The sequence below is a fragment of the Tauraco erythrolophus genome, chromosome 22 (assembly GCF_009769465.1).
Source record: "Tauraco erythrolophus isolate bTauEry1 chromosome 22, bTauEry1.pri, whole genome shotgun sequence".
Lineage (NCBI taxonomy): Eukaryota > Metazoa > Chordata > Aves > Musophagiformes > Musophagidae > Tauraco > Tauraco erythrolophus.
Window position 1 is genome coordinate 11,704,734 of NC_141486.1, and position 139,127 is coordinate 11,843,860.

At 48.7% G+C, this 139,127-nt stretch overlaps 7 protein-coding genes across 24 annotated transcripts in view; 3 read left to right on the forward strand and 4 right to left on the reverse strand.

Annotated features, from left to right (window-relative positions):
* The first annotated feature begins 676 nt into the window (after positions 1–676).
* Positions 677–20,913, forward strand: GOLGA1 (golgin A1). 7 transcript variants are annotated; one of them, XR_015222798.1, is made up of 24 exons: positions 677–706; positions 1,056–1,373; positions 2,883–2,973; positions 4,363–4,437; positions 4,888–4,985; positions 5,582–5,614; positions 6,345–6,473; positions 6,777–6,946; positions 7,351–7,462; positions 7,586–7,681; positions 7,905–8,030; positions 9,193–9,288; positions 9,670–9,765; positions 10,016–10,168; positions 10,392–10,487; positions 11,199–11,288; positions 12,834–12,936; positions 13,356–13,513; positions 13,995–14,156; positions 14,670–14,729; positions 15,565–15,735; positions 16,702–16,788; positions 17,655–17,808; positions 20,779–20,913. XR_015222798.1 is itself a non-coding variant. In XM_086625395.1 (23 exons), the coding sequence occupies exons 2-23, from the start codon at positions 1,239–1,241 to the stop codon at positions 17,733–17,735; spliced, it is 2,418 nt and encodes an 805-aa protein (XP_086481521.1). In that variant the 5' UTR covers positions 677–706; positions 1,056–1,238; the 3' UTR covers positions 17,736–18,160. The 7 variants fall into 7 exon arrangements, 5 of the variants coding, with proteins under 5 accessions (XP_086481521.1, XP_086481523.1, XP_086481522.1 ...); XM_086625395.1 differs by lacking the exon at positions 20,779–20,913 and having other exon boundaries at positions 17,655–18,160; XR_015222799.1 differs by lacking the exons at positions 16,702–16,788; positions 17,655–17,808; positions 20,779–20,913 and adding an exon at positions 14,830–14,975 and having other exon boundaries at positions 15,565–15,583.
* Positions 20,914–20,923: 10 nt separating this feature from the next.
* ARPC5L (actin related protein 2/3 complex subunit 5 like) lies at positions 20,924–25,185 on the reverse strand. 3 transcript variants are annotated; one of them, XM_086625402.1, is made up of 4 exons: positions 25,050–25,185; positions 24,740–24,798; positions 23,959–24,135; positions 20,924–21,534 (listed from the first exon to the last, which is right to left on the reverse strand). In XM_086625402.1, exons 1-4 carry the CDS (start codon positions 25,183–25,185, stop codon positions 21,472–21,474), a joined length of 435 nt encoding a protein of 144 aa, XP_086481528.1. In that variant the 3' UTR covers positions 20,924–21,471. The 3 variants fall into 3 exon arrangements, with proteins under 3 accessions (XP_086481528.1, XP_086481527.1, XP_086481526.1); XM_086625401.1 differs by having other exon boundaries at positions 24,719–24,791; positions 25,043–25,185; XM_086625400.1 differs by having other exon boundaries at positions 24,719–24,800; positions 25,043–25,185.
* A 255-nt stretch (positions 25,186–25,440) lies between these two features.
* Positions 25,441–29,559, reverse strand: PPP6C (protein phosphatase 6 catalytic subunit). Of its 2 annotated transcripts, XM_086625414.1 has the most exons (7): positions 29,462–29,559; positions 29,292–29,387; positions 28,903–28,968; positions 28,326–28,467; positions 27,221–27,300; positions 26,866–27,075; positions 25,441–26,081 (listed from the first exon to the last, which is right to left on the reverse strand). In XM_086625414.1, exons 1-7 carry the CDS (start codon positions 29,534–29,536, stop codon positions 25,833–25,835), a joined length of 918 nt encoding a protein of 305 aa, XP_086481540.1. In that variant the 5' UTR covers positions 29,537–29,559; the 3' UTR covers positions 25,441–25,832. The 2 variants fall into 2 exon arrangements, with proteins under 2 accessions (XP_086481540.1, XP_086481542.1); XM_086625416.1 differs by lacking the exon at positions 28,903–28,968.
* Positions 29,560–29,683: 124 nt separating this feature from the next.
* RABEPK (Rab9 effector protein with kelch motifs) lies at positions 29,684–32,631 on the forward strand. The gene is made up of 7 exons (XM_086625152.1): positions 29,684–29,742; positions 29,825–29,973; positions 30,132–30,284; positions 30,396–30,557; positions 31,093–31,242; positions 31,422–31,571; positions 31,823–32,631. The coding sequence occupies exons 1-7, from the start codon at positions 29,684–29,686 to the stop codon at positions 32,089–32,091; spliced, it is 1,092 nt and encodes a 363-aa protein (XP_086481278.1). The 3' UTR covers positions 32,092–32,631.
* A 739-nt stretch (positions 32,632–33,370) lies between these two features.
* Positions 33,371–37,342, reverse strand: HSPA5 (heat shock protein family A (Hsp70) member 5). The gene is made up of 8 exons (XM_086624980.1): positions 37,213–37,342; positions 36,765–36,996; positions 36,347–36,484; positions 35,955–36,067; positions 35,483–35,873; positions 34,940–35,177; positions 34,585–34,752; positions 33,371–34,215 (listed from the first exon to the last, which is right to left on the reverse strand). The coding sequence occupies exons 1-8, from the start codon at positions 37,326–37,328 to the stop codon at positions 33,656–33,658; spliced, it is 1,956 nt and encodes a 651-aa protein (XP_086481106.1). The 5' UTR covers positions 37,329–37,342; the 3' UTR covers positions 33,371–33,655.
* An 8,736-nt stretch (positions 37,343–46,078) lies between these two features.
* GAPVD1 (GTPase activating protein and VPS9 domains 1) lies at positions 46,079–71,600 on the forward strand. Of its 5 annotated transcripts, XM_086625464.1 has the most exons (27): positions 46,079–46,124; positions 46,635–46,850; positions 47,253–48,096; positions 49,373–49,459; positions 50,464–50,598; positions 50,706–50,895; positions 51,801–51,881; positions 52,716–52,876; positions 53,764–53,893; positions 54,779–54,904; positions 55,723–55,896; positions 56,203–56,343; positions 56,858–56,992; positions 57,530–57,649; positions 58,165–58,242; positions 58,368–58,741; positions 59,269–59,356; positions 60,453–60,533; positions 61,186–61,308; positions 61,649–61,778; positions 62,173–62,282; positions 62,944–63,103; positions 63,580–63,767; positions 65,141–65,354; positions 65,923–65,995; positions 66,888–67,085; positions 67,763–71,600. In XM_086625464.1, exons 2-27 carry the CDS (start codon positions 46,666–46,668, stop codon positions 67,901–67,903), a joined length of 4,467 nt encoding a protein of 1,488 aa, XP_086481590.1. In that variant the 5' UTR covers positions 46,079–46,124; positions 46,635–46,665; the 3' UTR covers positions 67,904–71,600. The 5 variants fall into 5 exon arrangements, with proteins under 5 accessions (XP_086481590.1, XP_009987013.1, XP_009987014.1 ...); XM_009988711.2 differs by lacking the exons at positions 46,079–46,124; positions 51,801–51,881 and having other exon boundaries at positions 46,637–46,850; XM_009988712.2 differs by lacking the exons at positions 46,079–46,124; positions 51,801–51,881 and having other exon boundaries at positions 46,637–46,850; positions 53,764–53,830.
* Positions 71,601–89,897: 18,297 nt separating this feature from the next.
* The window catches only part of MAPKAP1 (MAPK associated protein 1), a 103,001-nt gene continuing 53,771 nt past the window's right edge, over positions 89,898–139,127 (reverse strand). For 2 of the 5 annotated variants that reach the window (XM_086625120.1, XM_086625119.1), the window contains 6 exons: positions 134,435–134,544; positions 116,370–116,477; positions 108,535–108,675; positions 103,502–103,639; positions 92,737–92,834; positions 89,898–90,665 (listed from right to left, as the gene is read on the reverse strand). In XM_086625120.1, the coding sequence (XP_086481246.1) occupies positions 90,540–90,665; positions 92,737–92,834; positions 103,502–103,639; positions 108,535–108,675; positions 116,370–116,477; positions 134,435–134,544 (721 nt within the window). In that variant the 3' untranslated portion in view covers positions 89,898–90,539. The remainder of the gene's footprint in view (positions 90,666–92,736; positions 92,835–103,501; positions 103,640–108,534; positions 108,676–116,369; positions 116,478–134,434; positions 134,545–139,127) is intronic. The other 3 variants (XM_086625121.1, XM_086625122.1, XM_086625123.1) reach the window with 3 other exon arrangements.

The window sequence follows — 139,127 nt, forward strand, 5'->3', positions numbered from 1 at the left end:
ATAGTGAGTTGGTTTAAAGTTATTTTACAGCCATGTGCCTGTATATCGTATTTTGGTAAAAACAGATATTTTACTTAATATAGAGATGTATAAATAAACTTTTTTGGAGCAAACAGACGTTTTTTGCAAGGGATCTGTAAATCGCCAAAGCATTGTAATCCCGGAAACTTCTGCCATTGTTCTTTGGTGTCTGTTGGCCTCGGCCTGCGCTGGCGATCAGAGCCCGCGGGTCGCGCCTTCTCCCGGGCAGCGCGCCGCACGCTGCGGCCTCCGCCGGCGGCCCCCGCCCGCCCGGGGCGTCTCTGCGCCCGAGCCCAGTGCGGTTCCGCCGGGCGGGGGCACCGGGGCGGCCCCGCGGCTGCTCCGCGCCCCTCCCCGCCCGCCGTTCGCGTCCCCCCCGTGTGCTCCGGCTGCTGTCGGCACGGCCGAGCCTCCCCGCCGCGGCGGCGTTTGCCGTTAAACGGCGGCAAAACCTTCGGCCGGGGCGGGGCGGGCGGGAGGGGAGGGGCGGGCGGGGCGGGGTGGGAGGGGCGGGCGGGGCGGGGCGGGAGGGGCGCGGTCTGGGGCTCAACCCCGCCCCGCCCCACCGCGCCTGCGCACGGGCTCGCGCCGCTTCCGGCCTGCGCGGCGCTTCCGGGTCAGCGTCACCAGAGGAAGCGGCGGTGGCGGCGGCGGGGTCCCGGCACGGCGGGGCCGGCCATGGGCGGTGAGGGCGCGGGGGGCGGCGAGGGCGAGATGCGGAGCTGGGCCGGGGAAGCGGTGGGCGGCGGGGCTGGGCTGCGCTGCAGCGCTCGGCCGCGGGGGAGCGGCGGGGCCCCGGCCGCCTCGAGCCGCCGGGGCCGGGCCGGGCCGGGCCGGGCCGCCGAGCCCCGCCGTGCCGCCGAGCGGTGCCGCGGGCTGGGTTGGTTCGTTTGGTTTGTTCAAAGGTTTCTCCTCTGGGCCGCTTTCTTCGTGGCGTTTTGTGCCGCGTGCGCTGTTGACAGGCGTTCGGTTGTCTGGGCGTTTGGCACAGGCGGGAATTTTTGCTGTGGAAACCGGATCTCTTTAATTCGCAGGTACTGGTAGGCTGTGAAGGCTTTAATGGGACTAGAAAAGCAATAAAACCGAGTGAATGAGACACGAAATTAAATCTCAGCAGCTGCGTCTGGAAGCTTTAAACAGAGCGCCAGTATAGTTACCATACTGGAGGCAGTGGCTCGTCAAAGTAGCTGGATATTCCAGCGCTGCAGACCAGTAAAATGTTCGCCAAGTTGAAGAAGAAGATAGCGGAAGAGGCGGCTGTCGCTCCCAGGCCAGGAGGAGCTGCCAGGATTCCCAGATCTGTCAGTAAGGAGTCGATCACGTCGGTGGGAGCAGACTCCGGAGATGACTTTGTGAGTTACACCTTGCTTTCAGCTTCGATTTCTCTTGCAGCATCTCTGTTACGGCTTTACAGAAAACCATTTTTAGTCTAGTGCATGAGTTGAGTGTGTATTGTGGAGTCTTAATGCATAAATTAATCGTTAGCTTGGATAAACTTAAGTACTGAAGAGAAAACGTTGGTGTGTTAACCATAGTGGTTACTAGGAGGCGTGTGTTCCTGTGTAAACACGAGTTACAAAGCTGTCTCAGTGCCGAATGTCGTCAGACACACACAAAACATGGAATAAAGCTGTCGTGACGTGTCAGATACCTGTGTGCACAATGATTTCTGACGCAGCAGGAGGGCAAGCCAGGTAGCAGTCAGTTATGGCCTTGCTGTGATCCGTGTTTGCCTCGTGGCTTCCTGGCGCTCCTCCTCCTCGAGCGTGTTCTTTCTGCAGCACGTGTTCACTTTTGCTGCTCTTGGAACTGTTGCAGTTCCTTCAGTGTCTGGCTGGAGCTCTCTTTCCTTTCACAGCCCTGTTTGTGGCAGCTGTGGAATTCGAGAGTGTTGGGATTAAATGGAACCCCGTCATGCCCAGACACCTCTGCCCCTCAAGGGCTGTGGTGTTTGTCGCAGCCTGGGTTAACACACTGGTGCACGGCTGCTGGAGCCAGCAGCACCCACTGGATTGCAGCACGTCGCTGCATGGTTCTGCTGTCTGCAAAATGGAGAAGTTCCTTGCTTGAGTTTTTAACTTGTTTGTTCTGATGCTCAGCTGAAATTCCAGCTCCGTTAAGCAGAAAGTTGGAACTCCTAATGCTAAAATACATTTTACAGTGGAAATAATTAGTCTTGTGGTTTTTTTTCTGAAATTCTTTTGCGCTTGACAAATTCCCACGTAGAAATGTCATTTACTGTCTCGTGAGTGTGGAGGACAGAAAACAAATAACGACGGTAGCTGAAGGTCTGAGTGGTTTTCAGAAAACCCCCAAGAACTGGTTGGTTTAGCAGTATTAATTTAACCACTTAATATTGATTTTTATTGAGCTAAAACCCCTTAGAGAATCAAAGCCAGTTATGCCGTGGATTTTGCACGGAGATACCGTTCCATGGAAAGACAACCGCGTCAGCACCCAGCGAGCGATCCCCTGTGAAGGGCGTTACTGTTTCTTTTCCACTTACTAGTTTTCCAAAAGACTTTCCCTTTGGCCTCTCCCGAATCCTGCACTGTAGAGCCTGATCCCCCCCTCCCCGGTTGTTCTGTTATGCCTCTCCTCAGTGATCAGTCCAGACAAAGAGTTTTCAGCCGTGGCTTCTCTGAAAGCGTGGTGTGGCGCGGAGCAGGCCAGCGTTGCCGAGCGGGCTGTCTGAGCCCCCGCTGTTCTCCTTCTTCAGCATTTCTGTGTTCAGCTCTGCTAGTGCAGCGTTCCCCTTTGTGTGAAAAAGGGAAGCGTTTTTCCTGGGTGAGACACGTTTGTGAGGGCAGGATCACTTGTCCTGATTTTGTGAGTTACGTGAGTGCTGTTTTTCCACCAAGGCTTCTGATGGAAGCAGCTCCAGAGAGGATCTCTCATCCCAGCTGTTCAGAAGAAATGAACAAATACGAAAACTGGAGGTCAAGCTGTCTGGTACGTGCCTCGATACATCTCAACTAATAGGGGTTTATGAAGTGTTTTCCTTTCATCTTAACTGTTTTAATTTATTGAAAATACACAGATATAGGGTTTTTTTTTAAATGGATTTGTAACACTGTTGATTGTCATCCACATAACAGCCAGGATAACTGATTTTTTTTATGAAGAGCGACTCTCTGCTGATTTCACAACACGTTTGTGTGACTCTGGAACAGCCAGGGTCGCTTTCTGTTCCCGTGCGTCAGACAGTGTCTGTCCCCACTTTTGTTTTACCTGCTCTGTGCACGTGATGGTCTGTTTCGCTGAGGATCTAAGCTTTCTGATGCTGACAGTAGCACACTGCCATCCTTACAGGAGGGAACTGTGAAATGAGGAAAAAGCAAAGGATTTGACATAGAACAGTCTTGAGGCTTTTTTTCCTTTGGAGATGCTGCCTTGTTCTGTAAAGCTGCAGTAAAGGCTCTGCTCTGCTGCCGCTTTCCATCGCTGGTGTATGGAGTGGATCAGACTGGGCTGAACTGGGTTAGGCTGCTGCTTCGCAACGCTTGTGGGCAGCCTTGGAAGGGAAGGAGAGGTTATAGGCACCACAGGATTATTTTAATTTGTTCAGGAGGCTTCTCAGGCCCCTGTTCAGTTCGAGAAGATGTGATCATCTGTGATCATCACCTCTGGGATTCAGAGGTGATCTCCCATTGCAATGTGAAAGGGCAAAGTGTTCACCTGTCTGCATGAGGTGAACTTAGAAGTGCTGGTGGGGCTTAGCACGAGAGAGGGAGGCTCTAAGTGGCAAGAGACTTGTGCAAGCAGCCCGACCAGTAAGTACATCCTCCTTCCCAGTGTACATAAACTTCTCCAAGGGGGGTGTGTGTTTTGGTTTTTAAAGCTGCCTTCCGTGTCAGTTCTGCTTGGTAGAGACTGGTGATAAAGAGTGTGAGTCTGGCCAGGGGGCACCAGTCAGAGCTCAGGCTCAGCAGTGCTGTGTGACTGGAACGGGGAGCAGTGTGGAACAGGGATGCGCGTGTTGGGAATTGCCCCATCCTCACCTCCTCCAGTGAGAGAGGCCTCTCCTAAGCAGAGAAACGGATCACTTCTGGAATGAAATAAAAAGTGGGGATAGCTCTTCATTCTCTGGTACTGCCCTTTTCCGTGTCACTGCCACCCTGGGAGGGGCCCTCCTGTTGGTACCAGCCATTTACCCCGTGGACAGCACAGAACTATTTGCCTGTGTTTGTTGTTGCGGTCACCCAAGTTTTCCTCAGCAGCAATGATTTTCTGGTAGAGAAAATCATCATCATTTTCCACTCATCCTTTTCTCTTTTTTTTTTAATTTCCTTCCTTAATGTCTGTTCATTCCTGGTCTGTGCTTCTCCCTCCTCACACAAGACTATGCTGATCAGATCCGAAACTTGCAGAAGATAAGAGAGAAGCTTGAAAACGCGTTAGAAAAGCATCAGGACTGTACGTATTTTTTTTTTTATTTTTGAATTGAAAACTGGTATGGTTGGAAGGAGATGGGTTTCGTGCACAGATGTGTCAATCATTTGCTTTCTAACTGTGCACCTCTGGGTGAACATAAGTTCCTGCTCTCTTTGCAGCGCAGAAGGCAGCAGCAGCATGCTGGCTGTTGAGCAAAGCTGTGCTGGGGTGAGTGTGCAGGAGAGACCCTTGAAACCCACAGCTTTGCTATAATGCAGTGGGAATGGTGCTGCTGTCGTCTGTTGTTTCTGGCACTCATCCAACGTGCAAACAGGGTGAGGTAATAAGTGGCACAGCGTTTGGGCTAGGGAGTCAGGATGGGGCTAATTACCTGCAGAAGCAGCTCTTCAAAGTTATAAAGAACCTGCAGAAAATCGAGAAGCAGTTTTAAAAGCCAGGTTTTTAATGTAGCTGGTGATTCTCTGTTGATAGCCTCCATGAGGAAGTTCCAGGAGCAGAACGAAGCTCACCAGGCCAGCCGGGCCAAGATGGCCGAGGGGATGGCTTTGGCCTTGGAAAAAAAGGACCAGGTAACAGCTTGAGCTGACTGTTTGTGGAGACTGAGCGTGTGACTGTGATGTTTTGGGCAGGTGTCACTGTTAATGAAAATAGTTGTTCTGCGTTTTGCCTCCTTAACGTGCCAGCGTTGGGGAACAAGGGGGTGCCGAGTTCAAATACCAGAAATGGTGTGTAGAGTCATGGAATGGTTTGGGTTGGAAGGGACCAAGATCATCCAGTTCCAACCCCCTGCTGTGCTCAGGGACACCCTCCGCTACCCCAGGTTGGACTCGTCATTGTTCTGGCTGTTGTTGTTTAGAAAGAGCCCACACCAGTTCCTAGTGAAGGGTTAAGCCTGCCCTGTGTCTGGTGGGGTTCGAGGGCAGCAGACCTGTTGTCACTTTTATTTTACTTCACGTGCATAAGGCTTGTGCACTCAGGTAGCGTAAGTGATTCCTCAATATTTATATATTAAAATGCTGTTACTTTGACTGATTTTTTTTTTTATAATCATTGCCACAACTTAGTATCTGTGTTAGCAATACAATTAGGTATTTTTTACCATAATGTCCTTGAAAGTCTACAAATTGATTTTGATTTTTTTTTTTCTCTTTTTTTTCTTGTTCAGGAGTGGATGGAAAAACTGGATCAAGTTGAAAAGGTAATTAACTTTGGGGAATTTTTTCTTTTGTTTTGTGTGTGTGTATTTGTAAACACCAACATGCACACTTTCTACAGCTCGACTGTCCAGCCCTTTTTGTTATTTCGTCTTTGTTCAGTTGGAAAGCCCCGAGATTTGCTTTGGTTACCAGCCCCAGTGCTTTAGGAGATATTTCTGGAATTATTTTTCGGTGGAGAGGTCAAGAATGATGGATTACGATGAGAAAGAGATACTTCTGTGAGATGAAATGATAGTTTCCTTTATTACAGAGGAGGCAGCTGGGGTGCAGAGGGAGGCAGTGAGTTGTCTGAGGTCTCACAGTAGGTCATCTGTTTTGTAAAATAAATGAAATTATTTGACAGGGATTTTTTTAGTACAGGATTTCAGTCTCATAGTTGTTCCAGCTGTCTAGCTTAGTCTGTTTTAAAGTATGTCTGATTATGGAAACATTAAACATGCTGCTGTTTGCTGTCCACTGGTGACAGTTGTTAGGTGGTCACTGGTTGCATTGTAATAAATACAGATTTTTGTTTTTTTGAGATTTTTGAGGTTCGGTAATTTGCTCCACATTGCCTGCTGCGACATGAACGAGCTCTCCGTGCAGCTCCGTCAGAGAGCCTCATGGCTGCAAGACAAGATTCCCTTCCCAGGCAGTTTAACTAAACTCCCATTGGCTTGAAATGAGCATACAAATATTCTTGGATTCCTTTTGTTTTCATTGATTTACCAGGAAAAAAAAATGCTGGAAGCACAGTTACAAGAAATGAGGGAGCGGAGTTTGAACTTTTTTCAAAAAAGAGATGAAATTGATGAACTAGAGGGCTTTCAGCAGCAGGAAATTGCCAAAGTTAAACACATGGTAAGATTATATTAAACTTTTTTTTGTCTTTACTAAAATTTTTGTTAGAATATCCAGTTAGTGGTAGCTCTGCATTACTTGTTTTAGCCTTAATGCTTATGTACAGTCTTGGTCAGTGTCAACATCCTAACAGTAGGTACACACGTACAATATTACGTAGTTTATTTCAGCTTTTCTGGGAGTTACTTGTAATTTAATTTACTTCAGCTCATGACTTAGTAAAAAGGATAAGTTTCAGTGAGAAGACTTTGATCAGTATTACCAGGTTATCTGCATTGTCAAAGATAACATTCTACTGTTCAGCTTTTGAAAAAGGAAGAATCTCTGAGCAGAACAGAGCAGGAGCTGGAGGCGTGCACTCGAGAGCTCACCCACACCAAGGAGGAGCTTCAGGATGCAAACGACCAGTCAGCAGGCCTCAGGAAAGATCTGCAGGAGTTGCAGCAGCAGTTCTTGGAGCTGGAGGCACGGAGGTATGGAGCTGCTGTGCCAGGAGCAGCAGTGTGTTCGTTTTCCTGGGTTTTTACTTTGTGCCCAGTTCTGGCTTTTTGAAAGAGTTTATATGTGTAGTGAGCTGACTAATTGCTTCCGATGTGCCAAGGTGGATGTAAATGCCAAGTTTATATTTCTTTTCAAGCCAATTAAAGTAGTACTTGCTCAGGGTTTTGTAAGCTTGTTATCATTTCTCTTTTTCATCACTTGAATGCTTAACTGTCCCTTTTTTTTGGAAAATGTATAATAGAGCAGTGTCTGGTTTTAGGACAAGAAAATCTGGTTGATGTTGCTTAGTCCATTTCATAGGAAGCAGAATTATCTGCTAAAGGTTATTTTTCTGGAACAGTATGTCACTTTTTTTTTTTATTCTGTTTCTGTGAAGAGATGAACTAATGACAGCTGAGACAAATGCAGAAAATAAGATCACTGCTCTGGAGTTAAGAGAACAGGAGCTACAAACTGTCATTCAGCAGCTTTCTGTAGACTTGCAAAATGTAAGTTTGAGTTAAGTGAGACTTGATTCAAAGAGCTCCTTGTCTGCAGAAGTTAGATTAGATATCAGTTATGTGTTTTTGGGAATCTAAGTTTCAAAGCAAGTAATTTCTCAAAATTTTTAGGCTCGAGTTGCTGGTTCTGGTTGTGAGAAGAGACTGGAAATGTTACAGGTGGAGCATGAATCTCTGAAGGTGGAATATGAACAACACAAGCAAAAGGTTAAGTGTTTTCAGATGCGTCTGCTGTTGGCTGGTGTAAAGGTGTACGTTTGGGTAATGCACTGTGAGTTTGAAATTTGGTGTCTAGAGAGTGTTTTAGAATCATATTGTCTTTTCATATAGGACTTTTTGCTTTCTAATAGCACTTTTTAAAGTCAAACCACAATGGATTAGCTGAAAGCTTCACTACAAAAAAGATTTCTGTGACTTCTTGTTCTCACAGATGACTTTTGAATTTGCTGAGAGAAATAAACTTACTGAACAGCTGCAGGAAAAAGTGTCTTCCTTGGAAAAGAAGATAGAAAGAAATCTTTCAGGGGATGAACATGTGCAGGAGCTGCTCAAAGAGGTAATTATACGTTTATAGACTGCTTAGAGGTGCAGTCTTAATGAGATTTTTTTTTTTAGGACATACATTACTTCTCACACATGGAAAGAATATATGATGATGTAATGCAGGTACGTTTGTCCCTTCAGTGTATGTTGGCACGCTGTCTGTGCTGGACAGAATGATGACTACACTGAGCCTGTTCTTGTAAATATTGTACAGATGTCTTTATTGCTCTCCCTCCATTGTCTGTTTAGGCAATGCATCTGACTGCTTAGAAACAAAAGAGCAGCTTTTTAACCTGCCCACAGGAGGCAGAACAACTTGAGAGTTTCCTGGGTTAATCCTTAGGGAGAACAGTGCAAACTTTTCTTTCTTCTTTGTCTTCTGCTATCATGACTTGCAAAGCATTGGACGGGGGGGAACTGTTTTTGCACATAGGTGTACAAACAGAATGTTGTATATTGAAAGCTTGAGCCTCAGAAGTGTTAAGAAACAGCTGAAAACAGAAAGAACTTAGCTTTGGTTAATGCTCTTTCTCTCATTTCTTCTCTATCTCTTTCTCAAGCACTGATGCTCCTGTTCAGAATCAGCCTCAGAGCAGCGTTTCCCCAGCTGGGTCTTAGGGAGACAAGGGAAAATATGCTGTTCCTTGGTTAGTCTTGACCACAAGACACATCAGCTTGATGTTGCTGTGATAAAATAACTTGGCTTAGTAAACACAAGCCAATTCAAAGTTCACATAGGGGTAGTAAAACATTTTGGAAAGTAAATACCATAACTAGCAAAAGCTTTACCTTCTTTGTTTGTGTGTTTGCTATGACGAAGGAGAAGTCAAGCTTTCAAAAAAACCACTTTTAAATCTCTTAAACTTGGCCTGGGTTAGAAAACTACGATCTAGCTGCTGATTAGTGTTTTAATTCTGGACCATGATAGGATGCCAGTGAATTTCCCATTCTTAATATTAGGAATATCATCCCCATGGCAACATGGTCCATAGAGGCCCTGTGCAGTAGCATCAAGCTTGCTGGCTCCCAAGAGCAAAACTCTGTTGCACATCAAAATAACGGTTCCATTTTAGTTTGACATTAGTAATGAAATAGAAAGAAAAATCTTAATTAAAAAGAAAACCTCTCTCTTTGTCCATCCTTTCTCCTGTTCTTCATCTCCATGTAATCTTCAGAAAGCTACTCTGGAGCAGAAACTGGATGAAACCAGGCAGCAGGTACTAACAGACAGAACACATCACGCTGCGACTGTGAACCGGTTGGAAACACAGGTAAGTATTTTTTTTTTTTATTTCGCTACAAATTCCTGCTATTTCCAGCCTCTTTATGCCCCACACCTCTTCCCCTCACTGCGTTTGTGCTGTCAGCCAAAGGAAAGACTGCATGTCACCTCTAGTGACACCCCCTTCAGTGGTGGAGAAGGGCCTAGAGTTATGAAGTTAGAGATTTCATGCAGATCTTCCCTTATCCTAAGAAACAAGTAGCTGAAGTGCAAGCATTGCTGGGAGGTAGTGGTGTGGTGAAGGGTTTTTAAAAGCAGCGTGTGTCTGGTAGGCAGTCTCTCTGAACTGTGTGGTTTTATGGTTTTAAGCTTACCTTCCCCTACCGGGTCATCCAATGGGTAAGGAATTCAATATATGTTTATATTTTAGAATAAAGAACTGGAACAAAACCTACAGATTGCAACAGAAGCATTGGAAAAGAGCAAAGAAGCAGCTGCTGAGCAGGATCTGAAGATCCAGAAGTTGGTGAGTATCCTGCATGCTGTTTCACTGACCAGTCGCAGATCAGCCTTCAGCATCTCCAGAGACACTCACTTCTCCAGTGCTTTTGTGCTGCTTGTCTCCTAAACTAGTGTCTGTGCACCAGTACGTGACGCAGCTGCCAGAGGAAAACTGCTGCTTCAGTTGGAGTGTGTGTCTCACGGAGTGGTGTCCGATTCTTGTCAGAGTTTCACAGTACCCTTTTATTAATGTCGTGTTCTGTATTTCTCTTAAGCAAACTCATCTAGAGGATGAAAGAAGTAAACTACAGCAACAGATTTCAAGTGAGAAACATCAGTACGATCAGAAAGTTACGGAGCTGGAGTCTCAAATTGCTGCTCTTGAAGCAGCTTGGGAGTTTGATAAAACGGCTACTCAGCACAAGATGGTAAGTACATTCAGTGGGCCGTGTGAGCCATAGCAAAATGATCTTAACAGGGCTTGCAGACCTTGCATGCTGTCTGAGGGTTCTTATTCAATGCTCCTGTCGTTGTAATAGAAGATCTCAAACTTTGAGAAACTAAACATGAGCAAAGCATTTGATGTGTTTCGTTGTTTAAACAAAGCGTTAGAATAATTTTACATAGTATTGAAGCAATCTTTATTTACAGAGCCAGTTGGAAAAGGAAAATGAAAATCTTAATGGAAGCAGAGAAGAGTACGAGAGTTCCTTAAAAAAACAAGAGTCTGAATTAAACAGACTAAAGGTAAGGGTCTGACTGGTTAGTGGTGTTGGTTAAACACAGAGCCCAGTTTGAGACACAGGTAACAGCAAAGTGTATTGCTTTCTCAGTGCTTGGAGTCACATTGCAGTCAGGTTGCATGTACTTAGAGCTGTAAATCGTCTTTGGTACTCAGTAGATAATGCATTTGAGGAGCACTTCAAATGGCTGATCCTTTTCTGAAATGGAATCCTTGTGTCTGCCTAAATCAGGCAGAAATAACACATTCCTGTATTGTCAGGCATGAAGAGCTTTTAAATCCTGTTAGCAGTAATGAATGCAGAATAGTTCAGCACCAAATTCCACTCACAGCATTCAAAACAAAAGTTAAAAATTGAAGTTGGTCAGATATTTACAGCTTATACTCAGGCTTTTGACTGTCATTTTAGATTGTTGAAAGTTTTTTTCTGTAGCTACTCCCTTGGATGCACAACTGGAATAAAGAGCAGTTGTAGGAAGGAGCTACTTTGTAATACAGACTTCAAGCTAAAAGATCTCTTAAGCGTCGGATGTGTTTGGCCTAGCAAAGATGCAGCAGTGCAGTGAAACAAAACAGTAACTCTCATTTGGAAGCATAAATCCTGGTGTGTCAGAATGCCCATAAATTCTGGTCACTAATAGATTTGGGTTTAGAGACGAGAGACTGGCTTGATTTTAGTTGTCTCCACTAACCTCTGAATTGCCCTTGGTTTGCAGAATGAATTGAGCAGCAGAGAGACTGTCAGCGTGGAAATCGCCAAAGCATTAGAAGAAACACGAAAACAGAGAGAGGAATTACAACAGCAGGTTGGTTAATACCGACAGCCTGAAGTAATTTGGGTGCTCCCCACCTGTCACAGCCCAGACTAGATTTGGGCTTAATTATCATAACAGTCAGGAACATTAATCATAGAATCATGGGATGGTTTGGGTTGGAAGGGACCTCAAAGATCATCCAGTTCCAACCCCCCTGCCATGGGCAGGGACACCCTCCTCTACACCAGGTTGCCCAAAGCCTCATCCAACCTGGCCTTGAACACTGCCAGGGATGGGGCAGCCACAACTTCTCTGGGAACCTGTTCCAGTGCCTCACCACCCTCTGAGTGAAAAATTTCTTCCTTAGATCCAATCTAAATCTCCCCTCTTTCAGTTTAAATCCATCGCCCCTTGTCCTGTCACTACATGCCCTTGTAAAAAGTCCCTCCCCAGCTTTCCTGTAGGCAATCAGAATCGTGTCTTTGGCATGCAGGATAGCAGTGGTTGCCTCAGTGAACTTGAACCTGAAGGGAGTCTCTGTAAATGCCTGCACAAGAATGTAACTGATTGAAGTGAGTTCTTGCACTGGAAGAATATAAAACGCTGCTGGCTGCAAAGTTCAGGAGGTTCTGAAGTTTGTAGCCTTAAGAGCTACAGCAAGGTTTGGCAGTGGAATATGAACAACTGAGGGGCAGACCAGGTAGGAGCAAGTGAACACGTTTGCTCAGAATGAAGGTGGCTGGTGTTTCAGAGCCCTGGAGATCTGTAAGATGGGCAGTGCCAGTGGGCCAGCCGTCCCGAGCCGTTGGCTAATTGCCAGTTTGTTTTAAAGAAACCTGTTCATTCTGTTGTTGTTCCTTTCAGTGCTGATATCATGTCTTTGTCCCTCTGAAGCACAGCAGTTGTAAAATTGTGAATTTCCTTGTAGGGAGAAGGTTGTACTCAGTAGCCAAATGTGAATTCTAGGTAGTCTAGTTTTGCTGTTCTTTTATCAAAGCGGTCATGGTGGATGTGAGCTTGTGTTCACTTAATCCAGGAACTACCAACTGAGCAAGTTGGACTGAATTCCCATCTTTTGGGTTCTTTTTTCTTCTGAGACTGCTGTAGGTCTGTGCTTCCTTGGTCCAGCTGTCTGTAGAAGGGGTATGAGGCGATCTCTGGTTTTGCTCAGTGGCTCTTTTGCAGCTGCCACCTGCTGGTTACAAGGCAGTCTGTCACGGTGGCACAGATTTATCAGAAGCAGTGTGGTTTAGCTCTTACAGCACATTGACTTCAGTGCTTTTGAATGAGGCCAGTACTGTAGAGGTGATGCCTTCTGTGAGTCTCTAGATAGATCAGACATCCACGTTGTATTATCTGTAACATTAATGCCACACAAACCACTTTTTCAAGGTATTGTATTGCGTAGCACAGAGCTCAGGCAGCCCCTGCCAGTTACAGATACCAACCACTGCCTTTGCCACTGATACAAGGATTTTCTTTGGTCCTTCCCACAAAAAAGAAAAATTCTGAACCTCTGAGATGTGTTGAAATCTTTCAATGCCTCCTTCTAGTTCTATATCTTTAATGACTTATGTTTGTTTGCCTGCTTTGAAGGTTTCACATCTGGCTTCCTTAATAAAGGAAAAAGACCAGCTGATTGATGAAAAATGTGATCTGCTTCTAAAACAGAAGGAAGAACTAAACCAACTCAGTCAAGGTTAGATCAAATGAGCGTACTGTATCCCAGACAGCTTTATCTAAGTACAGTCTCCAGTTCTGGGCTTGCCTGTCTGTATATTGTAATAATTTGAGATTTCTCTTCCGTATTTAATCTATTAGAATTTTCAAAATCTTGTCTCTTTCAGTAACAATTGGACAGTCTCTTTACTGCATCCTTAAAAACAAAACCACCGTAAAATAACAAATCTCGCTGGTACTTCTTGTAAATGATTGATTTGTGCAAAACACATGAAATAAATGGGTGGCTTAAATTCCACCGTCTTTCTGTCTTTACAACAGAGCAAGGCAAAAAGGTCAGGATTTACTGTCGCTGTAACTTGTTTAGGTTAAGAAATATAATTACAAACTCCTATTTGATTCGGTAGACTGATACTAAGCAGGTCTCTGCTTTCCCAGATCGTGAAGCTGTCTTGCTGCAAATGCATCAGCTGCAGTCTGACATAGAAGCAAGAAATAGCCAAGCAGCGGAGAGAGAAGAAACAGCAAGGAAGGAAATCGATGAACTGAAGTTGCAGGTACAGGAGTGCCTGTTGGCCAAAGAACATGAGAAAAATGTGAGTGCAGCTGCAAACCTGCTCTGTTCAGACTTCTCAGGACAATAAGTGTGCAAGAGACCGCAGTCCCATTGTGCCTGGTGATACGTGCTTCAAGCTGTCTGCTCTGACAGCTTGCTCATGACCTGAAGCACCAGCAGTTTAGACCACCATTAATTGTTGTTCCCTGTCTTCCTAAAGAAAGCTGTTTCCTGTCAGATCTGAGACTGGTTTATGAAAAACAACCCCTTATTTTAATTGACTCATGAAATGTCTTAGAACCATTATGAAACCAGTGAGACAGAGACCCACAAGTAGTAAGCAGGCCAGTGAGAGTTGGAGCAAACTAGATCCCACTAATTGTTTCTGGTTTAAAAAAAGCAACCACCACCCCACCCATCCCCCAGAAAAATACCAAAAAAGTCTAGCTTTCTCCCTGGGGAGTGTTCATGGGCTGCAAATGTCATGATACCTTTGCAACTCACTCTTTGCATTTGTATAGGTTTCGGAACTAGAGGAATCGACGAGAGCCTTGAACAACAAACATTTCCGTTCTCCAGAAAACCGTGTGGCGGAACACAATGGAGAGGTGGCAGCTGCAGACGTCGTTCAACTTCAGAAGGACAACAGAGAGCTGGAACAGCAAATTGTTGAGAAAAACAAGGTGAACTGAAACAGCAGGAACAGCTGTTAGTCTTTTCCCTTTTAATTAGGAAGCCTAATAATTAGTGCTGCCCATGCTGCAGCCTTGGAGGGACAGGCTTACCAAAATGGCAGATCCGATTTGAATCCAGTATTTGGGTAATTTTCTTTTTCCTCTGGATTGTACAAGAATCTAGCAACAGTGGATAAAAACTGCAGCCAGAATTGCAGGAATCCTTATCTGTTTTGGAGGAAAGATGCACCAAGTGATACTGTTCACAGCTTCCTGCAGAGCACTTTTAGGAGAATTTAGTTCACTTCCACGGTGCTGTCACATGAAAGCCCAAGTATCGAGTCGTGTGTGTGCAGCTAGAGAGGCAAGACGTTCAGGTTGCTTCTTCAGAGCTGTCGAGGCTGTTTAATGATTGTTTCATTCGTTACACTTGTTTGTCATGGGTTTTTCCAGGTATCTGTGGGACAAAATGTGTCCTGACAACGAGCACTGTATTAACGCTATCCTTCGCTCTGCTTGCAGATGATAAAGCAGCTGCAGCAAAGAATGACAGAACTCAAGAAAACGCTCCAGAAGGAGTTGGTAAGGGTTATTTTCAGTCTCTTCAGCTGGCACTTATGTTACTTGCACTACTAATTGCAAAAGCTTGACTGCTAGCTAAAGCATACTTTTTTTATTGGAGGTGTCTGCAGTTTCCTCCTGTTTGCAGGCAGATTGGTGAGCCCTTAAATTAAGGAAGTATGTTACGCTGGATCATTTATTGAATGATGGTGTGACAGGTAGCCATCACCACTCAGCTCTTGCAGTGGAGAGTTTTAGGTACAGAAGGTCTGTGTTTGGTAATCTTGAGTATTTCATACATTTCTGTAGAGTGAACAACTGAGGTCTGCTCGCTGCTTGGCTGCCGTTCAGTGAGGTTTTACCGTGGGGGTGGTATGTGCCCCAGAGAAAGCTCCTCTTTAAGCCCTCTTACAATAGTTTGCCTCTCCAAGAAAAAATTACTGTATTTAAAAAAAAAAACAAAACAGAAGTTTTAAAATATTCTGATGTTGTTATTTTTGTTCTGAGCTTGAAAATTGTTTTGAAGAAAGCCCAGGTTTGAAAGGCACAGAGCAGGTTAGTGATAAAAGAAAATTACAAAATTACCAGGTGATAGTTTCTACCACAGAGGCAGGTCCGTGCTGGTTTGGGTAACGTACACATAACGCTAGCAGCAACTAGCTTCTGTCCTGGAGCCTCGGGAGAGACACTTGTTTGCTGTGATCCCATGAAGGACGAGAAGCTTGTCCTGTTGATGCCCAGGTTGTACCCACCTTGTGGACACAAGCTCTCTTTGTTAGGTGTCTCGGACCCAGATCCTCTCCCAGCGTCAGGCTGGCAGAGTCTACAATTTACTCCTCTTTTTTTTCTTTTTTAGAAAATCAGGCCCGACAGTGAGGTACCTGATGTACGTGAAAAAGCAAATTCTGAAGTGCCTAATGCTTCTGTGACTGTCACAAACAACTCTGATTTAAATGACTCAAGGGAGATAAACTTTGAATACCTTAAGCATGTTGTACTAAAATTCATGTCCTGCCGGGAATCTGAGGTGAGTGTATCCACTTACCTTCTCTTCCAAAGTCTGTCTTTCGCTAGAAACTGCCACCTGTTACCTGCTAAGTACACTTCTGTGCCAGCTCCATGCTGGTACACTTCAAAGGTTGTTGACTGGTTCAGCACAATGAAGCAAAACAGCTAACAGAGATATGTTTGGAAGTACAGATTATTACGAACTAAATGAAAGGGAAATGTGAATTTTAAGTTACATCTGGAAGTTAGAGATCTGAAGCTACAAGACATTCCCTCTGCACTACTCTAAAAAGCAAATGGAGTGTGTGATTAAAATGTAGTGGTTGTATATTTAAGACAGATGGAAGAAAAACCAAGAAAAAGACACGAACTACTTGCTGTTGATCTGTAAGAGGTAATCCCTTGTGCATTTGGAGCTCCTTGACATTCTCCACATTGTGTCAAAAAGTTAAAGGTAAAAAAGTCATGCCAACAATATACTTTGCTTAATTTCAAGTCAGTGAGTAAGATCAAAAAATAATTGTGTATCTCCTTGAAATCCCTTTACTAACTCTGCATTGTGCGCCCCGTTTAGAATATGAGTACTACAGAGTTAATATACTTGAGTGTATATTTAAAACAGCATGATTCTTTTCTTGTCTAAGTGCTGCTTTGATCAACTTTTCACAACTTAAAAGAACTAGGATGGCACAGGGGCCAAGCTGCTTCTCTGTTCTTACTAACTAGGCTCCCCATTTGTCTTCTTTCCTCAAAATATGCAAACCAATGTTAAAGAGCAGAAAGCCAGGAAACACACATAGAAGAAATAAGATACGGGCCATCCTGGTCTATTGGAACTGGGGATAACGGAAGGCTGCTGGTCTGCTCTTCGCAGCTGTGACTAAAAAGTGTCTGACCAAACCTCCAGAAAAACTGTGCTGCGCCGTAGTCCAGAATGTAGAGCCTGAGAGCATCATAAGCAACAAAATCCTGTGGTTTCTTTCAGGCATTCCATCTAATTAAAGCTGTATCTGTGTTACTGAATTTTTCACAAGAGGAAGAAAACATGCTTAAAGAAACTCTGGAGTACAAGGTAAGGGTTCTGTTCCACTTGCAGTCTCTAAGGGGACTCCCAGCAGATGGAATGAAAATTCTTAGATGCTGGGAGATCATGAAGAGTATCTTCTCTGAATGTTAACTACAATAATAAATGTAATTTATTGTTAAACTGTTAGCTAATCACACATATACATGTCAGAATTCATTTCAGTGAGGGAAATAGCAACTTCCCAGTGCTTCAGCCAAGGAGTAACGGCAGAGTTTTGCCCAGCGGACAGAGTCCATGGAGGGAGGCTGGAAGGTCCTCACTGGAGTACAGTCAGATGTTTAAGAGGAGGAAACAGAATTCTTGGTTTATGGCTTTGACATTGGCCTTAGACAGCTAGATTTGTTTTTCCTTTCCATTGCATCGAATGAGATCTCCTGCGTGTCCCTGGCTCTGTGGTTGTTAGTGAATGTTCATACAGAAGTGCTGCCTCAGATCCTTCATGTCCTGCTTTATGTCTGCCCACTGCCTAAGCTGGGCACGTTCAGTCTGCACACGGATGCAACTGAGGGAGATTTCCTCACCGCCTTGTTCAGGGAACAGTTTAATACTAGATTGACTAAAGCTACTGTATTTAAAAGACTGTAGAGTTATAAGTTGTAATTATTTTAAAAGAATATATTTAAATGTAATCTTCAGGCATCTTGTGGAAAATGGATGCTGTTTCTTCCAGATTTGATCGTGTGAAACTGTCTTCACTTCTTCAGTCTGAAGTCTGCAGCATTCTGTTTTATAAGTGGTTCTTTCCCTCAAATGATGGGGAGATGCATGTGTACCACATTCCTTCTTTTTCAAATCTTCAGCTTCTTGAAAGTGTGAGCCTCACTAATGTGTACTGTGCTTTCCTGTCCTAGATGTCGTGGTTTGGGTCAAAGCCATCTCCTAAAGGCAGTATCCGGCCATCTATTTCGAGCCCAAGGACACTGTGGCCTTAAGGGAACCTGAAAATGGGCAGTCAGCATCTCGCCACTTTTTTCTGTGAAAAGAACGCTGAGCACACTTATTCAGGTGTGTCTTAATCACTGTCATTGCAGTATTTTGTACAAGAACTGTGGACGCTGTTTACAAAACTAATACTGTGCAAGGAGAAACGTTCCCTACGAGCTGAAACGCCTCTTCTGGGCTGGACTCGGGCACCGTTGTCCCGATGGTCTCTAAGGGGAGTCAGCTCCTTGTGCTCATCGGGGTGGTTTTCCTGGCACCAAAGGTAGCGTTGACCTCGCCGGGAGCGGTGCCGGCGGCTCGACCTTCAGGTGCATCTGTTACCACGGTGGTTCCAGCTTCTGTTACCCAGTGCCAGAGGCACAGTAAAGCTTCCTTGTCTCGCTGTGGAAAGCAAGCAATGCAAAAGAAAAAAAAAAAAAAAAAAAAAAAAAGTTGGCAGTATTGCATTGAGTTTTTGACAGTTTGAAAAGCCTTTCAAAGAACAGGAGCAGGAGCTTTAACCAAAAAAGAAATCTGCCTTGCCTTGTTATACTGACACAACTAATGGTTCGCGTTTTTTCATATCACTGTGTAATTTAAGGTGCATATATCCTGGCCTGCAGTCCTGACGGCTGCACGTTGATGATGATTATTTAATTTGAGAGCACAACTTTAGAGTTGTCTGATTTTACTTTTCTTAAAGAAAAATTAATATTTAAAATGGTCTTAATTATAGTACCTAATACTCAGTCGCCTTGAAAACTAATCTATTAGCCTGTACCATAGGTCGTTAGCATTGGGAAGAAGGGGTAGGAAACATTTTAAATTTTTAAAGCTGAATTCCAGATGTTGTAAGTGCACACTGATAACGTCTTTTATTTTTAAAAAATAATCTAGTGACAAAGGGTGAAGAATATTGGTACTAAACACTTTTTTTTTTTTTTCCTTCCAAGTCTGCTAGTAACAAACCTTCATTACCAGTATCTGCCTCTTTGGTTGTGGTTTTCTGTACTTCAAATACTGATGCTTAAAAACTGTTATGAACATGTAGTGGGGTGTTAACTCCGTCCTGACTACATGGTAAAAGAAACACTGCTCATGAGTTTTTGGGTTTCGAGGGGAAAATTCAGCTCTTACTGAATAGATCCTGGTTCCAGCAGCTTGCTTTCCTTCCCCGTTAAGAAAAGGAGACCAAGGTGGCACTTGCCTCACAGAGAGGAAGCACAGTTTTGCCCGTAGTTACTAACACCACTGCAAAATCCAGATGAAAATGGGAAGCAGCAGTACATCTGACTTGTTAAAAATGGGACGTATTTTCAAAAAACTATGTATGTATGGCATTTGATGAGCAGACTGGAATTCTGGTAATTCTCTTACACTTAGGCTTATGTTACTAAAGATACTTAATAATTATTAAGTATATTCAAGAAAACTCAACTCGTCCTCTAGTGGAGGTGCAGTCACTGTTGAGATTTTTAACTTTGCTTCGCTGAGGTCTGAACAGCCTTGGTGGTGGCAGTCGACATGCGGCGTTAAGAGTTGCCATGCGTGAGCTGTTCCCTGCTTCCAGGCACGTTCCTGCTGTGGTGAAGATGAAGGTGTCCTTCCACATGAGGCCAGTTACCAGAGCAGTACACGTGCTGCAAACCTTATCCCCCAGCCGCCCTCCCCAGTTCTTGTTAACCGCCGTACCCCAGACACAGGTACTGGCAGTAGCTGTTACCTTGGCACACTGACGCTGCTCAGTTTAGAGACAGGTTCTATTTATTTAAAGTTAAGAAAACCAACAGGATTTTTTTAGTACACTAAAGCTTGTCCAAACACCATCTTCAGTAGCCTGATCCAGGGCACTTAACGACGGAGCAGAGGAGTTTCTGGGAAGAGTCTGTTCTAATATGAACACAGACAATCAAAGGGGGGGTTGTATCAATTGCTCCTCTACTGAAACACAGCAGGGCAGGACAACCCTGTTCATTCTGGGAAGATTTTATTCTCTTCAGGTCTTTTTCTTTGGAGTGTCTCTTTGCCGTGGTCTGTTTCTGTGCGATCTGAGACCAGGGGACAGAATTCCCTCTCCTCACGCTGACACCTGCTGAATGACTGATGGGTTTATCTGGGTCCTGGCTTGAAGGGTGACTGCTCTACAGCAAGAAGAGCAGCCAATAAAGAGTGCCACTATCAAATCTTAGATTGTGTATTCCCTAACACAACTTCAGTGTAAGATCCCAAAGCTTATGCAGGGTCAACTTACTGTAAGGACTAGTTCTTGAGTGTTGAATTTTCTTTAGATATCAGAGCAAGAACGGTGTGTATACATATATTAAAAAGCTAATGCACTTTCTCTTGTATAAAAACAGTGGTATACGTCATCCTTTCTATGGCCATTGGATTTCTTTCCTTCTGTGCTGTAAATATGGATTGTATTATGAAACACTATGAGATTTGTGGTGCAATACATTTTGGATCAAAATGCTAATCTTGGTTTCTTTCTCTTTATAGTTCTGGTTATCTTCACTGGGAAGCTGTAGCTATTTAAAATTGAGAGATTTTAAAGCATGAAACAACCCCCCCTTTCTGCCAGTGGTAAGAAGGGGTGTGTCAGCCGTGTAATTAAGGCCTCTCGTTTCTCATGGGGAGTTAGGCCAGGAACAGGCAGAGGAATTCTGCCTCCTAAAATCATCTCTCACCAGAGACAGCTGCTGCTGCACTTTGAGCAGCTGACAAAGACTGAATGGAGCAGGGCCTCCCTGAGCAGCTGCTTCACTTGCAGCCTGCCTGTTTGTGCCAAAAGGAAGGCTCCTTCCCTGCCAGACTGCTGACACAGGGTGCCAGCTGTGCCCCAGAGGGATGCCATGCAACCCCAGCGCTCTTGCCAAGGCTGCTGGAACTGACAGTGGAGACAGCCATGGCCTGAAGAGTTGTGTCCTTCTGTCTGGCCAAATCAAGGCTAAAACGTCTGTGCCTACTGACTCAAAGGAAGCAGCTCATTTTGTTCTAAGATGAGGTTGCACTAATACATTAAGTAAGTTCTGAAGTATTTTCTTGACTTTTTAGGATGGCCAAGGATATAAAAATCAAACCACAGGTGACTATGTGTCATATTCACTGCATCTCAGAAGCCTTGATTGGAACAGCTGAGCTTGCTCTCACTCCCTACAGCCAGCATAGCTGGATTTGATGACAAATTCTGCTGAGAGCATCCATGCAAAGGTGGACACTTAGCTTGGAACTGCTGTGTTGCTGGCCTGCTTTTGAATAAGTGTCAGACTTACGATTCAGCAAAAAATGAATGAACTCATGTGATCCAAGAACTTTATTGATGCAGCAGGCACTTTACAATGAAACCACCCCCATAGTCCAGCTAGTCCTTCATCCATACGTACAAAACCGTCGTTCCAAGAAACACTTCTGCCCGTAAGCTGTCAGGATCGTGCATCTGCCAAAGACACAGCTGCCTCTTATGCAAGCAGAAAATACCTGCTGGCTTTCACTAACGGGAGGCAGGAGTGTGCCTTCTCTCTGCCTTTTGAAGAAGGGAGCAGGAGATTGTCTTGGCTCCTGTATTTGACAGAATAAGCAGGAATACCTTTACTCTTCCCTCACCTTTAAGGTTAAAAGCATTCCAAGAGGAGGTTTCCACAGTATTTCAGTAGATTGCAATCTCTAATAAAGATGGACCAGTGTCGTTCCAGCTAATTCCTTCCAAGTCCAAAACTGATCGTCGTCTTGGTGCAAGTTAATAGTCTTTTAAACAGTCTTTCTTGCTGTAAGAACTCGTACTATGGAACCTAGTCCACCTACTGCTAACGCCTGCGAGGATGGGAAAAGGAGAGAAGTTAAGAGCCACTGCGTTGCACACAAAAGGCATCTTAAAAGAACAAACAGTTATGTGTTGAATAACAGAGGAGTATATGGCTCGTCTCCAAAAACTTACTTTTCACACATCGGCAGCTTGGACTGTTCCACCTTGTTCTACCCCTTTTGTGCTCTCAAGTCTTTCAGACAGTTAACTGGGGAAAATCTATTTGTTTCCTCTAGCACGTGCAGACATCAAAGGCATTTCAAGTCGTTCTATTTAGGTACTAAACTGTTAACCAGAGTGTCAGGTGTCCACGATGAGCACGCCAGGACAGGCAGCAGCGTTCTCGGCGCAGAGCGCTCGCACGGGCCGTCTGTTCACACGACCCCAGAGCACAGCCCAGCTCTTTACGCTGGCTGCTGCCAGCAGAGCAGGAAATGCAGCTCCTGGGCTGTTCCACCTCTTGGTGTCTCTACAGGTGCCTTTCCCCTGCTGACACCTTTGCCTTCCTGCAGTGACAAGTTCTACAGTCACACGCTGACTCCTCTTTGCAGCCCGTGCCCTGAATGATTTAGGGCGACAGTTAAAAAGCTAATGGGGGAGCTCAGACCCGAACTCAGATCCTTGCTTGTTCCCGTCTTGGGAAGTTTGTGCCTCATCCCCTCTGCAAATACAGACAAGAGTGATCTTTGGCTCAAATTCTTGCAGTACATTTGTAGGAATACTCTATAAATGTACTCCATCACGTAAGAACCAAGGGACTGAAGGGCAGACAAAACCAAATACAATAACTTAGCAACCCATGTACAGCTAAATCTGAAGGGAAAACTACATTATCCAAAATCTAACGAACCATTTTTTGGATCTAGAGAAGCACGCCCACCTTGCGTGTCATTGACGATGCAGAACGTCTCACCTCCCATATCCCTGCATGGGAAAGGAGGAAGGACTCGTTCCAGTTTCATTTGCATCCCTCAACCCAGATAACACAGCCTTCTAAAGGCTAGAGGAAGACGATTATCAAAAAATAAGTATTAAAGCTGATTGCTTAAAATGAGGCCTGTTTACTCTGCAGACACAGTTCAGATACAGCCCAGTGGGTATGGCGGTGTTTGACACGAGAACAGTCATCACCAGTATGAGACACCTCGCTGCCACTGGGAAGCAGATGAAGGCCAAGCGTCCACTGGGAGCAGAACCCGCGCGCGCTGTACGCAGGCAAACGTTCCCGAGTTGCCAAACCTGATACCCGCGGGGGCGACGGCCAGGCCTTCTCCAGAGGACAGACTGGTGCTGCTACTGAGCAGCTGACTGAGCAAGCCACGGGTCTGACCGGTAGTGCCAAAAAGCAGAACACAAGCAGGGCTGTAAACCCTGCCCAGCCTCCTGCAGACCTGCCTCGTGCCTTTCAAAACAAAGAGGACAAGATGCTTTACGTGTGCCTGCATGCCCTGAGCACTGGTCACCTTTCCAGTTGGGGTGGTGGTGTCATGTAACACCGGGAGCACCCACGGACACCTGACAACAGCCTCCAGAGGAAACAACAACAGAAAGAAAAAATAAATAAATAAATCAAGCAGAAGCAGGTTCTTTGCTGTCCTGGGAAATTCCCTCCTCCTCCCCTGCCATGGTTCTGCCAAGCCAGTGACAGCTGCCAATAGCCAGAGTCACCCCAGGCAGGTTCTGCCTTTAGGTGTCGCAGGATGAAGCCGTATGTTGTGACAACGACCCCGGCGCGGCTGCAGTGCCCGTGGTACAGGGAGCTGCAGCATTCCCAGGGATCACTGCTCCAGGAGGAGCCCTGACAGCCAGCGCTACAGCTAAAGCCCCTGCAGTTGGGGAAGATGAAGTCATTTCCTTCGGCCTCCTGCCTGGGGCAGTGGCACTGAGCAGAAGCAGCTGCTGCATGTGCCTCACCGCATCACGGAGAGGGAGCAGTCAGCTGAGGAACGGGCCTGCCCTCCCTGTCCCGCAACGGTCGTTTCACAGCATCGTGAGGGGACCACTCCGATCCCAGTGGAATCCTTCTGGAGACCTCAAAAGCCTCCCCGGCACAAACAGAACAGGTCTGCTGTTACTAAACTGGGATGTGTACGTGCCAACGGCACGCAGCTGATGACAACGCCAGACCTGGGCCAGCCTGAGCACCCCCTCGGCTGAACACTCAGCTACCAAGGAACGCTGCCAGCTGCACCACTCCCAGCCCTGCCTCCTTGGTGGGGCCGCTGCAGTCACTGGAGGCAGAAGGTGGCACGATGCTTCCTCCAGCAGATACTGCCACGAGTCTCACCTCTGCCCCTGGGGACCTACAGGCAAAGCCCTACTGAGTCCAAAGAGACCAAGGATAAAAGGAAATGTCTGTTACTGTCCTTCTCGGGGAAGCACCGACGGGCCCTGCGGAGCGTGGCTGAGCCAAGGGAGCACCCAACACGTACCTTTTCGTGCCACTGAAGTAATATTGCACTGCTGTTTTCCGTTGGCTTTTCAAATCCTTTATAAATGTACTTCATTAACAAGTCAACACCATTTCTATCTAAGGAATTCACCGCTTGTTCTATCTCGCTGCTTTTAAAAGACATGAGAACTTTCAGCATGGTGCCCTGGGCCTGCTCCTGCGAAGACACGGAAAGGAGAGTAACGTGAGAACCAGCAAAGCTGGAGTCGATCCCAACTCGTGTCCAACAGCGGGTGCACAGAGGACCGCTGGCTGCACGAGGGGCTTACTGCCCTAACCCGGCAGGTGAACGTTTTTCACTTCAGGTTTCAGGAGTGAGGAGGAGGAGGGGTGAATGTAGAATCACAGGATGGTTTGGGTTGGAAGGGACCTCAAAGATCATCCAGTTCCAACCCCCCTGCCATGGGCAGGGACACCCTCCTCTACACCAGGTTGCTCAAAGCCTCATCCAACCTGGCCTTGAACACTTCCAGGGATGGGGCAGCCACAGCTTCTCTGGGCAACCTGTGCCAGTGCCTCACCACCCTCTGAGGGAATTTTTTTTTTCTTATATCTAACCTAAATCTCCCCTCTTTCAGTTTAAATCCATCGCCCCTTGTCCCATCGACGGATCGCAAAGGGACCACCTGTGCGGAAAACACGGCATGTTGCTCATCTCATCTCCGGGGTGCCGCCGCCTCACTCCAGATCCCCCCGCGCCCCGCAGCCCCCCGGTACCCCGCACCCCGGTACCCCGGTACCTTGGCCGCGCGGCTCCTCGCCTGGCCCGGAGCGCTGCGCAGCGCCGCGTGGAAGGCGCGCAGCGCATCCCCTGTGCGCGCAGTTAAGGACTCGCCCGTCTCCGGCAGCAGCCGCGGGACCGCGCACCACTCCGCGGGACCGCGCAGCGCTCCGCGTAGCGCAAACGGGTGACGAATTAACGCCTTGACACCATCACCGCCGCTCTCGGGGCCCCGCACCGGCGCGGCGGGGAGGAGCGCAGCGGCGCGGGGATGGGCTACAACCGAGGGCGAGCGCCGCACCGGGGCCGCGCTCGGGGGGCCCCCCCCGGCCCCAAAGGATATTGCCTCAGCAGCGCGTCCACCTCGGGGCCGGCGTCCGGTTCGGCCGCCGCCGCCGCCTCTTCGGGCTCCTCCACGAACCGGTTCTCGTCGTACTGGTCGATGTCGAGGCGGCGGAAGCGGGAGGAGAGCGTGCTCCGCGCCATGCCGCCGGTACCGGGCACCGGAACCGAAATCAGCGCGCCCCGCCCCCGTGGGAACCGGAACACAAGCCCCCGGCGCGCTCCCGACTGCGCGCGCTCCCCGCAGGGGAGCGCGCGCAGCCGGGAGCGCGCCGGGGGCTTGCGCGCGCGCCTCTCCCCCCAAAAAAACCCCAACAATGATTATTTTTTTTTTTTTTAATGTACAAATTGCGATCGCGGAGAAAGGAGCGGGAGGTTTGGGGGGGGGGGGGGGGGAAGGGAACGGCCCTTCGGCCATTTTCTTTCCATCGCGGCGCTCACGGGCAGTCGCTTTGCTGCTGAAATTCCTTAAAACTTCCCCGAGCAGACAAACTCCCACTGGGAAGCGGGGTTGTTGCGGGTAAAACGTTCCAGGAGTGAGGAAGAGCTACGTGCAGTAGTATAAATTTCAGGGATGTGTTATTACAAATAGTCTGAAATTGATCCGGGGTAGGGAGGGGGGGAAAAAAAAAAGAAGGAACTTGCTACAGACACCATAATACACAATAAATTTCGATAATTTAAAAATAAAAAAAGGCAAGAGGCAGCGTTTCAGCAGCAAAGTGCTCAATAAAAAGTGTGTTCTAAAGGGATGGGACGAGGGAGGAGGGAGGCAGCGGTGGGGAGAGGTCTCAGAGGAAATACGGCGTGGTTGTTCTGGGAGGAATGACACGTTCTGAGTCCGGCACGGCGCGGAACAGCTTTGGTTCTCTCGTATTTACGTCTTTAAAGACCATGATGGAGGCGATGTTTCCGCAGCGGTAGCAGTAGTTTGGAGCAGACCACACCGTCACCAGTTTCTCATCAAACATGAATTTGTAGCCCTCGTGGACGAGCTGGTGTGCTCTGCAGATGAGCTTTAAGTTGTTGATGTGAACAAACTGCAAAGGAAGAGCGAAGGTCAGTTCTCCCCGTGCAGCCGCGTGCCCCTGCCCACACCACAGCCCTGGCACGCGCACACCGCGGAGAGGCGAAGGAGAATCTCTTCACCCATCACGCTGAAAAAAACTACTCAGTTTTGAGACCTGAACCGTAAGGAACAGCTGTGAAATACGGGTGGCAGCGGCGATGCCCAGTCTGTGCCATCCGCAGGGCTCAAACCTTCCTGAACATGCTGCGAAAAGGGCACAGCGACGGCACGTGGCACGGCTCTGGCACCTGGACCGCAGCAAGCTGAGCAGCCTGGGCAGGTCAGTGCACGTCAGCCCCACGAAGTCTGCTCGCCGTTTTCCAGTGCAACAAGAATTGTTAGGAAAAATGGTTACAATATTTTTTTTCCCCTAAATCCTTAGAAAAATATTCTATGCAAACCCTAGTGATGCTGGTTAGTCTCACCGAACCCTAGTGATGCTAGTTAGTCTCACCAAACCCTGGTGATGCTAGTTAGTCTCACTGCTTTATGCTTTTTAAAAACAAGATGACTGTATCTCCTCTGGCAGCTGTATTTAGGCTTTTAAGTTCCAACAGCTCATTTTTTCAACTTGGCTTGGGCAAACCTTCGCCACCACCACCACGACTTGCTCGCAGCGGTCTGTTAGAGGGGCAGCTCGCCATCTCACAGTGCCCTCATCCCTTCGTCCCCAGCGTAGACACCAAATCCAGCTGAACGCTTCCGTTCATCTCACAGCTGCAACTCCTTCACGTTGCACACAACGGCGTCATTACCTCGTTCGTCACCTTGGCACCGAAGAGCCAGCCTGCTCCTCGCGGGCTGATCGCCCACGTGTCGACGTCCTCCGGGTCGGACCAAACGAGGTCGCAGAAGGCGCCTTTGTGAGGAATTTCTTGATTACGTTCGATGGTTCGAATCTGATCGAGTGTCTTGATGTCTGGGGAGAGGCCGCCGTGCACACAGAGAATCTGCTCGTCTATTAACTGCAGACAAAAGAGACAAAATGCAAAATACTCCATGTTCAATCCAGCCCGGAACGCTGCCAGCGTGACCCTTATGGGTCACTAATTCCCACAGCCACGTTGGGACAGTCAACCTGCATTTCTGTACCGCGGCGTTCGCACTTACAGCTGCTATGGTGAGCATGTCGAAGACTTTGGTGCAGTATCTCCAGGCGTTGGCGTTCCCGTACTTGGTTTGGCACTCGTCTGTCAAACAGAGAATTCGGTTCTCAACGGGTGGGAAGCGTCTGGGCAGTGAGGTCGGAAGGCAGACACCCACAGCAGGACTTGCACAGCCAGACGGGTAACAAAACCCTGCCAGGAGCACCGGCCGGCAGCGGGAAGGGCCCGCGGTGCCTCGTGGTCTCCACTTGCCGCGACACGCCGGGCAGCGCGGAGTGAGCAGGGCTCGTGTAACGCGGCTGGGGGTGCTGCTCCCACAGCTGCCCGGCTGGAAACGACCCTGGCCCCAGCGAGTGCTTCAACTGGCAAATTTTACCCCAGAGAATCGAGCAGAAAGTGCCAGCTGGCCGGGGCAGCGGAAGATTCTCACCGCAGGTGGGAGCCACGGCGGCTTTGTTAAAGCTGCGTGAACGCGGCAAAGCGCCCGCCGGGCAGGCGTTTCGTGAGCGACCGCGAGCACTCGTACGTGCTTGTGGTGACACACCATCCAAAAGAGAGCACAGTGTAGACATTATCCTCTACAGCAGGTGCGAGACACTTCCCAGGATTTCCTTGGATTTTATCAGAGCCTCGCAACACAACAACAGAATTTCCCAGCACTTGAACTCTCTCAGTTTTCCAACAGTTCTGCTGCTCATTTCTTGCCAGTGGCACTTTCCCAGTGCCCCCTGTTGGCAGTAAACACCTTCCACAGCAGACACTGAGTTTTGGTTATACCCAAACTTCAGGGGAATCGCAGTAACACGGTGACTTCACCCAGAGCCTTCCAGCACGAGACACCGAAGCACGTTCTGTGCCAACACACGCTCTACGGTTGAACGTGGCGCCACAGCATCGAGCAGAAACCCCAGCTGCTGGAGGAGATCTGGCCTAAAACACGTTTTACTTCAGGAACACAATGACCACAGTAACAACTGGTGGTATCTGAGCTCCCCCGGGCCCAACCCCTGCCGAGGGCACTGCTGCACCCATCCAGGTTTCCAAGGGAGGGATGCCACCCTGGTTCGTGACCCGGCAGCCCGTCGGGGATCGCCTGGAGAAGGACTCACCGTAAAAGCCGTACACCTGCGTTATCTGCCTGCTCTCGTGGTTGCCCCGCAGCAGCGTGATGCGGTCGGGCCACTTTGCTTTGAGCGCCAGGAGGAAAGTGAAAGTCTCCAGACTGTAGTAACCCCTGTCCACGAAGTCGCCCTGCGGGCGGAAAAAGTGTTGGCAAACGCAGAGGCAGTCGGACAGAGACGGGCAAAGCGGCACAAAAATCTGTTCCGGACTTCTCGCAGGGCACAAAGAGAAGCCGGATCCGCTCGGATCTATGGGACACGCTCTCCGGCCGCTCGGCGTTCCAGCTCTGACCCGGCACTGTGCCCACCCGGAGCTGCCCTGCCACACCACCCTGGTGCCGCCCGCTGGCACCGCTCCGCTCCAGGGGCAGCACCCCTCCTCCTGCATCACTTTACACCACGCAGCTCTTCCTTTACCCCACAGAATAAACCCGGGCGCAGCAGCCAGACAGCAGAACTGGGCACAGCGCTGGCAGCACGGCTGCAAACCCAGCGAGCGTGTCGGGATCTGAACTTTGACCCCGTTTCTCAAACCCCCGCTGGCACCGGTGCCGCCCGGCCGTACCATGAAGATGTAGTTGGTGTCGGGGACCTGCCCGCCGGTGCGGAACAGCTCACACAGGTCGTAGAACTGCGGAGAAACGATGCGTGAGGGCTGCGCCCGCCGGCGGGCACCCGCACCGGGGGCCGCACTGCGCAGTGCCGGGCGCTGGGCATAGCACCGGCATGGCACCAGGCGCAGCACCGGGTGCTGGGCACGGCACCGTGCATGGCACCAGTGGGCACCGGCACAGCACCAGGCACTTCGCACGGCACCGGCGAGCACCAGCATGGCACCGGCATGGCACCAGGCGCTGGGCACGGCACCAGCGGGCACCGGCACAGCACCGGGCGCTGGGCACAGCACCGGGCACGGCACCGGCAGGCCCCGGGCCCCACAGGCGGTGCCGTTACCTGCCCGTGGATGTCCCCGCAGACGGTGACGGGCGTGGACACGGGCTGCACGTTGGACTCCTCCAGCAGCAGGTCGCACACGTAGTCGCAGAGGCGCTGCGGGGGAACAGCGGGTCAGCGCCGGCCGCGGGCCGCCCCGGCCCCCGCCCGGCCCCGCGCCGCGGCCGCACCTTGAGGTCGTTCTCGGGCAGGTACTTGCAGAGCCGCGCGATCTCCACGTACTTGTCCAGGTCCAGCGGCGCCATCTTGCGCAGCGGCGGCGGGTCGGAAGCGGAGCCCGGCACTTCCGGGCAGAGGCGCGCGCCGGTGACGCCAGCGGAAGGCCGGGCGCTTCCGGCGGGCGCGGGCCGGGAGGCGGCAGCCGCTTCCGGCTACGGCCGCGGTCCCGCGCGATGGCGCCGCGGGCGCTGCCGCTGCTGCAGCCGGGGCGCCGCCCGCAGCCGGGCAAGTGGTGAGCGGCGCGGGGGGCCCCTCGGCCCGGCCCGGCCCTGCCGCCGCCGCCACGGCTGACCGCTGCCCCGCGCTTCCCGCAGGTACCGGCTGTCGCCGCGCGGGGACCGGCCCCGCGGGCGCGTGGGCCACGGCTGCCTCTTCCTGCCGGGCGGCGGGGCCGGCCGCGTCCTGCTGCTGGGCGGCGCCGACCCCGCCGGCGCCTTCGCGGACGCGCACTTTGTGGAGCTGGGTGAGGGCCGAGGGGCTCGGGGCCGCCGGGCCGGACGGACGGGGGGGGGGGTCGGGGCCGCCGGGCCGGGCCGGACGGGGGTTCTCGGGGCCGCCGGGCCGGGCCGTACGGGGATTCTCGGGGCCGCCGGGCCGCTGCCGAGCGCTCTCCGCCCGCAGACGCGCCCCGCTGGGCCGCGGCCGGCTGGAGCGGGCTGCGGCCGCGCTACGAACACGCCACGTTCCTGCCCGCCGCCGCCCCCCCGCGCCTCTGGGTGTTCGGCGGCGCCCACCCCGCGGGGAACCGGAGCTGCGTCCAGGTGCTGGACCCGGGTGAGTTCCCGTGTGCCGCGGGGTCCCGCGTGGCGGCCGTTACTCGGGGGGGGCGGGGGGGGCGGTCGCTGTTCCTGCACTCATTACTTCGCTAATCAACGTCCTCATTAGAAGTCGGAACCTGGGAGAGCCCGGAAGTCAGCGGCGCTCAGCCACTGCCTCGGACGTTCCACACCTCCTCGGCGGCGATCGGCGACCGGCTGTATGTGTTCGGAGGGGGAGACAAAGGAGCGGAACCAGTTCGGGACCAGCAGCTCCACGTGTTCGACACAGGTACCCCGGGCGTGCCAGGCACTCGGAGCCAGGCAGTGGGATTCGTCCCGTAGAACGAGGGGCTGCAGCTCTGGTCCAGTCCAGGCCCTGCCATGGCCACAGGTGGCACTGGATGAGCAGGTGGTTCTCGCTGGCGCCGCGCGCTCATCTGGCTGTGGTTGGTGGGGATTCGGGCCCATATGGCACGTGGAGCTCTGGGATGAGAGCACCAGGGGGATGGGGTGGTGTGTCGCACTTGCCCACCTTTCCATGGTGGCATTGACCCGTGCTGCTCGCCTGCTGTGGGAGTCGTCCCGTTCGTTCTTACGGCCCCGCGTGCCCCGGGAAGGGGTTTCTGTCCGGTTTGAATGAGTCCTTTCTGCCTTGGGGTGACCCAGACAGTGCACAGCCCCCTCAGAGGGCTCGCCTGCGCGGCGTTAACTCTTCTCTGACCGCGCTGGAGGTGCCGCCTTGGAGAGCCTCAGCAAAGCTCTGGGGTCGCTGGCATAAAGCTTCCAGAGTTTTCTTCCTAATGCCCCTGTACTCCCGTTTTTAGCCACCTTGACCTGGTCTCAGCCAGATACCCACGGTGATCCCCCTTCTCCTCGGCATGGCCACGTGGTGGTGGCAGTTGGGACCAAGCTCTTCATGCATGGAGGTTTAGCTGGTGATGTTTTTTACAATGATCTGTTCTGCATTGATGTGAGTAAGTACGGATTCAGGTGCCACCGAGCAGTAGCTGTTGTGTGTTCTGACTTGGGGCAACTTTTCTCTAAAGATCAGTTCTCAAGTGCTTAAAATATTCAATATTCATATGGTTTGAAACAATAGGACTGGTGGGTGCTTGATAATGTACAACCACCTACGTGTTCTTTTCTCCAACAGACGACATGAGATGGGTTAAGATACCAGCCACTGGTGACGTCCCAGGAGGACGGGCATCCCACTCGGCAGCTGTGTTTAAGGACCACTTGTACATCTTTGGTGGAATAGGCCCGGATGGGGCACTGGATACCACCTACAAGTATCGCATAGGTAGGGAGACCTCTCTCAGCTGCGTAGCGGTAAATGCCACTCTTTTGCAAAATACATTTCCTGCTCCGTTCCCGGGCTTCACCCTCCCAGTCTCAGTGTCATTGCACTGGAGTTACACCAGTATAAGACTAACCCCTGACATGCTCTGTAATGTTAAAAACTGGTCTAGCTAACGATGTCACTGCCCCAGCGTGCTTTCTAAGCCTGTAAAGCTGCATTTGCAGGTACAAATGAGAATCTTTGCACTGCAGAGCAGCAGCAGTGGACGCACCTACAGTTTGAATCCCCTCTGCCTACTGGGAGGCTGGACCACGCCATGTGTGTTGTCCCTTGGCGGGCTAGCGAGAGCGGGGACGCGGGAGCTGCCACCCAGGAAGAGTCGCCTGCGTCGGCAGGGGACAGAGCTGCCCCCCTCCTGCAGAGCCCGGGTGACAGAGTCGTGCACCTGCTGTTGGTGTTCGGCGGGATGGATGCCCAGGGGGAGGTGTACAGGGACTGCATCGTCAGCCGGATCGAGTAGCAGAGCCTGATCAGCTCCTGCGCAGCTTTTGTAATTCCGGCACGTTCATTCTTCTCTCCAATAAATTCTTACCCTCAGGCGGGTGGCACTGTGCCCGCACCCCCCTGAGGTACAGGTCCCTCTCTGTGCCGTCCTGCTGGCAGTAGGTGCAGCGTTCCCTGCAGCAGAAGGGCTCAGCCACGGTCACTGGAGCACAAGCTGCTGGAATGCCAGAGCCTGGAATGGCTCACGCCATGTCTGGACAGCTTTCCAGGGAAGAACCTCACATACAGTTGGCTGCAGAAACACTTCTACCTGCAGAGACACTGTGCTGTCTGGAAACAAAGGTTTTTGGGGATGATTTGAGTTTTGCTTTCACTGTTTTGAAAATGAGCAAATGAAAACCAGGAAAGAAAAAAAACACCCCCCACACCAGGGAAAATGTGACGTGCCAACTGGTTTTAAGGAGATATTGCAGCAGGCACAACAAAAACTCCTTTTGTATTTGGTTTAATTTGTCTAATCCCATGGATGGAGTAAAGATCACAGTTAAATAAAAAACCCAAGTTCTAATTAGGCCTTTTTTTTTTTTTAAGAACATTTAGTAGACTAGTTCTCAGTATCCAGAAAACTGGGCAGTTCTCAGCTTCTGCAGTTTTAATGCAGCAGGAAGTTGTGTTTGTGGTTAAGCTGGTCTCTCCTCCCTCACCTGCTTTGCATTGAAGTTTGCATCCGAGCTCTGCTCCAGCTCCGAGCGCTAGCCACCGCTCCAGGGGAGCTGCACAAGGAGACCAGTGGATCTGTGGCATTGTAGAACCTGGCACAGTTGAAGTACCCAGGAACACCTCAGGAAGATGTCTTGCTTTACCAGGAGGCACCAAGGGTGACATGCCAGAGCTCTGGAGCTGCTCACAGCACCTGTTGCCCACCCCCAGAATAGACTGCCTGGGCACAGCAACAGCAGAGGGTACAGCTGGCGCTCAGCACCAGAGGAGCTGAGCTCGGGTTCCCTCAGGAGACCTGCCCAGTGCTCAGCAAGGCTTGCAGGCACCGAGCAGCAGCCCGAAAGCACAGAGAAACTCGAGCAGGAGCTGCAGAGAGTTGCCAGTCAGCATGACCCCAGGGCACAGCTGCTGCCATTCACAGGGTCCCAGAACAGCTCATGGTGAGGGGCAAGCCACCAGCTCACCATTTGGGCACAACCCAGCTCCTGGTTAGAACCAGCTGCTGTAAGGAGGCGAGGGATAACAGCTAGAGCAGAGTCCAGTGTAAATAACAAATTTATTGTGGTCACTTCAGGTAGAAAAGCTCTACACCAAGTTCACATGACCAACGTGTTAAATAGAACTTCCACTGCTGCTGCTCCTACACCCGGTTTGCATTTACACCCCCTGCTCCCCCTCCCCTCCCCGACATTGAGCAACTGCTAACGAAAAGCAGAATACAGCCACGTTGGGCTAGCGTTTCCAGCTCCACTCGTGAGTGAAGATTCAGAGTTACATTCCAAATTCAGAGTTCAATATTTTAAACAAGTGTTCCTGAGTCCAATATATACACACACACGACACGGGAGAGGGGCCAGGATCTACAACTCGTCCTTCTCTGCTGCCTCCTCCTCGCCAGGGGGGGGCCCTGCACTTCCGTAGAGCTTGCTGACGATCGGCTGAACCACTTCCTCCAGCTCCTTCTTTTTGGCCTTGAAGTCTTCAATGTCGGCATCTTGATGGCTTTCGAGCCACTCAATCTTGTCCTCCACCGCTTTCTCAATTGTTTCTTTGTCTTCAGACGACAGCTTCCCTCCCAGCTTCTCCTTGTCCCCGATCTGATTCTTCAGAGAGTAGGCATAGCTTTCCAGCTCGTTCCGGGAATCGATGCGTTCCTTGAGCTTCTTGTCTTCCTCCGCAAACTTCTCGGCATCATTAACCATCCTCTCGATCTCCTCCGGCGTCAGCCGGTTCTGGTCGTTCGTAATGGTGATCTTGTTTTTGTTCCCAGTGCCCTTGTCCTCGGCGGTGACACGCAGGATTCCGTTCACATCGATTTCGAAGGTTACCTCAATCTGGGGGACACCGCGAGGGGCAGGAGGGATTCCGGTGAGATCAAACGTTCCCAGGAGATGGTTGTCCTTGGTGAGGGGACGCTCACCTAGAAGACAATTAGATTTGGTTTCTTTCTTTTCAAGCTGTGTTTGTATTTTACAAAGGTAAGGTTTTCAATTCCAACCCAACGTCTGTCCACCCTCCTCCTACGGTACCACCTCTCACTCTGAAGAGCTCTTTACAATAAAACCATAGGACAAAAAAAAAAAACACTATTTGAAAAACATTTAGTAACAGCTTTTGATGTAGTTCAAGCAGCCTGATCAGAGCTGGCGCTGTCAGCAGTCTCCTCCTTGTAAGGAGAGACCTGCAAGCATCTAGAACAATCCACAGCCTGGTGACATGGCAGTAGCAGGTATGGAAGTCCCATGCACAGACTCCAGCTGTCACACAGGCCACCACAGGTGACACTTACCTTCATAGACCTTGATTGTCACAGTTGGCTGATTGTCAGAAGCCGTGGAGAAGATCTGCGACTTCTTTGTGGGAACAACAGTGTTCCTTGGGATCAGCTTAGTCATCACGCCTCCGACGGTCTCAATGCCGAGTGTCAGAGGACAGACGTCAAGCAACACCAAGTCACCTGTAACAGGTCAAGGGTGAGACAATGACATGACTGGAAAGAAACACGACATCTCATCCCTGCAGACTGGGTCCTGAGGTCTCAGGTGCAAAACTCCTGAAGGAAAAGAGCCAAGTTCTGCACCCGCTTGTCAATAACCAATATCCACTATTCAGTCAACACTCAGTGACAGCAAAGGTGTCATCACCTGTATCCTGGTCCCCAGAGAGAACGCCAGCCTGGACAGCCGCACCGTAGGCTACAGCCTCATCTGGATTAATGCCACGGGAAGGCTCTTTCCCGTTGAAGAACTCTTTAACTAGCTGCTGTATTTTGGGGATGCGAGTAGAGCCACCAACAAGAACAATCTCATCAATATCGGACTTCTTTAGGTCAGAATCCTCCAGAACTTTCTGAACAGGCTTCATAGTGGAACGGAACAGGTCCTAGAAAACAAACACAAACCACAGGACTTTAAGACTGTATTCCCAGATGCCTCGTCTCCCAGTTACGCAGCCTTAGGCTACAAAGGACAACCACTACAGAGGAGGAACATCAACTGGCTCATGACCAGCCATGGCAAGACCTCAGCCGTCATGAACATCCACACAGCCCCAGCTACCTCCACAAAGAGCAGCTGCCTGCTTTTTAGTGCAGGCAGGAAGTTATTTATACCCCAAATATGAAATGCTGCACGTTCACAAGTCTGCAATCTAGAGCTGAGGCAAAAGCTTTACCTGTCTAAACTTACCATGTTCAGTTCCTCAAACTTGGCTCGAGTAAGCGTCTCTGAGAAATCCTCTCCTTCAAAGAAGGATTCTATTTCAATTCTAGCCTGGTGCTGAGATGACAGTGCTCGCTTTGCTTTCTCCACTTCCCGTCTTAACTTCTGCACAGCTCTGTTATCCTTCCTGACGTCTTTCCCAGTTTTCTTCTTGTAGAGTTTGATGAAGTGTTCCATGACACGTTGGTCAAAGTCTTCCCCACCCAGGTGAGTGTCACCATTAGTAGCCACAACTTCAAAGACTCCATTGTCAATTGTGAGGAGGGACACATCGAAAGTTCCACCACCCAAGTCAAACACAAGGATGTTCTTCTCGCCCTCTCTCTTGTCCAAGCCGTAAGCAATGGCAGCAGCTGTCCTGTACACGAAACAGCCCACTCAGAAAGCTGGCACTCCCACCCCCATCTCCCCAGCAGGCAGGACAGGTCAGGCTACTTACGGCTCATTAATAATTCTCATCACATTCAACCCAGCAATAGTACCAGCATCTTTTGTGGCCTGCCGCTGAGCGTCGTTGAAGTAGGCTGGCACAGTAACAACAGCGTGAGTAACCTGAATAAGGAGGAAGAGATGTAACTGTTACAGAAACAGAAGAAAAGCACAGAGCTTGTCAATAACCCCATGGTATTGCTGGTAACGAGTAGCCCATTGTTCTTCAAAGAGAAGTAAAAACCCACCAGCAGCTGAGCCCGTTCAACTGGGCTGCCCAAGGGGCCAGCAGCACTGAACAGAGTTTAGCACTGCAGGGTTAGTCCACAGTTTCAGCCCATCAACCTCTAGTTTAGCAAAGCTGCTGCTTTAGGTTTTTCTTAGCAGCACTCATGAACTTACTTTCTTCCCCAAGTAAGCCTCCGCAGTTTCCTTCATCTTTGTCAAGACCATGGCAGAAATTTCTTCAGGAGCAAAGGTTTTTGTCTGCCCACCTCCAACATCGACCTGAATGTGGGGCTTGGCTTTCTTTTCAATAACCTGAAAACGACAACATATACTGTCCTGTTCAGCGATTCCCAGATTATTCCTACTTGTCCAAGGGCTTCTTTCTCTGAACATTAAGCACAGCCCCTGTGTAACAAGCACGGTTTGACTGCTAGCAACAGAAGGAGCTGTTGTCTAGAGGCTCCGGCCACATCCCCGCACGCCAACCCCCTCTGGAGGGCCAGGGAACCGCAGGGCTGCTCAGAACAGCACCGTGACTCAGGGGCCTCTCCTCCCCACGCACGCAGGTCCCCTCCCCACGCTCGGGGCGCACCTTGAACGGCAGGTACTTGATGTCCTGCTGCACGGAAGGGTCGTTCCAGGTGCGGCCGATGAGCCGCTTGGCATCAAACACGGTGTTCTCGGGGTTGGACGTGAGCTGGTTCTTGGCGGCGTCCCCGATCAGGCGCTCCCCCTCGGGCGTGAACGCCACGTAGGACGGCGTGATGCGATTGCCCTGGTCGTTGGCGATGATTTCCACCCGGCCGTTCTTGAAAACGCCCACGCTGCGGGGCGGCGGGGCCGTCAGGCGCGCCGGGGCCGCACTGCCCGCTGCCGCTCCTCCCTTCGCCCCCCCGGGGCCCACCACTGCCCGCGGGCACGAACCCAGCCGCCCCCCCGGGACACCCCGCCCCCCCCCCGCGGGCCCAGCCGCCCCCCCGCGCCGGCTCAGCCGCTTCGCGCCCCCCCCCCCCCCCCCCCCCGGCCCGTTCCCCACGCACCAGGAGTAGGTGGTGCCGAGATCGATGCCGACCACCGTGCCCACGTCCTCCTTCTTCTCCTCATCCTCGGCCCGCGCGGCGCCCAGCAGCAGCAGCGCCCACAGGAGGTGCCTCATGCCGACCGCTCGCGCCGCCCTGTGAGAAACCGCCGGGCACAAAATGGAGGCGCCGCCCTCCCCGGCCGGGCCCCGCCAGGCCAGGCCCCGCACGCCGCACCAGGCCCCGCACGCCGCCCTTACCGTCCGCACCGCGCCCGCCGGTCCCCAACTGCCGCTGAGCGGCGCGGCCGCGCCGCCCGCCCTTATATACCTTCCGTTACTCCTTCGTGGAGGCTCGCCATTGGCTGCAGCGCCCTCGCTGGAGCCTCACCATTGGTTGGCTGCTACTAAGCTGGCCTTCCTTGATTGGCGAGAATCAGGCGGTCCCGCTGACATCTCTGGCGCGTCCCCCCTCCCGCAACTCCATTGGTTCGCCCCGCCGGCGTCGCGGACCCATCAACAGAGAAGCGTGAGCCAAGCGGAGGGAGCTCATTGGCTGGGGCGCGCTGTCATGGCGGGAGCAGGGCCGGGGCCGGGGGGCCGTTCTGGAAGTTTCCATGGTTACCGACCCGGGTGGGCAGCGGCGCGCCGCGGCGGGGCCGGCCCCGGCAGCCGCGCACCCGCCGTGTCTCGGCCCGGGCCGCCCGCGGAGGCCCCGGCGGTGCCCTGCCAAGGTGGCGGGGTGAGGCGGGGGGGCCGGGCCCGGCCCTGGCCGAGTGGGCACCTCCGTCTGCAGCCGAGCGGGGCCCGGCGCGCCCGGGCCTGCGAACCGGCACCGTTAGCCTGTCCCGAGCAGCCGCGGGAGCGCCGGGGCACGGGGGGAACGTGGGCCTCCGGGCCTGGGGAATGCGGGTTCCTCCACGTTCACTGCGGGGTGCGGCCCCCACCGGAGCAGTCCCTGGGCCGCGCCGGGCCTCCCACCGGGCCAGCGGGGTGGCCAGCGGGGCTCAGGGATGGCACTCGCCACCTCCCGAGTGGCCATGTGCCCACCCAGGTGTGACTCTGTGCAGCGTTCCATCCCCCCGGCTTCCGGGGATGGGAGGCTCCTCAGGAAGGTGAAGGCGCCGTCCTTCATCCGTCGGAGCGCACATCGCCCAGACCGCCCTCCGCGGTGCCAGTGGCAGGGCTGGCGGCACCTGCCATCCCCTCACTTGGTGTCGGTGCTCACGCACACGTGTGTTCTGTACCCGCTTATAGCTCACGTTGCAAAGCAAAAATTACACCTGCAAAACTCCAGATTGACAATGAAAGTCTTGAGTGATTGAAAAGCGACGCAAGAGAAAAGGAAAGTTGTTCTTTCACCTTTGGATGGTAACAGATCTGAAACCAAACAAAAATAATTTCGGGTAATTGTCGTATAAAAAAAGAGAGTTACAAATAGAGAGAGACACTGCCATGTTAGGCAGTTCTGTGGGAATAAATGGCTTTTATTTAAAAGTTGCCGCTTGCGCCAGCGGGGCTGGCCCAGCTGCTGCGATTTCTGACAGTTGCAGAGTGAGACGTCAGACGACTTTGTTGTTGCCCAACACACACCTGGAAATGCCATTTTGACCTTGATACTGTTCTTTCTCTTCTGAAGTATGTTTTGCGTACTTCATATCTGTTTGTGGTTCTCGTTTTTAAATTTAATTATATCTGCGTCGCACTGATTCGATTTTCTCCTTTTGAAAACTCCGAGGTGCGAATTATTGAGCTTAGTCCTTGCCTAGTGGAGCTCCGTGTCCTGAGAACTGTAAATAATGCCAGCGTTGTTATTTCTTCCTAGCAAACCTCGTGCAGGCGAGGCGAGGAGGAGGAGTTTCGTGCTTCCCGGCCCTGCGCTCATTTTCCTCAGTTCTCCAGGGAAGTGCTGGGGTAAACACAGCCAGTTTTCCGCGTTACCTGTCGGAATACAGCGTGGCAGCTGGCTGTGTGGTACCAGACGTAAGAGTTTGCTGGTGCTTTGTGTGTCTGGGCTCAATGAATGTTTTTTTGTTACATTTCGGTTTGCCATAGTTGTTTCTAAAATGTTGTTTGGATATTGAATGTTCAATTACACAACACGTTCTCTTTTATCAGAGAGGAGAATTCAGGGCAGTAACTGTGTCAGTTAAGAAAAAAGCACGTAGACAATATTTTGGAGAGTGAGAGATACAAAGCATAAATGTTTGGCTTTTGTTTTGAGTTGCCTGCTGCGAAGAGCTTTGCAGCGAGCAGCTGCTGTGGCTCAGGAAGCGTCCCTTTCCCACTGGAATCACTCTCAAGCCTGGATACCGTGCCCTTCTTCACCTGGGAACTCATCCGTCCTGGAGGGTTCACGGCTCGGGGTGGCATTCGGAGCCTGGGCCGATTGCTGGCCTTGTACGCTGTGACCAGGCGTCCTTCTCCACGCGAGCTGAGTACAGACCTGCACTGCAAACAGTACTCAGTGCCTCCAGCCATCTTTTCTTTCCCCTCGGAGCACAGGCTCCTCACATCCTCTGTTGGGACACATTTTCACACGATATATCATGTTCTACCATTTAGTTTTCTCCAGTATTTCTACTGGGCACGGTGTTTGACTGAAGTGTGTTCTGAGCAACAATCACACGCGTTGGGAGTACTGGTTTTGGCCTCCATCCCCATCCCTGTGGATCAATCGCGCCGTGACCTTGCCACGTTCCTCTGTCAGTCTGAGCCTCTTCTTTCCGATTGCATCGTCACGTGCCAGCGAGAGCCGTACGTTTTCCGCGCATCTCGGAAAGAAGGGCGAAACGGGAATCATTTCATCACGTCTTAGGCTGAAGCTCTGTTGATATAACAGCAACAGGACAAGGGGCGATGGATTTAAACTGAAAGAGGGGAGATTCACATTGGATCTAAGGAAGAAATTCTTCGCTCTGAGGGTGGTGAGGCACTGGACCAGGTTGCCCAGAGAAGCTGTGGCTGCCCCATCCCTGGCAGTGTTCCAGGCCAGGTTGGATGAGGCTTTGAGCAACCTGGTGTAGAGGAGGGTGTCCCTGCCCATGGCAGGGGGGTTGGAACTGGATGATCTTCCCAAAACCACCAATTTAACCACAAAAATCTTCACCGCCGGGAGGAGCCGGGGGGGGGGAGCCGACGGCGGAGCTCCGCTCCGCCGTCGGCTCCCCCCCCGGCTCCTCCCGGCCCCGTCCGCGGGACTACAAGTCCCAGGAGCGCGGTCGCCGCCCGCCGCCTGCGCAGTTCCGCGCCGGGCTCGGGGCCGCAGCGGCAGCCGGGGCGCTGGCCGGGAACGGGCGCGCTCGGTGCTCGCCCCCGCCTCGTACTTCGCGCCGCCGCGCGGCCTCCTCACCCCCGCAGCTCCGAGGAGGAGGAGGAGGAGGAAGGCCGGGGGAGCGGGAGGAAGGCGAGGCCGCCCCGCAGCCCGGCCGCGGGCCTGATAAAAGCGCTTCGGTTTTCCAGGGAAGGTGCGGCGGGGACGGCGCTCCGGGGCACCGAGCCGTGGGTCGGTAGGTTGGGTTTGTGTTTCCGGCTGATTCCCGGGAAAAGCGGGGGGGGGGGGGGTTGGCGCGGGGGGAGGTGTCCCGGGAGCGGCGCGGGGGCACGGAGCGGAGTTGGCCGGGAGCTTCGCTCCGGTGGTTTTTGCTCTGCCGGCCGGGGGCCGGCCCTGCCCGCCGGTGCGTGTCCGGGAACCGGTGATTCCGGAGGTTTGCGGAGGGATGGGGATAACCGGAGCGCGTGGCCGGGGCCCTCGGCCGCGGTGGGAGCGGCGCGGACCGCGCTGCCTCGGTCCTTTGTGGCTGCCGTGTCGTGCGGGCTTGAAACTCGTGACTTAGTGTCGCGACTTCCCGGTGTTGTCACTAGCCGACCCTTTAGCGCTGGAGATCTCGAGCATCTGCCGTTTTTCCTGCAAAGTCATGATCCGGTGCTCTGGAGGAAGAGCCGTCGCGACAGAGCGCTCCCAGGGCGCGTGCGACAGGGCGCCCCGACAGGTACCGTGCCGCTGCTGTCGCGGGCGACGTGGCACCTCGCCAGGGGAAGCTGCGGTGTGAAGATGATGGAGGGGGCACGGCGCGGGCGGGACGCGAAATCCGAAATACGGCGCTTCCATAGAAGCAGCAGGAAGGTGGTTTTAGGAAATAGACTTCAACTGCTGCCGTGGAGGGTTCCATAATGCTTAGGACACCCCACGTGAGGGTTTTGGTGCGAGAGGTGTCGGGCCCTGCAGAACGTGCTCTCTCCTTAATGGCAGTTACCCGTCATGGTGGCCCGCGGTGGGGTGTCCCACAATGGGGAAGGGAACTGCTCACTGGGAGCGGGTTGGTTTTGTCAGTCCGAGTGGCTTTGAGTTCTACGTGTCTTCTGACTACAAGTTTGTTAGGGTGGCTCCTCGCGTAAGGGCAACTCCTCCTTCCAGCGTCGTGAGCAACCGGAGTAGATTTTAGCACGGTTATATGCTTTTGTTGGGTTTATGCCACACAGTAATACCATAGTAGATAATTTAGTAGCCAACTGATCCTGTGCGTTACGGATAAGTTCTGTTAAGGGGCGTGAGAAGCGAGATGCTCCTTGCACAGAGATCTTGCTGGATAGACAGTGTGTTCCGTGCTAGCTGCAGAGCAGCCACTGGGCAGAAACAAACTGGAGGTATGAGTTTCTTATTAATATTGATTAGGTAGTTGAACTGTAGCAAATTGAAATGCATTTTGCATGTGGTACACATGTTTTGAGGTGGCAGGTACTGTACCATGAGAGTTCAGCAGGTAACTCCTGCATCGCGCTGAACTATTCCTACTGAAAAATGGAATTTTTTAGCTCAGCTTTGGGGGGTAGGTGGTTAGCTTATGTACAGAGATAAGGCTTGTTAGTTATTACTAGAAATATTAATGAAGAAAGAGGTACTTCATCGGGGTGAATTAGCATGGAAACTCTTCCATCTTGCTTAGGAATTGTTTTTCAGTAAGACAGGAGGATTTCAGTTTGGCCTTGCCCTGCCCTGCCTACATTAGATCTGCCCAAACTTGCTTTGGAAGTTGAGTCTTGCGTAGCAAGGAGGAGCAAATAACCCTGAGCAGGAAACACTGGAAGAGGAAGAAGAATCTGGTGTAGTAGCAGTATTTACTACTTTGCTAAATCTCTTTTCTGTCAGCTGAATTGCAGAAACATTCAGTAGAGACGTTGCTTGTTCCTGTATGCCACAGTACAAAACCAGGTACTTTGTAAGCTAGAATTCACTACCTAAAGATTAAATGGAATGTTTTCCAGGAGTTCTGAATGTAGGAAGCAATCTGTGTCCCGCGTTCATCAAAGGCATAGATTATCTTGAGTTCTGCACAAACTTATGTCATGCTGATAGCGGGGCAAAACATCTGAGATGCTGTCGGGTCACGCAGTCTTTGTTGTTGATACAGTGGAACATGATGAAGTGGAATTGTTGGAATTGTTGAGCTAAGCTTCCCTTACCGTGTGGCAGCTTTTAGTAGGTTACTAAGCAGTCTTGAAATCACTGGCAAAAAATTGACATGTTTTCATATGAAGATGAAATTACCAGGATTGAAAGATAGTTTGCACATAGCAGGAGCTATTTCGTATCTGTTGTTTCTTCAGCCACAGCAGACTGTTGGATATCTAAATCTCCTAAACTGTCTCCTTTATACAGCTACGTACAGACATCTATTATTTCAAGGATGGTGCATGGTAGTCATAACCCAGGTGACTGGATAATTATGGGCACCTTTTTGCTTCTGAGAAACTGCTAAAGCAATCTGACAAACAACTTTCTGGAACCAGTACCAGCTAAAGCTGGCACTGCTTGCCCTGCTCTGCTCTAAGGTTGCCTCTGTGGTGTGTTACCAAATACGTGACTGTGGCTAATTGCTTCTCAAGCTCCTGTCCCGAGTGCTGGCCTGGAGTGAGTGTCGTGTGGCCTGGGAGGGTCAGAGAAGGCAATTGTTGCCTTTTCGTACTCGTGGTAAAGGGAAGAGGTTTTTGGAGGGGAGCAGTGTGTGTCCTGTAGGTGTGTTAGTGGGGCAATGGTTTCTGGAGACAGGCTGTGTGGACAGTATCAGTATTCGAAGGGAGTAATAGCGTGTGCATCTTGCCCAAGTAGGTTTTTTGGGTTTTCTTTACTGTGTTGCAAATTTTCTTCCGAGCGCGACCGAATCCTGCTGAAGCACCCTGTGTATCAAACTGCCCGTTTTCCATCTCTAGTGTTCTCAGTGGCTGCCAGGAACTTAGGGTGAAGACAAAGTTGTTTGCTCTACTTGTGTGACTTCAGAATAATTCACTTTTAAAAACTGGTAGATGGGAGTGAGTGAAGCATTCCTCTCCGCAGAGGTGGATTTCGGTAGCAATCACTGACAGTCTAATGAGTTTAGTTTTTATGGGGGTTTATAAAGATGGGGAAGCTGCTCATCCCTTTTTCTTGTACATAGGGTAAAAACTGCTGTCGTGCAGTTGACTTCCTGCAGATTGACAGGAAAATGCTCTGGATTTTCACAGTTCTTGACAAAGCAGTGGTACTTATTAACCTGCTGCGGCTCAGTTCCAAATCAGTTCTCCTCTTGCTTCGTTATTTGTGGCGTTCTACAGTAGAGACGGATAAGAGACACATGAGCAGTGGCCAGTTGATAGGGTGTTATCAAGTAGTCATGGGACCAGTACATTTAGAAGTGCAGATGCAGGTAATGGTGGTCTTCAGAGCCTCGTTTTGTTGTGGGCCTGAAGTTCACGGCGGCAAATAGTTTAAAAACAATTAAAATACACATCAGTGTGCCACTTCTCACAGCCACTCAGTGCTTCGTGTCTCTGTTTAATGGCTCTGATGCTGTATCGCGGGGAGATGCCCAAACCATGTGTGTTAGGTGGTAACTTCACTTTCTGAGTGAAGAGCTGAGCCCGTCCCCGATGCTGAAAACATCTTTTCTAGTAAAAAAAAGAAATAAAAAGACACTGAGCGAAACAGTGAGAGAAATAACTTTGCTCATACGTACAGGAGACACCCCAGAAGCCGTTCAGCCATGTGTCTGCTGTTAAACGTGTTTATAACGAGTGGCACAAAAATAGAAGCCTGGTCGGAACTTTGGCGAGGCGGAGGCACAGGAACGCGGGCGAAGTCAGCGGGCTGTCCTGGGGGGTACCCCGGGAGGGTGCCCTGTTCCTTCCCCAAACTTGCTCGCAAGCGGGAGAACCGCTTGACCTAACTTTGTCCAGAAAAGCAGAGCCTGTGGGTGGACACCTTGACATGGAAAATGCAACTGAAACTGTTGAGGTTTGCCAGAGTCTGAGCAGCTCTGTAAGTACAGCCTCGCAGCGGGAAGCATCTGGAAAGACAGGAGGGAGTTCTGCAGGTCTCGTGTAGGTACATTTCCGTGGATGCAGCTGCTTTTTCCTGGCCGACACCAATAGCTCGCAGCCTAACGGCGAGTTACTACTGTATTTGCAGGCAGTATCAAGTCTAATGCTATTTTTTTGGTGAGCCCTTAAATCCTGGGACTAAAAATAAATTTGTTGCAAGAAGTCGTTATTTGTTTCTCAAAGTCACATCAGTGTTGCTTTTTCTCATCGTTTCTCTCAGACCGTCCCAGTTAAAAACATCTAAATTAGTGTGTCCTTCACGTTCCTTGCTTAATCTCATCTTTGAACGCATGAGCTGTGACCACTGATTAGGGTTGCTGGGTGGTTTTGTTTAATCTTTGGGGTTTTTTTTGAGGAGTTGTTTTTTCTTTTTTATTTTTTTTGAGAGCTCTATGTACATGGTTGTCTGTATTTGCTAGGAATGGCTTTTAACCTTTCAGGTGTAATAAGACTGCAAGTTTTTGTGCATAAGGACTTGCAACAGCATTTTTGTCTCTGCTGGGGTTTTGACTGTGAGGTTAAAACTACAGATGAAAGAACTTAATTGCGCATGTGGGGAGCGGCGATGGCAGTCAGTGCACTTGGCTCTCAGCCTTTCCTCACACTGGAAAACCAGCAGATGTAAAACCTGTGCCTAACTGGGAGTTACCCTGTGTTCGTCAGAGGGGATCATCTGCTGCCGTGCTGGTCGGTGAACCGCGGATCTTTAAACCACGGAAAGAGCGCAGCGGGAGGCCGGTGGTGGGACCGTGTTTGTCCTTTCTCAAGCATGGACTGAATGTTTTTGTGAGGCTGCGGGAAGTAACTTTTTCATTTAACCAGCATTGGCTGTGGAGGGTTCATCACCAGATCCCTGGACAGCTCTGACATCATCCGTTACCAATATTTCTGGCAGATAGCTGTTACACTTTACATCTGGATCAAACCCTTTTTCTTCCCAACTTAGTAGTATGGCTGTTGGTTCTGGTGGGAAGAAGACACAAAGTAGTTAATCATTAGTTCCATGGAAACATAATCTGATCTGCATGATTCTACCCCTTCCCTTGTCAGCGTTAATGCAGTTGATGTTTTTTTTTCTTCCATAGAGTTCATCTTTAAATGGATTAGCTCCTTGAACTTGTTTGGAATGATGTTGTGCTCTTCGTTTATCTAACCGCTTACTGGGAACTAAGATATTTTCTAATTACAAAGTTAGAGCTGATGCTGTAACAGTAGTTTGTGTGGATTTTTGTCCCTGATGTGCTATGAAGGCCTATGGTTGTTTCAGTTTTTCTCTCTTTTAAGTAACATTGTTGGATCGTGGCCCAAAGAAATATTCTTCTGAATTGAAATATTTGAGGAATTTTTTCTGAATGAATTCTACTCTTGAGCAAAATCTCCAGGCTTATTTCCAACTTCTGCCTTTTCTGAGTATTGCTATTCCTTGATTATTTTTTTTTAAAATTATTATTACTTTTTTTTTTTTCCCCCAGAAAAGAGCAGTATTGGGAGCTTGGTGCTTCATATGCATAGGTGAGAAAGGGCTTGTTTTGACGGGCCAGAGATAAGCACAGCCAGCACGGGACAGCGCTGCGTTAGGTAGGCACGCTTTTCGCACAAAGCAGTAAGTGCAGAAATCTTTTTTTGCCTGTTCACCAGACAGTGAGTCAGAGTGGGACTCCTCTTCATCTCCCGGAGCGTGTGTCACCTCAACTGTAGCAAGGGCCACATCTCTCCGAGTAGTGGCCAGTTTCTTACCTTGTGTGTTGGCGGTGTGTTGCAGGAGTTTCGTAGCGCTGTACCGTGTTGCTTTTTCAGTTGATGAGTGAGAGTTGAAAATATCGTTGGCTGCAATGCAAGTGTTCCTGATGTGCTGACGTAACGAGGGGTGACTGAAATTGGCAGTTAGAAACCTTGCATCAAGAAAGAGGGACTCAGCCATTGAGTGGTGGGCAGTGGGTTGGAGAGAACATGTTAATTAATATGGAAAGGGCACAGCACTATTTACTGCGAAGTGTGAGTTTATGACCTGCTTATCGCTTCACTGGGGCTGACAAGACTTGTTCCCGAACTGTTGGAATTTCACCTCTCTCCTTTTGCTTCTCTCAGTGAGCGCTGCGTCGCCCGCTCGCTGCCCAAGATGGTGAAGCTGGACATACAGACGCTGGCTCATCACCTCAAGCAGGAGCGGCTGTATGTCACCTCCGAAAAGCAACTGATTCAGAGGCTTAATGCGGATGTGTTGAAGACAGCTGAGAAGCTGTACCGCACGGCGTGGATTTCCAAGCAGCAAAGGATTAACTTGGACAGGCTGATCATAACAAGGTGACTTGGGCGGGTGGAAGTGGTCCTGGGGAGAACAAACTCCTAAAATTCTGCAAACTGCAGCAAATCCGTCAGATTTTTCACACTTAGTATCTGGAGGCCTTTGCTCTACTAATCATAAAAATAGTAAGGTTTAAAAAAAAAGGCAGCTTTAACAGCCAGCAGTAAGTTTCAGGTTAGTCAGATTCCCTAGTTGAGATTTGTTTTAATATATGTGTTTGTTTTGCTTCTTTTGAGAGTTTATGGGAACAAACTCTCCTCATTCCCGAATTCGTAAAGTTAGCTATATGGAAAGGCTTTTTTCGTTGTGTTAGTCTCGTTAATAGTTGACCACGTGCCATCTTTTTATGAAGTTTGTTTGCTTAAGAGTTACTTAACCTGTCTCAATGTTTTCCTTTAAAGTGCTGAAGCTTCTCCTGCTGAGTGTTGCCAGCATGCAAAAATTTTGGAGGATACGCAGTTTGTGGATGGGTATAAGCAGTTGGGATTTCAGGAGGCTGCTTATGGAGAATTCCTGAACAGACTGAGAGAGAACCCTAGGCTTATTGCATCCTGTCTGGTGGCTGGAGAGAAGCTCAACCAGGACAACACTCAGAGCGTCATTCACACGGTCTTTACCTCCATTTATGGCAACTGCATCATGCAGGAGGACGAGAGCTACCTCCTCCAGGTCCTCCGCTACTTGATTGAGTTCGAGCTCAAGGAGAGCGATAACCCCAGGCGGCTGTTGAGACGGGGCACCTGCGCATTCAGCATCTTATTCAAGCTTTTCTCTGAAGGGCTCTTTTCTGCAAAACTTTTTCTTACTGCAACTTTGCATGAGCCCATCATGCAGCTTCTTGTTGAAGATGAAGACCACCTGGAAACTGATCCAAACAAGCTAATCGAGAGGTTCTCTCCAGTACAACAGGAAAAGTTATTCGGAGAGAAAGGCACGGAAAAGTTCAAGCAAAGAGTCCAAGAGATGGTTGACTCCAATGAGGCCAAGCTGGTGACCTTGGTGAACAAATTCATTGGCTATCTCAAACAAAACACTTACTGTTTTCCTCACAGCCTGAGATGGATTGTGTCACAAATGTACAAAACCCTCTCGTGTGTAGACAGGCTGGAGGTTGGGGAGGTCAGAGCAATGTGCACAGATCTCCTTCTGGCGTGTTTTATCTGTCCTGCAATTGTTAACCCAGAGCAGTATGGGATCATTTCTGATGCTCCTATAAATGAGGTGGCAAGATTTAATCTGATGCAGGTATGAGTAATTTTCAAACAGTCTTAAAAAAAAAAAAAAAAGTATGAGAAATGTTCTTGGCCTTTTTTCCCCACTAGAACTGATGTTACTACAGTAAAGCTAAAGGTATTGTCCCTCCTACCTAGAAGACAAATGCTAACAAAATATTTATTATCGTTGCTGAAAAGGTGTGCTCTAAAGTTTATCTGTTTACTTCAAATATTGACTTAAAAAAACCCACATATATTCCTTTAGCTCTCAGAAGAGTTGCAAATGTACTTTATAAAGCTATTGTAAGAGATGAAAGCTAAAGCCTAAAAGTGATTATAAGTTGAATTCTGGAGTGTGTGCAAACTAGTGCTGTGCTGCTCTTGCTAATGTGAAATATCGTGCCAGGTATTGCACAAAATAACGTAGTGTTTTGCTGAAAAACACCTTCTTGTCTGGCAGTACTGACGGGTGTTTCTGCTGGGTAGCTATCTACTGTTTTATTAGACCTTGGAGTATTCCCCAGCCCTCGTGACAAATTTTTGTCTCTGCAAATTCTTGGGCAATTTAATGACAGTATGTGGAGGTGTGATCTGAGGGGATTAAGCAACGCCTGTTTGACCAAGGATATTCCCCAGACAAGTAGCAGAACCTGCTTTTTAGTGTTGTCTACAAACTGGGCAGTGAGTGATTCTCACAGTACAATGTTTTGGTGCATTTTACTCACTAGACTGTTGCTGACAGGGCCTTGCCAGTGTTTTTCTACAACGCTTTAGCAATCCTCTCTGGTGCCACTGCTTGTGTGTTGTAGCAGAGCTTGCAACTGGTGACTCTCTAAAATGGAGAGTAGTTTTGCAATTGGAGATCAGTAAGGAATATATGCTCTGAAACCAGGCTTAGCCCTCTTGCTTTTTTTTATTTCCCCTCCAACATATTCTTGGTAAAATATATACAGCCTCTCAAAGTCTCTAGGTTTAAGGTGACCTAGATTCAACTCTCAGTTCTGACGTGTTGTAAAAACAAAACATGCTTTGTTCCGGGGAAGGGGGGAAGTATGGATGCTCAGAGCATACTCTGTGTGCAGATTTTCTTGCTAAATGCAATGACTGCTTTTTTTTTCTAAAGCTTCTTGCACTTTTTTCTGCCCTGAAAGCAAGTGCAAGACTGTCCACTCAACCAGAAGTGTGTCTTGGAGTATTAAATGAAAACAAATTTAGAATGGAGAAGTTATCTTAACTAACTTTTATATTAGAATCCAGCGTGATGATGTTTTGAAATGCTTATTCCTCATACTTCTTTTTCATTTCAGGTTGGGAGACTTCTGCAGCAATTGGCAATGACAGGTTCCGAAGAGGGAGATCCACGTATGAAGAGCAACCTTGCTAAATTTGACAAAGTACGAGTCCAGACTAAAAAAAGCTGGGACTCGTGTGTATACTTCATCCTTCTGCAATCTCTTTTTTCAGACATTGCAAAGGACTTGCTGAGTGGTTAACTTCCATTTTACATGTACTAAAAAGCAGATTAAATCCTGTACACAGCTGGGAACAAAATCTTGGGTACTAAATTTAGGGGTCAGGGATTCTTGCTTCTGCTCTGACATAATACTTCTTTAAAAAAAAATACAAAAAAAGAAAAAAAAGCAAGTTACCTTTTAAACTGAAATGCTGAATTACTGTCTGTGGTTTTTCTACTGAACCTAAAGAAAATATTTTGATCTAAAGACGACTTTTATATGAAATCTGGATTAGTGCCGAGTAATTCATTAGTGAGAGGAACTTCTGTTTGTTGGGGTTTTTTTTCAGAGTTTTCCTTTATTTTTGTTCAGCTTTTCATTTGTTAGTGTGAATCATCCATAGCAATACTGAAATTAGCTTCATCAGAGGAACAGTGAAACTAACGATCTTTGTGATGTGTTTAAAAAAGTGTTGGTTTGCGTGTGTAACTTCCAGGTTTTTGCTAATTATGCTTGTTACACAGTCACCATATGAAGTCACACATGTATTACACAAGTAACATTCAATCAGAGTAGAAGGTGACATTGTGTGTTGCTTCCTTGTTTCACTTTTAGTCTGTGTTAGGCAGATTCTTCAGGAAGGGACAGTTTAATTGCCATAGAACAGGTTAATTTAAAAAAAATTGTAACAAGACACTTCAGTAAGACACTTCAGTAAGTAACACTGTTGAATGCAGAAAAGGAAAGAAGGAAATGCTGGAACTGGCTGCCTGCTTTCCTTGCTTGCTCTTCAGCGAGTTTAATGGTACGTGGTCTTTCAGCCTAAGATCTTAAAAGTAGGAAGCAAAACTTACATGGTTATGTCCTTGGCTCTTGTCGTAACTTATGTTCTTTCCAACCTCTGAGTTGGTCTCTCATGTACAAACTGTTTCTTCTCTTTGCAGAGCTGCGTGGCTGCGTTCCTGGATGTCGTTATTGACGGGCGTGCAGTTGAGACACCTCCGATGTCTTCGGTTAACCTCCTGGAGGGCTTGAGTAGAACAGTGGTTTACATGACGTACAGCCAGCTAACCGCTCTGGTAGGATCTGAAGTTCTTAAAAAGGAGTCCTGTCAGCTTGTCCCTGCTTGTTTACAAGGCTGATAGTTTACGCTGCAGTTCTTACCGACGCTAACTCTACATTTTAGGTTGGCTTTATGCGGAATGTGATGTCAAGTGATCAACTTAAGGAAGATCGGATGGCTTTGGAAAACTTGCTGGCAAACTTACCCCAGAACAAACCAGGGAAAAGCAGCAGCCTTGAAATGACTCCTTATAATACTCCACAGCTTTCTCCAGCAACTACTCCAGCGAACAAAAAAAACCGACTACCGATAGGTGAGGAGAGCACGCAGAATTCCTGCATGATTTCTGACACCTCGGGACGTTTTCCGTGCCGTTTTTTCAGCCGTCTCTTGAGGTTACTCTTTGACTACACCTTCAGTTCCTGCTTTTTCTGTGTAGATGGTGAAGAATTTTGTTTTGCGTAGAAATCCGGGTAACTTCCTTACTTTCCGACACAAGCACGGTGAGCTGCATCACTGGGGGTTGGACTTGAGAAAAACGCTGGAGTGGTTGGTGCTGGAGTGGTGCAGGGATAGCGAAGGGGAGAGCCTGAAGGTGGGAAGCAGATCTAGGAAGGAAGATTGCTTAGGGAAGTGACAGATGGAAGCGATGACATTTAATTACTGGAACAGAAAAAGTTTAAAATTTTTGTGCTTCAGAAGAGAGCAAATGTGGAGGAGAATGAAGAAGAACTTTTAGAGTATGTGCAGAGAAGATCAGCTTTCTTCCTTCTCCATTAGTTGTCCGGTCTAATTACAATTGTTAATATATTGTAATGCAATTTTATGTTTGTCGGGTTTTTGTCCTCTTTTTGAATAGGATTTCTGGGTCTTGAACTTATTAATTTCAATAGCATTTTTCTCTTAAAATAGAAAGGGTGGTACTCTTCTTCAGTGTGTTTGCATGAGTATGACCACATGGGATATATTTGTTTCTGCGAGAGGTCTGATGTTAGTGTGTAACAGGATGAAAAGTTTTAGAGCCCAATAAGTGGCAAAAAATCCCTTAAACCCAACCCCCAAACAAACCTATCCCGTGTTGGTTTAACTCGACTCCTGAATAGTTCTGGTCTTATGCCTATAAAGTAGTGGCACAACAGCATTTATTTTATGGTATGAAATAGTTTTTGCTCAAAGTTTTTGTTTCTTTTGTTTCATTTTAATGCTTTCGAAATCCAGGACAGCAATTGGCAGCCATTACTGCCTGGGATACTTCTGCCACCAATCTTTCAGCTCATATAACTCTAGTAACCCCTTTTGGTGGGTAATGCCCTCTTTCCATTCTTCTCTGTGAAACTTCGCCTTGTAGCACGTGACTTAAGCATGCCTTTGGTTTACTTTGGCAATCCGTTGCTTTTTCGGATTTCTTCATCGATTTCTATCTGAAACTCATCTTGTACCTACATGTGGTTTTTAAAAACACCTTGTGTGCCTTCGTGTGGTAATCAAAATTGCGCTGTGGCTTCCGCACACTTGCCTTGTTTTCCCTGGATCAAATGAAGAAATAACTGGTGTCATGCTGCCATACTTAGAAATCTTAATTCCATGTGGGCGTTTTTCCTTCCACGGTGCCAAACGTGGGAATATGAGGCTACTTGAAAAGACTAAAGAGTCACAAAATAATCAAAGTAAACCACCTGATGTTGAATTGTGTGTCTGGGTTTGAGACCCTTGTTAGAGTAAGATTTCCCTGCTTTTTAGGAGAAAAAAACCTTCTAAATAAGTTAATTAAACAGTTATAAACCACAGGAACCTAGACATTTTTTTGTTGGTAACAAACTTCTTCGTCTTCTGAATTAATTTATTAAGAGTCTTTCTGTGTTTGGAATGCACTGGATTTGTGTAGGCAAACAGGACATAATATAGCTTGTTTCTCTAAACTTTTGTGTTGAAAGTTTGGTTTTTCATGGTTTAGTACTCAAACTTAAACACTAGTTCTGTCTCTCAAAGTCTAATATGACTTTTCATTTTGTAAGTTTATTTAGTATGGGTATTATTAATTGAAAACATGGCCATTCTGTGTTTCCATTATATTGTCTTTTTTTCCTCCTTAAACAAGGAAAAGCTTCCTAATATTTCGAAATATTTTCTTAGCAACTCGTAGCAGAAGTAGATCAAATATTCTGATGGATCAGCATGGAGATCATGAAGGATCATCCCAGGAGACTATCCCAGAAGTTCAGCCGGAGGAAGTGCTGGTGATTTCTTTGGGAACAGGTCCACAGATTACTCCAGGAATGATGTCAGAAAATGAGGTATGCAAAACCTGTCACGTCTCAGATGTTTTGAAAAGTTCAACCTCTGTATTCTCTAATAGCAGAACAATGAAGTTGTGGCACTAAATTTGGGTAATAAATCCAGAATGAGAATTAAAATCCTTACTTTATTTTACCGAACTTGGAGGTTGTAGCTTTCAAATTTCCCTTTGATAGATGTTTTTTTATCTCACTCTGTATATCTGCAAGGTGTCAAAATCAGTATATTAAGACAGGAAAAAATGATGCTGGCAGATTTATGAAGAGGCTTTGCCATCCAGCATGCTTAAGAGCAAACTTGGGCCATTTTTTCTGAGCCTGAAGAAACTGATTCAGTTGTCTTCCTGCATGCTCTGTCCTTCGGATCAAGTGGCACAGGCGAATGACAGAACTGGAACGCTGATCCCAGTGCTTGTGGCAGTCAGACTTGAAACGCCCAGGCGCAGCTCCTCGCGAGGGCAGAGCTGAGGTGGTGTTGCCATGAGCACCCTCGGGCTGTGCTGGTGTCACAGCCTTGTCTTGCCCCAGCCCTAGCACAGCTGCTGCTTTCGTCCGGGCTGCCTTGCCTGCTTCGGGTTGACTCCTTGGGTTGACAGCCTCGTAACGACCAGTTTCCATCATACATCAGTCTGCTGGGGCGATGAGGGAGCTGAAGGCTCCGTTGTTGTCAGGACTGGCCTTATGTTCACATCTATCTTATGTTCTGTCCAGGCTCTGACTTTGGAGATAGCTGGCTTTTCTAAAACGGAATGTTAGAAATTTGATTGTGCCATGAACATCTAGGGAAAACAATGCAAAAAATGTGTGCAGTGCTTTGTTTACTGCTTAATTATCAAAAAAAATAGATTATCTTAAGGAAGTCTTGTTTCTTTCCTCCTACTCTTCAGGTCTTAAACATGCAGCTTGCAGATGGCGGGCAAGGAGATGTCCCTGTTGATGAAAACAAACTCCATGGTAAACCTGATAAAACCTTGCGCTTTTCCCTCTGCAGTGATAATCTGGAAGGAATATCTGAAGGTGAAGGGCTACTTAAGTCTTGAAGAAGTTTTGTCCCTTTTTTTGTTTTTCCTTAACTGTAAAAGGAAATTCTGTTAAATACAGCGTGTCATCTTTGCTGTTTTGAAGACTGTGCTTGTTATTTTACCCTTAGAGCCTGTCTTTGCCTGTTGCCATTCAAAGGAAAAAGTCTGGAGCTAAATTTTGACCTGCAAGGGCATAACCAAGTCTGAGAACTAGGAAGAAAAAAGCTAAGTGTATTTAGAAAGAGAAAACAAAGATTTTTTTTTTTTTTTAAACTTAAGTGCAGTACTAATTGTTAAGATAATCTAACTTAGCTCTAAAATTAGACTTCTCAGACTTATTTTTCATCATGTTTAATAACCTATTACATATCTCAGAATAGTTTCTGGACTCTGGACAACTCCTTTATATGAACCTCAGACACAACAAAGCACAGGTTTATTTGTGGCATTGAAGAGGTTTGTACGGATCACTCAGCACGCATTATTTTGTGTAACTTCCATGATTTAGTTTTTGCTCTCTCTCTCCTCAAAATAAGAAAACAATTAATAGCAAAGACTTTATTGACTTTTTAGTTACAGTTAATGGCACAGTTATGGTAATAGTGAAACTCCTGGTTTCTTGTAACGTATTTGTGGAGTTTTGTGGTTAGTATGGTACTCTAAGTATGGAAAGTACCAATCACAGTGCTGGTTAAGGATCTCTAGAACAGGGAGCAGGAGTAGAGCAAATGCACGTTTAGTTCATCAACTCAGTATTTTAGATTGGAACTGCTGCTTCATTTCTTTTCATCTTTCTAGTTAATTGTGTCCTGGATTGTTGGTGCTGGGTGTTTAGGAGCTGTTATTCAAATTAGATTTACAGGAAAATCTGTTTTCACAGGTCCTTCAAATCGCTCCAACTCCGTGTCATCTTTGGATTTAGAAGGAGAGTCAGTGTCCGAGCTCGGCGCGGGCCCTTCTGGCAGCAACGGCGTTGAAGCTCTGCAGCTGTTAGAGCACGAGCAAGGCAGGTGCCACTTCTCCCATACAAGTGCCTGAGGTGCTGTAGCTGGTAAAGCCCAAGTTCTGTTGAAAATTTAAGTAGTTGAGGAAAAAATAAGTGAAAGTTTTCCGTGTGCAATCACTCTGGCATTTATTTATGGTTTTGTGTTTTTTCCCCTAGAAATATTTCTTGCAGTCCGCTGTTAGGAAAAGGAAATCGCGTGGGATTTTGAGGCTTGAGTCCTTTACAGGAAACTGCTCCTAACGTTTTGCTTGATACCAAGTTTTTCCCTTAGGGAATAGGGTGATTTGGATTGGAGGAGTCTTAAAGCATCTAGCTAGCCTCGTTTAATACACATTTGTCAAATGCTGGAGGAGGTTGCCCAAAGAGGTTGTGGTGGCTCAACGTTGGCGATATTTAAAATGTGACTGGACATGACTGTGAGCAACCTGCTGTCATTGACCCTGTTTTGAGCAGGGACTTTAGACTTAAATGATCTCTGGAGGACTCAGCTTTTCTGTGATAAGTTCTCCTTACAGGAATCGTATCAGTTTCTTGATGTGTGCTAGATTTTACTCGTTTTGTCGGTCAATTTAGTTGATAGGTCACCATGTCTGGTTAAGATTTTTCTTTTTATGTCTCAAATGAGCTTAAAAACTATTTTCAGGCAGCATCTCTTGAATAGTATGATAGTGCTTTACAGGACTTACTTTAAAACACTGTCTCATTTGACAGAATTAGAGGGTTGTTGTGTTTGTTTGTTTCCTTGTTTCTTATTTTCAATCAGAAGTAATTGGAGAAGACTTTTAAAAAAAAAATTAGAACTTTTTATTTTTACATAGCCACAACTCAGGATAATCTTGACGACAAGCTCCGTAAATTTGAAATCCGTGACATGATGGGATTGACTGATGACAGAGATATATCAGAAACCGTGAGCGAAACTTGGAGTACGGATGTCTTGGGAAGTGACTTCGATCCGAATATTGAAGAAGATCGTTTGCAAGAAATAGCAGGTAATTTGGTGGCACATCTGGAACGTTAAAATGCTGCAGCTTGCTCTAAAATAGTGAGAATGGAGAGCCCTCCTCCTCCCTTTCTAAATAAGTGTGTTTTCATTGATCAAACTGGAGATTTTCTGTAGGAGGATTTTGTGTGCATGACTTGTGTTGTATTTGGTTGCTCATTTCTATCTTTTCAACGTTTGTCTTTTGTGATTACTTTATTAAGGACACTTAAAATGTGTTCTTATTTTTCTCTCTTGTTAGAGCTGTCTTCAGGAAGCCTGTATCTAGCTGTACGCTTCGGCTTTCCTTTTGCAGGTGCAGCTGCAGAGAACATGCTAGGCAGCTTGCTGTGCTTGCCAGGTTCAGGATCCGTGTTGCTTGATCCCTGCACAGGTTCCACAATATCAGAAACCACAAGTGAGGCCTGGAGTGTGGAAGTATTGCCAAGTGATTCAGGTCAGAATCGTGCGGTTTTTGCTCATTTCTTTAGCATGAATCAAGACTCTTCCAGAGGCGTATAATGCAAAGCAACAACTTCTTTCTCTCTTTCTTCAAGAATTTATTGTCTTAGGGTTAAGTTAGTGTTTATGAATACTTCCAGTATTAAAAGGACAGACTGTTCCTAGGCAGAGAGAAGATGGAAAGCATTGTAAGAGGCTTACTGTTACTTAAGAAATCCAGTTTACTTTGGTTAATGAAGATTTGACTGTATACTGTTGTGTCTAAGAAATGTGACACTCAAACCAGTAAAAACTTCCTAGAATGCCTGTGCAGGTAGAGCACTGCTGTCTCTGCGGGGTCCTGCCTTCTGTATGGGGAGAAAACTCTTGCTGAAGTGGTTGGGTTAGCTCAGAACTGAATATGCTAAATCAACACATACCCCACTTCCCTCTGTATGTGAATATTAAGGGAGCATGGCACGGAGTAATGATGCTTTTTCTCTCTGCTCTCCATTGTCTCCCTTTTGTAGAGGCCCCAGACTTAAAACAGGAGGAAAGGCTACAGGAACTGGAAAGCTGTTCTGGGCTGGGTAGCACGTCTGATGACACAGACGTAAGGGAGGTCAGTTCTCGACCCAGTACACCGGGCCTCAGCGTCGTATCAGGTGTGTGTAACTGCCTCTGGGAACGCCGCTGCGTTACAACGTGAGCAGCGTCCTTTGCTACGCGTCGTTTCACTCGTTCTGGAATTTTCAAAGCAGTAGTTCTTTGTTCATCTTACAGAAGGAACAAAAAGGCAGCAGAGCATCAAATACTCTGTGCTACGACAGCAATGGTGTTGATTTGGAAGAAACTCCTAACTTTCTTGCATTTAGTTTATCACAACTTTTTTATTTATTTAAGTAAATCAGCATATATCTGCTTCAGTTCTTAGTTTTCCGCAAAATACTTAGCGGAGTGAAGCATCTTTCTAATGCCCGTTGTCAAAGCACATTCGTGGCTGTGTTAAAACAGTTGAAGACGTAGAGCAGAAATAAAATGTTATTTTAGGAGTATAGAAATTCAGGATGAAATGTCTCTAGGTGCTACTGCGATTTAGGACTTGATTATTGCAGTGTTCACCAAACATTTCAACAGCTTCAGGATTTTACTTCCTTTTTCTCTGAAAGACTATTACAGATTCTTCTTTTGTTCTGTGTAAGGTATTAGTGCAACATCTGAAGATATTCCTAACAAGATTGAGGATCTCAGGTCCGAATGTAGCTCTGACTTTGGGGGAAAAGATTCCGTGACAAGTCCTGACATGGATGAAACGGCCCATGGTGAGTCGGCCACTTGGCTGTAAAACGGAGTCAGAATCTCTGATAACTAAGATCTCACAGCGTCGCTTGAAGTGACACTTGTAGAATCCTTAAATTTTACAGCTTCTCCCAATTCCAAAGTTCTGGTGACTAAGCTTAAGGCTTTCCTTGTTTGTTAGCACTGTATTTGTTTGACAAAGAGACTCCAGTATTTCCCAGTACTGGAGGTTGAGTGCTAGATCCAAGATCAGCTTTTCTTAATGTGGTTTGACTAAATCGACTGGAATTGGTCTGTGATTCCCCCACTTTTTGTGATACAATTCTTTGATCATTTCATTCACAAAAAGATCATTATATCTTTTTGTGATATAATTCTTTGATCTCAGTACTCCAGAGATCTTTCCATGTAAGAATATCTTTTAAAATATTTTGCAGTAGAAGTTTTGTGAACTTTCATAGCTGAGGGTACAACTACCTTACGTTGTAGGTAGTTCTTATTGCAGTGCTAACTTTTTTTTCCCCCCCTTATATTTCAGGAGGCAGTCAGTTGACATCTCCTCCTTCTCAGACAGATTCTTTGCTTGCACTGTTTGACCCTCTGTCATCAAATGAGGGTGAGTTGTAAAGAATAAGCTTTTTTAAAAAAATAGGCATTTTCAATGCTTCTGTCTTAGTATCAGCTAATTTGGAAGAATATTAAAAGAAATGTGTGTGGGTTTTTTTATGCGTATGACCTTAGGTGTGTCAGCTGTGGTCAGGCCTAAAGTACACTATGCAAGACCCTCTCACCCACCACCAGATCCACCGATCTTGGAAGGAGCTATGGGAGGTAACGAGGCCCGATTACCCAACTTTGGGTCTCACAGTTTAATTCCGGCCGATTTAGAAGCGTTCAAGCAGCGGCACTCTTACCCGGAGAGGCTGGTCCGCAGCAGGAGTTCGGATATAGTGTCGTCCGTTCGGAGACCCATGAGTGATCCTGGGTGGAACAGACGTCCTGGAAATGAGGAGAGGGAGCTTCCTATGCCGACCACCAACACTGGAGCAGCTGTTCTGGTGGCTGCATCTCAGTCGTCCTCTTCGTCTCCCAGTAAAGACTCCTCTAGGGGAGAGGTAAGGCTTCTCTGTAGAACTTCGTTGTTTTCTAGCATGCCCACTGGAACTGTGCATCTGATGCCAGAAAGCTGGTGTTAGATGTGTTTAGCCAAGGGATTGCAACACACTTTTGTTACCTTTTAAACGTTGGCCAATAATGTTTTACAAGCTAAAGCTATAGATGTTCAGAATGTCTTAAACGAACCTGGCTCCACTTAAATTACTGGATGAGTTTTACTTGGTTTGGTGGGACTTCAGAAATAGATTTGTTGTAGTGTTCAGGTTTAAAGTGCTGCAGCATCCTGAAAAGTAGTTTTCTTTAAAAAAGAAATAAGTGAAATCTAAGTTTCTTCATGTCTTTGGTTTTTGCATTTATAGGCTGCCCTCCTTCAGGCAGGGTATTTCTCACTGAATCTGCTGTGGCTTTCTGTGCTCTGCTGTAGTTTGTTTTCACAGTCCGTGTGGCATAACCTGACGCCCAGGAGAAATGTTGTCTTTGCACTTGATATAGTAGATGCTCAAATGCAGATTCTGCCCTTCTACAGATCGAAGAGCGAAAAGACAGTGATGATGAGAAGTCTGACAGAAACAAGCCCTGGTGGAGGAAACGTTTTGTGTCTGCCATGCCCAAAGGTAGGATCACACCTGTCTGGTTTTGGTACTTTTTAAGAGTGCACGCTGCCTTTGTTAGATCTTCAGCCGCTTTCACGGCTACTTCGTACAGTTTCACTTTGAAAAGCTGAGCAGAATGACGTGGATTTGTTACAGAGTGATAGTTGTGCTGTTTAGTTTTGAGAAATAACGGATTCTTGTTTATAAAATTGCAAGTGTTGTAGTGAGGAGAGAATTCTTGAAATACAAAGTATGCAGTACCTGTAAAGAGGTGTGTAAGCTGGAAGGAGCTTGGTTGGGCGTTGCGTTATCTTAATCGCTCGGTAACCGTGGAACCCTTGTGTGAGGCCGGTCGTTTCGTAGTTGTGTGGTATTAACTTCGTTGCAGCCTCACTGAGAACCAGTGTGAATTCTGCACGGGTGGTAATGTGCTGGTTGAAGGGTGCTGATAACTCAGGATAGCTCTTGTGACACGGCAGGAGTGGAAATCAGACTGTGGCTGTTTACAAGGCAAAGCTTGTTCAAGATAACGTTTGACTTTCACTCTGAATAATGACAACTGGGGATGGAACAACATGTGCAATATTAGCTATTCTTGCCTTTTTGAAAACCAAACTTGTAGTTAGGGAAGAACCAACATAATCCTTGCAGTGTCCATGTGACTTTAGATAACGTTATAGTATTTTAATATCACTCTGTTTGCTTTTTGCATTTCACAATGTGCTATCTTTGCATCTTCTTCCTGAACTTACTAGTGGGCAGGAGTTGCCAGAAAAGATTCATGTCATTATAACCAGTATTTGAGTTAGGACTATTGGCAAAATTAAAGTATAAATAAACACATAAATAAAAATGGGAAGCTACCTGACTCCCTTGGCTAGTAGTTGCCTGGAGTGTACTGTACCTGGAAGGCAAAACTGTTCTGCCTGGCTCATGGTAGCATGTCTGTTAAGGGTAGAGCTTACTGCACATGACAGTACAGTTCTGCTTCACCCCATAGATAGGCTTTATTGAAGCTTATTTGATGACAAAATTCTTCATTAGCCACTTTCTTAAAGTTTCTTCGATCTGGCCGTTGTCTCAGAATAGTCTTTGATAAGGTACCTTGCATTTTCAGCTCCTATTCCCTTTAGAAAGAAAGAAAAACAAGAAAAAGACAAAGATGATATGGTGCCTGACAGATATGCAACACTTCAAGGTACGTGAATAACATCATCATAGTAGTTTTCTCTCATAACATGCCCTCTAGAGTTCCAGGGTGCACACCAGGTATCTCCTTACAGAAAGGCAGACACTGTTGTAGTCAGTGTTCACAACTGGCTTCCTGAATAAGGAAGTGGGTAAAGACTTCTTGCCTGGAAGACTGTTTTTAAATTGTCATGCTTCTGTCAGAATGTGCAGTACTGGATTCTCAATTCGTGTCTTCACTTTTTTTTTTTCATTGTGAAGCTCACGTCCTTTTGCTAGCTGAGCTGTGAGGGCAGCTGCAGACATGTTCCTGTAATAATTACTTGAGTGCTAAATTAAACATGATTCGAACCCAGGTGTTTAGATTTCTGTTTGCCTAATCATTTGTAGAAGTCTTCAAATATACAAGAACCATTTGTGTATACAGTATAAATATGCGAAGGATTTGGCTTTATTTGTTCATTTTCATTGTACTTTTTGTTTTTCTAATGCTTTTGCTTCGGACTTTATAAATATATTTGAATTGTGGCTACATGAAACACGAGCAGCTATTTATTTGATGTGGCTTAAAACAGAGTTCGAATGTGTAGGTCAGAATTTTGTATTTGCTCTCAGTTGGCACAATACAAGGATAACTCCTGTTGCTTTCATGGTCTTTTCAGATGATCCCAGCCCAAGACTCAGTGCACAGGCACAAGCTGCAGAGGACATTCTGGACAAATACAGGAATGCAATTAAGCGAACCAGTCCTAGCGAAGGAGCTATAGTAAACTATGATGGTGCAGGTGAGAGCCTGGCTTTTATGATCATCACCAGCACCGTTTGTCCTCCTTAAACACAAAAACACTTCAGTGTTCTAGACCAATGTTGATACTGACATTGTTTGGTTTTTTTTAACGGATACTGAAGAAGTATATTGCCTTCCAAAAGTGATGCAATTTCTTCCTAGTGACTTGTAGATTATATACTTTTAATATGCTTTTTTCACTTATTCAAAACAAGTTGTTTTATTTGCTGTCTCTGTTCCCCCCGACCTTAGAATAACAAGAAGAAAATAGAGAATATTAGTCTAGTTTCTTCTGATTCCTCTCTTGAAGTGTAATTTTTTTTTTTTTGCTCCCATAGAGGCTATTGGGGATGGTGAGAGCGTGCACGACTCTCCACGTGATGAGGCTTTGCAAAACATGTCTGCAGATGATCTCCCAGACTCGGCGAGTCAGGTCGCACAGCCACAAAGTTCTGCTTTCTCCTATAGGTAAATACATTCAAAGGTTTAATCTTGACCACAAAGTAAAATTAAAAGCTGAAGCCTTGCAATTAGTTCCCACAAAAATCTTAATATGATCAGTTGTGAGCTTTCATGTGCTTTTAATTTTAAGCATCTCAAACTGTCATATTTTCACTGTTGAAGGGGGTGTACTGTAACCTGAGAGGACAGAGCAGTTCAGTGTTTAGGAAAATTCCTTTCAAACTGGTCTAGGTGCTTATCAAAAGAACTGATATTCTAAAGTCTTGACAACATTGGTTTATTAAAATTGTCCTAAATAACTTTTAGGCAGTATTTAAAAAAAACCAAAAAAGTACAGACTGCTTATTGAAGAAGCACACCTTGCAGCAACTTTGTTAAGAAAATATTTTTCCTCTTTAAGGGATGCAAAGAAGAAATTGAGATTGGCTCTTTGTTCAGCAGATTCTGTTGCCTTCCCCATGTTGACACATTCAACAAGGAATGGTCTACCAGACCACACAGACCCTGAAGGTAAATGTTATTTATACGTATAGATATTTTGCATGGTATGTGTCTCCTCTCTTCCCCCCTCTAATGGCACTTGCACTGCACTGTTTATGATACCTTCTGTTGGGCATAGCTGTAGAAAGCACAGGCCACCTTCTGCCCCCCAAAATGTTTTCTTTCTTACTCTGCAAACAAACCTGCTGACTAAATCTGGTCAAATTGTTTTGTAATGAGTATCTCAGATATGGCGCGGGCAGAGCCTAGAGCTGTGGACTAGACTCCCAAAATACATGTACTGTTGAGAATTGTGCTACAGTACTAATTGAGTACCTGGAATGACTTACTGAGTCTTTATGTTGACTTGTACTGGTGTGTATGTCCTGTGTTTGCATCCCTCCGTTCATTCTGGGTTTATTTGCAGGCAGGTGAATTTGTCACCTTATCTGGTCCTCTTCATGTTTCAGAATGGTTCTAAATGCTAAATAAGTCAGTGATTTGAAAACTCAACCCTTGATATCTGGAAAATTCAAGAAGACTTATTAAATTGTTCTTAAAATAACATTTATTGCCTAACGTACAGAAGTTTTGGTTTAAACTGTTACGTGTTTCCTATATTCAAAACCAGTTTTGTTTTCAACATGCCTACACTTCTTTTCCTTAATAATTTTCCTTTGTTCTTCGTTAGATAATGAAATCGTGTGCTTCTTGAAAGTTCAGCTAGCTGAAGCTATTAACCTCCAAGACAAGAACCTGATGGCCCAGCTGCAAGAGACGATGCGATGCGTAAGCCGCTTTGATAACAGAACCTGTCGAAAGCTGCTGGCATCTATTGCAGAGGACTACAGGTAGTTTGTCCAGTATCTTCTTATCAATGGATGTCCAAATGCATATATTTACTCACTGGCAGATTGAGAAAGATCCCTCTTGGTTTAAGTTGTGCTTTACTGAATCAGGTTATTACATCTCTGCTTCCCCACAAAATGATGACATTGTCTCACTTGTCAGCGAATGGCTTAAAAAAGCTTGGCCCTTAAGTCAGTCCAAATAGTGAGAAACTCGGGTTAAATCAATTTGTGGCTAATGTTCAGCTCTAACACACGGGAGATGCTGTCAGGAATTTGCTGTAGTCTAGCATTCCGGAGTGCTGCAAGGGCAGGGAATTCAGTCAAAGAGATCTGTCCAAGAACTTCCCAATTCAGGCGTTATCTTTGCTTTAAAAACAATGCGTTGAGGATTCCTCTTGCCCTACAACTTAACAGTTGGTAAAGCTGTTAGCCTCTGTCTTTGCTACGAATCTAATGTAGAGCACCCTTTATTTTAGGAAAAGAGCTCCGTACATCGCTTATTTAACTCGCTGTCGCCAGGGCCTGCAAACAACACAAGCACACTTGGAAAGGCTGTTGCAAAGAGTTCTGCGAGATAAAGAAGTGGCCAACAGATACTTCACCACGGTCTGTGTGAGGTTACTGCTAGAGAGCAAAGAAAAGAAAATAAGGGAGTTTATTCAAGGTAAGATTAATGCAGACTGTGGCATGTTTATGTTCCTTTACTCCATATTTAGGTGCTTGCTCGGGTTAGTGTTTTAAGATACAACTTCTGATCTGAGAAGGAGATTCTTCAAATGGTTTTCATTTCAGCTGATGAATTAATGGCTCGAATAAACAGATTACTGTGATGTAACAGTGTGTTCTGGCAGCTAAGCCGTGGTAACTGTCTGTGTTTTTCATGGGCTGAGAGAATGAAGGTAATTGGACCTCACTTGGCCTAAAAAGTTTTGCTAAATCATATTATCTAGCATCTGCCCCATGGAAGAAGCATGAATACCAGGAATTATCTTAGACCTACTGATAAATGATAAATAAAGTCGCAGCGTTCAGTCCTCAGTACAGAACCTGTGGTTGCACCTTAGAAGATATGGGGAATACTAGTGGTATGAATCAAATGAATCAAAGATTCAAAAATAGCATTGCATGAGGAATAGCTGCACCAGGAAGACGACTCTCTCAAAACAGAGTCATTTAAACCAAACTGTTTCTATGCTCTCTATGCACATACCTGACTTAATGAAGTACATAAGAAATTTGGAGTTGATTCTTGCTCCTGGATGCAAGAAAGCATATAAATGCATTAAATGCATATAAATTAAATTAATATGAGAACTTTATATGTACTGGGGTTAAAGTTCTGGTAATACGATTCGGTGACCCAGGAAGGAGTTAAAGCCCTGGCACTGCGCAGAAAGGAGACAGCTATTTCTGGATGATCTAAAAGAGAAATTGGCAGCTGTGGCGTTTGGGCTGCTGGCAGAGGTGAGTGGCAGTTGTCTCCTGGTGCAGAGCGCTAGAAATACGAAGCTGATGAACGGCCGGTGATTTGGCCACGCTGTGCTCGCTTGGTTGCGTCACTCGTTCTGTATTTTGGAGATAAATACGACTGTTGCAACTGTGCATCCTTAATAAAGGTGGGTAGGAAATGGTACTCATGGCTTTTCTTGATGCCTTTCCCCCGCCCCTTTCTGCGCCTGACAGCTCTGCGCGCGCTGGTTCCTACCAGCGGCTGTCCCAGTGATTGTTCTGGGTGTTATCTCTGTGGGTGGGTGCAAAGAACTGGTGCTGCAGAGGAAGTGATTAACACACTATCAAGTAGAGTATTTTGACCATATGCTTTGCTAAATGTGTTCTATATACTTTTCCTTTAATTCCTCCATTTATTTCAAGTGTTCCTGCCTGTATTTGCCTTACTGGTGTGTGGGCAAAACAGAGCCTCAGTGCTGCCTGGCACGAAGTCCAAAGTAGCTTCTGGGCTCTTCTTTCCAGAAAGACCTGTCAGAAATAATGTTTATTACTTAACTGAATGTTCTCTCTCTTTTCACTTGTTATCAGATTTCCAGAAGCTCACAGCAGCGGACGATAAAACGGCCCAAGTGGAGGACTTCCTTCAGTTCCTGTATGGGGCCATGGCTCAGGATGCCATATGGCAGAATGCCAGCGAGGAGCAGCTTCAGGACGCGCAGTTAGCTATAGAACGCAGCGTGATGAATCGTATTTTCAAACTGGCCTTCTACCCTAATCAGGATGGAGATATTCTGCGTGACCAGTAAGTTAATGTCACTCGAAGTACCTGGCTTCTCTTTTGCAGTTGGTGCAGATGGAAGCTGTGCTGTGCTCGTGTGACAGACGTGGCTAAGTCAGCCGTGCCATATAGATTCATGCTTTTGTAAAGGAGCAAGGAAGTGCTTTAACATTGTTTGCAAAAGTTTGTGTTTGCAACATACTGCTAGAACAGAACAAAGTTGTCAATGTAACGGTTGAGTTACAGGCTTTCAGATCTGCAAGTGTGTGTGCTGAGAGAATGATCCTGCTTCAGGATTCCTTCCATTTTCTGGTTTGGTACAGTATTTTCCATGCGTTTGGGGTTTTTGATTTTTGTGTTTTGAACATGTGCTGTTTGAATGCTCTGCTGGCTGTGTGGTTGTACTTGATTGTGTGGCAAAATCTTCTGCATCTCATTGACCTGGTGTCCATTAGCTGTAGGACCATCCTGATTTTATGCATTCCTGAAGATCTCTCTTGTAGTATCAGACTTAAAACTAGTGGGAAACCCAAGGGGACTGCTGGCTGGCTGCTGCTTACTTTTCACTCTTGTTTTTTGTGTCTGTTTTCAGGGTCCTTCATGAGCACATACAGAGGTTATCTAAAGTAGTGACTGCAAACCATAAAGCACTTCAGATACCCGAGGTAACAACTTCTCCTTCCCTTCGCTTTCGTATGTGTGTCGAGGTGCTTGGTTTTCCTCCTGTTTGGAATGGGGAGAGGGTTGTTTTGTTTTACACTTAGAAGCATTGCTCGTCTGTCTGTCAAAGCTCAAATATTGTGCAGGAGAAACATGCTGTACCCATGCTTTGGTATCTTCCACTGACTGATCCTTCCAAATTAATTTTTTTCTGATTTTGGCACCTCTGTCGTGACAGTAAGATTTAAGAAGTAATGCTACACTGCACTAAGATGCAGTAACTTTCTGATAGTTTGCTTCAAAAGACAAGATTTGAATCCTTCATGCTGCTAATGTGATTCATATGCCATAGCTGTGGTTTACAGCTGCCGAGTTAACTTTCTGAACTAGCCAGAATGAATGGAACCTTGCAGATCTGTGAATTTGCCTAGTGCTTTCACTTTTCTCCTGGTTAACAGGATAACTAAAAGCAGGTTGGCAGGCTTAAGAAGCCTGTCTGAGGCTGGATGTTTGCAGCTTTCCTAGTTCTCAGTTGAGCACTTGAACTGTATGGCTCGGAAAGGTGAGTGTTGGTAAAGCTACGGACGGTTGAGGCGTACAGCCCTGCCTCTGTTTGAAGCGGTGTACTGGAGAGGTTGGGAGAAGTGCAGACTGATTGTGTTACTTGCACATAGAGTGCTGGCTCCTTGTAGTTTTTTATTATAACACAGCAGGGAGCCACCTTCATTGTGAGTGTGATGTAACCACCTTGACTCACAGCTTCCCGTTTCTCTGGGGCCTTGCACCTGCCTGCAAGTCTCTGGTACTTCACATCCTCTGTGGTGCACAGTAGTAGCTTGGACAAACAAGAACTGGCAACACGTTGTTTTTTGTTTGGTTGGTTGTTTTTTTCCCCAGGTGTATCTCCGGGAGGCACCATGGCCATCTGCACAGTCGGAAATCCGCACAATAAGTGCTTACAAAACCCCCCGAGACAAGGTACAGTGTATCCTGCGCATGTGTTCAACCATCATGAACCTGCTTAGCCTGGCAAATGAAGATTCAGTACCTGGGGCAGATGATTTTGTTCCTGTTCTGGTCTTTGTCCTCATAAAGGTGAGTTCTTTTGCAAAGATCACAAACTCCAGCTAATTCTTGTGATAAACAAATTTTATGAAGAAAAACTGCTCCCAGGGTAACTGGGAGCATGCTAGACTCAAAACCAGGTCTAGTTCAGCAGGCTTAAATAGAAACATCAAAAAAGTGTTCACAGTTACGATTTTTGAATCCAATCAAACTATGTTTGGAACCAAGGAAATAGGGGTGCAGGCACTGAGGTGTGTCCATCAGTGTCTGTCATCTTTGCCTGCTTGATGTTGTCCTCTCTCAGGACCAAGATCCACACTAGGGCTGACTTGCGTTATGTCGCTGCCCTCTTTTGACATAAGAGTGTTTGGAGAATGACCTGTCGTATAGAAGATGCTAAAACAATAAGCTTTTCCGCGTGTTGAAGTCCTTGATGACTTTTACAGATTCTGCCAGTGTTGCCTTTCTTTCTCTGGGCCTGCTGGTCATTTTTCCTTGTTGGAAAAATGCTCCTTTCATCAGGGCTGATGCATTCCAAGTGTGTGAAACGAGTAAACAGTCGCTGCCCTGCAGAGACGTTACGTAATCATGTGTTAGGAATGTGTGAGGATCACTGTGCAGATTGAATTGTAGTTCTGTTCTGTATCTTGCAATGTTTTCTGTTCAGCTTTGCAAACAAGAGGATCTCTTTCTTCTTTAACCCTCAGGCAAATCCACCTTGCTTGCTGTCCACTGTTCAGTACATCAGTAGTTTCTATGCCAACTGTTTATCTGGAGAAGAATCCTACTGGTGGATGCAGTTCACAGCAGCAGTTGAATTCATTAAAACTATTGATGATCGCAAGTAACGCAAACCCCACGTCTGTGGGCAGACTGTTAGCAGAAGAAGAGCATGTAAGAATGTACAACAGCTGCAAAAGCTGAAGAAGAGACTTTCCTTGTATAATACTGTACAGAATTGAGGCATTTTAAAACACACCTTTACTAATCAAATTAATTTAACAGTTTTTCCTCTTCTCCTTGGTTGCGTTTTTCTCCCCTATAGATACTGGCACTGCAAAAGGGACCACAGTTTTCAGGTATTTTGGAATCTCAAAACATGCAGAAAATTCTTCACGCTTTTACCACCACCCCTCTTCCTGAATTCTTACTCACTTGAATAATTCACTTCATTTAATTTCTAATAGAAACTGAAACAAGAAGAATCAGGGCAACCACTCAGTATACTTTCTAGCTTAATACACCTTTTATTAATAAAACACCAGCCACACTGAAGGTTTGTAGTAGCTGATATTAGCTATCACTTGTATTTCACCTAAATTTAAAACCTGAGAGGGCAGTGTAAATATTATATACCTATATTTAATGCATTGCAATTTTCTTTGCACTCACTATCCTTTGAGTAAACAAGCAAAAGCCTCTCTGACCTCTAACAGGTTGTGACATACTGTGTTTTGGTAACGAAAGGACTTCCTCGAAAGGCTGAGATTAAAAAAGGGCAAACTGAACTATTTATTAAAGTGTAATTAAGATGACTGAAATTTCTAAAACTGGAATTTATAATAGACAGGGCTTATTAGCTAGCTAAACACTTTTTGGCTAGGGCATTACGGTGTTATAAAGGTTTGGATATATAGAGGAGAGGGACTGTAAGTTACAATAGATAAGTCTAATATAAAAAAGGAGAAATAAAATACCTTATTGTAATATTTTTTCTGAAATATTGTGTATACTGTACAAACCCCAAACAGAGATCCTTAACAGAACCTTGGACTGTAATATATATTTTGATTAGTGACATTAAATACACATGCCAGGGGTTTCAGTGAATGTTTTTACTAAATGTTCTTCGTGTTGTCTGCTATGCAGCAGTGCAAGTTTTACTGTTCATATAAAATATTTTAAAATATGACACTGTTCTTTATGAAACATATCATGACATCAGTTCAGGGTGTTTTATAGATTTCTCACCCCGCCTTTCCCTTAAACTGACAATTATCAATTTAAAGAAGTTTTTCTGCACACCACCACATGGATTTTTCGTGAGCGAGATGGTCTGAGCAAGGGCCAGTGGCTGTGATCTGTGTATAAGCACTCGCTGTTCTTTTTTTAGCTAGAATTAGAGTGGAAAAGGACAGTGAGCACTGAACTTTCTCATGTCAGTATTATTTCTTGCTCTTCCCAGAGTGTTCTTTGCACTTCTGACAGAGGGATGTGTTAAGACTTGGTGTCTGTGAGTGGTAAAGAAAACAAAATCTTTCTCACGTTCTGTTCAAAATATGATTTTTCGTGCGTGTGTGTGCATTTGGACAATTAAAACCTGTAAGCAACTAGTACTTGGGAAAATGATTTGGTTAACTGAAATTAGAGCAATTTATGTGAAGTATCAAGTGCTTGATTTGGCTGTGCTACTTGTCAAGGCATAATTAAAGAAACTTACTTTCTAGGACTCTACTATGTAATTCAGTGCAGCATTTTTGCCAAACTGATCACAGGTGAGGGGGTGGGACGGTCACTTTTGTCTTTTATTTATAGTCTTTCTCCTCTATTAAGAGACTTGATTTGTGGGGAGGAGCAATACTGGGTAGAAACAAAATTCTTCTGATCTGCCTTACCGTGGTAGCTCGGTCTGTGGAGTGTTGCCATATTCTGGTTATTTAGCCTCAGTGGGTTTTTGGTGCTGAACATGTAACTTAATATTGCAAGCACAGCCCTGGCAAATTACACTCAGCAGCGAAGCACAAATATGCCCTTGAAGATATGGCCAGATCATATCTAAAAGCAATATGAATTTATTTATATTGAAGTGTCCTGCAATATTGAATTATTACTTGAATATCCGAGGTGTTAAGACCGATGTATGACAGTTGCTTTAGTGCTGCAGTTTGGGTTTTGGCTGAGGGGAGTGTTTGTGCCACCCTCGCCCCGTCCCTAACGCGGGCACAAAGGCGCCGAGGTGGGTGGCTGCAGACTGGGCGCGCAGGACCCCGTCAGCACCGGCAGGTCTGTCGGGTTTGCTCTCCCTTGTGGAAGGGGCAAGAACCATTTCCTTCACAGTTTTTATCACTTTGTTTTTCTGCATAGAAAAATACTTAAAAGAACTGGAGTCTTTTTTTTTTTTTTTTTTTTTTTTTTTTAATTATTATTTAGTTAATTTAAAACCAGTATTTCAATGAGCCCCAGATGAGCTGAGGGTCTTCATAGCAAGATGGTCCTTTGCTTCTTTTTTCAACCTACTCTGAAAGTCCCTAATATTAGTCTTGATAGGTGTCGTTAGAGTCTTAGGCTTTCCAAAGAATTAAAAACCTTCCTGTAATACGCTCTTACTTTTTTCCTCTGGTGTCCCATAATGTTCTGTTTTAAGATGATAAATGACATGTATAGGAAGTGCTGTTGGGTTTTGGTGTGCAATAGTAAAGGTGAACAGACAGCGCATAAGGGACCAAAAGTAACAGAACTGTTGCCAAAAGGTGCCAGCCAACCATGTACCTGTTGCTGTAATCTTGGTGCTTTCTGTTAATTAAATTACTTCAACCACTGAAGGATGAACGGAACGTTTTGGGGAAAGGGGAGGGGGAGAGGCCGTTGGTAGCAGGTCGCAGTCAGGGACTCAAGCTCAGTTGTTGCCTTCAGCGCTGGTTGGTGATGGGTCTGGAGGAACTGCCATGTTCAAGGATGGCATGGCTGTGCCTGCTAATGTTTCGGAGGTGCTGTTTTCCTTTTCTGGGTAGAGGAGTGAAAGGAAAGGGCTGTTTTCTTTCATCCCTAGGAGATTCCTTTTTGCTCCTACCCCTAAATGAAATTTCTCTTTAAAGCTTTTTTAAGTCCTCTTTATGGAGAATTGGAACGCGTGTGGCCTATTAAGTATTTGAGTTCAAAAGTTTTTGTTTTGAAGACCTTATACTACCAAATGCTGAATGTAACTGCCATAAATTTCAGGAAAAAAAGCCACGACCATGATCCTGTTTCCTGTAGGTGAGTTTCCAGTGAGCACAGTGCTGGTTCGTATCGCTTGAAAACGTTTGTTCTCCGAAGCCAGGTTCTCTCGTAGGAGTTCGAGAGCTCGCTGCCGTGTTACGGCGAGCAGCGTGGGGGGCAAGGGGGTGAGGCCAGGCCAGGAGCATGGCAGGAGGCGGGCTGGTTGGGCAGCGAAGCTTCGGGCAAGCGAGGCGTGCGTGTTTGGCACGAGCGTAACTCGCGTGGCTGCGCGGCGGCACGGACGGCGCAGCCTGCGGCGGGAGAGCTGGAGCAGCAGGAAGGCGGTGGGCAAGGAAGGGGAAGAATACTCCTGGTTTGGGTAACAGCTGGTGACTTGGTTGAGCCTGTACTACTTGAGAATTAACCTCTGCTGAGTTAGTAGTGTGTGTTCTGTACCTTTTAATTGTGCTTTACCTCTGTTTAAAAGCTTTGTACTGCCTCTCCTCTTTGAAACTGGTAAAGCCTTTATAAATCTAAATTAATGAGCTTGCACAATCTTGTATACAGGAAACCCATCTTGTCTCTAACGTGGTTATTAATGTATTATTCTGTAAAAACTGATTAAAAGGAGAGCAGTTTAACCGCCTGGGTTTCGTGTTTGCGCCCCGTGCCGATGGGATCAGCAGTTGTGCTGGAGATGCCACTGTCAGCGTGAGCAAGTCCAGCACTAACTTCACCTGGTTTCCCGTCGAGCGTCGCTGCCGGGTTGTATCTGTGGGACCTCAACCACACAGAGCTTTTCGGTTATTTTTATTTTTATTTTTTAAATCATGCTGTCCTCGTAGCTTGAGGGAGAAAAGCCCCCTACCTGCTGTCACACCACTGCGGTGGCACACTTGGGGACAGCTGCCAGGACAGTGTCCGGTCCTCTGCTGTGCCGTGCCTCGGTTGGAGTGGTCAAGTCCAAAAGTACTGTGTTTCAGTCGTCTTATTTCTTAAGGAATGGGCACATCAGCTACACTGTCGTGTAGGATCTCAGTGGCCACCGTGCAACCGCCCCGGTCCCGCCGCTTCGCCCACCCACCCCACCGGGCGAAGCGGCGGATGCACGGTGGCACGGTGCTGCCGTGAGCTCAGTCCCCGCAGTGTTATTGACCTTGATTCTCTCTCATTTGCATCCAGCATTTTTCATCCTCTGGAATATGGTGTTTGGGGACCTTTCCATCATTAAGTGGATTTACAGCAATTTCCTTATGTGTTTTCTCCAAGGGATTCTGTTATGAGAGGCACATTAAATCTCCATTAATACCTCATTATCCGACTGATAAGATTACCATGATAATGAGGCAGAAATTCTAATTGTTTCACTTCTTATTGTGCCTTTCATTAAATCATATACCTGGAAGTTGCTGTTGGAGAGGGGAGCTCCAGCCCGCAGACCTCGGGAGGTGAACCCGTCCCCGTGCACCCTGGTCCTGTCGCCCGGTGTTGGAGGGATGCTGGGGCATGTTGGCCTTTCCTCCTGGGCTCCTGCACCTCCTGCCATGACTTCTCCGTGGCCATGCTACCAGGAGGGCTTCCAGGGGCCGCAGGGCCTTTGGTGGCCTGTGCTGGGGAGCATGTTTTTGGGGAGAGCAGGTTTCAGGCAGCCCCGCGCTCGTGCCGTGGTTTTCCGCTCGCTCCTGAGGGCGTTTAAGCACAGGGGTGTCGAGTGCGTGTGCAGCCTTCTTCGGAGCTGTTACAGCCCATCAGGTCAATGATCCATGAACTAAAAAGTCTCTAAGCAGGAGCAATTATTGTCTATCATGTGTCAAAGGCGCCCGTATTGACCCCGATGGATGGAGCCGTTATGGCCTGTTGAGTCAGCGACGCGTGAACGGGCGTCCCTGGGAGCAGAGGTCTCCACGCGCCATGCCAGCGCCGCCGCATCCGTCCTGTCCCTCGCCGAGGGATGCATGGGGTGCTGGGCAGGGACAGATTTGGGGAGTGGGGACAGCATGGATGCTGCCAACTGCCCTGTCTTGGAGCCAGGCTGGGGTGGACAATGGCCACGGGGCTCCCCAGGGGGTGGTCTGGGCTCCCCTGGCTCCGGGGCTGCGCAGGGGTCCCTGTGCCCAGCACGACCTGGGCTCTGGCTGCGGGAGGGGTCACACTGTTGTGAGGCCACGTTGGGCACACGCTGCTGGTGAGAGCCTCTGCCTCATCCTGGCGGGAGCCCGCAGCTGTCCTCATCGGGAACCGCCATGGGGACCCACTTGGCACCAGCTCCGGCTCTGCCAGCTCCTTACAGCTGGTAGCAGAGCTGGTGGATGGTATCTCTCGCCCTGCGGGGCAGGAGGTTGCCAGGACAAGGACCAAGGGAGCCCCTGCCCTTGGCACAGCCTGGCTGTGCGCGCAGAGTGGGGCGCAGGTGGTGCTGTGCCACCTGAGGGGAGATGGAGCCGGGGCACGGCACCTGTCCCCCTGCCCGGGCTCCTCACATCCGGATCTGCGGCAGAAAATGGCGTTATCCTGCACAAGTGGACTTCGTTAGGCTCTTCCTGTGCTAACGAGGCCACGTCTCCATAGTAACTGGCACGTTTGGAGGGCCAGAGGTGCAGGGGGATGGGAGACAAAGCCTGTACGGGAGCAGCCGGACCCCACGGCACAGCCCACTGGCACCCCACAGCCCACTGGCACCCCTCTGGCACACGGTGCCGCTGGGCTGGAAGCGAAGGCGATGGCTCCGCAGCCCCACCAGCAGCGGTGCAGCACCCGCTCCGGCCCCACTGGCTCTGCTGCTCCGCGAGGAGCCGGATACGGCCCCTCCATGGCAGCAGCCCCATGCTCGTGGCAGCAGCTCCTGTCTGGGACATCACTGCTGCAGGCAGGGGTGGCTTTTGGCACCAGCCTGCGGAGCCGGAGGTGCCCAAGCGGCCGTGGTCGTGGGTCCAGGTCGAGGTGGCCACGTAGTTCAGCGGCGCTGCAGCACCTGTGCCCGGCAGGTGCGTTGTGGGCAGCGGGTGCCCTGCCCGCCGCTGCCCATCGCTGCCAGCCCCGCCAGAAGCACAGCCACTTAACCACATTGCCAGCAGAGTCGTTGGGCTGGGGTTAATCAACATTCATTCATGTTTCCAAGTGTAAATTGAGCATTTGTTTAATTATGTGTAAGTAGCAATACATTCTGGCCATTATCTAAATCACTATTTTATTTCCTGGATGTGGTTTCATAATGCTGGGTTTGTGCTCCAGCCTCTGCATCATTAACAGAGAAGAGTTAATGAATATAAAAGCGTAAAGGCTAATTACACTTTAATTTACAATCATGGTCTCATTTTGGGACCACATGAAATCTGTTTTGAAAACAATTAAAAAAAAAAAAAAAGCCCAGTGAAGGTCTGGTGAGTAGAAGGGGTTTGGCACAAAGTGGATGGTGCCGGTGGCCGCCAGGCCCGCTGCAGCGCGGCTGCTGGTGCTGGCAGGGCTGGGGCTGCCCGCGGGTCCCAGGAGGCCGGTGGGTCCCTCGGTGTCCCTGCAGCCGCGACCCCGCGGGGCGACGGCCGGGGCTGGTGCTGCTGCGGTGACGGTGCTGAGGGATGTAAATTGGAGCCCGAGCGCGGAGCACGGTTCACCTGAAGGAGACAAAGATTTATTGGGCTGCAGATGTTGAAAGCAAAATTCAGCAAGAGTGCTGACTCCAGCACTTTAGGATATTTGCAATTACTGGGGATCTAATGACATGCTTTCCAGCGAGCGGAGCTCGGCGGCAGCAGGTACCGGTGCCCGGTCGTTACAGGCGGACGGTATCTGAAATCGAAGCTGGTGGTGGGAGGGGTGATGGTGAGTGGTTTCAGACTCCGCTTCTGCCGTGACATCTGCTGGGGGATCGCTCTGAGCAGCGGAGATGTGACAACCTCAGGTGCTGCGTTTGGTGTCGGGGCAGCTCCCCACGGGCTGCGGCAGGGCACAGCCCCGGGATGTGCCCCCCTCTGCCAGCAGTCGCCCATGGCACAGACCGCGGCTTCAGCTGGGACCCTCCTGGGGCTCTGAAGACTCACCCCCGTCTGGCACGCAGCCTCTGCGGGCGCTTGGTAGCAAAAGTAGAAGTGATGGCAGCTGCTATGGGATGCTGAGCTCACCAGGGCAGAGGAGACATTGGCCATGCTGTCCTCTGCCCGGCGGCTGCTGGTGAGCACCAGTCCAGAGCGAAGCAAAGTGGTTGTTGAGCTGCTGCGTGGCTCACCTGCCCCAGGGCAGCAAATACGCCAACAGCTGCTCCTGCTTTAGCCCAAACCGCGCTGTCTGCCACTGCATCCGTCATGGTCAGTTCTGCCTCTCTCTGCACCCACTGCCTGCCCCCTCCCCGGCCGCGTTGTGGGGCAAAGAGCCCCCAGTGTGTCCTGTCGTGGCACTGCCTGCGCTGGCACTGGCGGGCAAGCAGTGGGATGGGTGCCAGCACTGCCCCGGCTGTCACAGCTGGTGCTGGGTCCAGGCCAGGGCAGACACTGCCCACGCTGGCATGGCATCGCCCTCCTGGCTCCGGGCACACGGTACGGGTGGGATTTTGGGGCTGAGGTGGCGGCTGCTGGTGCAGTGGGAGAGCCCTGGGGAGCCGGGCTGGAGCATGTGGCTCGTGTACTGGTGAGCGTGTGTGCACACGCGTGTGTGCTCCCAGACTTGTGATGGGCAAATATCTGTTTTTATTTCCTTTATTGTTCTGATTCCCTCAAAAATGAAGTAAAAGCTGAGTGCTGGCTGCAGGAGGGAGCGGTGGCCTCGGAGTGAGACTCATTCCCTCTGCAGCCGGCAGAGGAAATAAATCTCCCCGAGAAAACTGCTTTGCTCACACAATTTCAATCCAGCGGGGGCATAGTGGCATCGCTCACTCCTTGTTTTATTTAGCTGATAATCTTTTATTGGGCCAGTCGAGCCCTGTGGAAGCGTGATGCCTTTACCGGGCTGCCACGGGCACTCGGAGCCAGGAGCTTGCCAAGCTGTGCCAGCTCCCATGGGCAGCCAGGAGGGCAGTGGTGCCCGATGGTACACCCTCTGCTGGGGGCCGAGCTCAGGCAGCACCATGGCCGTGCCAGCACGTCTCTGCCAGGCAGGTGGGTCCCCTGAGCTGTGGCGCTGCAGAAGCACCGAAGGTCCCCGCGGTTTTGCTCCCCCTGCCCACGGTTGAGGACGGGACGTGTCCTTCTGCTCACCAGGTGTCTCTGGAGGTGGCTCGGGGCCATCTGCTCAGCAGGATTCAGAGGACTCAGCACTCGCAGCAGCCCCAGGGGGTCTGCAAATGCCTCTCCCGCTGATGGATGTGCTGAGCCTGGCACAGGGGACGCTCCTCCACCAGCCTGCACCGTCACAGGCACCTGACTGTCCTCGCGGTGACACGGGTGCTGGGGCTCTGCCGTGCCCCCGGCTCCCTGCGGTGTCCAGGCGCCCAGTGGTGTCAGCACATCCCCGCTCCGCTGCCCGAACCTGGGGGCACCTGACCTCGCCCCGCTTCCCGTGCTGATGCACGTCGGACGGGTTTGTCACCGGCTTGTCGCTGAGCGGCGAGACCGTGTCGCTAATGAACGTCCAGCAGGATGAACGCTGCTGAAAGCGTTCACAGCTGGGAGCTGGTGTGCCACAGTGCCCTGTCCCGTGCTGGGGAGCAGCCAGTGGCACCACACGGGTCCTGCAGCACCGCCGCTCTCAGCCACTGCTCCGTGCCCAGCGCTGCATCCCGAGCAGTTGAGGGGCACCGTGTCCCCACGGCTCCTCCCGCGGCGGCAGCCTCGGCAGCTCAGGCCATGTCGATGTGGAACGCATCCCTGAGGCACTGCGCTGGCACGTGCCATCCCCTCAAAAGCTCAGCCCTGTCCTGTTTGCACAGACTCGGGTGATGTGCAGAAACGGGGCGTGAGAGGGGCCCCGGGTGATACCCAGTGGTGCCGTACCCCACCCATGGGTGCCAGAGCCGCTCTCGCCGGCAGGATGGCTGCCGGTGCCCACAGGCTGCCCGCGCACCGGGGTGCCGTGAGCCCTCCCGCCCGCAGCTCCAGCAGAGGTGGCTGCTGCTCTTCCCAGCACAGCTGATGCGAAGCGGAGCTGCGGGTTCGCTGCGGATTTTCCTTCTCTTACATCATCCGAAGAAACGCAGCGCCTGAACCTGCAGCTGAGGTTGGGGGCTGGGACCGTGGGGGGCTGGGGGCTGCCAGGGGCCGGCGGTGGCTTCGGGAGGTGTCGGGTGCCGTGTGCCGCACCGCGCAGGGGCTCACGCCTCACTCACGGACCTTCGCGGCGGCAGCGCTGGTGATCTCTCGTGGAGGGCGGCTGTGGGGTGGGCAGCTGAGCCCTGACCTCCCATCGCCACCGCTGCGTCCTCGTGGGACCACAGGGACCCGCGGTCTCCCACGGCACAGGGAGCTGAGGTTGGGCCGAGGCTGAACCACACGGGTCCGCAGTGCCCTGGGGCAGCCGTGGGGCGGTGCCCGTTGCCCCCGCCTCGGCACTCGGGGCAGAGCGATGCTCCTGCCTGGGCTCAGCCAGAAATGCTCCAGTCCTTCAGTTTTTCATCACATCCCCAGTACCAAACCTTTACTGGTCCTTCCCTGGGCCACCCACCACTGTCCACCCTCCCCGTGTCAGTCATCCCTGCACTGGCCGGCCGTGCTGCACCCTGGCAAAGCCTCCCAGTGCAGGGGGCCTGGGGGGTTCCCCTGGCTCCCTCTGCACCCACTCTGCATCCCGCTCCAGCTGAATGAACGGGACTCGTGCTGCTCAGGGGGCCAAGAGCGTGGTGACCCCCAGCACCCCACGTCCACCCACCCCTCTCAGGGCTCGGCTGCCCTCAGCTACCCGTGGCAGCACGGTCGGGAGGCTGCTGGTGCTGGGCATTGTCTCAGCCCCCTGTAGCCCCCGCGGCTCCCCCCTGGCAGTGTTCCCACCTCCCCACTAATCCTTGTCATCCCAAATCTTATCAGCGCTGATTTTGTATTTACGTCTAGACGGTGGATGAAAATGTTGAACATCATCATTCGATGATGATTCCCCATTGACAACTACTTTTTGAGACCTGTCAGTCAGCCAATTCTTAATCCTTTTAATGTGTGCTCTATTGATATTATATAGAGCTAATTTTTTAATCAAAACGTCATGTACTATTAAATCAAACACCTAACAGCAGCCTGAGTACACCACGGCTTCTCAGTTACTTTTATTAGCGAAACTTTTAAATTAAAAGAATGAAACCAAATTTTTTGACGAGCCCTGCTTTCCATAAAACCCAGCTACCCGCACTGATCACAGCCCCCCTCGCTATCGACCGCAGCCGTTCCAGCTCCGCCGCTGCCACGGGACGGACGCCGGCCGGAGGGGTGAGCTGTGGCCAGCGGGCGCTGGCGCAGGGGAACGGCTGGGGTGCCGGCGTGGCGCTGGCACGGAGCTGCTGCCGGGGCTGGAGGAGCCGAGTCTGGGCAACTTCACGGTTAAAGCCTCGATGGGGAAATGGGAATTTTCCTCCTGTGCTGGATGCAGCCTCTGACCTGAAAACCACCGCCCCAGCCTCCCCGGATGCAGCGCAAGAGCAGGCGTGCAAATGTGATATGACAGCCCAAGACACACCAATATGGTTACCAGCTGTCCGGCCGCCACTGGGCTGTACTGGTTGGGAAGGCGATGCCCCAGTCACAGATGCATTTCGGGGGGAGGAGGGAGGGCTCGGGCAGCACCAGGCGCAGGCACGTACGTGCAGGCAGGCACACGCTGCCCGGCACTGTGTCGCTGGGACTGGCACCATCACTTGTTGAGGACAAACCCGCCGGTGTCCCACCAGCATCACCCTTGATGGGTGCTTGGGTGCAGCCCGTCTGATGTCGGGGGCTACCCTGTGCCACCATAGCCAGACTTTGAGGACCCCTGCCCAGGGAGCCCCTCTGCTGTCACCCTGGCAGGGTCCTGCGTGGGTCCGTCCTGCGCGAGGTGGCTTCCCCAGCTGTCTCCCCTCCAGATCAAGCAACTCTTTGTAAATCTAAATTAATAAGTTGCCCAGCTATGGACACAGGAACACGCGCTGTATCTTGTCTTTGTCGATCAATGCATTATATCATCCCATAAAACTGATTAAAAAGCAGAGCAGTTCATCTCTCCAGGTTCCACATCTCAACATTATAAATTTCATATTATGGTTAATGATTGTCAGCGCAGACGGAGAACACGCAAGCTGATCAGTATTGTAGTTTATAATTAATTATTGGAGCGTTGCTGCAGAGGACACCGAGGAGGGGGCGGCTGCTGATTAGCAATTTATTATCTCTAAAATGCCAAAGAGCAACATGTAAGGGGGAGAGTATGTTTGGCACTGCCCATGCCCAAGCGTCCCAGCTGGGGCACAGGGCACTGGTGCGACCCATCACCACCACTGACCACACACACGTCCCTGGCGTACCTGCATGATTATGGTGATGCAGCTCCCCAAGGAGCTCCCGCTCCCCCTGTTTCGGCTGCATCCCGCTCCGGGCAATTCGGACGCCCCGTTGTCCGTAGGGAAGCTGCAATGAACAGATGTCTCTGTCCCAGCTCTGGACATAGGGATGTTGGTCCCTCAGGCTAGACAGTGACCTGGTTGCCGATGCCAGCTGCTTGGAGAGCCCAAGGCTGGATGATGCTTTGCCGCAAGACCCCTGCCCTCAGATGCCGAGGGGGATAAGACCCCCCAGGACCTGGATGCCCTGGCTGGGGGGAGTCTCATCCCCCTCAGTGTCTGCGGGCAGGGCGCTTTTCCCGTTGCTGGCACCATTTTATCACCCAGAGCAGAGGAAAGGCAGAAAATTTTTCAGGAGAATGAAAAAAACCCCAAAACCAAACAAAACCAACCCCAAAGTCCCATTAAAAAAAAGAACAAACATTGGCAAGTAATTGGATTAGGGCTCTATCAGATCTTCTCCTTCGCAGTCGATCAGTCTGTTCCTCCACGGGGGGTGCCGTCTTATTGCGGGGGATTTAACTTTTATTGGCTAATAACGACGCTCCACGGCGAGAAAGAAGCGGGGCTCTGCGCCAAGGGGAAGTGTCACAGCCTCGGGAAGCCACCGGCTCGTCGCCACGTCGTTCTGTTTGTTTCTTTTCTGCTGCAGGGTTTAGTGCGGGGATGAGTTTGATCCCCCCTCCAGCAACAGAGCGATGAGAAGCACCAAACTGGGATGCAATGGCCCCATTCCCCGAGAATGCAGCTTTTTTTTTTTTTTTTTTCCCCAAATGGCACGACAGGCGTGTGGGGCTGGGGAATAGACGCGCTTGAGAAGGGATGTCATCTGCAAAGGGACCTGCAGAGCCTCTTTTTTCCTAATTCACCTGAAATCGTGGAGTTGGTACTAGAGGGACGGGTTATTATTAACCCCAACTGCTACCGCTCACAGCAGTCATGGCGTGAGCACGCAGGTCCCTGATGACATGGGCACGAGGAAGGGAGAAGGCAGGACGGACCGATGTGGTCCCCGCATGCTGGGCCAGGCATGGTCCCCTTGTCCCTGGGCCCCCGGGGGCTACTGGCCCCTGGCTGCCATCCCACACAGCTCCTCTCCTGCTCCCCCAGGGAGGCCTTTTTGTCCAACACGTGCAGCCTGAGCTCTTAAAATAGCCGAGCGCTTGCGAGCGCTGGAATGTGACACTGTTAAAAGGACACGAAGTTCTCGAGTGAACCTCCCACGGGACACGTCACTGCGGTTGAGCTCGCGAGAACCCGGGGGCTCAGAGTTTAAAATACGGACAAATTTTAGTGTTTGAAAAAGAATTAACATTGAAATGTTTCCTGCGTGTTCCTGTGGCATTCAGGCCCGCCCTGTGCCGCAGCACCGTCCTGGCTGGGCTGGCACGTGTGCCCATGGGCAGCCAAACACTGCAGTGGTCGAACCTTCCACGCCATGCGGCTCAGGGCAGAAAATGCCAACGGAGCCCAACCAACAACCGCTGCCTGGGCCAACACAGGTGGTTTCGTGACTTCTTTCTCCAAAAGTAAGAAACTTCACCCCAAAGCAGTATCCTGACCCATTTCTTTGGTACAAAAACCCTGTAACTAGACCAACATCTTGGCCAGCCCTGGCAGGGCTCCATGGGCAGGGGATGCTGGACACACTGTGCCGTGCCCACTGCCCCTTCCCCAGGCCAAACAGCCACGGGTGCTGCCGAAGACCTGGCGGGTGGTGGCTCACGCGCTGGGCAAGGGCGTCCCAGCAGCATCAGCCGTGGGCACGGCGGGCTGCACCGCACCCGCGCCGCGGCAGGTCTCGCCGTGAGCTGCGGGCACAGCGGGCGGGCAGCCCGTGCCCCGGCGGGGGTGTCGGGGCTGCCCACGGGGCGGGTCGCTCAGGGCGCCGAGCGGGTCCCGCCGCCCAGGGGGCGCGGACGGGGCTGCGCGGCGGCGGCGGCGAGCGCGCAGGTTGCGCGGTGCGGGCGGGCTGCGGGCGGCGGCCTCAAGGTGGCACGCGAGGAGCGGGAACGGCGCCGGGAACAAAGGCGGCTCGGCCCGCGCCCCGCCACCGGCCCGCACCGCCCCCGCACACATCCGGCACCCCGCACACATCCTGCATCCCGCACACAGCCCGCACCGCCCCCGCACACATCCGGCACCCGCACACAGCCCGCACCCCGCACACATCCTGCACCCGCACACATCCTGCACCCCGCACACATCCTGCACCCGCACACATCCTGCACCCCACACACGGCCCGCAGCACGGTCAGACAGCCCCATGGCGTACCCCGTGTTGCAGCCTCGTCCTGTGCTCTGTCCCGCAGCCCCCTGCACGCTGCAGGGCTCCCCATCCCAGCGCATGCAGCACCCCACAGCTCGTGCCCAGCATTGGCCATGGCTCCCTCCAGGCCCCTGGGCGTTGCCTGCCCAGGCTGCCCCCCTCGGGGCGAGGGGACTGGGTGCCCGGGGTGGGGGATCCCCTCACACTGGCATTGCTTGTCATGGGCACCCGCTGCTGCAGCTGAGCAGGAGGGTGCTGCAGCATCAGTCACTGACCAACACGAATGGCTGGATGATAACACGCCAGGAAGGAGCCACGGGAAGATGGCCACCCCATGGGTGAGCCACTTGGCCACCAGCTGCCAGCAGGTCCTGCAGCACTGGGGCATCGCCACACTGTGCACAGCACTTTCCTGCTGACACCCCCGCTCACACTACAGCCCCGGCACATGCACACACCGTCTCCAACACACCGATGCTCAATCAGCCTGCTCGTTAAGGGTGAGAAGGTATCTCCGTGCGTACATCCTAATTTAGCTGCTCTCCGAGAGGCCCCACAAGCGGGGAACAAACTCCCTGGCACAGCACCAGCCCCTCAGGCCACCACGTTCTGCCCAGCTCTTGTTTCTGGAGGCAACTGGAAATGATGGCCCAGCTGAGCTGTGATGCTGCCCAAGTGACTTTCCTTCTCCTCCCCTGCCCAGGAGATGAGCTGCTAATTCCCTCTTCACGATGCCACTGGCAAAATCGTGGCATTAATTAGACAAAACGGAGCAGCGAGGGCTGCAGGACGGAGGTCCCGGGGCACCCACAGCCCCCGGCCGGCGCGGGGCAGCCGGACCCTGCTGGGAACACCGCAGCGCGAGGCGCTCCCCACGCTGTGCTCTGTGCCACAGGGGACCGTGTCACGCCGGCGGGTGTCAGTCACAGCTTGGGAGGTGACAGAGCTGATGTTACGTGTCATAACACCACCTGTCTGCAGGGACTTTGTTGTGGGTTGGTGTTTTTTTTTGTGTTTCAGTGCGTCTCTCCTCACAGCATTCTGGGTGTGGGAAGGCGGGATGCCACAGTGGTGTGAGGCTGATGCCCATGGGAGGTGGCAGCATGGACCTGCTGAGCTCTTTGGTGCCAGGTACGATGCCACAGGGGATTCCAGCTCCTCCTCTCTTGAAACACAGCCCATACTCTTTGCCAAGATGTGCAGTGCCTGCAGCAGCAGACCCGTGCCCCTGCCTGGGCTGCTGGGGTGTGTCCTCCTGCCTGGCACCTCTCCGCCACGTGCCTCCCCGCTGCTGCACCAGCGAGCCTGCGCCAGCGCTCCCAGGGGAGCAGGGCCGGGGCCGCGGGAGGTGCCCGTCCTGCTAATTAGAGTGTGCTGAGGAGGAACTCGCTCAGCTCCGGCTGACTTGACATTAAGACCTAAATTTGCTGTAAAACCAAATGGATACGCACACCCACATCTGTAAGGCTTTTAGTTCAGCAACAAGTGAATCCATCAAAGCCCAGCACCTAATTTAATAGCAATAATGAAAGGTGTGCGTCACTATTAATTTAAGCACTCCAACATTAGCCTTGCACTTAGAAACCAGCAAGGCAAAGCTATTTACAAATGAATGTACCAGGGCAATAAATTGAAAGTACTGGTTTGACCTGTGGTGGCTGCTTTCTTCATTTATACATAGATATGTTTCTATAGATGCATTTATTCCCATCTCTTTAGCAAGGCCTCCCTAATTAAGTTGAAGTGGCAGTGAAAGTGTGGCAGTAAGTGTGGAAAGAAGCTGCTAAAAACGTATTTAATTCATTATAAATAATCTTTGATACCATAAGGTTGGATAAAGGTTTGCAGTATCAGAGCAGGCCGCCAAGGAAGGCCAAGGAGATCACCTACACGCAGCGAGACCGTTTGCATTGCGCGGTTTAACCTCCTCACGCTGCGGGAAGGCAGAGCGCGGCTGGCACGGGAGCCTCTGCTGGCATGGGGGGGCCCTGGGGCACCGGCACTGGCACAGGCACCAGCGCCTGTGCTGGCTCCGGGAGCGCCGGGGAGCAGGGGAAGGTGAGGGTCTGTGGGTGCTGGGGTGCTGGCTCTGTGCCACCGTGTGCCCCCAGGATGATAATGTATGTTAAGAGGAAGGTGTATGTCACCCGCATTAAAGGAGTTTAATGTGCTCGGAGTCACATTGTTGTACCCTTGCAGAATACATTATCTGTCATGCTGCCTTTACAGGCTGTCACCTCGCAGAAAGGCTACAGTGTTCCTGGAAACCATTATCAGCCTCTAATGATATTATCAAAATTGGAGCACGAGGGGCGGTGGGGGCCGGGGGAGGCACCGCCGCGGCTGCCGCTGTCCTCGCCCCGAGATGCGCCTCCCGCACATCCCACCAGCGCCGCGGGAGCAGCAGCGCAGGGGCTGCGGCTCTGCAGACCCTCCTTCGGAGCCGGTCCCGTGTGTGCGTGCACTGAAGGGTGCGGTGGCCCCTGGGCATCCCGCGTAGCCCAGTTAGCCATCGCTGGGGCCGGGGTGGGCACCTCGTGCAGGGACACCCGCAGCCCACGCCTGCGCACACGGGGCCTCGGCTGACCCGGTGGGTGACAGCCCGTGGGTGCAGCCGTGCCGGTGGAGGGTGCGGAGTGTCCGGCTCAGCCCCGGCTGGCGACATGCAGCCGGGCAGCGCTGCTGGGAGCCGTGCCATGGGGACCACTCCGCACAGCCAGACTGATGGCCGGGCAGCAGGCTGGCACAGAGCCAGCTGCTGCTGTGTCGGGACTTGCAGATGGGGAATCTGCTGAGCTTGGAGCAGCTCCGCTGCAGCCCCTGACGTGCCCGCTCCCCCGTGGCATCACTGCTGCAGGGCTGCCATCGAACTGGTTGGGGACATGGCGGTGTGGCTGGCACATGGGAGCATCCGTGTGATGGGGATGGGGATGGCACATGCTGGGGCACCAGCAGGGTGTGGCGGAAAGGGGCTGCTCAGCCTTTGCACAGTCAGCCTGGCATGGGCTAGTTGTGATGCTGGGGGGGCTGCAGGAGGGTGTCACCGCTGTGGCCCTCGCTGCCAGGCAGGGCAGCGCCTGGCAGCCTCCTGGGGTGCAGCGGGAGCCAAGATGGGACCCTGGGGGCTGCCCTACAGCTGAGCCCCCGTGCTGGGGCTGTCGGGGGCCACTCTCGCCGCTGTGCCAGCACCCACGGGGAGGCTGCATGTGGCTCAATCCCAGCACGACACAGGTCGGTAGCCCAGTGGGAGCCAACAAACGTCAGCCCCTGAATATTGCTCTTCTCTCTCCCTGTCAGATGAAATTAAAAAAAAAAAGGGCACCTTCTTTTTTGGAGTGTAACCTTCCGCCTGCGACAAGAAGCCACGTAAACTGATAAATTGCAGATTAAACGAGTGCCACACTCCACTTCAGTCCCCGGCTGTTAATTCCCCTGTTGTGCAATTCCCCGCTCTCAGGGCCTGTCAATTCCAGCTAATCGCAGGAGGCACTAAAACACTCTGCCCTGACAGCCCCAGATCAAGAAACCCCTGACTCCGGCTCCGGCGGATTGCATGCATCACTTATGCACAAATCAGCAATATGCCAGCAGGCAGGAATTATGTCCGATGACAGCCCAGACATGAGGTACATATTGCAGAGCCGGCGAGCCCCCGCCGCCCTGACAGATTGCAGCGCGGGGCTGCGCACTGGTGCGGGAGCAGCTCCCGGCCGCGCCGTCCCCGAGCACACCCGGCACTTGCGCCATGGAGCCGCCGGCATCTCGCCTGCGCTGCTGCAGGATGGGGTGGCACCCCGACCCTGTCCCCAGCCCCAGCCCCGGCCCTGGCAGAGCCACCGCCCGGGCTGTCCGAAGGGGCCGATGCTGGAGCGGGGTGAAGGAGCGCCCCGGGCTCGCGTGGGGAGGGCGCAGGGCTGGGAAGGGCACGGCGGGCACGTGGGCTCTCAGCTGGGGTGGCAAGCAGCGAGATGGCCACCCCCGCAGCGCAGAGAGCCCCGCTCAGCCCAGCCTGGCTCTGTTCTAACATTTAACTTGCCTTAGTTTGTGATCCTGAGAAGCTTAAATTAATGACAGCCTTGCAGTTGCTCATTAATAATTGCTTCGTTACTGGGTGCAGTTGCATTCTCCTGACATAATGGTGTTTGCTGGTGTATTTCTAATTATCTGCCGTTGCAGCGCCCTAAGGAGCCCCAGCGCTCCCGGATGAGAAACTCCTCTTCCGCCACGAGCGCGGTGCAGCCCGCCGGCGGCCCTGCCACCTCCCACGGCACGTGTGCCTCTTCGTTGGCAGTTCCTGGGAAGTTCCTTCGGCTGAGCACGGCCACAGTCCCACGCAGGACTTGGAGGCACCGCACCAGCTGCGGAGACCCACCGCGCCGCTTCCCTCCATCGCACGCCTGATGCTCGTGCAAAAGTCAGTTTGAGAGCGATGACGGAGAGTGGGACAGACGGGAGCTCCAGCACAGCGAGCGGGTACCGTGCCCGCGGCAGGTGGCACTCAGCGTGGCCATGCCACGGTGCTCTCCATGGCCATGGCAGCCCCGGCGCTGCCTTTCAGGTGTGTTGCAGCGCCGAGCAGGAGGCACCGAAACCTCCGTGGGTGCCCACGGCCGGGGCTTTTTGTGCGAGGCTGCCTCGGCCAGCGCCGTGCTGCTGCCAGGGCTGTGCCAGTGCCGTGCCGCTGCCGGCGGCGGCTGCGCGTGGAGCGGGAATGCAGTGCCGTTCATCAGCTCCTTGGAGAAATTCATCAGGCAGCGGCGGCGGCGGCGGCGGGGGAATCGTGGCACCGTCCCTGCGCTCGTCGCGCGGAAACGACCACTTGTGCTCCGGTTCCGCCCCGGCCGCTGGCGCGGAGCCCGTTGCGGCACGGCGCGCGATGCCCCCGCGGTCCCCACCTGGGGAGGGGGCTCATTGGTAGTTAAAAATCTATTGTGACTTGTCAGAAAAATGAATAAATGAGCACATTATTTTTTCATTTTGGAGCTCAGCATCTGTTTGTCTAATCAAGAAAGAGAACTGGGAAAGTCAACCAGGGCTGACGCACACATTTTATTTAACTTTTCCTCTGTCAAAGGAGTTTAAATGTGTAATGAACAGGCCATGGTGATTTGAAATATAATCCCATTACTCTGATGAGATTACCGAGGCTGTGAGAGTTCACAAATCATGCTTAGGGTTTTCAGAGCGACCAACACCCTGTTGAGAGATTTTTTTTTCTTTTTTCTGCATTTAAGCAGAGGTGTGTGGGGAGAATAAAACATGACAGTGCTTAACCCTTCGCGCAGCGGCAGCAGCAGCGTGGGCGGTGTGCGGGGCTGGCCGCTGCCAGCGGCACTGCAGCGGTGCCAGGGAGCGGCACCCAGCCTGGGTGCGGGGCACCCTCCCGCTGGCCCTGCCAGGCTTTTGTGCCCGTCGTGCCCGTGCATCTCTGTCCTCATCTCCGCCCTTGTCCCAGTGTCGCACTGGGAAGGCTGCGCTGGGATGTGATTTAAGGGGCATTAATTTTAGCAGCAGCAGCACCCAATACCACACGCCGCCACAGCGGCGCATTTCCATGAAATTCATGGGCCCATTACAAACATGTCTCCATAAATAACTCCCCCCATTAATCTCAGGGCTGCACCCGGGGCTGCACGATGGTTTTCGCCTGCCTGTCCCGGTGCCGGGTGGGTGCAGCCGGTGCGCCCGGCCGGGTCCCAGCCCTGCCACGGTTGCCTGAGGGGCAGCTGCAAACGCCCCCGGGACACACCATGTCCCACCAGCCTAAACCCAAACAGCCTTTGGCTCGAATCGCTCCTGCGGGAGCCCTGGCAGGGCTCGGGTCAGGTCAGGCGCCCCAGTCTGTCACCTTCTGCGCCAGCACCTGCCTGGGTGCCCTGGGTGTCACTCTTTTGCTTCCCAGTGCTCTGAAACACCCAGGAGTGCCAAGGGCTCGTCTCTGCAGCAGCACTCGCTGTGGCTGCAGCACTGGCCATCGCCACCCGACCGACCGCTCCGCAACAGGCAAAGCTGCTCAGCAGCTTTTTTGTTCTTCCATAAACCTCCCGGGCAAACACTCGGTCACCCTCGCAGCACGACAACGACCTCGGAGTCTCACCACAAAGGTCACTCGTCCCTCCTGGGGGATTCGGGACCCTCCGAGCAGCATTTTTTTGTGCAAAGCCAGGTGAGATGTGCAGGGAGGAGCCAGCCATGAGCACCAGCAGCTGCTGCAGGTGCCCGGGCTCAGAGCAGCCCACCGGTCCGCGTCCCCAGGGGCTCCGGTACCGCGGGGGGAAACGTCTCCGGCTGTTTGCGCTCACTGCGTGCGCTCCCTGCGTCTCACTGCGTCTGCGCCCCGCATTTTTTGCAAGCCTACGCTCTGCTCCATGAGGTGCAATCGACCGTAAAACTTCAGGTGCTTGTGCAAGCCAGGTCCCCCTCCCACAGCAGAAGTAGGAGAAAATTCATAAACCTCTGATGCCTCCAACAGCCACCGATGCCCGTCAGCGGGAAGTCATTCCCGTTACGTGAGCCGGCAGCCACCCTCTCCTGCCGAAGCCCCGTAACGAGGCATGGAAGGAACAGCTTGCTTCCCTGACCCAGTTGAATGCCCATCTGAATCAATTAAATCTACAACTACCGGGGAAAGACCAGCCCGTGATGGATTTGTGTTCAGCTGCGCACAGATTGCGACCATGAGTTCGGATTTAACTCTTTCAGCAAACACTAAGTAGTAGAAACGTCTGTTCTGGGGGAGAGGCTGTCCACCTCCTGAAAAGCAGAATTCAAGGAAGGTTTTCTCCACACCACGTGTTCAACTGGATCTTCGGAAGTAAATCCACTCCTCAACTGCGAACAGCTCTTTTGGAGCAAACAAACTCACTCCGGGGTCCGCACCGCGCTGCTCCCACCATGCCCGTGGAGCACCCTCCGGCAGCGGCGGCTCCTCCCTGCGCCCGGCCACGCTCCGTGGGGACGCGCTGGAAATGAAGCAAGGGGGAGGTGATTTGGGAGATGGCGTAAACGCACGTGTCGGCCGAGCGGCTGTGGGCCACAAACCTTACCACAGCTCGGGCAGCAGAGATTTTGGTTTTATTACATGAATCTTTAGGCTTTACTGAAAGCGAAAATACCCCACGTTGAACACCTACTTATAATATATAAATGTAAGCGGGTGGCAACAGCATTACGGCCATGGAAACAAGTAGGAGGCTTCTGCAGATTCTGATCCCAGTGCAGGCAGCTTTTTAGTTCAGTTAAAAAGAATTGAAACTAGGTGGCAAAAGAACATTCGCATAACAACTTTAATGTTAAATAGTTCACAAAGTTGCTTAAAGGAGTCATTTACATTGCATTGTTTGAGGGGTCTTCCCCCATTGCATCTGTGCTGCATTTGCACATATAAAATATTAAAAAATTTAATATCATACTATAAAATATTGTTTCTCTTGTTTTGCAGATATCATGGAAGACTGTACAGCGAAGACCGGCCTCCGCGGTGCGGGCAGGGCTCCCCTCCCGAGGCAGCACCCGCACCAGCTCCGGGAAGGCAAAACCTTTAAAAACTGAGAACGTAAATGCAACAGGTCAGTGACACACGGACCCCTCTGCCGTAGCGCTTACTCCTGAACTACACGTTAAGGCTCAGAAGGTTTTCTCGACGCAAAAGCCAGCAGGACGGGGGCAGCGGTCACGCTGTGGCAGGCGGGAGCCTGGTCTGCCCGTGGCACCGCGGCGCTGCGCCCACCCTGCAGCCCCCGCTGCCGCTCAGCGCCTCTCGGGACCGGGGCGCTGTGGTGGTACAACATTCCCAGCTCCAGCTTCAGCGACTCGGAGAGATTTATAAAAGACACCTCTGGTGAACTGAACCAAAAATGCAGCTCTGCTTCCCAGGAACCCCATTCACGCGTTCCCTGACAGGATGGACAAGGCCAAACCAGTTACAAATCCCAGTACAAAGCAGGGCTTACTTTTTATTTTCAAAGAATAATATTAAGAAAAGGTGAAGGCATTTCTCAGTCCGCAGGTGGAAGCTGTCTCGGAGAGGATGTGCAGTGCCGGCGCGGCAGCAGCGGCAGCTCTGCGGGCAGGAGGATGCTGCCCTTTCACCGCCGAGACGCTGCCTTGGTTTTCAAAACACCGTGCTGGCTCCAGCAAGTAACTTCCGATAAAACGTACGCAAAGCAGAAAAGCACAGTTAAACAAAAATATTTTGAACAAAACAAACCACAACAGACTCGACTGTCTCCAGGTTTCTTCACGACTCAGCTCCCCTGCACGGCTGCTGCTCCCCGGCTCACGGTTGCCTCCTGCACTTCGGCAACAGAAGTGAAACCATCTGGGACTGCAGCCTCCCCCCAAAAGAAGTGTGCATCATATGGACCTTGAAAAAGATTACATCTGTTTATTAGTAGTAAAAATGGATACATTTGTCCTACATTTTGTTTTTAGAAATTTGATCATGTCACAAGCAATACCTGTGTGTACGTGGGTGTATTACAGATGTATATAATTTATTTTAACCAGGCTGTGAAATAATATGTAATCACATCTCTTCTTGTGATTGTACATAATACAGTAATTAAATGATGCCAGTCTACGTCATTCTCTTATTTCTAATCAAAGGAACCTGAAGCGTAACAGTCTTCTTTCCGGCTGATATGGCTCTTTATTTTTGTCACAGGGGAGACTTCCCATCACCAACGAGGGATAATCTTCCAACCGTGAGAGACGGGATAATTCAGATTTCTTCCCCGGCTGCTCCCGCCCGTTGGCAGCAGGAGCACCACAGTCCCAGCTCCCACCTGGCTCGGGCGGTGGGCAGCGTCTCCTCTGAATTCGGCAGACAGGCTCTCCTCGAGGCTCGGCGCTACTGCTGTCCCGATTTCTTCTCCTTCTGGAAGCTAAAGCTTGTTCTCCTGCTCAGTTTTCTTTGTTTCTGAGCAAAATAATCTGCTCTGGCTGTGCTTGCTCGCGACTCGAGAATGTAGTTAACCTGCAAGACATGGAAAGTATTTAATTTTGTCGGCACTCCAGTGGGACAGCCCAACACCACCCAACTGGACGAGGCTTTAGTAAAACCGGTCCCAGTGGGTGGGCAGAGAGACCCCAGAGCTCCAGGAGAGCCCCGCTCGGCACGGGGCCACTTCCCAGCTCTTCCTCCCGCGGCCCTCGGCTCGGTGCAGGGTGGCCACAGGCTCTTGGCACCCCGCTCCCCTCCTCCCACCCTTGTCACCCAAACCTCCAGGCGAATGCAGCAGGTCGTGACGACCCACCGTGCCGGTCTAATACAGTAATGGGCTTCAATAAAAGACTTTATCAGCTTCGATAAAAATAATTCTTTCATTACGATGTTTGCATACTCAGCTAATCTCATAGTTTCCCTGTGTTTTGGCACATTTTACTTGATAAAAGCATTTTTAAATGATATTTAACAAGCCTGCTATTCCCTAAATTTATTATCTCCAGTGCTTTGTGATAATCACATAGATAATTTTAATGGAAGGTTAATGCAAGAATCAAAAAGATAAAAATGCCCTTTGGTCTGCCATTAGCTGGTTAATATGCTGTGGCTTAAAACTTGCACAATTTTATGCACTGTAGAGTGTTTCACTTTCATTGCATATTACAGCTTAAGGCATAAAAATATAGGGAATTTTCATGGTCAATAAAGCCTCGGTCCTTCTCACTTGATCATGTAAAAAGCCTAATTTGAAAAGTCTGATTTCTCTGCGTCTATTGCTGACGGAATTGAAAACAAACTGGTAACTTATGCACAATACCAGAAACTGCTGTATACAAACAATCTGTGACTTCAGAATAAAAGTACTGTTTAATCATATTTCGCTCTTGAATGTTCATGTCATTCATAGCAAATCTTTTTTTTCAGCCTTCTTTTACGACCAGTCTCAGATGCATCAAGTGCTCTGGATTACAACAGGTTATTTAGGATAAAGTGGGAACAAAAGAATCGGCCCAACGGTTCACAAAGTAAGCAGAAAACCCCCAAAATACATTCACCTTCTATGCTATTAATAAAAATTATTTTATCGTATGTCAGTTATTTAAAAGTCCTCTAAACTCCACACAGAAAATAAAAGCAAACATAACAGATGGCTTCCAAAAATTATTCCTTTTAAAATGCTGAATTGTTGTAAAATATTAGCGTGCGGAAAATTAAGTTTAATCTTCCAAGAGCGTAACAAAGATTTGTTTCAGAAAGTAAGTCCATATGTGTACGTACCGAGCCACAGGAAAAGCAAACGATTTTGATGAAATATCAGGGAAAACAACCTTTTTGCTTTGCCCAAGCCCCTGCGTTGGCGAACGCCGCGTGAAAGGCAGGAGCGAAGCGCTGTCAGCTGGAGCCGCGGGCCCGGCGTCCACCTGCGCCCTTCACCGTTGTGTCAGTGCCCGGTTTGACCGGAGCCCCGCTGGAACCTCTGAACGACACCAACTCGGCTACCAACGACCCCACCTCCGGCTACCAACGCCCCCGTGGTGCCGGACCCTCGCCCAGCCGCCCGTCCTGCTGCCCAGCTCCGCTCCGGCTCCTCCAGCTCCCGCAGACTGGGGCGGCTGCTCCCCCACCTCCTCGCCGTCCCCGCGTGCCGCTCGCACGAGCCGGGTGCCCGCCCGGGCCCGCCCGGCTGAGCCCACACCAGCAGCCGCACGGCGGCACCGCCGGGCTTTGCCGGACACCGCGGCAGGGCAGCACCTGCACCGCGACACGGGGCTTGCAGACCGTCTCACGCGTCTGGAGGGGGAAACTATCCGGACGCAATAAAATTTAGCAGTTTCCTATAAAATTCTACAGAAAATTGGTGTCTCTTAACTAGAAACAAGCATAAAAGGAAACGCCAGACCCAAACAGGCAGCCTGTGGCACGGCTGTTTGAAAAATGAATAAAAGAACAGGCACCAAGCAACTGGCCACGGAAGTTACATGCAGCGGAGCGGTCCTCGGGCGCTGCGCCCCTCGTACTTCCAGAGCCTCTGGAACACTTTTGTGTCTAACAAGTGGTAAAACACTCAGGATTTTGGGTCGCGTTAAAATTTAATACTCACCTTCAGCACAATTTCATTGACAGTAGCAGCATCTGATTCGAAGTAAAGGTGTTTGTAGTCATGATTGCTTAGATATGTAAGTTTAAATATTGCATGACCTGTAAAGATAAGAAAAAAAAACTGTTCAGAATATTCCTGTAAAGTTTCAGCAGAGCTTGTGTGCCTGACAGAAGAAAACCACAGATGGTGATCTTAGCATACCATCAGCACAACAGAAGGAAGTAATGAAACGCTGACAGGCTTCTCATGTCATTTCAATTTAAGGCAAGTGGTGGCTTACGGGAGCAGCTGAACCCTACTCAGTAAAGTTCCTTTTCCCATCACATCCCCACTGCAGGAAATGCAGAAATCCATCAAATGGTTAGTTAGCTCCCGCTCAGCCCAAGACTCCACCTCAGTCAAACTCCCACACCGGCTGACTTCACGTAACTATTCACTGTATAACCATCGCACGCAGAAGGTAAGTGCTACGTTTAAAATAAAGGGCCAATTAACCCCAGAGCCATCACTCCAACCACCTCTCCCCAAAACACCACCCAAACCCACCCCGCTGCTTACGGCGAAGGGAAGCGTCACCACTGCAAACCACGAAAGGACACAGCGACGGTGCCACGGAGCAGACACAGCACCAGGAGTCACCTCCGACAAGCAGGACCCTCAGAACTGGAGCGGAACCGTCATTTCGATCCGCGCAGCCCTGGCTGCTGCTGGGTCCCCAACGGAGGTTCGAAGCCATGAAAGGGACACGGGGTGCTGCAGCCCGGCCACGCCACGGGAGCTGCCCACCTTGGCAAGTACCACAGGCAGATGGCTTTAACGGAAAGGTCTGTGTGCAGGACGTGTAGGACAGCAAAATATCCTTCACTGGTATGGATGTTCATGGCTTCAAAATTAGAATTAAGCATATTCTATACATTATACTTTTCCATCAGTTTTCTCATCATTTATCCAGTTCAAAGGTCAAAGGTAGTAATCTGTAAAGTCAACAGCCACGTTACTGTAAACTCAGGTCTTGCCTGGAGGAAAGCTGATTTGAAATCTTATTTACATTATCTAATTCTCCAGATTTCCAAAAAGTGACTGATATATGATCAGATCCGTGGCCAGAAAATTTGAGACGCGAGTATTTTATTGTGGCATGTTAATTAAACACCATTATGATGCACTAATCTGAATATAAATTCTATATTGAAAAATTGGCTAATAATAATAATAAAAAAAACCCCTTTAAATCATTTGACAAATGACGCCTCGGTGGTACTAAAAATGCGGGAATTCCTGGCCGCGAGCTCATCAGTATGTTAATGCACGCACGCCCGGCTCTGCTTGGGACTGAATTCAGCATCTTTACGACTCCAAAAGTGCCCGTGCACCTTCCTGGGGACACGACACAGCACCGCGCCCACGGCTTTCCGTGGATATTTAGTACCACCCACAGTTACAGAAACCGATTGCCGAGAACGAAAATGAAACCGGCACAAAACACCATCTGGAGGATTCCAGTGAGGTTCTTTGGTTTGGGTCTTGGAAGTTCATTGGGTGGTTCTTGATGCAGATCAAGACTCCCTTTACCTGGTTCAGATGCTTTGTTCCATGTTTTCTTCCACCCGAGAAGCCCACTCTCCGCGTGCAGACCGCGCTTTGCCGGCTGCTCCGGAGGCTGCTGCCCCCAGCACGGCTCAGCCGGTGGGAACGCGCTGGAAGCTGAGCCCCTCGCTCCTGGCGGAACAGCCTCGCACCTCACGGCTCCTCTCTCCAGGCCGTTTCCTGCCCGCTCGCTGTCCGTCCTTCCCTGGGAAGGGGGAAGCAGCAGCAGGGTGGGTGCAGCGTGGGCACAGCCACACGCACCGCGGGCACGGCCACCCGCACCACCCCAAACACAGCGCCCGAACCCGCCTCCCCAGTGCAAACATCGATCTGCTCCGTGACGCCAACCATGTGGACACAAAACCCCTTCGCGTGTTCATCGGTGGCGCGGGCTGGGTGGGCAGCGCTGCGGCACAGCCTGCGTCGGAGTGGAACGACCCCGCGTGCCGCCAGCATGCCCCTCCGCAGCTCTGCGGCCGCGCGTCACCCCGCAGAGGCAGGGCACGGAGCCCCAGCAGGAAACAGCGGTATGAAAATTAAGTGAGATCACAACCTCCGTCATGCCTGATGGAGAAACCCTCCCCAGTACCCCCATCTTTTAAACCGGTGATTTACTCCTCCTTTCCGGCAAAAGTATTTATGCAGCTGGCAGAAGCGGAACACGGAACCTTATTTCGTGCACTTATTTTAGGATTGCGAGGAGTCAGCTCCTTCAGTGACAACCAGACACCACGAACAGTCCCATGTCCCTGTAGCAGGAGGCAGAGCTCGCCCTGCTCCCCCCAGGGAGCCCAGCGCCATCCCCATGCCACACTGGCACCGTGCCTGGCTGCCGCGGCACAGCCAGGGGCAGCCTCGTGCTCCTGGTGCTGCCAGTGCCGCGGCTGCTCCGGTGCCGCCTGCCTGGCGAGGCGCTGGCTGAGCCGTGGCCCTGCGCTCCTGCACAGGCTCCTGGGAGTCGCGGGGGGACGCGGTGCTGCCGCTGCATCTGATGCAAAGCCCGAACGCGTGGCACGTGCCGCGGTTGTGCCGCACCGGCCACGTAACTCCGTCCTACGCCCCGACAGGTGATTTAGTGGCAAGAAGCCAAGAAGACTTTTCCCTAGAAAGCCCCATTACAGTATTATGTTTATGTGCTCCGTGTCCACATTACGCTATTTACAGCATGAAATATTAGTTCATTGGAATCATAACTGGCACTTTGCTCTGCTACTGTTCTAGCCAGATGGAATTTATGAATTGTGAGATTGATTTCCATTTCCAAGAGTGCTTAAATATGTGATGTACCTCTTTCCAATAGAGCACCGCCCTTGACAATTCAGAGATCAATAGGAACTTCAATGGTTTTGTGTTTCCATGTAAGAATAACTGGTAACAAAGAGCAGCAGCTCAAGTGGCCTCTACCGCACGCGACGGTAGAATTAAACCCAACGGATATTGCATGGACGGCTCCGTTACGGCTCCCTCGTGAACAACGGTGAGGTGTCCCTTCGCTCGCGGGTTGAAACACGAGTGCTTGATGCCAGCAAACATCAGTGCTGCCTGCTGCTGCCCGCACCGACACCACGCAGGGCTCAGCGTCCGCACCGCGGCGGTGGCAGCGGCGGGCTGAGCGGGCAAAACGTCAGTATTTCCCAATCGGAATTAACCAGCTGTAGAACAGAAAATACGTGTTATTCCCAACTACGTTTACCTGTTGAAACATTTACAGAAGGCAAACGAGATGACAGGAACACATCTGTTCTCACAGGCTGTTGCCACGCCGGCGGTACGCGCCGCACGGCGAGCTCACAAACCGGAGCGGTTCCGTGCGGACGCCCCATGCCGGCCCCGCTCCGGCCGTTGCCCCCGGCCCGCGCTGGGGCTGACCTCGCTGCGACAGCAGCAGAGCCACATCCGACCGCAGGTGCCCCTTGGCCTCAGCTCCGAACGCTGATGAATCTCTTCTCACCCCGGCGCACTGACAGGCTCCCGTGTGGCTACACCTGGAGAAAAGCCTCCAGCGGCGCAGGCGGAGGGGCAAGATGTGAATTCCGTGGGAATTCACCGAGCAGAGCTCGTTTACTCTTTCAGCACGATGTCTTCCATTCAGCTGTTTGGCGTATCTCCTGATTTTTGACACTACTCTACTGCCAAAAGTAGTGCAGGAAGAGGCTCGTCATGGCGTAGCCAGATGCAAACCCACCGCGCACGTCTCCTCCCTCGCTCCCTGGTACAGTGAGGCGGCGCTCACGCGCTCAGCAACCTCCGCCCCGCGCTCCGTCCCCCGACATCCCATCGTTTCCATGAGATGGGAAATGTTCCCATCGTTCCAGAGAACGCTGCTGAATTCTGGCTTCCAGAACCACCGACCGCTCACACAGTCACCGGCGAACCTCGCGCCGACCTCCGCCAGCTGCAGTCTTGGCAAAACACACACAAACTTTGCAGCCCACCACGTTTCACTTGATACAGGTACAAAAAATAATTTCCCTTTCTAATGTAAGTAAGGAACTCTTTTTATCAGAGTCTAGAAAATACACTTTTTGCCTGGAAAACATTGGAAGGATGTGAATTTGCACAAGAAAAATTTGCACTTTTTTTTTTTTACTGTATCTGCCAAGACAAGAAATATTTTTTCTTCTTCCTCTCCCATCCCCCAATTCAGACTGTACCAAAAACCCACTCTCCAAAACAGTGTGGCTGAATTAAATTGCTAATTAGATGGAGGATGAAAAGAATATTCATGAATTGGACAAAACAGAAAACAAACACTGGGAAATGCAAATTTATGTTAATTTTTCAATATACCTTGATGATTGCTTTGTCATTACAGGGCCATAAGGCAGAAGTCAACAATTAAGAGTTATTAGTGGAATAAATAGCTAGAGAAAGACCTCTCTGAAGAACAAAACACTTATGGGCATCATTTGACATCATCACAGATTTTCTCCATTGCAGAAATTGTGACTACAACAGGATCAGACCTTGGAATCTCTTCTCACAGACTCAGAAAGGATTACAAAGCACTAGAAATGTACCAGTAAAAAGGCAAGGAACGAGGAAAACAAAAGACAAACGAGCAATGTTTCTGTACAAAGGCACATTTACCTAAAACACTGCACGAAACGGGCTAATCTCTGCTCACCAACCACGGTTATAGTTCATCTAAAAACTTTGGGGAGGGACTTGCTGCTTGAAATCCACACGTGCTACCTCAAAAATGATGCCGTGACCCTGGAGCAGGGCCTGAAGGTCCTACAAACACAGAAGTGCTGCGTTACCATCAAAACACCCATCCTGACAACCTCGAATGACGAGAAAACTTCAGAGTTTTCTTCTAGGAGGATGTCCCGAGTTGTGCCGCCGCCACAGGTGGATTCTCGGGGCCACGGTCCCGAGCTCGGTCAGGGACACAGGTCGAACAGGAACGTTGTCCTGAGTGTAAGAGTCAGCCAAAGCTACGGAGGGGATCCTGACACCCCGACACCAGGGGAACCCCCAGCGAGCTGGAACTGCACCCCACGGACCTGCTTTCCCTCAAAGCAAAGCACTGCTTAAGTGGGAACGAATTCTATAAATGTTAAGGAAAAAAAGAATAGTTATAGTCCTCCTGGCTTGCCCCATTCTCTCAGGAAGCAGCACGTTTCATGATTGTTTTTCCTACAACTCAGATCTTTATATTCTGCTGTAGGATTATTATAAAACATTGCTGTTAGTGGGTGTCTTGTTTCCAGATGTCCTGAAAGCAGAGTTGCAATTAAAGTGCTGCATACATCCACTTTTATGTCAAATCGTGGTAACTATTCACACATCTGGATTTTTTTTCCCCAAAGCCTTTTGATTCTTCTACAAATTATCATCAAAGGCAGAATACTAATAAAGATTTTTGCAAGAATGGTGAAAATTGAGGTGGAGCTCGGGGTTGCCCAAAAGCTCTTCACCAGCAACCTTGTTTGGGAAAAAAGATGATAAATAAATCAAAATGCACTAAGCAGTGTTTCCACACGGCAATCGCCTCCTTCATTGCGTCTGCACCTCATCAATCACACCATTGTCTGCTTGAAAGGCGAGCCTTGTAAATGTCATATCCACTCAAGCCCAAGGAGAAGCGAATCAAAATGCAGCACGGAGTTTTAATTGGGTAGTGTAATTAAACTAAAAAACCCCAGCAGAATAGCTTTGACAGGATAGATGAAGACCCCTTTTAATAGGGCTACAAAACATATTTGTTAAAAGGATGAGGCAATGCACACTCCTGATGGTGCTCCAGAGTACTTTTAGGAAAAGGCTGTTCAATAGGGATGGATTTAATAAGTCACGGCCGCGGGGCAGCGGCAGGAGAGCCTCTGGCAGCGCCGCGGTCACCGACCCGCTGCCCGCTCCGTCGCCAGAGCCGCTCTCCGGTGGGGCAGATGCCACAGCGAACGCCAAACCCGCCCGGCTGCTGGCGAGGTCTGTGGCAGCGCCGGCCGGGGCTCGGGCTGCCCCCCAGCCTGGCACAATCCCGAGCGTGCCGCAGCCAAGGGAAAGCGCAGCGAACCCAAGAGCCATCTGTGCCTTCGCCGCCGTCCCTCGGAGGCGTCGAACTGCTCCGCAAACAGCGCGTCCGCAAGCGCCTGGACTCGTTTCTTCCCGTTACACACTTTGAGATTTCTTTCACCCCAAGCCTGAAGTTTGGGAACATTTTCTCTGCTGAACCTGTTTTACACCTTTTGATCAGAAACTGTGATTAGTCTCCTATCAAGTACAAATCTTCTTCTATTATTTCCCACATGGCGTTATTCACAGCGGGAACACGAACGCTGGGAACCACCGCACGGTATTTTGGGCGCCGTTTGCAGAGCACACGGGTCATCGCAGCCCCTCTGCTCCGGCTCCACTGCCGGGCTCCGAGCAAACGTGCAACATCTCTATTCCAGCTCCCCCAGCAGCAGCAATCCGCCCCTTCCCGACGCCTGCCGTGTGTTTTTAGTCCTTTCACAACCCAATAATGAATTCATTAAATTACTATTACCCAACGTGCATAATCTGGAGGAACTGGATACTGAATTAAAACATCAAATACCTTCAGCTTTAAGCGAAAACTACATAAAAGCATTTCAGGCATCACTTTGGCTATCACTTACAGCCAGTATGAATACTGCTAGAAAAGCTATTTTCGTGCAGATGTGGAATTCAATGGGAAAGACTGACTCGTGTAGCAACATCAATCAAAACGTCGGCTCCGCTGGCAGCTCTCGACAGTAAGGCAGGTTCAAAGGTCACAGGATAAAGAAAAAGCCAAGCTCTGGTTCAGCTCTAATATCTCCTCGCTAGAAGTCTCGCAAAGGTACCTACCCCCCTTCTGTACTGGGCGGCTTTCATTAATCTTCTTGCCATCTTTTTTAACTAGTCATGCAGAACCGCTCGATAGCGAGACATATAATGGGGAGGCCCTGTGCCTATTACCAGGTTAACACTCTGTTAAGCCCCAGCGCAACAATGGAATAAGAATTTAAAGGAAATCTTAAGCTGCAGGGTGCAAAGCAGGCAATTAAATTACAAACCGAAGTTACCGACGTACTCCGTGACCTACGGAACGCCTTTCTTTAGACTACTTTGATATTAAGGATATTTTGACCTAGCAATGGAGATGTGTCTGCTTTACTGAAAGGAGAAATAGCAAGAAAGGGATCACAGAGAACATTTCTTCACTGTTTCAAGAAAATGATCAAATAAATCCAATTTCTGCAGCTTTGGTAAAATGCACACGAATGGAAAAATCCCACGTATTTTGAAAACCGTCAGTCTGCCCTAGTGATTACCCCAGTGCCCCCGAAAGGCCTGTGCCCAGGTCGGCGCCGGCTCAGCGCTGCGGCGCTGCGGATGCGGCCGCGGAGGCAGCCGGGCAACCCCGGCCCTCGGAGGGGCCGGCCACGGCGCATCCGTCACAGCCGCGCTCGGTCCGCAGGGCACTTTGTAACACGGCAGCGGTCAGTGACACTGAAGTTTCTCCCCTGTCCAAGTAATGTAAGAGACATTAACGGAATCAGATTTCCTTTAAATTACACTATTGCAAAGGGATATAATTGCATTAAACGTATTATGTTGCTTCCTTAAGACTTTATATTATGTACACTTAATTGAGATACAAAGCTCTTTTCAGCTATAAAAATGACAACTACTTTATTAAGGCTTAAATCTTATTTCTCAATGATAGGATGCTTCCTTTCAAGATTCAAAACATTCAGAATCTTTCGTGATAATCAGACCGAACCTGATTTAAACAAGCCGTTTATACACAGTGTTTTCAGGTTCTAATGGCATTTGATCGAGCCAGCAGGGCCATTACCTCTTCCCTCTGTCTAAATTCAGGGAGTCTGATTTAATTTACAAATAAAAATTCAAATGCTGACCCAGGCCTACTACAAGGGCAAACAAAAATCATCAGCCATTCCTGCCCACAATACCCACACTAATGGCAAATCAGATGCTAAAGCCTTCTATTTTCATTTTCCGTTTCCACTGAATGCAGCTCAGAGTTCTGTGAACTCACAGCACAGGAAAGCTTCAGCCCTGTCCAGAACAGCTCCGAGTCTGTCCCTAAATATTCACAACGCAGCATCTCTGAAGTTGTTGCGTCCTTTAATGCTCACACAAGTGCCACTACAGCTTCGCTGCGGGAGCCTGTCTTTTCAGAGAAAACAAAACAAGCACGAGGCTCTCCACTATATTCATACACAATTTCTGGTTTTACATTTCTGCAGAAAAGCACCAGTAAAAACTCCGAAACCTCTTTAATCTGCAGAAAGTGGGAACTAACTGAATATTAAACCGTGTTAATTACCACGTTCAGAGGAACAACTGCTGCAGAAGCCTCCAGCTACACTGGCCACAACCACCAAACCCCGCTCCCGGCACCCCCGGCCCTTGCTGCACACACAACGGCACCTTCGGGGGCTCCTGAACTCCCTTCCCTCCCTGCAGGGCTCCAGGACGCCAGCCCAGCCCGGCAGCGCTCGGCTCCAGCACGGCCCCGGGGCCGGCGTCGAGGGGAGGGCGGCAGCGGAATGAAACGCGCCCCGAGTTCTGCCCCGCTGTAGCTGCAGCATGGCTCCATGTGCCGAACGCTCCCCAAAGACGAGATGGAGCGTGTTTGTGTTACAAGAGATAAAAACATGAAAACAAAATATATTGCAGAACTCAAAGACCTTATCTTTACTCAGCCTCTCTTTCTTTGCAATAATTCATTCAAGGAAGATCCGGGAATAATTTTTGATGTAAACTCCGCTACAAACATATATCACTATGCTGATAAAAATCACAGACAAAACTTGTGAAATACAGTGAGTTTCATTCGTTTATGCTTCTAAAATAACTTTTTTCCATTTAAAATTCAAGAGATACTGATCTGCTGTTAAGAGTTCCCCAAAATGCATCATTCTGAGATGTCACACTAAAAGTCTCTTCTACTGGCCTAAAATAATGACTTTGGGAACATCTTTAGTGAATTGGGAAGAGGTCAGCAGATTTCAAGAGGAATTATCTTCTCCTTTTGGAACTGTGCTGAACACTTGTTTAATAGGAAAAGTTTATGATGGCCACGTGAAAATGAGTGAAAAACCTCAGTATCATAAAGGTTGCCTCTGTCGTAACCGGTCAGCATCTTCCCAGAAGCGACAACAATTCTTCTTGTTCAAGGGTCTCCCTGTGAAGGTGCTGCCCTTCTGCTGCTGGACTCCATGTGGAGGTTGAGATTCTGCCCCTTCCTTCTGCCTGGGTTGGCAGGTTTGGGTACGAGTGTCCCTTCCTACCGCAGCAGCTGCCGCCTCTGGGGCTGGAGCGCCCCATCCCAGCAGGACGCGGCTCTGGAGGTGCTCAGGGACAGCCTGAACACCGCGTTGATGGCTGTGTCAGCTGGAACCCTCAGCTTTCAAGGCTGCTTTTCAGATACAGCATCATCTTGTGGGCACAATTTTACCACCACGAGTGTTTGCATTTGAAATGAAATATTGCTACAAACCCAGCGGCGTTAATACATTTACAAGTGCCAAACTGCCCCTTGGACTGTAAAGACAACCGCGGCACGTTTTGGACTGCCTGGTCGTTAGGGAAGTCTCTCCTTGGGATCATGCCTTCCCAAGGAGCACGAAATCTTGCTGGAGAGACAGAAAAGGAAGACAATGACGGGACTAAGAACATGAAAGTAGGAAGGGGTAATGAAGGGGAGAAGGATATAGTTCAATAATTGCTGATAAAATCTGCGGCAGTCATAAATTTACTCTTCCAAGAGAATTCAACAGATCATTACCTCTGTAAATATGTATCACATAATTCTCCCTCTCTGTCACCTTGCAGATAAGTACTTAATACTGAGCATCCCTGCCCTGCAAAAGCACAAGTGCAATAAAATCCATCTGAGCTTTTGAACCGCAGCTACTTTTTGATAGTAGATAGTTACATTTTGGCACCACCGGGAGACATTGCCCAATTCCCCCAGGGCCTATCCTGTGCTTTTTAAAACAAATTTTACAGATATAAACTCTCACTTCAACACTGATACAACAAGCAAAAGCACTTGGCTTTCGAAGTCGCACTCTGAAGGCAGCAAACTCTGACCTCTTGTTGATGACTGGCTGAACTGGGACGTCCAACCCGCCCTCCAGCCAGCGCAGCTCTCGCCGCTGGCCGGGCACAGTCACTGCTTTCCTGAACTCAACTGTGAAGAGCGGCACGTTGTAATCCCCGTGACCCTGCAGCCACGGCTGAAGCAAATTCAGACTGTGCAGGTACTTACGGTACGTCGGAGATCCTCAGTGACACCTAAGAAATTGTTTAAAACCAGTCTGGATGTTAAGAAGTTCAAAAAAATTGCAATTATGTTGAAACATGTATTTGACTACCGTGCTATGGGGCTGGAGACCAGGCAGGCAAGGCCAGGGTCTCCTTGGTGTGACACTGGTAGCAGCTACCGATGGGGAGCGAGAAGCACTCTTAACGATGCCATTAGCTGTAAGCAGCATTAAAAGGACACTCGGATCACGTGTATCTCTTCATGTTGTGTTCTCTATAACAGAATCGAGTCAGATTAAAAACATCCTATAATGAATAAAATACACCTATAGAAAGAAAAGGACATGGTAGCAATAATTCTTTGGGCACCCAGCACACACAGGGAGGGAGAGAAGAGAGAACATAAATAAAAAGGACTACTCACTTGGGCTTTTTTCTTCCACAAGGTCACAGGCACAGAGGAGTTCAGAATCGATTGAAATGGGTTTCTGCTTAATCCAAAACTTAGTGCTGGCCTTCTGATTAGTAACAGGGTCTATCTCTACCTTGTCTCCAGAAATACCTGAGATGAGAAAGAATAGAGAGCCACAATAGTGATCTGTTTAAGCGATTTCATATCAGCCGTTTGACACACTTTATAAATCTTAAATGGGACGAAAGTATATTGCCCTTTTGGGCTTTTTGAAAGCACAGGAGCTTTTGAAACCAAACGGTTATCGAACTGCATTGATAATCCGCATTTTATTCTCCTGCATAAGCACACCAACAAGAAAGACATACCACAGAAAAAATTCTTCAACACATACAGAGCTCTTCTGGAAGCAGTAGCTACATGAGCTGCAAGATTTATACAAAGATACTGCTGTTTTTTCCATCACCACTATTACATGTAACAGACACTATCCCACATGGTCCCTGGTCTGCCCCCGAGGCAGCGCAGGCGTGAGATGCTCTACACGAGAGGACAACACCCATCGCAGCGCTACGGAAACGCTCTTTGTGTTACAGACACTCGTCAACAAAAGGCATCCAGTCCCGTGGATCCTGTGCGCTTTCCCACTGCTGGCATTTTAAAGCCAGCTCTAATTAGGCTGCTCTGGAAGCAAGCTGAGGATTTGTGTAGCTCCTGGCACGGGTGCCGGGCCCCGCTCCCAACACGGCCTTCCCAGATGGATGGCCAACGCTTCCCTACCGCTGCGCCGAGGCTGACCTGGACACGGCCACGCGCGAATCCACCAGCGGATCCCGTGAGCCAGAACCGAAAATTCCTCCATCATCCCTCCCCACGTTACTCCCGAAGCTGTGCGAGAAGGGCCCTTCCAGCGGGACGCTGCCTACGGCATCCCGCGGTAATCCACAGCGGCCGTTATGGCGCAGCATCAACACGGGCGGAGTCTTAAAAATAATCACACTTCTTCAGCCATGAGTTACAGGTGAAGTTCACGAGAAAGCGACAAAAGAAAGAAATACAGGAAAAAAGTATTTAAACATCATTTAACGCTTGCGTCTCCGGAAAAACAGCGGAGATAACCTTCTCCCTTTGGAGGGTTTTGGCTTTCAAACACATTACGCTTCGGCTCGCCCGAAGCACAAGAAAAACTCAGGGAGCTGATGGTAAAACTTTTAATAGATGCGACCAAACAAAAGTAAGATGCCACACACATAACGACTCTCCCAACTCCTCCAAAATTAACTCGATATTTCTTAAAGTCTGGTCATAACTGCAGAATTCGCAAACCACGTTTGCTTGTAATTTATGCAACTCTCACATCAAAGCTCAGCCAGAGGAAGGAGCAGATCCCTCCGGTGGCTCCTCGCTGCCGTCCCACCGCCCAGCGCAGCGTCACCCTCGCTCCGGCCCCGACTCCTGCCGTGGCTGTAACACCACCAGCCCCCTCCCCCCTTCTTCTAACCCAAGAATGCGCCTTGTCATTAAGCATACGTCACATCAGAGAGATCACATTTCAATTACGCATTGTATCAAGAGTCCAATTAACACAAGGGCTGCTAGGACTGGGTAATCTGAGCAGGCTGATGCTGTATCTGGAGCCCATTTTGTTTTGTAATTTAATTTATTTAAAATGGGCGTTGTTATTTCACTGTAATGGTTAATTATTCAAAATGGCATTTTCTGTAGTTTAAGGAAAACGTGTGAAGTTGATGGTACAAGTTCATATTTTCTCACTGAAAAAAGTCAAAGCAAGTTCTAAAAATAAGGGCGCAAATTCTTTGTGTGCAGGGTTGTTAGCTGTGCCTTCCTCTGAACGTCACCCCTGAAAAGAGCCCTAAAAAATTTTCACTGTATGGTCCTGCCACTCCAGAATTCACAGTCAGTCAATATTGTTAATACACCTTGTTAATTTGATAGGATTTGTCAGGTAACTCCACTGGAAAATTATATAAAACTGTTCCAGATGAACAGATGATAGTGACATGAATTAAAGTGATAGAACAATAGTGGAATATAAACCAGAAATGACACCCAAAGTGGCTGTTGATTTATTGCCATCCTGAGTTTGGTTCTGGGCTTCCATGTATATTAGTGCTACAAATCTGGGTCCATTTAGCAGAGAGATGCTCATACATACATCACCGGCTCCTGCTCCAAGCCAAGGTCACTCCCCATTGCATCAATCTTTTCAGCAGAGGCTACTTCACCAAGCATGGATTTTGTAACCATCTCAGATGGAACAGACTTCCTCCTCTTTCATCTTTTTTTTATCATGTAAAATACACTTTAACTTCTATTATTTTTATCTGCAAATTGTTGCTGTATACTTCATCCATTATTTCTGTATCTCGACATCACTGGCTTAAGCTCACACACATCCAAGGAGCACATTGACAAAGAATGTTGTCTTTTTTCTGTTATTGTTCTCACAATCTGTATGTGTTGAAACCTAAAATCAAAACAGTATTATGTATGTGGCTTCTGCAGTCTCTGTATTGCAGCACAAATTAGTCATACTCAAAAACCAAGTAAAAATGCTGCTTCTACTATTTTTTTTTTAATTCATTCATTTTATCAAAAGAAATGTCATCGATGTATTAGTCCAGTATCACTGTTCTGCTCTCGCTTCCTTTGTTGGGGTCTGCAGCTGCCCCCCCTTTTCTGAAAGACTTGCCAGCAGTAATTTTCCACGACAATATGCTGCTTTTAGTTTTGCTAACGTGATACACAAGCAACTGTGTCTTATTCCCTCACAACGTGATAGAACCTTTGTAAAAACATTGCGAGTACGACTGTACGTGCATTACACTGTAATATGAGCTAAACCATAAAACCCCAGACCTGAAACTGCTACGGCTAAACCCTTCTGCTGTAATAAAACCATCAGTCAAAAGGTGGCCGCTCCTCCGCGGTCATTTCCGTACCGCTTCCCACCACGGAAGAACTACACACGATGTACAGAAGACCGAGCGCACTCCAGTGTTTTCGGTAAGCCTTGCCTCGAATTCAATCATCAGGCCTCAAAACAGCTAAAACATTTCAAAAAGTACCAGTGTGCAGGCAGTAACTCACAAACAGAGCTCCCACTATTGCTACCTGTTCTATGCAACCGAAATAAAACCCAGAACTGAACCTACTCAAACTCAACGACACGAGTACGTCTTACGACGCCGGAGCAAGCGGCAGGGAGCGGAGATGAGCTACGCTGAGCGGTTTCTCCACCACTTCTGGGTTCTGTCACACGCAAACATCCTTCCACGTGGAGCCTGGGAAACTGGGACTCGCCCCCAGAACCACAGGGATGTTTTCAGCCCAACCACTGTCCTGCACCTCGGCTGGGCTGACGGCCGACCAGCACCATCCGTACTGTCAATAGGAGCACCGGAATGATTCCGGATTCTTGGCGTCCTCTAGAGAAACTGCTGCTTTGCTGAGGCTGCTACATAAAACCGATGACATAAAAATGCTGCAGAGAAAAGCCTTTGTAACCGGCCATCATTAAAGTGGCACAGAACAGCTCCCAAACCACAGTTACTGATGAGTGATGAAAAAAACCTGGACACTGATTTTTACATTTCAGATTGCATGGAGCAGGCCGTCAGTCGCAGAAGATGAACACGTTACCACTCAGCAGCCCTAACCCAAGTAACACCTCAATGCGTTGCTCTTTTCATTTCTTAAGAAAATTCAGGAGAAACCCCAGCAACATACACACACTTTTGACTTTATTGAAAGGTTTTCATGCTGTACATTGGCCCAAATTTTGAATACCCCATTGGGGTTTTCTTTGATTTTTAAAAAACAATTAGATTATAAAAATCACATTGTCAGTGTGCTGCCATCAAGAATATACAAGTTCACAGATTGTTATAAAAGGGAAATTTTATGGTCCTTACGCTACTGGACAGGGTCAGCTCCTTCACTGCTACACAAGTTAAGCCATTTGTTTCGTTTAACAGCTATTCTCCCTTAACCATTTATCTTTAGTGATCTGTCATGACCTTTCCAAGCTCTCGTTTCTGACACTTTCCAGATACAGTGAGTCAAACTTCACTGGAAGCGAACGATCACACCCAGATAGTTTGCTCAAAAGCAGAAAATATGCCCAGCACTGTCCTGCTTCAGCACCAGCATATAAATTCTTCCTTAACAAGACAGTTCAAAATAAACCAAGAAAGCCTCTTCTGTAAAAATCTGAGAGACATATACTTTTATATGTGCTTAAGGATGGAAGAATCAAGAGACTGTAGTGACAACAACACAGGAACTCGTATAGTTTCAATTTAACAATTCTACTGAATTCTGCAGAATAAATGTATTTTGTAAACACTATGGCACTTAATATTTTACTGCTGAATCATTTCTTTATGGAAGGTATTTGCAGGAATGTCACAGGTCACCTACCAATGCATCATTAATCAACTCTTCACAATTTAAACACAAAGATAAAAAGCCATTCAATCATTTTAAAACAGTAATGGGGCTTTTATAATTCAAGATTCTGTCATCCCTTGGCCTTCGGGTTTTCAAAAGCATTCACAAAGCTAGTAAGGACAATATAAAACCTTTAGAGAACGCTAGTTTTATTTTGTTCTACCTCAAATTTCCACTTGGTTGTTAAAATCTTTCAGTCTCAGAGAAGGAAAAACCTAATCATTCCCAATTTTGCATAGCCTTATTTAAAAATAACAAAACAGTTGGCATGAAGCTTTCCATTAGGAAGCCTAGATCAAAAAGAAAAAGAGATGATGTCATTAAATAACAGCCTTCTTTCAGAAGAAACATGTGCTAGCTGACTGGATAATAAAAATACTGAAGTATTTTCAACTGAAAACAATTTTTATCTGCTGAAACGCAACGCTTTCAAGTGATGTGCTCCACGATGAAACGGACCGACATGCTAATGACCACTTTGGAAACATCTGAGACAGACAGACAGCTATTAGAGACGGCCAAAGGCTTGAACCGTTCCATTTTCCTAAGCGTTATAGCACGGATTGATTTACCTAACTGAACATCAGTGGTGAATCGAAGCCTATGGATCATGCTGACTTTGAAGGACTTGTAATGGTGGCTACTGAGCATGTCCTGAACCGTGGCTATATCGATCTGAGGGTCCTCCTCCGAGACCTCTTCTCCTCTGGAACCTGCAAAACAAGCCAACAGTAATGAACAGGAGGTTTAAAACGCGGCACCCGATTCGGCGAGCGCGTGGGTACGGCGGTGATGCCCGCAGAGGGCGTTTTGAAAAAGAGCAAAACGCTCAAGCCCCTGTCTCTGGGAGGGGGGAACTCTCACCCTCCGCCCGAGACACGGTCACCGATTCTGCAGGAACGTTACGACAGGCTGGCAGCACCTCGGGCACTCTGATCGGCGCCCGCCGTAACGGAGCTGTGCTTTATTTACTGATTAGTATTCTCATTACTACGGCAGGTACTGGCTTTATAAAAGGTAACATCTCATTAAGCCAAAATGCCAATTACTGAAAAAATATAACGCACTTTAAAGATTTTTTTACATTTTATGACGTTGGATTAACACCAATTTAAACATTACTATAATGCGATATATAATTTTGCGCAGAGTAATTTCTACGCCAGCTGCTAATAAAGCATCTCAGCTCTAAATGATCATTCAGATGCTGTTAGATAAAGTGGTATAAATATGTTTGAAAACTGATTTAGCTTCTTACAGAAGATACTGAAGAATGACACGTTTTGTTTAATATCCCAGCTAATGCAGTCCTAAAAGCCGAACCAACTGCCAGTTCGGAGTACTAAATTTGCTGCAGGAGATTAATGAAAACTTTATATTTTGCTGAAATTTTAATAATGGGAAGATGAGATGATGGAATTTTAGTACAGGTCTTAAAGATCCAGCAAAGCGGGGTAAGAACTTGTCAGATTTTTTTTTTTATCCATTTTGCTGGAGACTTGCACAGCTGGAGCAGCCTCAACACCACCGCTTCCCGCACTGATCTCTCCCTCTGGAGATGGACATTCCCATCGCATTCGGAGACCTCAGCTCGCAGGGAAGCTGCGGCGAGTTTCCATGCTTGGGCCCCGACGACAAGGCGAGGGTTTGCCAGGAAAGGCCACTGCTCCCAGAGGAGGAAAACCCCGGCACGTGTCTCAGCCCGACCCTGCCGACCTCTATTTGGGGAAGAGGGACAGCGAAGGGTTAAGCTACATATTGGGCTGTGCCATTCGACTTGAAAGAATTCCAAAAATCAAATGAAACAGTCTACATGTGAATTTATGCAGAGCCATCTTAACATTGCAACCACTCTATGCTCCAGAATGACAAGATAAATTGTAATGGCTCCTTCAGAGACATTACAATGTATTTTGTCAAAGACCCCTGTGTTAATGTCTCTATACCGTGGATTATCATAATGTATCATGTCAAACCCTCGCGCTGCACTACTTCAAAGATACACTGAGATATGTCAAACTTTTTGGTGCACTTAAAAGCATCTTGAAGCAGCGTGGCACGGCAGCGCCTGAAAGCAAAGCGGGAGGCCGGCGGCAGCACCGCTGCTCGGCAGCCGAGAGCCAACCGGGACCCTCTTCCACCCACGGAAAACGGCGAAAGGCCCGTCTGGCCCCGACAGCAGCTCCCGGTGAGGCGCCAGCCCTGTCCCCGCAGCACGCGGTCACACCGGCACGCCGCGCTGGGGTACGCGGCACGGCGGGACCACGCGGTCACACGTGGTATGCCCCTGCCCGCAGGGGAGCTCGGACGGACAGGCACCCAGTGGGGCTGAGACGGACAGATGGGCACCCAGCAGGGCTGGGATGGATCCCCTGGGACAGCGACACGGCGTGAAACTGAGCAGCGCAGAGGGGTCACTGCGGGCGGAGAGGAGCCCTGAGCCCCACACATCCCCATCCGCGGCGAGGTCGTTAGTGCTGCCCCTAATGAAGCCCCGCTCTGGGATTCAGAGAAGCTGCCCCCCTGAGCTGTTCCCGGCAGCGAGGTGCCCGGTGCATGGTGCCCAGTGCCCAGTTCCCGGTCCGCCCGCTGCCTGCCTGCAGCGCGGCAGCGTGTTAACGGCGGGGGACAGACCCTCCCCTCTGTGCCAGGGGCAGCACTGCACAGCAGGGCATTGAGTACAGCGTCACGTGTGAAGAAGTGTCAGTGCCAACAGGCAAACTGAGTTGGCAGCGACAGGAAACTCAGATAACAATGGCTCCATCCCTGCCCGGGCTACGCCACCTCCTGCCAAGCGCCCCTGAAACACCTCACAAGATGAAGACTCACAGGAGCTCTGCAGGTGCTGCAGCCTCTGCGCCCCCATCACCCCGCGGGCCCCGACCCGCCGACCGCCCCGTCCGCGTCGCACTCCGGCAAGGCGGGACACGACCGTCGACTTCACGCGGCCGCTATGAAGCTGAGTCTTCTCAGATTTCACACACCCAAATTAAAAGTATTAGAAAGAAAATTAGCAGCCTGTCAGATCACAGCCAGGGGAAAAAACTGTCCCTGTGCCTAAAGTTGTGAGCCCCTTGTTGGCGTCAGCCTGCGGGAGCACTAACTGCCGCGGCCGGAGCAGCCCGACAGCGGGATCGCGCTCGGGAAGCTGCTCAGATCCTCCGTGCATCCGTAACCTCTGCCGACTTTGCTTTATGGAGCTCTGTGAATGGATTCAGGTTTACAGAATTTCTACAGTTGCTGCTCTTGGGAGAGCAGCCAGGAACTCCACCATCAAAACAGATCATCTGTCTGAGGATGGCAAAGGCACCGGGGCCCTGCGGGTGCGCGGGATAATCGCAGTAATATCAGTAACAGCAGCGAGAAATGCCCTGCAGGGAAAAACCTGCCTGCAGAACTTGGCATGCTGCTCTCACCCGCAGCTCTGAGCATGTCTGCGAGACTGCCGGCGCTCGGCCGCGCAGCGAAGAGCCATCTCCACCAGCTGATTGGGGGAAAAATCATAAAAATATTTTCCACATGCAAGCAGCTGTGAATAAACCTGTCAAATATTTACAGGCCTGTCAGGGTATTTGTAATGGAGATCACAGTGTGGCTTTTGAATGTAAAAGCTTCTGCTTGGGAAGACAATCAAGTAAAGTGGATGCTCCAGGTCTATTATTTAGCCCAAGAGCCGACCCAGCAATAGGGCTCTGCCCGCAGAGACAATACTCCATCCTGGGAGGAGCAATTTCCTATTCCAGGAATAAAATCCTTCACATAATGACATGGAGACTCGGCTCGCAATGACCTCTGTATTTTTTCCGTATAGTTTACCTAATCAAAGATTACTTTGTGAAAGAGAAGGTGAGAGAAGCTGGAGTCAGGAGTTGGATAAACAAGGCTCAAGATAAGACCCTGCATGAAGCACAAAGCACAGCTCGGATGGAGACATTTCCCTTAGCCCCGGACAGGGCATTAACTACTGGAGAAGGCAGGAAAATCCATGAGCAGAGCAGGAAAAGAACGGCCAAGAGGAAGCCTGTGCCTCTGCGCCACCATCCCCAAGCCAGGGACAGAGCACAGCTAAACAGGGATGCTCTTGATTTTCCAGCATCCTGGCACTGCCACGCCTGGTGCCCATCCTGGCACCCACCTTTGGAGCACATGCACAGGGGCAGGATGAGGCTGGTGCCCACAGCCACACCAAGCACTGCCGGGGTGACTTCTGAGACCAACCCGTCACCAGCTCTGCTCACAACAGTCACTCGTGCTCAGCAGCGGCGACAAAGCGCCCTGGCAGAGCGGTGCCCGCGCTCAGGGCTGCGCGCACACCGCGCACGTCGCCCCACGTGCAACGGAGGTGACGATGAAGCCGGGTCCGGCCCCGTGCCGAGCACTGTCGGGCTGTGCCCGCAGACTCCATCTCCTGCACGGAACCGCAGACACCGCACGGCTGACCATGTTCTCACAGAAATGGGGTTTTCAAACCTAAAACCGAGGTCGCTGTGCCAGAACACACGGTGCTGGACGGAGGGAGATCCCGCGCAGACGCGTACACGTTCCACGCTGCTGTGTGCCTTTTTTCTGTATCCACCTGATGCTCACCAGCTCTCCGTCTGTGCTCAGAGTGCTTGTGCAGCAGAACCACACAAAATACTAAACCACAGCCTCCCACTTAAAAAAAAAAAAACAGAGCGGTGTTTTCTGCCCACAGAAGCTGAATAAAAAGCAAAAATGGTATTGAGGGCGACACGTGCTCTGTGAGATGGCAACTGTGCTGAAGCACGACCATGATTTAGAAGTCAGCCATGGCACCAGTTTGCACTCCTACATTTGATGGTCATCCAGAAAATGGACATATTTCCCACTGTGGAAACAACAGTTGAAGATCTTTACTCTGTTGTTGGGGTTTTTCTTGTGGTTTGTTTTTTTTTTTTTTAAATGGGTTCAGCATAGAGGTAGTATTTTTGTCCAAGTTCTTGAACTACTGTGAAACAGTCATATTCGTAATTCAGTCCAATTTCCTCATAGAAAATTCTGATTTTCTAATGAGACAAACAGTAATGAAACAATAGGCACCAGAAGCACAAGTCAGAAAACAAGTTAGAAGCTAAACCAAAGAGCCTTATCCAAAAGGGACTCCTGTAAGCACTAGAGGACATATAAAAATGACACATTAGTAATATCAGAATATTGAAATGCCGTATGCAGCCTATTCAAGAGCAAGTGAACCTGTATTTCCTCGATAAAACAACAAAATATAAAGTTAACTGCATTGCAAAAATGTCCCTTATTACTTTAATGTGCTGGTATATTGCTTAATGAAAGTTCTCAATTGTAATACAATTAATTACATACAGAGAGTCCCCAATTACATTTTCCAATAAGACACTGGCTTTGGTACAGGTCTAAAGGCACTAAACCAATTTTAATATATTAAGACCAATTTCCCTTGAATACTAATTACTATCTAATGATAAAATGAGAAAGAGGAACTTTCCAGAAGTAAGATGGTAAGAATAAAACTAAATTAGCCATGAATAGTTTGCTACTACACATAAAAGCATTTCACATTACAAACTGCAGGCTTTTAGCTTAAAGATAAATCTTAGTGCCAGTTAAAAAGTTCTCCATACTGGAACCAGTTTATTAGTTCAAATGCTACTAGTAAACGTTGGATAGATAGGGGGTATCTCCATATGTATCTCTTAATGATGGAAAGTTTTCTGTTTCATTTAATACTCTGAAATATAAACTTTCTATTTGTCTAAAGGAATCTGGCAGCTATTTTACTAGCAGATGTTTGGCATCATACGTGTATATACATTTATAAATGAACAGGAGACTATGAAGAGCACATTTAAAAATACTAGCTGTTACAACAGAGCTTTTCCTGACTGGCATATCTACACTGAAAATATTTAAATAAAGACAAAATGCACAAAATTAACATTTCATTTTGATGTTCGGATTTTCAAGCTGTTATTTTACTAGTAGTGCAAACCTGCCAATATTTCTGTTCTAAGGCCACACCAAAAGACAGCTCCTTAAGCACTGCAGAATCCCATTTCTTACCGCGTACTGGGGAACCAGCCTATGCACAATGCATGAGCTACGGCTCAGCTCAGACCCTGTAGTGTCCTTGAACACCTGTGCGTGCAGAGAGGTAACTGCATGGCTGTTCCACAAACGTCCCCAGGCAGGGACAATGGAAGATCACTTTGAATTCACCCATATTCTGGGGGAGAAACTATAAGCAGAAGATTTCTCCCGCATTCCTTATTTGAGTTTGGTATCAATTCAGAAAACATTCGGTCAGAGCACAGCAGAAGGGAGACAGAATTCCTGTGAGCATTTATTGCTTTGCCCACGTTACTGCCAGCCTTGAACAAACCAAACCAGTGACTTTGCTCTTGAACTCTACACAGTCAAAGTGGCTGTTTTGCCTTCGCTGTGCCGTGTTCCAGGCACTGGCTGACAAACAGTCGGAACAGGACAAAAAGCCACCACTCAGCCACCGATGCCACTGCGGCCGGGGAGGAGGTGGCCGCAGCCTCCTGTGCCGGGAGCCCGGGCAGCCCTCGGGCCCCAGCAGAGCTCCAGGTCAGGCTCTTAGATGGGCACCATCAATTTGCTTAATGAAGGTCAGGAGAGCTCAAGAATTGAGAGCATTTTTGACTTGACAGCCTCAGGGATTTACCCTACACCTTTCCACGTTCTGTTCTGCAGAGCTGCTTGCTTTTGTATCCCCTCTCTGAGGAGGGGAGAGGAGACGTCGTGCCACCGCACAAGGACCTCAAGGAAAGGGAGAAGTGTTCCCCCAACATTCCAACTGACGTGCTTTGAGACAAAGCCTCTGAGGCTCTGTTGGAGCGTTTGCTACTGATGCAGAGTAGACTGAATGCCTCCTGCTAAACCACATACAAACTTAAAATTTACTGTTAAAGTAACGGTGCAGCCTGAACCTCGTCACTCGTGAGAGCTAAGGGCATCAGTAGATACAGCTACAAGCCACAGCATGGATTCCTCCACAGATGATGAAAATACGTTAAAAATGCAGTACATAGCAATACACTTTTAATTACAGAGCCTGGAGAAAAAAAAAACGTTATTTTTAATCAAAATGTGCAATACTTAAAGTATGAAAAGTATGACTAGGATGCACCTCTTCCTAGATTAAAAATCGATACAAAAATAAGAGCCAGGATGCAGACGTCGGGGAATTCTGGCTTGTGGAAGAGCGCGACTCGATTAGAGGTTAAACCGGCTCCATCTCCTCGCGCACAGCTCCCCTGCTGCCTTCTGCCGCGTTCGATCCTACGGCTTCTCAGAGCCATTTCATGAAGAAACGAACCAGGAGCATCAAGAATATTTTGGGAGCGGAGAACGGCAGCCAAAACTGTGAGCGCTTAATCTGAGCTGAGCACCGACGCGCCACCAGAGAGCTCTGGCAGCTGCGTCTCACCTCGGCTGCTCCTACGTGGCAGCAGTCTGCTACTCACCACTGGATTAGGAGGTACTTTGGGGATGCTCTGCTGTCACTCCAGCATAAAATATGAAATGCTATAGCCAAAAAGCATAAATGGAAAGGTCTAATCTCTGTAAAGAAAGAAAAAACTCTTCCACTACTTGAAGCAGGCTCTTACTGTGATTGTTTGCAGCAAACGCTCTGAGCATGGTCTCGGCTGAGATCACGAATGCTCCTGGTTTCTTCATTAGTACAATCAACATTTTTACAGCTGAACTAAAATGGAATGCAAAAACCCCAAAACTGAGAGCATGACTGTTGGAAAGAATGAAGGACGGACCAAAACGCTATGGAGAACAAACATAAATCAATGTTAAATGTCCTTTTTTTTTTTTAAAGTTTTATATAATTCCTTGTAAAGAAATAAATCAGAAAATAATATCAGGACCAATAAAACAGTAACAGAATACAAACATTTGAGCATAGCTGGAGAGAAGATTATTTGTCTAGCACTTTAAAAGTCATCATACTGCTCTAGTAATATCTGCACAGTTAATTTCTTTAAATTCTATTAGAGAAAAATCAGTGCCTCTAACAGCCGTATTGACACGGCAAAACATGCTGCAGCCCAGTCGCTTTACTCACTGTGCGACGCCTGCAACAGAAAAAGTTTCATATTTCCAGTGTTTTTCAGAGTTGGTCATAACTTTACAGAGCAGAGTTTAACAGAAAAAGATTAATCATGAAGTGATAAACAGGATGCAGACTGTTTACTAGAAGGTATGAAATCCATCATTTCCCTCTGGAATATTGTTTTGGCACAACTGAGAAGTGCCTCAGGAAAGAGAGTCTCGTCAAAACTTACTTGCCCAGACAGTACAGCTCGTATTCCAAAATACATAACTTATGTTGAGTTTAAGCAATTTACAAGAGCAAAAGTGAAAAGGGGAAACATACTGTTCTCCCGGACAAGGCAGAATTCCAAAGTGCTCTGGCTCTCCAAGGTACAGTCTAAATCTACTGGGACATTAGGTTCACTCTGCTTCTCCAGCCGATACTGAGGACCTGAAACATAAAGTAACTTGTAAAATCATCTGTTTTCTAACAAAGCGGTGGCTTATCACGTTCAACTAACACAAGGTTACTCGCGCCCCAGACGTAAGGCAGGTAGATGTTTATGTCTCAGAGCTCTTCGCCAGAGGGATGGGCCCTGCCACGGAGAGCTGGAGGATGGTGTGCAAGAAAACAACATATTCCAGTCATTTCCAGCTAACAACGCTGCCTGACAAACCGCTGTCCAACACTTCTGTGTTATTCCCACGTTAGATGAGCCCCTGTTAAACACCTGCCCATGCCACGGGACAGGGCATTGCCTGTTGTAAGAAACACCCCTCAGACCTCGCTGCGCATCTGCATCACACTATCCGGGCATCCTTCCCGACGCGCTCGCTGCCCTTCACTCCGCTCTCTCCGTGGCTCCTCGCGGACTGAGGACGGGCTGCTGTGACCGTCACCCCGGCTGCTGTTTGCGGGGGGCAGCGCACCCCCGGCAGCCCCACGAGCGGCGGCCGGCCGGGCAGTGCCCGCGGGCACCGCTCTTTCTACCTCTGCCGACGGCGCGTTTCTCAAAGGGCTGCGCTCCCCAAGCGCGGGGCGAGGATTTCCGTACGCAGCGGCAGCGACCGGCGCTGCTCTCCAGGCTGACTGCAGCCCATGTGCCCGCTGGAGGCTGGCATCGCCCGGCACCCCAGTGGCTGCCAGGGGCAGAAAGGGTCAGTGAGATAAAATCATTGATGGATTTTATCTTTTTTCCAGAGATCTGTACAATGATAACACTGAACTGCATCAACCATCAGCATGTACAGATGCTGCTGCTTCAAATGGGTTATTTTCATACACATGGCAGTTAACTGTAGACTTGAAGATTCAGGTGCCAAATCTCCTCCTCTTAAAGCAAATCACCGAAGGAAAGATGATACTACTTAAAAAGCTCTTTTCCAATGACAGAAAATGTATTAAAAATTGTTTTTATAAAAATTAGGCCACTTTTAAAAAATAAATGTTTTAGTTGAATAGATCCTTAAACAATATGCCTTAACTGGAATAAAAAAGAACACACAGCACAATTCCAGGTGGAACCCATCAGCCAGCTCCAGGCTGCTGCCCCAGCGCGGGCACAGAGGGCCCGGCGGGGCGACTCGGGACAGCCAAACTCCCCGTGGGAGCCCGGGCAGAAGAAAAGCCCCTTCCAAAGGCAGGAGCCGGGGGGGCAGACACGCTCCCACCCCCACACCCCCCCAGCAGCGCAGGGGGATGCCCGCTCCAGCTCACATCCGAGAGCTGAAGAGCACATGAAGTTCTCAGCCCTGTAATTCCTGTACAATGTGGTAAAATAACACTAAACAGACATCTGAGAGAATTTAAGTGATGCAAAGCACCTTTAACCAGGTCTTAATATAACAAAAAAACCCAGAACTGAAATAATGAAACCTATTCCCTCCTTATCAGTACTTAAAATATTTCTGAATATTTTCTGACTTTGAATTACGATAGTATATGATAAAATATTTAAAACATATAAAAAGAATTAAGTATTTTAGCCTCAGATGGCATGCCTAAGAAATGGAATTTGTTAGCCAATTAATTTTAAATTTACTACAGCAGAATTTCAATTACGACTTCTCATCTCGTCTCCCCAGAAGCCATGTGAAGCGCTCGCTGCACGGCCCAGGCGCGTTCTGCTCCCGAAACGGAACGTTATTTCTCTGCAAAACGGAGCCCCCCCCACCCCGTTCCCGGTGACTCCGGGAGCAGACACGGCGCCGGGCGGTTCGCAGGGCACAGGAGGGAACGCGGCTGCTCCCTCGCTGCCCGCGCGCGGCGGTCAGTGCGTCACGGAACACGGCGCTCGGGAACAGCGGGGGCATCTCCTACAACCAACAGAGAGGCAAATACACACAGCACCATCGTTCCTCCTCTCCCAGCTACTGGAAATGTGATTAAAAATTTCAAATAAATTAAATCAGCAGAGGCCTGGCTTGTTAGGCAGAAGCAAAATATACTGAATTGAAACAAATATCAAAGTGGTAAATCAATTTGTATTTAAAAAACTGGTGTAGGTTTAAAAACAGAATCGTGACAGCAAAACCTGTTTGCTTTGTCTGTTGGTAAGAAGGAGCTTCCAGAGGTTCCCAGACTGCGTTCAAACGCTGAACGAGACCCAGCAGAGACAAAGGCAGCAGAACTCTTGGTGTCACCTGAATGTCGTGGTACCCAGTACCAAACCCCCCCCAGTGCTCCGACCACAGACGGAGCCTCGTGCCTCCACCAGAGCCTCTGCCACCACCACCAGGACCGGGATCTGCTGACACCAGCACCCAACACCGTGTCCCTCTCCCTCGTTCTTCACTACAGCTGCTCTCCCGCTCCCACCCCAAAAAGGAAGGAGCACCATCGGGCTCTCTGGGAAGCTCGGCCGGCTGGGCAGCCTCCCCGAGCGCAGGGCAGCAGCAGCTCCCGGCTCCCGCCCCGCCGGGTCCCTGCACAGGCACGCCGCGGGTGGATGCACCAGAAGATGTGCGTGACGAGCCCAGCAGACCCATTCCATGAGACGCACTTTCAAGCATCACACCTCCACCTATCCCACCAAATCATTTCTATCAACACAATTTTCCTTCAGTCACTCGGCGACGAGAGCTGCTGCAGGGACCGGCACCGAGCCCCATGCCGCGCTCTCCAGCTCCGTCCCACTGTCTCTTCCAGCACAGAAGCTCCTGTGCTTCTGGGACAGTGGGACAGGCGTCAGCCCTACAAAAGCCTCAAAACGACAGAGAGTAAGTGCACAGCACCAAGGGGACAAGGTTGAACACAGGAGCTCAGCAGTGGTTCATCCTCCCTCTGCGTGGATCCGATTCCACCAGCCGGATCCACCCAAAAGGACGATCTCACACAGCTTAGAAACGATCCTCATGCTGCTGAAGAGCCTTCCCACCACCCTGCGGAGAGCCATCGGCGATCGTATCCCTCAACAGCACCATGCCAGCAGCAAAGGATGATATTTATCTGGAGCAACTCGAGAATTCTGTGATCAGGTAAATTGTTTTATCCAGTTTGTGTTAAGACTGTATTAACCATCTGCCAATAAAGCAATGAGACAGAGCTACAGCCCAGAAACCCAGGCAACCTTCCATGTGAACAACTCCTTTGAAACAGAAAATATGAAGAAATTCATAAAGAAGTGTAAATGGATTTTTAGACAGTATCTACTCTTAAATAATATATTTTAAATATCTGTACACATTTGCTTGACCTCTACTTCGTAACAGATTAAAAATGTCAGGCTGATTCTGTGGAGGAGTTTTACTACCAGGCTCCTTTCACAAGTTCAAATGATGTCATTGTAGTAGAAATATTAGGTAATTTAATGGTCTCCTAACAGAACACTGCTCTGGGAATTTCAACAAAATTTCAAGTGGTAATACCAAAACTGGATTTTATGGATTTCTGTAATCTGATGCAAATGCTCTGCGCAGCTGTAAAATAAACCTTTAGAATCCTGGTGCGCAGCGGTCCTGGCCCGACCCCAGCAGAGCCCCCGCGCCAACGGCAGGACCGCGGCTCCGGCACGTCCCGCGTCCAGCAGCGCCGGGGCTCTCCCACAGCCCTGCTCGCCGGAGCCAGGCGGGAGAGTAAATCAGGTGTATCATGTTCCACCACCAAGCTGGGGGCAAGAACGTTAGAACAGAAGTTACCAGGGCAAAACATGCAGAAGACAAAGCTAATGAATAGAAATTCCTCTCCTAGTTCTGTAGTTTTGTCACAAATACTTGGAGAGAGAGAGAAGCTGTTGCTGGGTTCAAGCTGGGCTGGAGGAACAAGTGTTGCTGTGTCTGGAGAGGATGGAGGGAACTGAAGCAGCAGCCTGACACGAGCCACAGAACGGTGGAAGAGAAGCGGCTATACCTTCCCGCAAACCCTTCTTGTTCAAAAACTGGCAGGGATTTGTTCAGGGCCCCAGAGGCCCCCCAGGCTACCCGGGAGGGCGTGGGAGCCGGGGCACCTTCTCCACCAGATCTGGTGGCCTGAGGCTTTGGGTCTTCTCCATTGTTGAGCCACGCTACTGGTACACGCAGGAGCGATCGCCTAAGCCACACACTGCAAACACTACTGGACACGTTAGTTTTTCTCTCCTAGACTCCTTTCGGTGCACCGACAGACCGCAGCGGTGGAGGAACGGGGCCAACTTCCATAGACAGAGCCATAACACACATCCCTTCCGCCAAAATCCCCAACTAACCATCACACCGTGCTTTCTGCCTACAAATACCCGTTGTACTTCGTTATTTCGAGATACTCCTTTAAACAGAGGAAGGTTTATCCCGAATTAAAAACAAACAAGGAAACAACCCACAACCCAACATCCCCAGCTTTCCTCTGGCACAACACAAAGGTGCCCCAGGAAGAATCCCACCGTAATCAAATTAAGCAGCTCCCTTACAAAAGGGAATGGCCATCCGCATAACAACAAACCAATTCTGTTGCCATTTAAGCTGCAAAGCCTTCAGAATGGGGTTTTGAAAGCACGACCCATCAGTTCTAATTTTTAAAACTTATCCTTTCAGTCAAGACTAGAAAAAGGCCCATTCCAACTTTTATCTTCACTACAAAGTGCTGTTATCTTGGGCTGATGTCAGGAGCTCTATCTCTCTTTCTGCTGACAAGCAGAGACGAGAGAGATAAGATTGGGAACGAATCTCACTTCTCTGAGTAAATAAATAATCAATACTCATCTAAATGTAAATGAGAAAGTATCCCCCTCTGATAACAGGGCTCTTATCAAACAGCCAATTTTCTACAGACATTTGGCCTCAACCAAATCACCATCATTCAGCCCCAGCCTAATGGCTAAAAATCGTAACTAAATTGAACCGATCACCAGAGATCAACTAAGTTCAGCCATGGCTACTACAGGTTCAAATGTTTGGAATGCAATTTTTCCCCCATTAACTTTCAATAGCAATGAAGAATACCACGGTCAGGGGTTGAATCTGCACAATAAACAAACACTAACACTTAGCAAGAGAAGGAGGCTTCAAACAAAACCCATCTCCATCTCCAAACTAGTTAATGGGTAAAATAAGGATTACAGAAAGACTTACCTCAATATTTAATGTTTGTGGAATTGTCAAACCTAAACTAAGACGACCAGTATAAACAAAAACCCCCAAACGATTTAAAGCTGAACCTATATTTTACGGCATCAGACTCTGCAACAAAATGCATCACTAAGTTCTATTTATCCCTTATCTTTACCTCCCTCTCAAGAGCTCCTGTAATTCTCACAAAAGCCCCAGTTCCAGCTATGCTCTTTGTCAGCTGCTTCTGCTCCCTTTATGGTCCACGCGTTTGTTCAAAACACTTCTGAATTTCTGATTTCTGTAACACTGACCTCCAGAATTTATTGCACTGTGTGTGAAAAAGAATTCCCTTTTGTTTCAAAAAGCCATCATCAACCCATCGCTTTTGGGGCGAACAACTGCGATAAACCCCTCCCAATTTACTGTCCCTACCAGACGCACTTCATGGACTGCTCTTGTACCCAGTCGTGTCTTTTCCAAACTAGAAAAGACCTTCTCTCTCAGCATCTACTCCACATTTCACACCTGAGCCATTTAGCACTCATCTGTTTCTGTATCTTTTCATTTCTATATTACCCTTTTTGAGATAAAACGTAACAATTAAGATGTGGGCACTCCATATTTACTGGACGGGCACAGTGATGCTTTCTGTTTTGTTCTCTGCTCCTTTCCTAATTTCTGATGTTCCATTTGCCTTTCTGACTGCTCCTAAGCACGAGCTGAAGTGTTCAGAGAACTACCCAGGATGGACGACTCCAGGATACTTTTCTTGACTGATGGAAGGTAATTAGAGCCCATCATTGTATACATATAGTTACGGTTGCTTTTCACCATCTATATTATTTTGCACTCATTGACACTGAATTCCGTCTCTCATTTTATTGTCCTGTCACTCAGCATTGTGAGATACCTCTGCAGTGCTTCACAGACAGCTTTTATTTGCACTATTCTTACTTCTTTTGTATCAACAGCACATTTTGTCACATCAGCATTCACATCCTTTTCCATGCCCCACATTAACAGAACAATGCAGGTTCTACCAGTTCCACTGGAACTCCACCAGTAACCTAGTTACTAATAACGGAGGGCCATTATTCCTGTTCTTTGTTTCCTGTCTTTTACTCAATTATTAGCCATGTGAGGATCCTCCTTCTCATCCTGTGACAGCTTAATTGCTTTATGAGCCTTTGTCAAATCTTTTTTGGAAATCTCAGCATGCTATATAAAACACATCAGCCTTATTCAGATGGTCTCTGACTTCCTCCAAGACTGCTCACCAGCTTCTGAGGCACAACCTGCTCTACAAAAGCTCCGCCAATTCTTTTTCCTCAGTACATCGCGTTTGTCCACATGTCATCCATTAATTCTGCTCCCTGCCATGATTTCATTTTACAATTTCACAGACTGCCTGGTAAGGACGCCCAGGTATACTGGTCTCTCCTTGAACTCCTTCAACAAACACTTGCCACCATCCACACCCGAGAGAGCAGCAGATACGAGCGACATATTAAACATCACGTTTAACAGCACAGCATCTTCGTATCTGACCTCTGCCAAATCTCTCGGTGACCACTGTCGGCTCCTGGTGGTTTGTTACTGTTCGTGGATGAGTTTTGAAACTTCTTCTCCTGGCACAGCTCTTCAGACAACTTAAAGACCATCAGGCAGCCACCGCCGAACAGCCACGTGGTAGGTGCCGGGCAGGCAGCAAATAAGCCAATGCCAACATGAGCCACGTTTCAGGCTCTGTTCACGTACAGCAGTAAGACAGGAGAGCAGTCAAAAGAAAATAGTTGATAAACATTTAATGTCGATGTCTGCGGTACTTTCCTATTTCAGGTTTCTCCTTTCACAGGGATACATGATTTATTGCTTCCCTGCTCCAACCCCAGGTTTTGAAAGCGTGGTTTCTTTTGAGTTTAAACTATATTTATATTTATTTTTTTGTTATCACTTTTTTATTATTGCTATAGAAAATATTCGCTGGAAATATGTTGCAGCTATTACAAGGTCATAAAAAAGAGGAGGTTTATGTATTTCTATCATTTCAAATAGTCTGTCAGAAAGTATCAGTTGCGCTAAGTGTAAGACTACTGGATCCAGCTTTCTCTCTGCCAGCACATGGGCAGCATATGGGAGAATTAAAATAGCTCACTGTGGGTGCTGCTCGGGTGCTGGGGGGAGCAGGCGGACCGAGACATGGCATCGTCCTCGGCAGGTCCTCCCCGGGGCACGGTCTGCCGCCGGAGAGGCACGGGGGAAGACCAGGCTTCCCATCAGCGCCGGACACTGACCCTGGGCTGGAAGATGAATACTGGGAAAGGATGACCAACAAACAGGACTGAGGGAGGAGAGGGATCGACAGGCTGCAGAGAGCACAGAAACTGGGAAGAACGAGAGGTCTCAGGCCTCGTCCTGTAGGATTTTTCTTAGAACATGACAGAAGGGGCGAGGATTCCATTGTGTGCTTGGCAATGACAATAAAACAACAGAAAATATGTAAACAGTTTGAGAGGAAATAGCTGTAAAGCCAGAATGTTTACATCTCAAATCCTACTGCTATGAGGACGTCTTAAATCTGTTTATCCGTTAAAAATCCCCAAAGCCCCTCCACACCTCTGAAGTGGAATAAAGATTTTATCATTACAAATGCAAATACTGGTTAATAAACAAAGACATTTAAATAGTGAAAACCAACTTTTAACATTACTCACAAGCACGAGATTTTTTTTTTTCGTCCAATCTGTTTTTTCTTAACTTGCACTGTTGTGACATTACTGAATTTTACATACAGTTATCTGCTGCTCTCCGCAGAAATACAGATGGTTTTTGTAGAAATAAACAGTCATTTATATGAAACAATTGTAAAATAGTTTATGGAAACCAGTGGTGTAATGCATTCAAATAAATGCCAGGACCGGCTGATGGAGAGCCAAGGTGTTAAATCACACTGCTTAAGAATTCAGCTGTGGGAAACAGATAGTAAATCCAGAGTGACAGAATTTCCAGTGATGGCAAAGGTTTCTGACATCTAGTCCAGTACACAAAAACTACAGCAGTTCAAACCCATTTTACTTAACACTACCTTGACAGCCAGTGAAATTAAAGAATTTAGTCAAAAGCCCCTTAAAAGGAGCCAAGCACTTCATTTATGTATTGCTTTTTTTGTAGAATAGAAAACATGCAGCATAACTAGCTGCAAGCCAGTCTTTGCAGAATATTAACACAAGTGCTTTGTTTAATTGCTACTACAGACTTTTATTCTTCTGCATTACCAACATCCAGTTCTAAATAAAGCTGAAAGGAGGAAGAAATCATCACGTTGGATCTATAACGTAATGTACCTATAGCGGAAATACAATATGCAGATTTTTTTTTTTCTTTTTTTTTAAATCACAAATTTAAGAGGCGGCGTCAGGGTTACCGGCAGGGCAGCACTCATCACCCGCTCACGTGCCCTCAGTCCCCTCCACCCGCTGCTACCTAAACCATGGCACCACCGCCAGCGTCCCGCGCCACCGCCAGCATCTGCAATCCAAGCTCAGATGGGTATTTGTGATGCAGATCACCACGAGGTCTCCACCTTACTGACTTGGACTCTCAAGTGAGAGGTGCCTTCCCCTGGCTACAGACACGTAAGTAATGGCATTGCAGCGAGGGGCGACACAAGCACCCAAACGGGCGCGTTTCAGGCTTCACAAACCACCCGCAGGAAGGAGATGGTCCCACGAGCGTACCTGGTGTACCGACACTATCTTCTGTCACCAGAGTGGATCAAATAAACAAAAAAGTCTCTATCATTCAAACACTGAACAGCAGAATTTAAAACGTCAAATAAATTACAGCTTTATTACCAATCCGGAAGAACCAATAAATGTATCATTTCGATACCAACAGCTCTAAACCAGACTCAGTTCAATATTTCACTTTCATTTCAGAGGCCAGGCGTGAAAAATCTTCCTCGACCGTTTGGGCTGGTGGCCAGAACGCCACCAACCCAAACGCACAGCACTAACGAGCTGTTTCTGTTCTGACAAACTACTCACAAACTCCATTCCCGACGAGCGGTTCCGCGCACACCAACACCCCCGTCCCCCCGCCACGCCAGCGTCGGCTCAGCAGCAGCAGGCCGGGGAGAAAGGCCTTGCTGAAATAAATTATTACCACTGCAAAACAGCGATGGAGTTCGTGGGCAGAAGGAAACCGTTCCAAGCCGCCTCTGTCACAGCCCTGCACAGCACCGACCCTGCTGCCAAACCAACACGGAGCAATCCCTCCTCTTCCCCCAACACTCGCCGTGGCAGAGGGCGAGCGAGCGGCAGAGCCCGGCGCAGCTCCGGGAAGGCGGCGGCGCTCAGCTGGACGAGGAACGCCGCAGCCCGGCGATCCCCTGCGAGGAGCAGCCGCGGGACCGACCGCCGGCTCCTCACCGCTCCTGCACGGGACCCACGGAACGGGGAGAGCGCCGGGACAACTGGGGCTGTGCGTTTACACTGACACCTTCTTTACCATGTTGCCTCTTTGAGGAAAGGGGGGCAGCAAGCAGGAGAAAGCCTTGACCAAGGATCTACAAATACCAATATTCTTTTAAGTTAAATCCTGCTAACAGCTTAATGCAAGGAAAACCAGGATTTTCGAAGTATTTCCAGGTAAAGCCATTCATAACTGGGGGCAGACGACTCTGCAGGGATGCTATAATTATCCAAAACAAAGCACTGAAAGCCAAAGAAACTCAAAACTACCATTAAGCAGAAACGCACGCGTGTAAACACACGGAAATACAAATTAATTGGCTTTTCGCTGTCACAGACGCTGGGGCTTCCATCCCTGTACGCGCCAGAGCAAACATACACCCCGCCTGCTCGAACACTCTCACTTGGAAATTTAAACTCCTGGGTCACCATCATTCAATGACAGTATCAGACTTCAGCGACAGTTTATTCTAGTTGTGGTTCATCTCTTAAAAACGCTTTAATCACAGGGCTGTGGTTTGACATTGTTTCTTTTATCTTCCTAATTCTCCTTTTTTATATCTATAAATAAATATATATATGTATATATATATGTTTAGGTAATAAAAATATACCACCTCCTCGCTTCCAGCCATTTATTTCTTTTTGTCCCATTCCTGCCACACACAAACCACCCCCACGTCAACGGGAGCCACCACCGCTGCTCCAACGGGCGGCTGCAGCTCCGGGTGCCAGGGACACCCTGCCCTGAGCCAGGCAGGGTCCTGGGGGGGCAGAGATGGGCTCCACCATTTATTGAAAAACATTTATTGATGGAGAGCAGCAAGAAAACTTTTCATTAATGGCAACAGGAATCTCAGGGCAACCAACACAAGTCTAAGGAGTTTAATCTGTTTAGGAACTCACAAGACTTATATCCTGTTTTGGGGATTACCAGGGATATTTTTGGAGGTCACAGCATTACACTTCTTTAAAGATCCAAATTTCAATAATTTAGAAATTAAAACGGCGATGTGCCCGTGATAGGAAGCAGGTCCTGCATTCCAGTTCCGATTCCGCACACGCAGCAGACCCCCGGCCCCTGCTCTGGATTCCAGACCCACTGGGGACCCCACAGAGATACGTAATCGCCTTCAGAACCAAGAGACCTCCTCCACAGAGGGAGAGAATTTGCATTTTATAAACAGCTCCTGTCCTGCCTCTCCACTGCCTGCAGCCACCACCGTGTGCCCGGCACAGCTGCCCGACCCGCTCTCCGGCCACGGGGACCCGGAGCCGCCCGGCCCCTTCCCGGCGCTGCGGGAACGTCAGCTCTCCTGAGCATCCGCGGGAGGCAGGAACGAGGCAAATCCAACACACACCACAGCATCTGGACCGAGTATTTACAAACACGACTGCTGAGATACCCAGGAACAGGAAAACTGTGGGACAGGTTTGAGCGAGACCCGTCAGTGTTACGGCATCCGCGCGATCTCCCGCGGGCCCCGCGGGCGCTTGGCAATAAGTGGTTTTGCACACAAACAGGATCCTGTAGTGCAGTTTTTGCTTATCTCCCGTGCAAGTTTTGAATAAAACGTGTTTATAAATAGTTTCAGCTGTGTGTTTAAGACCTGAGATTTGACACTAAAAGTGGTGCTGAGACTGGTCCGTTAGAAAGCGAGTTTTCAAACAAAACTCAGATCTCTTTTCCCCAGCTGCTGCCTGAAGGGAAGATGAGCCTCACGCTTGCAGCAGCACTCTTCACTTTGAGCTTCTGTTCCCCGAGTTCTGAAGGATCAAATCTGAAATACGGGAATAATAAACCACTACAAACCAGGGTTTTGTAACAGATTGTGCTGCTTGCCATCGCTCTGAGTTACCTGGTGATGGAACAGGTTATTTTAACTGGCCTTTGCAGCTATAATTCCTTTGATTCTGTTGTAGAGACTAAAATATGATATAGAGGCTTTTATTTTTATGTCCTATGCCTGTTTCTTGAATTTTTCTCTTTCCTTATTATTCAGCTTCCTGTGGCAGTGAGATAATACACTTATCCAGATGAGCAAGGTTATTTTAGACTATTTTTGGTCACTATGCACATTTTAAAGAATGCAAAAAGCACAGTTGACAGCTGTTAGGGACTTGAATGTTATTGTAAAGCAGCTGTTTTCATTTATAGAAAAAGTATTAGTCTTTCTCCAAACTGAACAGAATACTAAGTCAGTAACTCTCCCTCTAACCTACGGAAAATACAGGTCATGTCTGTGAAATGTTGGCAGAAGGTATTGTTTATAACAATTACACTTGCATACCATTTTGTTCTTAAAAGGACTGAGCATTTCTGGTTCAGGGATGTTTGCAGTCTGAAGCAGCTATTAAATAATAATCAGTAGCATGTTCACCCTGCAAAGAATTTCTACTTAAAATCAGACAAGATTAATCAGACAGGGCTTCTCTGTTCACAGGAAATTTCAAAAGAAGAGAGGCTGACATGGACCAGAAACAGGGAGGATTACTCTAATGTTTCAGCATTTTACATTGTTTAGTTTTCTCTCTCATTTCCTTCCAAGAACATTTGGGTTTTATATACTGACATCCATGCTTAATTTGTTTGAAAACAAAGCCTCTGTACACCTTCTCTCTGCATTCTTATTTACTTTACATTAGTATTTATAGTCCATTCAGTCGAGCTCTGGAGGAAAAGGCAACTGGCATCCCTGAGAACGTATTTGTTGAAGAGCAAAAGGAATGAGACAGCTCGAAGGCGAGGAAGATAACTTTCAAGTGTACATATAGTTCCTGCACATATTTAATCTGAGAATCACCATGGCATCAAGATACACAAAGTATCAAGAATGAAGTCATCTTCTTTCCTATGTTCTTAAAATCGTAAGCCACGCAAACATATTTTATGGAAAATATTGAATGCAGGCTTTAGTGCAGATATAAAAAGCCTGATAAGATCTACTTGCCTGCTGCACATTGTGGGATGCTGTCAGACCCAGTCTTAGCTGTGCTGTGGTATCTGAACATAAGGGTCTCTGCGTTTCATCTTGGAAAACCGTGCTTTCCTTGGAAAACCGTGCTTTCCTTGGGCCAAGTGGGAGCCTTCTTAAAAGTGGGATTTAAAACCTACCTGTACCATAGCCTCAATCCCTGGGCTAACCGGGTAACACCCAAGTGCTGGTAAAAGACCAGCAGAAATACACACCAGATTGATTAGGTAGGAGAAAGATTTAGCAGGAAAGCAAATCAAGTCATATTGATAATGGCATTTTAGTTACGTGACGTGATCTGTACGACCTACGAAACCTTCTCTGCAAAATATGAGGGTGGGATTTTAAAAGCATGACTAACACCCACCTTTTTTATAAGTTAATATTAAGACTCTCAACTGATTTCTGGGGAGCAGAATTATACCAAGTACTAAACCACTCAAATCTCACCTTCTAAAAAGGCTTTTCAAGACTCCATTACTGTATCTGTCCAAAATCCAGACAGCGCCACATCTGACATTTTCACTGGTAAATTCAAGGAGCACAAGAAGTTCTTATGCTCATGATTTCAAGCACATGATTCCCTTTCTGCAGATCTGCCACACTGCAGACCAATTTTATATTTAAACCATCAGCTGCTGGAGTGCTCACAATGTTCAGAAACATTCTCGAAGAGATCTAGACATGCCAAGCTTGTACAAAGCCATCCTTAAGCTACCTATGGATACTGAGGTTCTCCACAGGGCCTTTATCCCAGCATCCCAGCACTGCCCGGGCCAGCGTGACGGCGCAGCGAGGCCCTGCAGCACTGAAGGCAGCTTTCAGCCCTTCTCTCCTCACTGCCGTGGTTCGGGTACCACCCTGTCCTCAGCCTCTTTCTCTCCCGTGTTGGCTATTTTGAGACAACTCTCTCGTGTGAGAGATGGCACCGGCCCCCCTCAGCGTGGTCCATCGCTGCATCAGACCAGTCTCCTCTGGGAGCTCACTCCACAACCACGAGTGTTTTGTTTCCAGCTCTCACGTAAAATCTGCATGTGCCACACGTGCTGCTGAGCACGCAATAGGTTAAACAAATCCATGATAAAGTATTCTGCTTAGTTATTTTTCATTACCATAAGAAAACATCAATTACATTTTCTATTTTATGAGTGCACGCAAGGGAACCCATGACAGTAACAGAGAGGTTATACGACTGTTTTAGCTGCTTCTTTCCTAAGCAAAAGGAACAGTTAGTTTGCAAAGACAACGAAACCAGCCCAGGGAGAAGGCAGGCACACTGGCATATCTGCATAGGCAGTTCCTATCCTGATTTATCCAGCCTGACTCCAACTAATTAAACATCTGCCTCAACGATTTCCTCTGCAGATTTATCTTCTCCATTATACAGCACTGACTGGTTGTTACAGGCTTTTCCCCCACTTGCAGCCAGTCCCTCGTCCTTCTTGCAGGCGGTCATTTGGGCACGTGGCACGAGATGATACAGTATTCCCATTAGCCCCCCGCTGCTGCCTGTCGTGGGACAGGTCACTGGGCTCCCAGAGCACGGCTGCAGTACAGCCACATCCTCTGTGGAACAACTCCAGGGCTGTGGTTCGCTCAGCTCCAACACACACAGCTCACTCGACCACCTGCGTTTCCTGTTGGTTGGCTCAAAAATTGTTATTTAAAAATGGTCAGAGTTCATACGTCTGAGGCAAAAGCCTTGTGCCACTAAGAAAGGAAAGCTGCAAGGAACGTGAAATAGTCCGAATAGTTTGCACCAGTTTTATCTAATATAATATCTAAATGGAGCTAGAAGCAATCAGAACATTGCTTCCATTTTTTTCGTGCTGCTTTCTATGAAAAAAAGGTTGTGCCCCACTTCTGCCTCCTTCTACTGACCTGTATCTTCCTGCAACAAAAAACCCTTCGCTTGAAGTTAAATTTCAGCCAGAAGTCTTTATTCAGCTTTAGCCTTTTCAACAAAAGGGATTTTGAAATAAACACACTGATGTTTTTTCACAGACGTAGCTCACGCTACAGCTCGGCGAATGCCGGTGCACGCGCTGGCACAGACCGCGGCCGCTCGCCTGGGGAACTCTGCGCCATTACCAGCGCCGTGCTCCAGGAGGGAGGGGGGGGTCGGTACCCGCAAGGATGGCAATGGCACTTTTAAACAAAAAAGTCAAAAGCAGAGAAGCTCAGAAGGTCATCGACTCACAGAGGCGATCGAGGCATATGGATTTTCAGAAACTTGTGACTCAATTGCTTGTTCAAAAACCTACGTGTAAGCTGCAGTCTACTGGCTGAATAAAATTATTAGAGAAAACTAGTCTAGTATTTTAGCCCTGGTCGTGCTGGAGCATACCCTCCTGACTACACGACAGAAATTCTTCTATTTCTTCCTCGCTCAAACCAGCCAACCACGGTTTGCGTTTTCCTACAAACATCAGACCAATTTGAAAAATGTCATGTAAGTCAGTGGTGAAAATAGGTCAGAAAGCACTTTCTTATACAAGTACTCGAAAAGAGCATGAGCTGTAAACATAATAAATTCATTTGTCCTGTGAAGACCGGTCTGGAGGCACATTGAAAAAATGCAGAAAAGTTCATAGGCATTTCAGTTTTATTAAACTATTCCGAAAGTTTTAAATAAACACGTTAAGTCTATTTTTATTAGTACTTTTTAAAAATCAGAATGATCAACTTAAAAGGAAGCATTGCTGAATGAGAAGAAATGCTTTTCCTAAATTATGTCTTATCTCTTACTCAGAACTTCACACCCTAATCCACCCCTTAATAATGACTCGAACTACAACGGCACAGGACCGTCCTGTGCTAATACTCTGATCCTAAATTCCATTTATCGGTGCGTCTCCCAGTGAAAGTACGAGGCATATCCACTCCAAATGGGAAGAATCTGGTGGGAGATGAAGACTAATGACAAAATCATCTTCTACTCCCGCTCCAGTCTATCCATGCCCACTGCAGTGGCATCCTGAGCGTTAACCATCCTTCAGCCTGGGCAGCATTTCCACCCGCTCTAAGGGCAGCGAAGGGCACTGGGAAGGGTTTGTTTCGGATCCTGAGGGCAGCACAAGCAAGAGGGTTCCTCTGTGCAGACAGCAGCAATGTGCTGTTTTAAAGATGACTGGCAAGATCCCTCCAAATCTGCTGACTGATGAATCCCAATTTTGGATAAGGGAAGTAATTTGGAATAAGGAAAAGTTTTGGATAAGGGCAGATAATGTTAATAAAGTCTAATTCATTATTTACCAATTTGACACGTAATTACCTAATCTGCAAAGTCCCTTCATCCACGTGACGGTATTACATGACGATTTCAATAATGCATTATGGGTGCTCATCAACATTTAAAAAACAAAACAAAAATTAAATATTTTGTTTATGAAATTCAGTAATAGGGAATTCAAGCAGAAACCTTTCCCTAGAGCGATTGCTCTGCTCGCAGTGGCTCCAATTCACGGAGCTTATGACTGCAGGTCCCAATTCTGGATGTATCTATACAGAAGCTTACACTGAAGCCTGCCAGCAACATCGACTATTTCAAGAAATCCAATTCCAGGTTCAAAAGTAAACACACCTTGAAGTAACCAAAACGTTTTCAGTTGTGACTTCTACTATGGTTATATCCACAGCAGAGATGATGGTCATATCTCAAAGAGGTGAGATGTCACATGAACAATTTACAAAAACTAAATTTAAATGATTTCTTATATAATTAAAAAACCTCCAAGTGACACATATATGCTTACACACCCTGTTACTACACAGGTTTCTGAGCAGGAATGCCAAGACAATGGAATGAATGCATTAGCTGAAGGAATAAACTACGGGTCCATTCCATTTCTAAACTCCTGTGCGAAAGTAACAAAAGTAAAACCATACATTTCAGATGGGCAAAGAGTAAAACATCTGTTACATGAAGGAGAAAAGTAGCTTAAAGACTGAGCTAAATGAGTACTTTAGCCACCTCCCTTCAGGGAAGAGAAATCTGACCCCAGGAAATAAATAAAAGTCACCCAAAAAGTGAACAAAAGAGGTGTTTGAAAAAAACGGAACACCATTCATCGCAGCTAACGACTTGTTCATTATGAGTGATGATGGATAAAGACTTCTCACGCTGAGATGAAATCAAGATTTATATGCATTGTTTCCTCTCCCAACTTGTGGGAAGATCATCATCATTTAATTCTATCTCTGCGGCCAGTGATGGGCATCCAGAGAGCTGGTTATCAAACGGCGCAGTCAGCTGGCAAAAGCCGAAACGTGCAGTTGGCACATCTGGACGGAGCCGCCACAGCCGAGGGTGAACAATGACTCCTGGCCAGCGGCCAAATTGCTGCAGACGTTGGCGGGTCTCATCTACAACCACCCCTACCAGCAGCCCTCTCTCTCTCCCCACCCCACCCCCCCCTTTTTTTTTTTTTTTTTTTACGAGAATCAGATTTTCATTGCTCCATTCAATTGCTCTCCTCTGCCATTTTTTACAGCTCTTATCGTTCCCTTGGAATATGGCCTTGAGACAGCTCATCCGTGTCCTTCACTGTGTTATCTCTTCTAACTTTTATTAAAACTTCAGCTCTCATCTGAAGATAGCTAATTAAATCCATGACAGATTATACACTCGTTTAAAAACTGCACTGAACTACTTTTTCTAAAGAGAACAGGGTTTATTTTCTTTTCCCATAGTTAAAACTAAGGGCATATAAGGAGGTTTCATTCATTTACAAAGACAAGATCCTTATCTTTACCTAGTATATAGATAGGTTTATATTAAAGTTCCTTTGTTGCGTGACAAGACTCGGTGCAATTTCTCACAGTAATTATTTCTTCTTGCTGGAAAGATCTCTCAGCCTTATACTTTTGAAATATATATACCAACATGTATGTGAATGCACGTTTACACCCCAGAAAAACATTGCTCTAAAATATAACACAAGCACTGTAAATTCTTTTTCTAAACGTTAGTATGTCTTAACTATAACAGTACTATTTTGACAACATTGCAGAAAGTAAATTTTTCTTTTCCTCTACAAGTAACAGTGAAATCTTTAAATTATTTAAAATCATATTGAGCATCATTTTCTTACATTAAAAGTACACAAATTCTATCAAGGACTGGTCTTACTGCACCTCCACCCATCATCTCAAATTACCACCAGCTGGACTTGAATGCAAATGGCTTTGTTATAACAAATAAATATTTGCAGCAATGGATATACTGCTCTGCAGCAAACGTTACGCAGCTCCTCCACTGCCTGCTTCTCGCCAGCATCCAGGACACAAACCCGTGCTCAGAACTGCTTCTGAGTGGTGCAGAAAATCACAATACCCACCAAAAAAAACTGAGCATCTTTCACAACAGTTAAAAAGAGATATAAAATATGCTCACGGAAAAACACCCTACCCTCTAGGAAATATGGTAAATAACCCACCTGAGCCTCTCTGTGATCCCTTCCTTCTCTTTAAGGCCTTTTGTAAGATATCCTTCATGGTGACCTTCATACTGTCCACCTGAATAAGTGAGAATCCATGAGCAGCATTTCTGCAAGACAGATGCACATGCGTTTTTACAAAATCATCATCACCAGGCAGCTCACCGCAATTGTCATGAGTTTCAAGCAAAGGACTTGTTAGGCACAACAATTAACAAAGTTGTGCTACAAAAGTAAGTTAAAAGAAGGAGAAACTGAGCAAACTCCCTTAGAAAGGCAGAGACAAAAATGGAGAAAATGGATTGAGATTCAAGGTGTGTAAGGATATTCCTAATTTATCTTTATTTTTGATCAATTTGTGTTCATCATTAAAAAGAAAAATGAGCAATGTACCTGTGGAGCTCCTCAACTACTCCCTATGAAGTATCTGCTGGGTGTTTCCCAGTGCACACAAGACAAACAGTTTGCAGGGCCATTTCCACACCCGGCCCGACGGCAGACGGAGCGAATCGTTACGGAGAAGCCGAAGGAAAACGCTCCGAGAAATAACAGCAGCTTTTCAGCACTAGTGATACGCAGCATCATTTCAAACGTCAGTAATGTGCTTTCTTTGGACACGGTTTTGTGAACATCATGGCACAAAATCTCAGGGCAGGCTCGGGGCAGCGGGGCCGTGCCCTGGCACTGCCCACGGGAGAGCCCGCGCTCGGGGCAAACGCTGCCAACATCCTGCGGGTGGTGACGGCCGATACCGATGGAAAGCAGCGTCACTGGGGAAGCAGAGAAGATGACAATAGAACAGAAGAGATGCTGGATTAATCTATCAGAATTTTGCCCCTCAGACCTCGCAGTCAGTCTCTGCTCGTGTCAGTAGATGTCACTGCAGACAGCGCAGGAGTTGGGGCTGAAGCCCACGGAGAGCGGCACTGCAGGGACAAGGTCTGCAAAGCTGTTCGGACAGGAGGAGCAGCTTTGGATCTGGCAACCAGGAATTTTAATCAGGGAGTAGAGCTCTAGATGAATATCACAGCTGGAATACTTTTAAAAGCAACTGGCAGTCCCAAGCAATCCAAGCAACACAATTACATCATGAAACCAAGACCATATTACATGTCACTGCAAGACACAAACGCTGGGAATACGAGTTGGAGTTCAGATCCCCCCAGCCGTGGTGCCCCCAGCCCACGCTGTGACACAGCTCAGATGAACAAACAACACCTTCGAGCCCTCACCATACAGTAACACTCACCCCTGGCCACCGGCCGCAGCGCAGACATGGTGGCCAGCAAACGCCCTGCCTGGGCACACGCCGGCCCCCACCTGCTGCCCGCGGCTGCCCACCAGCAAGCACACGTGTCCCCTCCGCCCTGCTCACAGCACAGGGCTGTCTGATTTACCCCAGTTCAGCTTTTCAATCCAATGTCACATGCCAAGAGCAGCTGGAACAGGCTGAAGAGATGGTCAAGAAATCCACAACAGGAGGGACTGGACCAGGTTGCCCAGAGAAGTTGTGGATGCCCCATCCCTGGAAGTGTTCAAGGCCAGGTTGGATGGGGCTTTGAGCAACCTGGTGTAGTGGAAGGTGTCCCTGCCCATGGCAGGGGGGTTGGAACTGGATGATCTTTGAGGTCTCTTCCAACCCAAACCACTCTGCTTTATGCATTACAAAAGATAAAGATGCTGTACGTAACATACCAGATGGGTCTGTCTGCAGAGCTTTCCCCGGCTCCTCCGCCGGCTCAGCCCCGGGCTCCTCACCCCACGGCCGACAGTCCCACAAGCCATGAGTATAAAATAGTGTTTCCTTCTCATCAATTGTGAGTTAGTCTCATCTGAATTTCATTCTCAATTCCCTTTGTTCCTGGCAAAATGAAACTGCCTAAAAGCCCCAAATTTATGTTCTCTAGATCATTTATTATTTATAACTCTATCTTACTCGTCTTCAAACCAAATATTCCCAACATTTTCATGCATTTACTTTTCTCCCTCTCTATTTCCATCATGTGTTCAACGCAGGAGGAGCAGAACTGAGCCCGCTGCTCCACAGGAGGGAGTACCAGCCATGTCTGCAGCCCGGAGACTGCCAGCCCCGGCACAGCCCTGGGATTCAGGGCTTTTGACTAATCCACACCGTGAGCAGAGGCCTTCCTAAACTCTTCACTGATGAGCAAACCTTCCCCAAAGCTGCCGCGGAGCCCTGCAACGTGCACGAGCACCGCACAACATCTCGCCTTTGCCCAGCAGCTTCCTGGCCGTTCACCTCTCTTCCCAAAGCCGTTACAGCTCTAACCCGAACCGACCTGCTGAGCTGAATCCATGAAAGTGAAAAACCTCTTCTACAATACTATATACTCCAATTACAAACAGCAAGCTACCTTTGTGCTTTTATTTAAATACACAATGTTTGTCCATGAAGTGCTGCAAGAAAAGCCTCACACGCTGGACCCGACCATCAGGACACTGATTCAAAAGGCGCCTGGCGCCTTCGGGTAATTCAGATAACGCTCTGCAACACAGAAAGCAAGCTTCCAGAGAGCTGCAGCCAAAACACAGGAAAACAAATGAAAATACTCCAGAAAAAAAAAATCTAGCGAAGGTGAAGAAAGTCTTCCAAAACCCTCTACGATCAAAACAACAGGAGCCACAATTTTATACTTTTCTCCTGCAGTACAAAACGTTTTTCAAATGTGTCTTCCCGCAGCCCGTGCCACGGATCAGCCCCGCTCCCCACAACGCGACCGCCGGCGGGCCACCACGGCCGGCCCGGCCCGGGGCCGCTCACTCCGACACGTATCGGGAACCTCCCAAAAATGGAAGACTCTTTCGGTTCCTGACACTCCGGCTGCTAAAGAGCACACGCTGCGCTGGTCCCGCTCGCGTTTCAGGCCATCCTGACTCGGTCGATTCTTTCTACGGAGCAGCCGGCCTGAGAACTGTCAGACTAATTTTCCTGACACTCTATTACTAACCCATGCCTGAGCCACGGCCATTCTTTGCCTCAGAAGCTGGATCTCATCCCAGAACAATCTTTAAAAGTTTATTTTACTGATCAAAGCAAACTAAGAAAACCCTCTGTGTTTTACTATATTTAGTGCGCTATCCGGTAAGCGAGACTTTGGCAAGAGCAGTGAAATGTAAAGCGCACCCTGCATTTGTAAACTTTTGGATGTTTGCTCTGGAGCAGAGCCAGAGGGTCCCAGCTCAGACACACGGTTCTGCCCTTCCTTTGCTCCAGCTCGCCAAGCATGCAGCGCTGGGTCCTCCAACCATGCACCACAGAACCTCGATAAACCCCCAAACCTGAGCCGAGCACGGCCTTAAGCCCAGAGCAAAGAGGTCCCACCACCACCCCAGGGTCAGGCCAGCGGGTCGGAGCACATCTCCTGCGCCGCAGAGACGCCCCGCGGCGCGCCGGGGCGCCAGCGAACTGGGGGGGCCGCCCTCTGCAGCGACCGCCTGAACCATCACCAACGCGCCGCGACCTGCCTTGACGTGCAAACAGCACCGTGAGGCTCCTCTGGAAGGAACACGCACCCCACCTCGCCCTGCCGGCCTCCCAGCCATGCTCCACGTTGATAATGTGCACCAACTGTCCTCACTCAACCCAATTCCAGCATATCCTTAATTACAATTATAAATTACACGTTTTAGCTCACTTTGCTAACGCGCGATACCTTTATTTTAAGCCAACACACCAGAAAACGGGACAGAGGAGCTGATGCTGTTCAATCAATTAAAACTGCTGCTTACAAATTGGAAGCCAAAGAAATTCCTTAGCTTGTATTTTCTGTCATTTTGCAAAAACATACCTGGGTGACAAGGTTAAATCAAGCAAAGGAAATCCCTGGCACTTATCATCCACAGGCATTACTGATAAATTGTGCAGTGGAGGAATAAAGGATTACCTTCTGTATTTTTTCATTACACTTTTCTTTTGTTACAGAATACATAAATCCATTGTGGCACAATGTAATATGTATCATCGTGCTACACCTGTGGACGTTTCATAACGGCTGCCATGTCTGTGCAGTCAGGAATGATAAGTGAACCACCCGTGAATGTTAATGATAGTGATCATTCTGCGGTAACTTGGCTTTCCATCTTCTTTTACAGCCTCGGCGCTGGAGCCAGGGTGGCAAGGTTCACCAGAGGAAAAAGAAAACAACAGAAGAGGCGAGAGCCCCGGCGGGCTGACGCCGGGGTGGTGCCCAGGGGAGGAGGTGCTTGGAGGTGGCATGGAAACGGGCAGCGTCCTCTCCATGGGCTCCGCTTGTGTCGCCAAACAAAAATCCAATGCTCAAAGGACAAAAGGCTTCTGTTCTCAATGAGAAAAACTTTTCCAAAAGCTGCCTTTCCAAGCTGGACAAATTTTGTTCTATTTATTTATTTTTTTTTTAAATACTCAAGTGGAACGTGTAGCACTTGGAGCTTAATGCAAAAAATTGTTGGCATGGCTGAAAGTGTCTCTGACTAAAAACGATTTCCACTTGATCAGCACAAAGCCAAAGTTAAGACTAAAAATCCCAGTTGACGCAATATACTTAGGTTAAGCTGGGTAATTTTTAAGATAAAGTGCACAGTGGTAGTAACCAGGATAACTATGCCAGCCACAATTTTTATTCTGAGCCTAAATGATCTTGCTGTTGTGCATCTCACGTTAGGCTGGATAACTCCGTGCGCTCTGGGGTTTGGT

Coding starts and splice junctions, on each gene's coding strand:
- GOLGA1 (XM_086625395.1), top strand. CDS start 1,239: ATGTTCGCCAAGTTGAAGAAGAAGATAGCGGAAGAGGCGGCTGTCGCT. Junction 4,438..4,887: donor GTTAGAAAAGCATCAGGACT/GTACGTATTTTT, acceptor CTCTGTTGATAG/CCTCCATGAGGAAGTTCCAG. Junction 13,514..13,994: donor CCAAAGAACATGAGAAAAAT/GTGAGTGCAGCT, acceptor GCATTTGTATAG/GTTTCGGAACTAGAGGAATC.
- ARPC5L (XM_086625400.1), bottom strand. CDS start 25,185: ATGGCGCGGAGCACGCTCTCCTCCCGCTTCCGCCGCCTCGACATCGAC. Junction 24,801..25,042: donor GTGGACGCGCTGCTGAGGCA/ATATCCTTTGGG, acceptor CGAGTCCTTAAC/TGCGCGCACAGGGGATGCGC. Junction 24,136..24,718: donor CGAGGAGCCGCGCGGCCAAG/GTACCGGGGTAC, acceptor GTGTCTTCGCAG/GAGCAGGCCCAGGGCACCAT.
- PPP6C (XM_086625414.1), bottom strand. CDS start 29,536: ATGGCGCCGCTGGACCTGGACAAGTACGTGGAGATCGCGCGGCTCTGC. Junction 29,388..29,461: donor TGCCCGAGAACGACCTCAAG/GTGCGGCCGCGG, acceptor GTTCCCCCGCAG/CGCCTCTGCGACTACGTGTG. Junction 27,301..28,325: donor GCAGGTGTACGGCTTTTACG/GTGAGTCCTTCT, acceptor TCTGTTTGACAG/ACGAGTGCCAAACCAAGTAC.
- RABEPK (XM_086625152.1), top strand. CDS start 29,684: ATGGCGCCGCGGGCGCTGCCGCTGCTGCAGCCGGGGCGCCGCCCGCAG. Junction 29,743..29,824: donor CGCCCGCAGCCGGGCAAGTG/GTGAGCGGCGCG, acceptor CGCTTCCCGCAG/GTACCGGCTGTCGCCGCGCG. Junction 31,243..31,421: donor TCTGTTCTGCATTGATGTGA/GTAAGTACGGAT, acceptor TTTCTCCAACAG/ACGACATGAGATGGGTTAAG.
- HSPA5 (XM_086624980.1), bottom strand. CDS start 37,328: ATGAGGCACCTCCTGTGGGCGCTGCTGCTGCTGGGCGCCGCGCGGGCC. Junction 36,997..37,212: donor CTCGGCACCACCTACTCCTG/GTGCGTGGGGAA, acceptor GCCGCCCCGCAG/CGTGGGCGTTTTCAAGAACG. Junction 34,753..34,939: donor CTCTGGGGACCAGGATACAG/GTGATGACACCT, acceptor GACCTGTTACAG/GTGACTTGGTGTTGCTTGAC.
- GAPVD1 (XM_086625464.1), top strand. CDS start 46,666: ATGGTGAAGCTGGACATACAGACGCTGGCTCATCACCTCAAGCAGGAG. Junction 56,344..56,857: donor AGTATTGCCAAGTGATTCAG/GTCAGAATCGTG, acceptor TCCCTTTTGTAG/AGGCCCCAGACTTAAAACAG. Junction 61,309..61,648: donor AGTAAACTATGATGGTGCAG/GTGAGAGCCTGG, acceptor TTGCTCCCATAG/AGGCTATTGGGGATGGTGAG.